Genomic DNA, 144,179 nt, shown 5'->3' with positions numbered 1-144,179 from the left:
CAGTGGTTTTAACTGCCCTGCAGAGTGCTCCCTTTGAGCCTCTGCAATCAGTGGAGCTTAAGTTCCTGTCAATGAAGACAGCGCTCCTGGTTGCATTGGCCTCTATCAAGAGGGTAGGGGACCTGCAGGCATTTTCGGTTGACGAAGCGTGCCTGGAATTCGGGCCGGCTAACTCTCACGTGATCCTGAGACCCCGGCCTGGATATGTGCCCAAGGTTCCTACCACACCCTTTCGAGACCAGGTAGTGAACCTGCAAGCGCTGCCCTTGGAGGAGGCAGACCCAGCCTTGGCACTGCTCTGTCCAGTACGCGCCCTTCGTGCTTACGTAGACAGAACGCGGTGTTTCAGGACCTCAGACCAGCTCTTTGTCTGTTATGGTGGGAAGCTGAAGGGAAAGGCTCTCTCCAAGCAAAGGTTGTCTCACTGGATAGTGGACGCCATTGCTTTGGCTTACCAGCAGCAAGGTCGACCGTGCCCCCTTGGTGTGACGGCCCACTCCACTCGGAGTGTGGCATCCTCTTGGGCTCTAGCGCATGGCGCCTCGCTAACAGACATCTGCAGAGCTGCAGGCTGGGCGACACCTAACACATTCGCGAGATTCTACAATCTCCGAGTAGAGCCAGTTTCTTCTCATGTACTCGCTTCAACTAGCCGGTGCTAGATTCTGCTCAGGTGTCTTCGCTTGCTCGCCATTCCTCTCCACGGACGGGATACGTGCGATATTCCTCAGGTGAGCCTCATAAGCCCTGAGTCTCCTCCAGCACTGACGACGTCAACGCCAGAGTTATGCCACTGGCAGCTTTCGCGCTTGGCTAGGTGTCTCCATGTGCATGGTTCCCTTCGGGCGACCCCCACATGTGTATTTCCACTGTAAGCCTCTTTTAGCATGTGTCTTTCCCTTGGCAAGCCACCTTGCCACCCCTGGGGTTGAAATATTCCACCTGCGGCTGGACACCCCAGTGTTACTCCGTATGCAGCCCTTCGGGGTCATATGTGTATTCCAAGTCCCCCCCTTCGGGTTGGGCATGATTGCATATTTCCACTGGATATGCTTCCCAGTGTACCTTGGTATTCCTGTGTTAAGTAGGACTCCTTCGTCCGTGCTAGTCTCACGACAGGGAGCTCAGACTTACGCAGGGCACTGGAAGACAGTCGAGAGGTGGCGTGATTATACGGGAACCCCATTCGTCGTCATCCGACGTAACTCGGAGTGACAACGAAAGGGAACGTCTCGGTTACGTATGTAACCCTCGTTCCCTGAGTAGGGAACGGAGACGTTACGTCTCCCTGCCACTTCCGCTGTACCGCTGGAACGCCTGAGTTCAGTCTCGGCTCCTCAGCGAAGACATATCTGCATGTTGCCAGCGACTTCCTTATATACCCCCAGGGTGGGGCGGAGTTACGCTATGCAAATTCCGCAGACCCATGGCATTTCTTTGCCATTGGCTCGTGTTTTAATACTCGAAGATGATAGGATTTCTAAGCGAAACCCCATTCGTCGTCATCCGACGTAACGTCTCCGTTCCCTACTCAGGGAACGAGGGTTACATACGTAACCGAGACGTTTTCAGGTTCAGAAATTTGAATAAAGTAATCAAATGTGCAATGATACTGCATATTCATCACTATATAAATTAAATATAGATGGATCTTTATAAAGTTACAAAAGTTATTCAGTCAAGAGCCATGAGTGATTTCTTTGACTTTGTTTGCATAACATTAAAACATAGCAACAGGTTTATTAGAATGCTGTCCCATTAAGACCAAACACACGGATCCCATTTGAATATACTGTCTACGTTCACTTGAGATATAACCGACTATGTTTACTAGGATACTCGCCAAGACGGGCGTTTTTACGGAATTCGTCCGTTCAAGTGCAAGACGTGAAATAGAATTCAGTTCAGTGTTCGCGTGCTGTCTGAGAAACGTCCTGCAATAATGTAAGGAACCACTGGTTATACATTAATCATTAAACAGACACAGTGTGAGTGGTGTCAGGCCTAGGAGAGGCATTTATTAAAGTAAATAAACATAAAATGTCCAAACATGGGGGAAATAAAGTTTTAAAACAAAAGGGAATCTGGTGTCCTTGTCGTGCCAGGGAATTGTTACAATATGTTATATATTGTCAGAAGGATGTGACAGACCATGTATGGTTGACCTGTGTATGTGACATCATCTGAGATGCGCGAACACATGAAGTAAAGTGGAAGCACTGAGAAGCATGCGGTTGTGAGATTCTTTATTTGTAGAAAATAGAGTGATTGACAGAGTGAACCAAGCATATAACAGGAATCGTGAAGGATGGGTAGTGAAGAGATGGGATGGGTCGGGTCCCGGTAAGAGGGCGGTGTCCGGCGGTCGTATGCGCTTCTCTCTCTCTCCGGTCTGAGGCACGAGGGGCGGCGGCTTCGGCATCGCGGCTTGTCCTCTCTAGGCCCCGAAAACTGAGGGGAATAGCGGCCCGGCCTCATAGCCCTTCAGCGGCGTCACACATGTTTCTCCATTCTGGACCGCGGGTCCAGCGACTCACATATTGGACGGCGCGGGAATCCCTCCGCGCTCCCTTCCTGGACCCACAAGGACACCAGTGTGCAAGTACAGGGAAGAGACCGGTCTCTCGAGGAGAAGCGCGCTCAGCATTTAACAGCGGCGGTGATGAGGCTTCATTCTCGTCAGGTGTGCCTCATCACACACCGCCAGTTCTCCTCTTCAGAGCCCCTCCTCTCCAATCACACACACTCCAGTCGGGAACCTGTCTCTCTCTCTCTCTCTCTCTCTCTCTCTCGTCTTCCAAATCTGATGTAGCTTGATGCATTGTTTATCAAGGTGATGGGGACATGTACACATTCGCCTGGTTTACGGATTAAGTAATCAGAGAATATTTCATTTCGATATGAATTGGTTCATTTAAAAGACATAGACATTTCAAGCTTTCTATAGACATGTTTCTCATGTCTATGAGGCAAGTATACGCTGAATTTCGGGTCATTTTTGTGACGGGCTCCAGAAGTTGTTCACAGTAACAGAGATGGCAGAAAGGGCATACTGTTTGTTTTCTTTATTTTACAAAAGCACAACATTTAATTGTTCTTGTAAGCATACATAAATAAAAGTATACTTCTTTTCAGTACATCGAGGTCAGTCATTCGTAGGTAAAAAGAGCTGCTTTATACTTCAAATTGATGTTGTAATACTAACTTTGTATTTTATTTATTTAACCTTTATTTATCCAGGTAAACTGTTTGAGAACCACTTCTCATTTACAAACATGACCTGGCCAAGAGGCTACAGGAATAAATAGGAACATACTGTACAACTGTACATAGTCAAACACATGACACATAGAACAAGCAATTGAATTAAAAAAGATAGACAACAAAGAAAAAAGAGAAAAATAATAAAGTGCTTAAGTATGTGTGTATAAATATGATTCATGATTGTCAGCAGGAACAAGAGTCAACTATGTAATTTTGGAGGTTCTGCTTAAAGGTGGAGATTGGGATCAGAGATGTTAGTTTCAGGGTATTTTGTAGTATGTTCCAGTCATGTACTGCTGCAAAGCGGAAGGCATTACTAATTGAAAGAGACACTGTCACAGTTTTTTTTTTTTTTCTTTTTTTTTCTTTTCATGATTAATGCTGTAAAGATGCTTATTTTAAAGCAGTCTATTGTATAAAGTGCTGCATAAATAAACATGACTGGAGTCTGAATTGCAGAGCTGGTGCAAACATCCCCATCATGATCAGCTGCTCTCTGACCTGTTTTTAGGCTATTTACTAGGGGTGTAACGATTCGTTTTAACAACGATTCAATTCGTATTGCGATTCGTGGTTGTCGATACGATTTAAGGACGATATTGGTTCATTTAGAACGATACAATCCGAAACGATTCAGTGACTTGAAATCGATTCAGTGACTTTTTAGCCAAAAATTCTTGTAAGGGAATCAGGTATCAATTAATTATGGATATAAACAAACAAGTAAACAACAATTAATGTCAAATGTATTCACATTTTATTTGAATAAAGTAGGACTGCACGATTATGACAAAAATTATAACTGTCGATTATTCCCTTGAATTTGTAATTGTGATTATTAATTACGATTATCACAACACTGAATGATGTTTTGAATAGTTTGGCCATGGGACCCACATTTCCCCATGGTCATCAAGCCGAGACCCACCTTTTTAGGAATTATATAGGCCTATTATAATACATTTGTTCTGTCCCCCTTAACATACAAAAAAAAAAAAAATATGACAAATACTGATAAACAGTAGGCACTGCGAGGTTAAGCTATTAAATAGCAGTCCCAAACTAGTTTTTGTTAATACAATCTTGGTCTGAGCCACCACAGTCATATAAAAATATACAAAATAACCAGTAAGTGGCATTTTGTTATGGAAACAAACAACAATTAGGCTACCATGGTGATACACAATACTTAGAAGAACTGCTAAAGAAACATTGAAACTGCTCCTGATAAATAGCAACACACATGACTTACCAATAACGTAATTTATTGGTATTTTACTTTTATTTCTTAACTTACTAATTTACGACGTTGCATTCTCGTATTTCTTTTGCGCTTTAGTGAAGTGATACAGCGCGCGCCGGCGCATTTGTGCGTGCAACTGAAGAGTGCGCGCTACTGCAGTATAGCAGCTGAGAGGACAGGAGAGCCCGTTTGTCTGAGGTGAGAGACTTCGCGCTGCTTGTTGTCTTCGCGCTGCTGCTGGCGCGTCACGCATGGCGATCACGTCACAGATAGGCAGACTGAATCGAGTAACGTTTAACGCCTTTATCATTAAAAGTGCTTTATCATTCACGTGGAGAACTCGACAATCGACTACTGTGGACTTCGACCGAAAACAAGAAGTAAATACAGGTATGTGCGCTGGCTGAATTAACATCACTTGTATTCATATCTTTCACATCTACTGCAGTCAGATTCACCGTGTTCACTCTGAAGGAATCACTCACATGGCTGGGCACTTGTAATGACACATCAAGGATGTTAAGAGGCTAAAAGCAGGTTTAAAACTTGCCCCATTGAAGTCGACAGGGTGCAAATTTTAAAAAGAGGATAACACGGTGTAGGCAACACCGATTTTTGACACCAATCAAAAAAATGAGCTCAATGTTAAAATTGACTGGAGTTCTCCTTTAAATCGAACTATTGGATCTGTAGTAGTTGAAGTATAAAACTACAAGTTACAGAACTTGCAGAGAGATCTTGTTTTACGTGATTACGTAACTACGTGAGTTGTGTTTCAGTGCTAATGTCATGTTGTGTTAGCTAACTCATAAGGAGCTGGACAGACTGACTACATTACCATCATCAGGTCAATGTGACAACAACATATCATGCCCTTATTGAAAACTAACATCACAACTCTCCTAACACTTGTAATAAATTAACACAAAGAACAACAATCAAGCAGAATATAATCTACCTGGTAATCTTCCACTATCAAACAAGAACTGTATTTAAAAAATTCCAGCAAATTTTATGTTGGGGAAAACCAAACCTCAGTTTTAACAGACTGAACAAAGATTGAACAAAGGAGATTTGACAGCTTACTTCGAGAGACAATAGCTTAAGCAACTTTAGGATTAGAATTTTGAAATCTAAGCAATTCTTCCTGCTTGCCGTTCTCAAGGATTTGGATGTTGACTGGTGCTCTTTTATATGTTAATGACATTAATAATGTTTTATTTGAGGAGGACACCTGAAACCATTCAGTTGCACACAATTTCAAGATAATTTGTGATTTTATACATTTCACATCAAGAAAAGAGGGTTAGATGTGAAATTTATAATCTCTCTGAATCACACGTACGCACATTTGAGAAATGTTCCTAAGGTTAAATGTAGGACGGTTTATATGCAACATTTTATAAATGAGGCCCTCTGTCTCCTCACTGCTGGTTGAGTCATAGCCATAACCAAATAATCATTTTTTTTATTGAATATTTGTTATAATTGGCAAATTGTGAATACAAATTGAATGATTCACTCAATTAGCCTATAAGTTTTAATGAATAGCGAAGATGTCTGAAATGTGCATCTAACTCATGGAATTATTTAATAATCCTCATGAATTACAATACATATTCAAGTCAAAAATAGTATTACTAGTAACAACATGCCACAAATAGACACAAAAACTTTTATATTAAACACAATACAATATTTCAACTGACTAAAACTTACAGATGTTGGTATTCAGATGAAAAGCCAAAATTAAGACCAACCATTAATTAAAGGTGTGTGGGGGGGTTATGAGTCTTGATGCGTATAATTAAGTTCAGTTTACAGTGTGTTCTGTGTTTGTCATCATTAGACATGCCTGGGCTGCTATGTGTGGGTGGGTGGCATGCGTGCATTTGTTTATCATGTTGACACAGACAGCGCTTACATGCAACAGTTCTGCTCTATTGCTCTCTCTGTTCCCCAGAACAAGTCCTGCCCTAATGATGCTGACAGCACTGCGTGTGTGGGTTCATACATAAAGCAGCATTATCATGAAACATATTTTTAAGCCACACAAGTTTAAGTTCCCCCTTTATCATTACAGTGTCGTTGAAGCATTTCTCAATGCTCAAGATTGAGTAGTTTAATCACTCTATGTTTCATGTTCAGATCACATCAGAGGTTGCATTAATCGAATAATTTTCTAATAGAATATTTGAAACTACGTACCTACAAATCAAACCCCAGATTCGAACTGACTCAGGTATTACTACAAATCCTTTACAGATTAATTCTGTATTCAAAGATTTTTATATGTCCTTGCTTTCATTAGAGCTTTCTTCTAATTCCTCCAGCTTTGATGATTTTTTTCCAGTTATGCCTTCCATTGAACAATCATCTTCGGATGAATTAGATCAGCCAATTACTATCAAAGAACTTTATGTAGCTGTTTCTTCTTTACAGTCTGGGAAAAGTCCAGGACCAGACGAGTACCCGGTGGAATTCTATAAAGTGTTTTGGATATGTTTCATGAATAATTGGAAAAAGGCCTTCTACCTCAGACCCTCAGTCAGGCTTCTCTCTTCTTCTGAAATAAAGACAAGGACCCATTAGACTGTACTTCCTTCCGTCCGATAAGTTTGATAAATGTAGATTTCAAACTGTTATCAAAATTACTGGCTTTAAGACTGGGTCACGTTCTTCCGACCAGGGCCGTAGCCAGAGTATTCGGGGCCCCCTGAAAAAATATTGATGTGGGCCCCCACTACCCTCCACCAATATAATTTACTGTACAATAGATGAGCATGGAGGCCCACATATAACAGAAGAAGGTGATGTTGTTGTAAAACCTTTATTTTAAAAGTTAAATTTATATAAAAATTACAACTAATAAAAATAAATTGTTAAATTTTTTTTTTTTTTTTTATAAAGTAACAGCAAAATAATGTTTTTTTCCCCATCAGTCTGTTATAATTCATAAATCAAAAGTAAACATTTATAAATTGACAAGAATGCAGTCAAATAAAAAAAAATAAAGTCATTTATTGCCTTATTTTTTAATAAAGATAATATTATTAAATAAAGCTAAAATGTATTCATTCAAGTGCAGTGTTTATTCTTGTTTTCTTGATGTAATAAATACATCATCAGCCGGCAGGTCAGGTGCAAAATGCAATGCGTCGTGACTCGTGTCAATTTTTTAACTATATTTACAATAGTGTAAAGACATGAATTTTGACCATGTAATCATTCGGTCGACTGTGGTGCGCTCCGATAATGAAGAGTGACAGGACCGGCAGGCTGGAGATGGTAGTTTTCTTATTCCCAGCGAAATAACAAAACAACCTGTCTTTAAGAACGTATTGATCGACTGGGATACAACAACTCTCCTGGCCTCCCTCTCATTCTTTTCATAGCGTTTCTGGTACCCTGATTTATGTTTTCTTTTCCCCGACATTTTGTCAGTCAATCTCCTGCTCTTCCACCAAGTTCATCGTTAACTTCAGGCACTGCCGCCTCAACTCTGATTGGTTCTGTACACGAGCTGGGGCGGGACTTACAATTTTATTGGGTCCATCCATAGACAGTATAAGAAGTGGACAGAGCCATCTCATTGGAACTCAACTGAGACAAGTGAATCCCATTTTTAGCGATTTTTTAGGACTTCCGTTCCTGACGCGCAGACTCAAACCGACTCAAACAGAGCTTGACGACGTAGATGTGACGTGAGCAACCCGTCTGTCTTCTAGTGGCTGTGGCATGAGAAATCTGAATCATTCCCTTCCGAAACTTGCAGAGACGGAGAGTGTGAGTAGGAGGTGTCCATGAGCTTGGAGCCGGAGAAACTTTTGCTAGGTATTCTGATTAATTATTTTGTAATTTTGCCTCCACGTCCTCCCGATCGCCCGCGAGCTTCTCCTCCCGTCCATACGGTAATCTCTCTACTGTGCGACAGAGAGTCGCGTGGTTATGACGCAATCGTTAGCCTACTTTTACAAAAAGTGCTTCTATGGGGCCGTAACATAAGCTACAAGGTAATGGAGCATTTTATACATTGTCGTGTTTCTTTAGAAATAAATAATGGACAAATGGAGTCTTCAAACGCCTCAGATGTAAAGTTATTCGCTGTCAAAGTGACGCCAAAATGAATGGGAGTCAATGGAATGCTAACAGCAGGTGAAGTTCTGCTACAAGATGGTGGCACGCGGCCGGCTTCAACTTCCGGTCGACTTCCTTCCCGCTTGGGTCCATCTGATGTTTGTCACTGACTGAAAAATTAATAAATACTTTAGATCGGACTAAACCATTTATAGGGAGGTAAGAGAATATTTGGAAAAAATATTTAACCAAATTGCATGTTTTTGTGGTTTTCATTTAAATCTCAGGCATACAACTAATATAAATATTAGAATTATTCATACAATAGGGGCTTATATAGTATAACTGCTGGATTTTGTGGGGCAATTATACTATATAAGCAGCGGGGGCCCCTATAATTGTCACCACCTTTCACCCCAATAGCGACATCCCTGCTTCTGACTATTATTTCAGTAGACCAAACAGGTTTTATCTGGAATCGTCACTTATTCTCTAATCTCAGGCAGCTTTTTAATATAATTTACAATCCATCTCAGGCAAATACAGAAGAAGCTTTGATTTAGTTGGATGCTGAGAAAGTGTTTGATAGAGTGGAGTGGAGCTATTTATTTTATACTCTGGATAAATTTGGTTTTGGAAAGAAATTTATTTCATGGATCAAGTTGCTTTATTCCTCCCCACTGCAGTAAGGACAAACAACATTCAATCTGATTATTTTTGATTATATCGTTCTACAAGACAAGGATGTCCCTTAAGCCCTCTCTTATTTGCAGCATTAAACCCCTTTCTATCGTCCTTCGGTCTAACTGTGCCATTACGGGCATGGTTAGGAACTGTGTCAAGTTCAAAGTTTCTTCAAATGCAAATTATTTACTTCTTTATGTTTCTAACTTGTCTGTTTCCGTCCCTGCTGCCCTGGCCACTCTTCAATCCTATGGTCAAATTTCTGGTTATAAATTGAACTTAAAATTAAAATTAAAAGTGTAATATTTCACATTAATACTTTAGCAAATAATTTTCCTCTAAGTAGCCTACCCTTCAAAATCGCTTAATTTAGTTTTTCATATCTTGGAATTCATGTTACACATAAATATGCAGATCTATTCAAAGCAAATTGGACTCCTTTGTTGTCCCATTCTAGGAAGGATTTTGATCGATGGTCCCTCTGAATCTCTATTTAGCTGCTCGAATTAATGCTGTGAAGATGTTTGTTATCTCATGATTTTTTATATTTGTTTCAATGCATTCCTCTCTTTCTCCCCCAGAAATTGTTCTGAGATTTAGACTCCAAGATACTGGGCTTTATCTGGACTAAAAAGGTCCCCATGTTACGTAAAGTATATTTACAGAGACCCAAGCCATTGGGGGGTTTGTCAATACCTAACTTGAGGTTCTATTATTGGTCCGTGTACATGTTGAGTCAGATCAAAAGTATTTAAAACAGTTATGATTTCTTTTGCCATATTGGTTTCTGCATTATCTAAGTGAATATTAAAATCCCCAGCAATGGCAAAACAGTCAAACTCTGAGGAAATTGTTGATAACAGTTCTGTAAAGTCCTCAGCAAAGGCTGGAGAGTATTTTGGAGGCCTGTAAATAATGATAAGTAAAATGCGTGGAGGTGGAGCATCTTTTAACACAATACCCAGATATTCGAAAGACGGATAATTCCCAAATGATATTTGCTTACATTGATAGATATCTTTAAAAAGAGCAGCTAGACCCCCACCTCTCTTAACAGCTCTGCAGACACTCATAAAAGTAAAGTTAGGAGGGGCTGCTTCATTGAGGACTGTTGCACTGCAGCTGTCTTCTAGCCAGGTTTCATTTAGAAGCATAAAATCCAGGTTGTTTGTGGTTATTAAGTCATTGACTAGAAGTGATTTATTTTTAAGTGATCGGATGTTTAAAAGTGCTAACTTGACAGTATTATTTTTTTCCCCCCACAGCAATCTTAGTTTGACATGTAACAGACAGCAGATTAGATTGGTTTGCTGTACGGCTTGGGGAGACCTTAGACCAGGGGTCGGCAATAGGCGGCCCGCGGGCCAAAACTGGCCCACCAGCAATATTTTCTGGCCCGCCGGATTATTTTGGAAGTCCGTTTTTTTTATTTTTTTTATCAGCCTATTTTTATTTTACAATAACGGTTTACAAATAGGCCCCGTGTATTATTCGTTCAATTGTTTTTTCAAATTAAAACCAAAAATAAAAAAATGAAAAACGACTTGTTTTTCCATTATTTACTTCCTGAACTAAAATGAAAAAATGAATAACGACTCGTTTTCCGATTTTCTGACTGTGCGCTCAGATCAAAAATAGAAAAAACGAATAACGGGTTAAGACAAATTTTAATTTTTAATTTTAATTGAACACCTTAGCACAGGGGTCCCCAACCCCCTGGCCGCGGACCGGTACCGGTCCGTGGGACATTTGGTACCGGGCCGCACAGAAAGAATAAATAACTTACCTTGTTTTCCGCACTATAAGTCGCATCAGTCAAAAAATGTGCCATGAAGAAGAAAAAACATATATAGCCTAAGGCCTATCGCACGGACTAGGCCTATAAGTCGCATTTATTTAGAAATTTATTTCAGAAAAAAAACAATGTTACGGACGGGACAGTTCTCTGTTACGGACGTGAGCGCTCTGAAAGCGGCACTAAAAGACTGCTTTAAAACTTTCACAGAGACCTCAAACAGAAAGCACAAAGCCTGTCTTTAAATTTAATTTCGTTTTGTATTAATTGTATCTTAATTTTAATCAATGTTTCATCAACCAATTGTCTGGATTTAATAATTAAGAAGTAAATATATTAGAAATAGATAATCATGACATGACATGGCGCGTGAAGCTCGACTCATTAATGAACCGAAACTCAGCATATAAGGTAGCCTACTTGCCTCACAGACCTGAGACATATATAATGCTTGAAATGTGTACTTTTAAACAGAACAATTCAAAACGAAAGAAAACTGACTGTTCTCTGCTTATGTAATCCGTATGAAATGTGCATTTCTCTCATGGCGCGTTCACTACTGCGAAAATCGTGAGTCAGCATCATCAACTTCATCTTTCCAGCCGACACTGACATAAAAATACTGGTTTATTAGTAAACAATTAAAATGTCTCCTGCTATATAGCCTTATTAAGCAACTATAGACCAATCTCAAATCTTCCTTTCATAGGCAAGATCATTGAAAAAGTTGTCTTCAATCAGCTGAACAAATTCTTGAGCTCGAATGGATACTTTGACAATTTTCAATCTGGTTTCCGACCGCATCACAGCACAGAGACAGCGCTCATAAAGATAATAAACGATATTCGCTGATGATTCGCTGACTATAATACTGATTCAGACAAATCATCAGTGCTGATACTACTCGACCTCAGTGCTGCATTTGACACTGTCGATCATAACATACTTCTTGACAGGCTGGAAAACTGGGTGGGGCTTTCTGGGATAGTCCTAAAATGGTTCAGGTCATACTTAGATGGGAGAGGTTATTATGTGAGTATAGGAGACCATAAGTCTGAGTGGACATCCATGACATGCGGAGTCCCTCAAGGCTCAATTCTTGCACCACTCCTGTTCAACCTGTATATGCTCCCAATGAGCCAAATAATGAGAAAGAACCAAATTGCTTACCACAGCTATGCAGACGACACACAGATCTACTTAGCCCTATCGCCTAACGATTACAGCCCCATTGACTCCCTGTGCCAATGCATCGATGAAGTCAACAGTTGGATGTGTCAAAACTTTCTTCAGTTAAACAAAGACAAAACTGAAGTCATTGCGTTTGGAAACAAAGATGAAGTTCTCAAGGTGAATGCATACCTTCACTCTAGGGGTCAAACAACTAAAAATCAAGTCAGGAATCTTGGTGTGACACTAGAGTCAGACCTTAGTTTCAGTAGTCATGTCAAAGCAATAACTAAATCAGCATACTATCATCTGAAAAATATTGCAAGAATTAGATGCTTTGTTTCCAGACAAGACTTAGAGAAACTTGTTCATGCTTTCATCACCAGCAGGGTGGATTATTGTAATGGACTCCTCACCGGCCTTCCCAAAAACACCATAAGACAGTTGCAGCTCATACAGAACGCTGCCGCCAGGATTCTGAGCAGAACCAGAAAATATGAACATATCACACCAGTCCTCAGGTCTTTACACTGGCTCCCAGTTAGATTTATGATTGATTTTAAAGTATTATTACTGGTATATAAATCATTCAATGGCCTAGGACCTCAATATATTGCAGATATGCTCACTGAATATAAACCCAACAGATCACTCAGATCACTAGGATCATATCAGCTAGAAATACCAAGGGTTCACTCTAAGCATGGCGAGTCCGCTTTTAGCTATTATGCTGGAACCAGCTTCCAGAGGAGATCAGATGTGCTCCTACTGTAGTCACTTTCAAATCCAGACTCAAAACACATCTGTTTAGCTGTGCATTTACTGAATGAACACTGTGCCAATGTTCGTCCGACTGTACTGTACTGTATTTTATTTTATTTATTTTTCTAAACTGTTTTAATTATTCTTATTTCTTTTTATTATTTTAATTTCTTCTATGTAAAGCACTTTGAATTGCCATTGTGTATGAAATGTGCTATATAAATAAACTTGCCTTGCCTTGCCTTGCCTATATTTAACATATTCATAATCATTAATTTTGCTGGTTCGTTGTAACAGCTTTTAGGTTCTTTATTGGCAGCGCCAGCCTTACATGTTTGAAATAGTTTGGCAGAAAATAGCCTACTTCATTTGTCAGTAGGGCAATATGGTTTTCGTTTATGTTGCTTTGAAATTTGAATGATAGGCTTTATCCTATTTAATTTATGTTATTTATATTTCATTAATTTTTTCTGTGACATTTTTTTCTCTGCTGATATTTATATTGACATGAACACAATTTTTGTATGGCATTTATAATTGTTATAGGCTACTTAATCTCTCTCTTTCCGTTAGAGACATTTGAATATGAGATTCTGGAAACGAGATCTAAATTTTGCGGACCCGTCAGTTCGGGAAATAAAGCGGGTGAACACAGAGTGTATTTTAAGCGGTTGCTGAATAGAACCTTCTGGGAGCGGGACGGGAAAAAAAACAGTCCCGCGCAGACCTCCTTAAACCTTAGGTGTGTATGTGTGTGTGTCCCGAATAAATAGGCCTAATAATAAAAAAAAAAGAATAAAGTTCAAAAGTCGGACTGTAAGCGAATGAGGCATGATTGGCCAAAATATTGTAAGCTACAAATTTATTATTCACAACATTGAAATGGGAGGTGAGACAGAGTTCATTAAGAGTATTTAATTTGTATCCATAGGCCTACTCCGTGTAGCTGGCCCGCCATCTACTGGCTAAAAAAAATATTGGCCCACGGCCAAAGTTACTTGCCGACCCCTGCCTTAGACTTTCTTGCATGTAATATAACAGAAATAGAGAAAGATAGGAACGCTGCACTCATGCGCACTCACAAGAACCTGCAAACACGACCATATCACACATATAGTATTTTACACTCCTTGCATTGGCTGCCAGTCCGTTACCAAATTGATTTCAACATTTATTTTATTAGTTTATAAAGCTCTTAATAATTTAGCCCCTAAATACCTCACCGATCTACTTGTTTCTCATAACCCATCCAGATCACTACGATCTCAGAACTGTCACCTCCTGTTTGTTTCACGATCTCGCCTGCGATGCAATGGAGATCGAGCTTTTGATCAAGCTTTCGCATTATCCGCATAAGCTGTGGAATAATCTGCCACTGTCTGTTAGAACAGCTCCTACGTTAGCTGAATTCAAATCTATGTTAAAAATCTTTTCTCTCATGCTTTTAATTATTTTTAACACTTACCTGTCTCGTTTTTATATTTCTTTGTCTTTTTTATGTACAGCACTTTGGCAACCAAGGTTGATTTTAAATGTGCTTTATAAATAAACTGAATTGAATTTGAATTGAATTAAATATACAACCGTGTTGAATTTCAGCCCACTGAAATGCAAGCACTGTAAATGCAATGCATTTTGTTTAATTAATGCAGTTCAACATGCTTGTTTTTCCAAAGACATTTGTCATTAATTTACTTCCATAGTTTACCATCACTGGCTGGAGCAGCAGGTTTCTGCAGTCTCTCACTGAAGGGTTACTGTACCTGTTACATACAGATACTTCTTTGACCTTATTTGATCATTGTAATAATAAAGTGATGTGAAATTAAAGATGGTGTAGAATATGTTATTCTCTAATTATTATGTTACTCATCAATTTGTCTTTGGATAAAAGTAATAAATGCAATGTAAATGTTATGGTTCAGTATAAATATCTGGATGAAGATTCGTAAATCCTTCACATGTGTAGTTAGTTTCTGGATTATTTTCACTATTGTCATGTATTTATTTATTTTATTTAAATAATTTATTTATTTTGCAGATTGAATGTTGGGCCAGATCTTTGAAACCCTTTGCTGAATAAAAAAAGGTTTTTATAGTCTCAGTTTAACTGCATTTTCTCTTGCATGATATAAATGCTACAGCTGAGAAAAAGCACACACACATACAGAAATGAGGACTGATGTGTCAGAATCCATTTATGCGGTGAATCCCTAGCAGTCTGTATTTCTGTCCACTGAGAAGACGCACTCTCCCTCAGGTCTTGGTTGACATTAACATATCTCTTTTGGCAATTGATCATTCAGAAAATTGAATCTCCCCAAAGACCTGAAGCACTGAAACATGAAGAGCAATTAAGGAACAGAAATACTCATGTAATGAATGTTACAACAATCTACAGATGTATGGCAAGTTGTTTTAACATATAATTCCCCTTTACAATTCCTGATATCATGCAATTTTGACTCGTCGTAATTGGCATTGAAGATATCGAGAATGCTATTTTGAGTAGTCATACTTCCATTGACATTCTTCAGAAAGAATTTTATGATATTTATGGTAGGAATTGTAAATAAAGGAATCTATAATCGATGTTGTATGTGGTGTGTGTGTTGGGGGGGGGGGGGGGGGGTATTCAGCACAGTCAGCAACAGGAGAGCGAAGCAGAAGATAAACGGTGAGTAATAGTTTAAATGACCAGCACTTGACCTACTTAAGCTGAGTTCAGACTGCACGATTTTAGCCCCGATTTTGGCTCACCGACAGGTTTTGAGAAATCGCCGACAAATGCCCGAAATCACAGGTAAATCGGTGCTCGTTCACGCGAGTGACAATCACGCAGTGTGAATGAGCAAAGACGCGATCTGAGAGAATCGCAGACGAGTCGCCGACACCCGTGAGATATTTGGCATGCTAAATATCTGGACCTGTCGGCGATTCAAAATCCTGCTGTGTGAAAAGTGTTGACTGAAAACTACATCGGCAATGACCAACAGCCAATGAGAGAGCAAGATACAGAGCAGCGGGGAGTTCGGGGAGGAGTTATAGACGAGAATATCAGTATTTTAATGGATATATTTACAATTATATCAAACAGAAACAAAGCACAAACATTTGCTTGACCAGCAGCAACAGCAGCACATTGCAAAATTATTTATTTACCCACAACTCTCTTTGCAGAACACACAGTCCTTGCTCCCCTCGTCTTCCGAACCATTTCCTCCTGCATAAACTGTTCAACTATCATTTTTAATAACAATTTCAGTCTTGCGAGAGCTCCGGTCTCACGCACGCGTGATCTTGCGTTATTTCCTTATCACTTCTCGCGTGTGTTTGGTTGTGAAGCGTAGTTTGCGGACCAGACAGAAGTTGTCGGCGATTCTCTCTTTTGTAAAGTCATGCAGTATGAAACCCCCTGCCGTTGATCCATCGTGCAGTGTGAACACACCAGCAACTGAATGTTACCCCAGATAGTCATGCAGTGTGAAAAGAACAGTGACCCAACTACTTTGAAAATCGGGCAGTGTGAACTTGGCATTACTCACAGACGAGTCAAAATTACAGTATATCTCAAATTACACCTTGAGATCTGGTCACACTTTACAGCAGAGATGCACTAAGATTCATTCATGTTTAACTAATGCACATGTAGTGTGTGGGTGACGTAGATGTCACTCATTGGTTGTCAAATCAGGAAACGCGTATTTAAATAGGCTGCGCCTGTGTTGTGATGCGATCGGTTGTAACACCCGCTCTATTGTGATGTCATTCCGGCTCGACGTGTTGCAGGGAAAAGGTATGTGTAAGTGTTTGCGGTTGATCTATTTTCTTAGGATATGACTATTAAATATTCTCTGTTGGTGCTGGTATAGACTGGGAGGTAGCATGCAAATCAGTTGGACCACTTGATACAGGAGCAGATAGGTTGGAGTTGGCTGGTTGTTTATTCAGGTGAGTGGCGTTCACGTGGGCTTAATGTTGGTGTGCGTGCGTTTATAATGTGTATCATTGCAGCATTCTGTGGCGTGGGTCGTTTAGTGGCGTCTGTGCACCAGCTGCAGTTCACCTAAGTGAACAGAATCATCATCGTCGGTATGTATTGAACATTTATCCCACTAGGATTGATTTGACTATATTCTGACCCTTGATATCTTCGTGTTGGATAGGTTGGGCATGACGTGCTGCAATATTTGGCAGTAATGCGAGCGGCCTGGCCAGCGCTGTTGTCTCGCTCGGATTTTTGATTTTCTTTTCTTTTGTTTCCAGTTAATCTGGTTTGTGTTGTCTGTCCAAAAAGTGCAATGGTGAATTGATGTGTAGTTCTCCTTTTTCTTGTCTTAATGATACTTTGTCTGGTCGTTATTGTATGTGTCCGTGACTTAAGTTAATCTATTTAATATTTTGTTTTTTTGTAAAGACTAAAAGGAGTTATTCGCCTGTGTTCGTAGATTCATTATCGTGACTATTTCTTTATATCTGATTTTGATGACATTATTGGGGATGCTGGATTTTTGGGCTGTGTAAGTCCAGCTAACTGTTCCATCTTGACCCTATTTACTGTTGTTTTGTATTAGCCTACACTGCTAGTGGTGTAAAATTGTTTATTGTATTTGTATTTGTATTATTTTTTTGTATTTCCATACAGGAGCTGAGGGCCACTTACGTGGGTGTCCTGGGGCTGTGGTAGTGGGGTCTCCCGTTCACTTGAGAGTGCTTTATTTCACTGGTGTGGTGAGGTGTGAGTATGGAGTGAGCTTTTCTTTTTGCTTTCTTTGTAGGCCACTTCCAGCCGGGGGTGCCCAAAGTAGATGTCCTCCAGCCCTGTATGGTCATGTCGATGAATGTGTTTTTTTTTTTATTGTTTTCTTTGGTAAATTACCGTTGCCGTTATTGACATCTCAACTTTTTGATTTATTTCTTTGTCAATTATTGTGTGTATGTTGAATTAGTATTTTGTCTAATGCTCCGTTGAGGGGTGGTTTTATAGTGTGACTGAGGCTTGTTGTAATAAAGTATCTTTTTGTAGAACCCATGACTCTGCCCAGTTACTGGCTGATAACGAACCTGTGTGCTCTGAGTAGATAAAAGCCGGTGGCTTGTAATTCATTCTTAGGGTGCAAGTCCCTAGGTGGCGTAGTCGACAACCAAAAATTATATTAAGAATCATTTCTTTAGGTTAGGCTGACTCCCGCCTTGTCGGTAACCGTTCGGTCACACACAGATAATCATGAGTAAATGAAGAACTAAGACAGTTGATAATAAAGAATATAATAAAAAGGTCTGATTAATAGATTAAGTAATATATGAATTGCTTTCATTTAATGTGTCATCATGGATTCATTTACTATCAACATCTAGTATTAACTAACAGAGTAAATTAATGTGTTAATGAGTTGAAGCCATGGAGTTCATCTTTTTTATTTTATATCCACAATTTCATGTATGAACCAAAACCACATTGCGCACTCCATCACGACAAACAGGGCATTACTGAATTTAAATAGGCCAACACAAACAAGCTAATGAACCACAGTTGGGGGAAATCAAATACTAATGAGTAGAAACACAATGAATTCTTCAGAAGCTGGGGCCACCTAGTGGCTGGGAGAATCATTACAAAAGTATTGATCAAATCAGACCCAAAAACTCACAAACCAGGTTTCTACAATTCCAGATGCATTTCATAAATCTTTATGTAACTCTAATGTTACAGAAAAGGCTTTTTCTCCCAGACTCATCTGATGTTTCCAAACTTTCTTCTTTTCTCTATGTACAGTACGCCTATCTTCAAAGTGTGTGGTGTCAATAACCTCAAGGATAGATTCTGTTTACCAGCAAGCGGAGATGGGTTACATCCTCATTGCATTTGGTTGCATCACAGTAAATTAAAGAACACCTTGCTGATTTCAATGACATGATGCTCATACAATCAAATCCTCCACCTGGTATTGCATCACTATAAGCTAGTGGTGCATATGGCATACAATTAAGGAGAAAGCTGACTGTAATATTAACCCTGCCAAACAGGGCAGTGATGCAATAAAGAAGCCACAGCACATCAGCACTGGACTTTTTCTGAGGATGATCCAAACACGGAAGAATGACTGTTTGGGCAAAGCTATCCATGGAGAAACATTAGATTTAATAAGTGTGACGGGACGAGTAAAGACAGACACAGTGGGTGCGGCATCAGGCCTCTGGGAAACTTTTATTTAACATAAACATAAAATATCTCAAAAGAGGAAAAGTGTTCAAATAAACAGGGGTTTCAGTGTCCTAGCCGTGCAGTTTTCTTCTATAAATCTACAACTGCATTATGTTTAATGCTATTATACAAGAAACAAGAAGAAGAAGAAGAAGAAGAAGAAGAAGAAGAAGATCACTGCATATGAATAAAATTGTCAGTATCATGAAGGAATGAGTCTGGACTAATTTGTGCGGCCCATCATAATGGATTTCATTAGCTGGGATGGGCAGTCTTATATTCACCAAGAAATAAAGATTTCACCTTCCCAATCAGGAATGATCTTCCTTACCTTTATAACAGAAAATTACCAAAGACATCTGCTCTCTTCCATTAAAAAAAAACGAATAGCAGGCATTCAGTGGGGTTTTGAAGAATCGAATGTCCTTTTTTTATTGTTCACTAAAGAGGATTTTTTTAAAAAAATCGATTAAATATTTTCCTTCCTTACATCTTCAAAATGTAGAACTTTAAGAGTTCACACGTTTGTTTGCTCAGCTTTGACTGTGATATTTATCTTCAGTGAAAAACATATTAACGGCATTGCTTTGTAAACCTCAGTTTTTCAACGAATGTATAAAATCCTCAGCCTTGTGTAATCACACATATTTGTGCAAGCTTTCGCTTTATTATACAGATTAAGTTTAAAGCAATGTTATTTGTTTAAAAAAAAGACTGCTGAACCGATTTTTACATTTCAGACTGAAGCTCTAGATCACATAGACAATCTGAGGTTTACAAAAAAAACATTCAAGAATTGTTTTTGAGACTTTCGTAGAGATATTCAAGCAAACAATCTAGATCACCAACAGAATTATTTGGAATGCAACCCTAGTTCATGATATCAAAAGTAAAATAAAAGCAAGTTGAAAAATATTTGTCCAATCTGTTTACGTGTTTTCCCTAAAGGTGTTTCAATCCAGCCCACAATCAAAATTATACATTTATTCACTAGACTTATCTAACTCCAGTTCGCCTTCATAAAATGTTCCCCAATTCTTCTCAATTATGTTTCAAATGCAGGGCAGACACTGGTACGGTGATGCATGTGTTTTGGGGTTGTGATAAAATTAAAGGTTACTGGAAGGAGATCCACAAAATTATTCAAAAGATTACTGGAAAGATTTTTGCATTGTCTCCAAATGTATATCTTCTGAATTGTAAAGGTAGTCTGTGCCTTGATGGTAACAAAGAAAGTGTACTGAATTTTTGTTTATATTTAGCAAGAAAATGAATATTACTACTATGGTCAACTCCTCAGATACTCTCAGTCAATATGTGAATGAGTCAAGCCGCTACTCTTCTACCTCTAGAGAAACTAACATATGATCTGCATTAAAGATCTGATGTTTTCTGGTGCACTTGGTCTTCTCTATGGAACTTTCTTGAAGATGCTCAGTGACTGATATATCCTTAAATGTTTTCTTTTTTTTGTTTTTTTTTTTGGTTTATAAAATGTACTCAGATATGCCCTGTTGTATTATAACTATTAGTTCTATTTTTGTTATCATTTTATATGCATATGTATGAACATGTATATCCAAAGATTGTAAGATAATATTTGGCTGTACGTGCTGTTATGAGATACCAGGACCACTGTTGTGTTATTGTAAAAAAATAAATAAAAATGGTCCTTTAACCAGGTTGAATGATAAAAAGTAGATGTTTCTGGGCCCGGTTCCCCAAAACGTTAACCTATTCCTTAACCTCTCTCTTAACGTTACGGCACGATTCCTGAAACGTTCGTACGCTTAGTATATCTTCTGTAAGTCACACTTTCGTAAGGTTGGTCTGGACCACTCTCTGGAGGCGAGCCCTGATTATGATCAGCAAAATAAGATTTGCTGCTGTATGGTAGGCCGTTTGGGCCTCCCAGAAGGCAAACCCTAATTTTTGCCAGCTAGTATGACCACTGTCAGGCGGTTGGCCTTATCAGACCACCATGAAGCTCAGTCCTCAACCTTATTGGTCCATGGCAGTCAGTTTTTTACCTAAGAAAACGTTCAGGCGGCCAACCTTAACAGGCCGCTCTGAGACTGAGCCCCAGGACTGAGTAGCTGGCCCTGGGACTGACACCCAGAGTCGGAGTTCATAGCAACCAGTTGCTATCAGGTAGTAGGCCTCACCAGGCCTCCCTGTAAGTGATTTCCCAGCGATACTGGGTTCTGGCACTTGCTATCAGTTCAGCTGGCCTTCTGAAGCCCAGCTTGCGCCCTAACACGAGTAAAGTCTGGACCACTCTTAGCTTTACCTTATCACTGTTGCAGGTCTATACGAATATAATTCTGAAGTTTTAATACACCCAGACAGTATTCAATTAGGCTAATTCAAGTGTTTTCATGCAAAGAATAAAATTGATTTTTAATTATATTATTATGCAATATTATTAAAAGTGCTTCTAAAGGCCAGTGAAAGCATAGGCTACTGTCAGTTAAGTCCTATTTGGACACTAATATTGTTTCTCATGGGCTTGTCTGGTATTTTAAACATTTATAGGGGTGAGTCGGTGATTTTAGTGCCGTCCGAATCCATAATATCAGTGTTTTTTCTCACCCAACCCGCGTAAAGATCCCTGGCCAAATTAGTACCTACTGTTTTTTGACAAACAGGTCGTGTGGTAATTTAATTGCCTTCTGAATCCACATCTCTGAGTTTACAAGAAGAGATTCAAAATCCACTGTTTAAACCCTTTTTGATCACTGCCGAGCACCGTACGTAAGATATAAACTTTTATTACTGAAATGCTGGAAAGTATTTACAAGAACAATATTTAATCGCAGCTCCACCTCAGCGAACAAAAATGGGAAAGAGAAGAAAGCACGTACAAATTTGAAAAGGTTATTATGGCAGCAATATATGATACAATTTAAAAATATGTAGGCTAGGCTAATATAGGCTATTATAGTTTGTATTATTTTTTATAATATCCCGTGAGTCCTAATAAATGCAATTTCAACTATTTCTGAAGTGCTTCTTTTATAAAGAATACCGCTTTCTCACATAAACAGCCCCTGCACGAGAGAATAATTGATTCTCGAGCCATCAATATCAATCAATTCAGCACCATCGCCACGGACAGCACCCGGTAACGTCGCACGTAAGAAGGTATATCTTAAGCAGCTTCCTAAGGTATGGTTCGAGGAACACATTTAGGAACATAAACAACTTTGGTAAGATATATCTTTCGAGTCTTCTTAGCGCGCTAAGAGTGAACGTTATCGGGGAACCGGGGCCTTGACTGTTCTGAAAATTATGGTTCTTACTTCCTACTTCATTATGAATATATCCTCATTTTTCCTATCAGTTTTTTACTCCAGCTGCTCTTTTAGAAGCCTCCGAACATGGACAAACTCTTTGAAGTGTAAAATGTATTCTATCCATAGTCTTATATATACAGTGCACAAGGTTCCTCAGATCCGTCCCTGGACAACCACTGCCCTGCAGAGTTTAACTCAAACCCTGATCAAACTCACCTATATGTAGTTTCCTTTCGAAAGGTAGCATATGGACTTGGGCCTCCAGAGTAGGCTCCACTCAGCTCGCTGAGCTACTGCTCAAGCGATGGGTTGAAGGTGGTTGGCTTGCCGCACTCCCCTAGGCTGGGCGCAGACATATTTCTGTCACCTCTAGAGCCACTGGCAGGCCCACACCCTGTTAAATTATCAGGGGCAGGTGGTTGGTACTCCCCTGTTAATACAGGGTAGTTCTGAGTACTCCACTTTCAGCTCTGTATCACTCTACCTCACACCACTATGGCTTGGGTTGAGCAGAAAGATCTAACCTTCACTTCATTTTGGTTTTCGAAGTACGCTCCCTTGAAGCCAGATCATTGCCATGAGCTGACGCCCATGCGTATAGATGGTAGGCCCCTCAATCTAGGGCCTCCATTTAGGCCGGGTGGCGTGTGTTGTACTCCCCTTACTTAAAGGGTGTTGCGTTTGTGCTGAGTACACTGCCATGGGCAATGTAGTTAGGTACCAGGATACTGTAGGCGCTGTATAAACATAAGCTGTTTATACAGCGCATCTGCCAACGAAGGCTGCGCTGTCAAGTAGTAGGCCTCAGCAGGCCTCCTTGATGGGCAGCCCCCAAAAGGGCTCTTTAGGCCAGCTTGCCTCAGGTGGTTGGCCTTAGTAGTTCGGGCAGTAGACTCACTGACGGGTAGTAGGCCTTAACAGGCCTCCTCGGAAGAGAGTCCCAACGTTGTGGGACATACATTAAAGCTGCGACCAGGTAGCCATATGGGGGTATACAGCCAGCAGTGTTGACAGTCAGACACTGGCCTTAGCAGGCCTCCCTAACCCTGAGACCCAACATGGGGTGCTTGGCTGTTAAAATTCACTGGCCTATCAGACAATTGGCTTCAGTGGGCCTCTCTGGAGGCGAGCCCTGATTATGATCAGCTAAATAAGATTTGCTGCTGTATGGTAGGCCGTTTAGGCCTCCCAGAAGGCAAACCCTAATTTTTGCCAGCTAGTATGACCACTGTCAGGCGGTTGGCCTTATCAGACCACCATGAAGCTCAGTCCTCAACCTTATTGGTCCATGGCAGTCAGTTTTTTACCTAAGAAAACGTTCAGGCGGCCAACCTTAACAGGCCGCTCTGAGACTGAGCCCCAGGACTGGGTAGCTGGCCTTAGCTGGCCCTGGGACTGACACCCAGAGTCGGAGTTCATAGCAACCAGTTGCTATCAGGTAGTAGGCCTCACCAGGCCTCCCTGTAAGTGATTTCCCAGTGATACTGGGTTCTGGCAGCTAGTGGCCACTTGCTATCAGTTCAGCTGGGTTAGCCCAGCTTGAAGCCCAGCTTGCGCCTTAACACGATTAAAGTGTTCACTTTCTGTTACTGGTTCCCTCTTGAAATCTCTTTTTTAGCCTACAGCCTGGTTTGCCTACCAGGCAGGCCATGCGCTCCCCTCACTGAGGGTCACTATGAGTACTCAGCCTCCTGATTCTGGTCAGACAGTTGTAGGCCTCTCGTGAGGCCTCCAAGTTAGATAAGTCCTTAGGCCTTTTCAGGCCTCTTCAATGCTTTGAAACACAAGTGCTGGGTAGATCTGCGGATCGAGCAGAGAAACTCCCCTCACTGGCAAGGGTTGTAAGTGCTGAGTCATGCTCTCCTGGATACCCCGTCTCTGAGATCCAGGCTGAGTGGTTCACTGTCAGCTTCGCAGTCCCTTGCATTGGATGCCTTATCTATAGGCAAGTGTCCAGAGGCTCTGTCTTTGGACAGACAGGAAGTTGGCCAGACTGAAATGTCCAATGTAAGTGACACCAGATCAGGCCTTCCTGGTGGCATTTTGGGTGAGTATGTTCCCCTGAATAGTGATTGACTGGTGCTCCTTTGGGTTCCCTAGCCACATTCCCTAGAAGCGACACTTCATTTGAAGCTGTGGTCCTAGGCCCTTGAGCAGGCCCAGGTAGGCCTTTCATTAAATTCGGTTTATGCAGGTTTCCCTGTGAAGGATATAGCTTGGGCTATGACTGTAGGGAATGTTGTCACTGACAGCCCAGTGTGACCTGAGGATGAGTGGTTCTGGCATTTAATTTGGATTTTGCTGGTTCTGACAGTTGTCACTGCCAATGGACATGCACTCCCCTTAGCATGGTGGCGTTGGTATATCGTTCCCCAAAGCGTCATCGATGCAGTGCGAGTTACAACAGTACAACAGTCTAGGTTACAACAGTAACCTCTGTTCCCTGAGAACAGGGAATGAGACATTGCATCTTTTCTCCATGCCTCGGGGCCTGCCTGCCAAACAGCCCCTTCAGACGAAAGGTGATTGTCATGTTTGCAAGGCGCCCTTGTATACTTCCGTGTTACACGTTAATGAAGTCAGTGGCTGTCGCCGGTCAATATGATTGCCGTGATTTGACAGTGATTTCAGACACCTGTCACGCCTGAGGCGTTCCCCAAAGCATCATCGACGCAGTGTCTTGTTCCCTGTTCTCAGGGAAGAGAGGTTACATTCATAACCTAGACGTTTTCCAGAAACCAGCTTAAGTCGTTACATATCGAATACAGATTACTGGTCCAAGCCTCCACTCTGTTTCAATTGAGAATACCATTTCAACAGCAATTTATGAGCACTTTCATAGCATTTATCGTCTTGTAGACTACAGTCCCGTGAAGTCTGAGACTTTCCCATAGTGATACTTGCACAGTGTTTAAATCAGACAAAGATTGCACTGCTTCAATCCAGACAGCGATCGTTTTGAGCAGAATTGCATTGAGTAGAACGCACTCTTGATTAGCTTGCTCAGGTTTCTTTGATTAGGGTTGAAACTAAACTATGCAGGGCAGTGGTCAGATTGGAGGGACACTACAGTACACCTACCCAATCAAACCCTGGCACCACACTTTTGTTTCATTTGATTGAGTCGACAAACCTATTAAAGCCAACTAAAGAAATTTAGACCTTACACATTGTCTTTACACCTGCAGAACAATAACAATTGTTGTGTTGTCGAATGTTTGTAGGCCATTATTAAGGCTAGGAGAAAACCCTGCTTCCGTCAAGATTGCCGTACAGGTCTGCCAGCTTCTTGAAGCGTGGTCCACAGTTGCTGAGGTAATCGTAACTCTGTTCTGAATCTGAACTGGGAGAATCCAGGGAGCTCAGAGATCCCGCCACCGAGCCGTTTCCCTCAAACGCATAGGTCTGAAGAGAATCATACGGTGGAGCTGACGGATCGACATCAGTCACTCTCAGTCTGTCCCAGATAAACTCTTGAAAGACAGTGTTGTCAGGAAGTGATTTGTAAGATGTCCTAGCTGGAGCTGAGTATGGGTTAACAGAGTTAACTGGAGTTACATTTTGGACCTTTGAATCACGTATGACATTGAGATTACGTAGAGCAGCCATATCGAAAGCTTCTGTATCTTCTTCACCTCCTCCTTCATCATCATACTGAACAATGTTCTCCCGCACATCACGCTCATCCTCCAGGAAAAGAGGCACTTTTCGTCTGCGTTGCATCGCCACGATCAGCAGCATCAGAACTAGAGGAGAGACAGCAATGAAGGTTCAGTGGTTGCACGAATACAATGGAACAAAACTCTGATACACTCATCTTTACTGGATTTGTTTTTACTGAATGAAATGTCGACCTAGGATGAGCTATAGGACTGTGAAGCTTTGGGGGTGTTGATGGACTTGATCTACTCCATCTGTGTTTTTATCATCGTTCTGAATCCAATCTGAATGTAGTCTTTGACAAAAATGTGCTCAAAATGTTGCTTTTGTTAAGAAACTTAGTCAAGTCCAGTCAAGTCACATTTATTTATTTGTAGCACTTTTTACAATACAGATTGTTTCAAAGCAGCTTTACAGAGATAACAGGAAAATGCAACAAAGTTTGTTTCCAGAAGAAAATAGCGTCACAGTCCACCTAAAGTAAGTTCAGTGATGTTTCATTTTGTTGTGAAAAAGTTATTAAGTTAGTTCATTTATATACACTCACCTAAAGGATTATTAGGAACACCTGTTCAATTTCTCATTAATGCAATTATCTAATCAACCAATCACATGGCAGTTGCTTCAATGCATTTAGGGGTGTGGTCCTGGTCAAGACAATCTCCTGATCTCCAAACTGAATGTCAGAATGGGAAAGAAAGGTGATTTAAGCAATTTTGAGCATGGCATGGTTGTTGGTGCCAGACGGGCCGGTCTGAGTATTTCACAATCCGCACAGTTACTGGGATGTTTTCTTGGCACACTTTAGGACCCTTAGTGCCAGTTGGGCATCGTTTAAATGCCACGGCATACCTGAGCATTGTTTCTGACCATGTCCATCCCTTTATGACCACCATGTACCCATCCTCTGATGGCTACTTCCAGCAGGATAATGCACCATGTCACAAAGCTCGAATCATTTCAATCTGGTTTCTTGAACATGACAATGAGTTCACTGTACTAAAATGGCCCCCACAGTCACCAGATCTCAACAATAGAGCATCTTTGGGATGTGGTGGAACGGGAGCTTCGTGCCCTGGATGTGCATCCCACAAATCTCCATCAACTGCAAGATGCTATCCTATCAATATGGGCCAACATTTCTAAAGAATGCTTTCAGCACCTTGTTGAATCAATGCCACGTAGAATTAAGGCAGTTCTGAAGGCGAAAGGGGATCAAACACAGTATTAGTATGGTGTTCCTAATAATCCTTTAGGTGAGTGTATATAGCCGCTCTGGAGAAAACTGTGATGTCATCCAGCTCAGTTCAGTTCTACCAGAAAGACTCGGGAGGCAAAATAATGTAACAAGTCTGCATTTATTAACAGCCCAGCAAGCATTATGATATAAAGTTCTTTGGCGTAGGCCCCGTCCGTAGCTCACAATCTGAGGGTACGGAATCTGCATTTCCTGCCTGAAGTCGGAGGCAGGGGTGCAGCCGACCCCCGGGGAGGTATGAGAAGGGACCATCCTGGTTGTGGTGGGGAGGATGGAGGGGAATGTACGCATCAGCATCTGTGAACTCAGACATGTGTAAGTACCGATATTTTATACTACAAGTATTAAGCACGATTTGATAGATAAGAAGGTAATAAGTGACGTAACAATTGAGTCTTCCCGGCAGAACTTATGCTAAAGCTTTCATTTCTCATATAATGGTGTCAATGCAGGCAGATCAATATTATTGTTGAATATTAAATTAAATGTTAAATTTAATGTCCCCAACTAAGCAAGCCAAAAGCCAATGGCAACAAAGGTGAAAAAAGGCAACAAAGGTGACAGTGGCAAGGAACCAAAACTCCACCAGTGACAGAATGGAGAAAAAACCTTGGGAGAAACCAGGCTCAGTCGCTCAGTTCTCCTCTAGCCAACGAACGAACTGTGTGTGATTATGATTCAGGCAGCATTACAGGTCAGAAGTCAGATTGGATTGGAACAATCAGAATATTATCCAGTTCCATCTGGTTTAAGATCGGAGTCATCACGCCGGTATGGAGACAGGTTTGTTGAGGATCAGTGCCGATGGCTGTCGTATCGATGAGGCAATTTTTTTTTTTTTCAAAAACGCTGGTGTGGAAAGAGTTATAAATCAGATAGAATGTATAAGCAACATAAAATTAACTTTAACTAAAACTTTAGCATGTTTTACAATGTCATTTTAATGGTAAAATAATGTAAAATGTTGCAGTAACAACTTATTAATTTATTATTTATTCCTTAGTTACAGTGAAAAATTAAGTGATCTATGCAAAATTACATTAAAATAATCAAAAATTGTCAATTGACATTTAAAGTGACGATTTCTTAGCTGAATTAATAGAGCGCAAACTTTAAACCTGCAGGTTTGCAGTGTTGAAAGAAAGTGGAGTAGATTGTATATTTTTACAACTTAGATTAATGGCAAATTTGCAAAAAGAACAAGATTTTGAGATGTTCACAAACCTGCTTTTGTTTGAACCATTTTTTTTAGGTTTCTCTGAAAAATGCTCAACTCTGTTTGCATTTTCAGTTCAACTGGCAAACGTTACAAAGCAGTGTACCTTTATCTAAAAATATATAATCACCCATTGGCGATCAGTTGTATAACGGCTGATACCTGTCAACACCAGACATGATCTTCAAAAGCAAATAAAAGCCATTATAATCAATGACGCTGTCTACACTGGATACAGTATATGGCTGTCCATTCAGTTTCTGATGTACTCTACTTATTTGAGTCTTCTGACAACAGGACAAATGGAAGAATGTTCACTTTAATGAATTCCATTTAAAAAGTTAATTTGTGTCTCTGTACAGACTTCAGAAGGACCCCAGCATCAGGAACAAGTGCAGAGATTTGATTGTGTGATTTTAAGTGTGTTCCACAGCTTATTCTGATCAAGAACCACCCATGTAGACAGGAAGAGACTGTCTGATTGACATGTAAAGGAAATTCAAACAGTGCTAACAAATACTTGTGGAATTTTTTATAGAAACATTCCTCCTCAGGCGCCATTGCCATCTCACTTATTTTGCCACATCCCCTCTCATTGATTACAAAACTAAAATAATCTACAACAAAATGTCAACCAGCAGGGAGAGTGAAATATTGTTTAGTGAAAGCAATATTTGACTGTGATTTTTAGTGGATCCTTTAGTGAAGCTTCTAGATAATAAGGAAAGTGATGAATTCATACAGACTCGAGCAGATAGAGGATTTGAGATTCAGAATGTCACATATGAGATGAATATGGAGACTATGGAGATAACTATGGTCTAACTTTAACTGTATGCATCAGTTCTCTTTGTACAGTCGTTATTTATTACCTTGATCATTAAAGTTAAAATTGTGTAAAAACTCTCCATTGAACTTGAAGAATCTTTCCCTGTCGCCTTCATTTGCATCCATTTTTACTGAGGAATTTATGTAATTAAATTGTGCAAACGATCCATCACATGCAATCAATAAGAAATGGGTGAATTTTCAGGCCTCACGTCTCTCTACCTCGAGTGTATATGATTAAAATGTACTGAGGCTCAGGACCTTTTTTTCCCACATATTAGTGAACTAGTTCTGAAACTAAAATCAGTTTATTGTGGAACTATAACCCTTTCATTAATTAGCTGTTGCTAATGTTCCTAACCCTCCACCCTCCAGAATATTTATTTACTCATCCTTGTGTTTCTCTAAATTCATATTACCTTTCTTTTTTGGAACACAATTATTATTATTATTATTTTTTAATGACCTGCTCACGGTTCTATGGCAGTGAATGGTGACCTTCTATAAGCTGTAAAAGGATGAAGATGTTTTATAAAATAATCCTGTGTGACTCTTGGCCCAATTTCCAATCATAACATACATCCCAGCAAACACATTTACATTGTGGCAACGTCTGTGGCACGTTGCATTTCTGCTATGGGAACGTCGCTGTCTACGTGCTCGCAACATTGTAACAACGTAGAATTTTAAGACGCGATAGGGCTGTAGCAACGTTGTTGCGCGACATTCAGCAACTGAGAGATGACGTTCTGACTATTTTTATTTTATTTTTTATGCTAGATAGACATAAAGATATCCCCCATTTAGCATTTTACGTTTTGAGGTTAAGTTTTAATTAGTCAGATGTTAGATAATTATATACTTTTTAAATGTTGTTTATCCTTATTATTATTTAATGGGGCTATCAGTAAATTAGCCTAATTATAATCAACACTACGGTGTACACTTTGAAGAGTAAAAATGACAGAAGGTTACGTTATTTCAACTTTATCAAAACTGCATATGGTAATCAAATTGCACTTCCAAAGTCATACATTTGTGAAAAAAAGAAAAAAAAAAGAAATAAACGAATATACAAATTTCTTTTAAGTATAATAAATAAAACATAAAAAGCAAAAATCAGAACATTTAATGAACAAAACTGGGTTATGTACATGGCAGACAGGGGAGCGTAGTCAAAAAAAGCCTGTTGGTAATGGGAATCAGTCCAGGAAACATCCACAAATCCAGAGGAGCAAAGAAACGAATGAGACTAAATAGCAGACAAATCAAATGAAAAACTAAACAGTGCGAGCGAGGCTACATTAGTCATATTAGAAAATGAAGTTGGCTGTGTTTGAATAATTACGTATCTTATTTAGCTGAGGTAAATTGAACACAATACACAATACTCCTTGCTCGATGAAGAATGAGACAACACACAATGAGCCCAACGGGTGGTTGACATTTAAAAGGATGATTTTCGCGCTACAGGGCAGTGACGAGTACATGTGTAGTCCAGGGGTTGTCCAGACACCCTCGGCACAACCTTAAGCAATGGCCCTGAACGGTGGTTCAATGTCAACATTGTGCCAACGCTGTAACAACCTTCACCACACAACGTAGTTATAGCAACCTTTTGGCCATGTAGTTAAATCGATGTTAGAAGGTTGGGTACATTATGCCAACGTTCTGTGTTTGCTGGGATCCTGATGCTAGTTGAGGGTAAATGAGAAAGAAAAGTAAACAGAAGGAATGTGTATGTGGATAGAACAGATGGTACAAATTGGTGACACGTAAGAACTAAAATGGTTGAAAATACGATAACAGTGGCAGATTAGAAGAGGTTCTCCTGACTTGACACACCAACAGAGAATCCTGTCGAAAGTGCCCTTGTTATTGGAGATTCTACCATATTGTGTAAATAGAGAAGATGGCACAGTAACAAGAATTCATTCAATGTAGTAAATAAAGAAGCAGCAAAAGATTTACATTAGGAAAATAAGTGCTGGAAATAATTGTTTGGTAGAGAGGCAATGAAAGAGTCAGCACTTATAATGAGGCTGGTACACGAACTCATCCATGACCTGAAGCTCTGCAACAGAGGATGGATTTCATTTTCAAAGATGAGTCTGATGCCACAGGGCATTACCCAATCTCCCTACACTTGCCAAAAGACATGAGTACTTCACAACTCAACCTCACAGCGCTTACAGTGTTTGGTTAGTTGGGTTAGTCATGCAGACTCACAGTATTGAGTACAGTATTCAAACAAAATGTTACTTTTACAAATTCTCTAAGCAATGGGCAGTTACTGAGGGAAGACTGCAGACATTAAAAAATCTATAGGTGATAGATAGATGATCTATAGGCTTTTTAAGTATGTTTTTAAGTATGGGTTTCTTTACAAAACTGAACTTTTATTTATTTATTTAGTAAATGAAAAAGGAACTGCAGCCAACAAGTGCTTAGCACGGAACTCTACTGTAGAAGTAGGACTTTGGAAACTTTTGACTGGTAGTGTCCTTTAAGTCTTCTAAAATAAAAAAAAAATTGTTTTCTGTTTTCCTTCCATCCTAGGTCTATGACACACGTGTTTGAAAACGTTTGTGTATACAGATGGAAAGCAAATCTACAGTACAGGAGAAGACAACAGAGCTGAGAGTAACAGCATACACACGTCACTAGATGAAGTGTGAGCAATCGTTTTTAAATAGATGTATAATATTTTTGGAGATCAGCTTGTACACTGTTGTGCTCTGGCAGTCTTACCCAGCAGTGTGATGATGCAGGCCAGTACAGCGAGCAGAGCTCCAGTGCTCAGACCCGCTGGGAGAGAGAAGGCCACGGATCCACACGCCTCAGGAACCCCGTCCGCATCACACTGACACACGCGGACCGAGAGAGTGTTGGTGCTGCTCAAGGCCGGGCTGCCACTGTCCACGATCAGCACTGGTAACCAGTACAGAGACTGCTCTCGCCTCCGGAAACCAGCTCGCTTGGTCAGCACTGATGCGGTGTTATCTGAGAGGAACGGGCAAAGGTCAAGGGTCAAGGGTAAGAATGTGAAATTAATTGTTAGACTCATTAACATGTCAGACGTGTTAGACTGGATCAAGACCGGTCACCTGACACCAAACCGAGGATTGAAAGATGAATGAATCTCTGAATGAAGGGATGGATGGATGAAGAGTTGGAAGATGGGAAAACACGATCACTTCATGAAAACTGTTTTTGCATCATGAAAAAGAGAGGAAAATATGTATATAGAAAATATGAGCAAACATAAGACTCCACTCCACCTGCTTCCGTCCTCAACTACAACCCTCTCCCGTCTCTGTTGAAGTATTATCTGCGTCTCTGTTGAAGTATTATCTGCGGCTGTTGAACTATTATCTGCAGTATTATCTGAGAGATTAATGTCACGGTTATGTTCAGCTTTGTGGACTTTGATATTCTGTTCAGTTTCCTTTGGTTCCTGTTTCCCTGATCTGTTTTTCCATGCTTTATGATTAGTTCCTCATTTGTTCCTATAGTCAGAGACTATGTTCTACTGCACTCCTCATTATCCCCTGTGTATTTAAGTCATGAGTTTGGTTCTGTTCTTTGTCCGGTATTGTCTTGTCTTGTTTAAGAATGAGCTGTTACACTATCCTTTGTTACTCGTGTGCTTCCTGGATTGTTTCGTTTATTTGGATTAAAAGATTGCAGTGGATCCCTTCATCTGTTCATCATTACCTTGAACGATGACAGTGTTTAACAGCTCACTGATTATAACTGAATAACAACTTTTGTCTGTTTGTGACACAAAGCTATTATTTAGCTGCAGAAGACGTGAAATAAACACACAAGTTGTTTGGATTACTTTTATGATCCTTTTAGAATACATTTATAGTTCTTTGCAAGCTTTAAAGCTTTCATTTACTATTATATGGAAGTGATTGTAATTACACAGAAAAGAGTGGTTAAATACATTGCAAATCTTTATTAGCAGGTTTGTGTTTGCAGGGCTGCAATTAGAGATTCGGCTTAACATGAAAATTGACCTCGGTTCTTCAATTAATCCATATCCTAAAATCACATACATTTATTTGACTGAAGATTCCAGGACAATGTTCTGCATATATTCAAGAAAGAAATCTGAACTATAAAATCGAGAATGGATTCAAATTGTGTTCATATTTAAGGTATGAACTTAAATACAGTTCATATAAAACTGTATTAAAGATTAATTGTTTATTTTCTTTGCCAGCAAACAGAATTGCAAATAGTTCCCTTTTGTCAAACAAACAGCCTGCCCTCTCAAAAAAAGAAGAGAAAAAAAAAGAATAACACCCTGCAATTCTGTTTGGTGTCACAGGAATTACACAATTCACCTGTAGCAGTCATGAACATGTCAATTTGAAATATCTCATTTTATGGTCATAAATGCTACAGTGCTGCATCATACAAACAGTACCTGTAATTCTCTCTCATGGTTTGCAGAGTTTACCTTTATTATCTCTGAGGGTAAAGTTGTTATTATTGATGGCAGAGAAAGCGAAAGAGAAATAGAAACGATGGCCACTGGGAGGCTCGTCTTTATCCACAGCACTGATCGTCTGAATAACCTATCATCAGCCACAAGAAGACAAAAAGAGTTAGTTAAAATCTACAGCAAGGTTAAGAGTTTAAATGACAATTCACGAGTTCACATGTTAATGAAATCTGATATAATATTATAATGCATATTTGGCTTGCTGTCCGGGGGGAGGGCTCCGAGCTCGGAATTCGGCCCGACCCCAGAGTACTCCCCCCTATGAATGTATAGATCATGGGTATCTATGAGCCGACCCATCTGAATGTGAGGTGATGGGGTGGTGGCGGGATGCTGAGAAAATTGTCATGAGACAGGAGGTAAGGGAAGGCTTTATTTATACTGGCTTCTTCTTGTGCTGATTGGATGATTACCTGAACATGCTCCTCCCGAACTTTGTTACATAAAACTTCATAATGTATTATTAATGTTAAAGAAACAACTAAGAAATTTCATGTTGTTTTCAGGCTTCTGAAAATCTAATTATAATGCAATCTTCATGTACATCAATTTAATCACAATACTCTATGTAGCCATTATTATTAGCATATTTAGCGTTTGATGACTACTCACTGCAATAATGTACACTATAAAATCTTGCTGTAAAAAAAATACCCAAATTCTGACAGTAACATACAATTTTACATTAAAACTGTAATATATCATATAAAACAATCCATTCTGGGTAATAATATTTGTAGTTTTTGAGAAAATAGCCTACAGAAATATACTGTGAATTAACGGCGCTCAAAGTCGACTCTCAGAGGCTGTGTCTAGGAGGAGCCTGCACTCGGCGAGAAATGAACTTGGAATGAAGCCGAATGCACCTCCCTAATTCTGTTCACTATCATCTCAACAGCAGCGCTGAACAGTCCAGCGGGCGAGACAGAATCTAGGAGGATCGCTTTGTCATACTTCTTGATGCCCCACAAATTAAGCCTCTCCACTGTCACCAGAGCAGCCATAGATCGTCCAAGGGAACGAGCCGCCTGGTAGCGCGGAGAGCTAAACCCGTGGCCATGTGCAGGAGACCGCCTCAGGGATTATCTGTGGGTTCTCCTGCTCCAGCTCCACCAACCCTCCGTCTGCGCCTGCAGGTTCTCCAGCACTGGCTCCACCAACCCTCGGTCTGCACTTGCAGGTTCTCCTGCACCGGCTCCACCAACCTTCAGTCTGTGCCTGCAGGTTCTCCAGCATCAGCTCCACCAACTCTCGGTCTGCACCTTCATGTTCTCCTGCTCCAGCTCCACCAACCCTCGGTCTGCACTTGCAGGTTCTCCTGCACCGGCTCCACCAACCTTCAGTCTGTGCCTGCAGGTTCTCCAGCATCAGCTCCACCAACTCTCGGTCTGCACCTTCATGTTCTCCTGCTCCAGCTCCACCAACCCTCGGTCTGCGCCTGCAGGTTCTCCTGCACCAACTCCATCAACCCTCCGTCTGCGCCTGCAGGTTCTCCTGCTCCAACTCCACCAACCCTCGGTCTGTGCCTGCAGGTTCTCCTGCACCGGCTCCATCAACCCTCGGTCTGCACCTGCAGGTTCTCCTGCACCGACTCCATCAACCCTCGGTCTGCGCCTGCAGGTTCTCCTGCTCCAGCTCCACCAACTCTCGGTCTGCACCTTCATGTTCTCCTGCTCCAGCTCCACCAACCCTCGGTCTGCGCCTGCAGGTTCTCCTGCATCAGCTCCACCAACCCTCCGTCTGTGCCTGCAGGTTCTCCTGCACCGACTCCATCAACCCTCGGTCTGCGCCTGCAGGTTCTCCTGCATCAGCTCCACCACCCTCGGTCTGCGCCTGCAGGTTCTCCTGCACCGGCTCCATCAACCCTCGGTCTGCACCTCCAGGTTCTCCTGCACCAGCTCCATTAACCCTCAGTCTGCGCCTGCAGGTTCTCCTGCTCCAGCTCCACCAACCTTCGGTCTGTGCCTGCGGGTTCTCCTGCTCCAGCTCCACCAACCCTCGGTCTGTGCCTGCGGGTTCTCCTTCACGAGCTCCATCAACCCTCGGTCTGCGCCTGCAGGTTCTCCTGCATCAGCTCCACCAACCCTCGGTCTGCGCCCGCAGGTTCTCCTGCACCAGCTCCATTAATCCTCGGTCTGCGCCCGCAGGTTCTCCTGCACCAACTCCATCAACCCTCGGTCTGTGCCTGCGGGTTCTCCTTCACCAGCTCCATCAACCCTCGGTCTGCGCCCGCAGGTTCTCCTGCATCAGCTCCATCAACCCTCGGTCTGCGCCTGCAGGTTCTCCTGCACCAGCTCCATTAACCCTCGGTCTGCGCCCGCAGGTTCTCCTGCACCAGCTCCATTAACCCTCGGTCTGCGCCCGCAGGTTTTCCTGCACCAACTCCATCAACCCTTGGTCTGCGCCTGCGGGTTCTCCTGCTCCAGCTACACCAACCCTCGGTCTGTGCCTGCGGGTTCTCCTGCTCCAGCTCCACCAACCCTCGGTCTGTGCCTGCGGGTTCTCCTTCACCAGCTCCATCAACCCTCGGTCTGCGCCCGCAGGTTCTCCTGCATCAGCTCCACCAACCCTCGGTCTACGCCCGCAGGTTCTCCTGCATCAGCTCCACCAACCCTCGGTCTGCGCCCGCAGGTTCTCCTGCACCGGCTCCACCAACCCTCGGTCTGCGCCCGCAGGTTCTCCTGCACCAGCTCCATTAACCCTCGGTCTGCGCCTGCAGGTTCTCCTGCACCAACTCCATCAACCCTCGGTCTGCGCCTGCGGGTTCTCCTGCTCCAGCTCCACCAACCCTCGGTCTGTGCCTGCGGGTTCTCCTGCTCCAGCTCCACCAACCCTCGGTCTGTGCCTGCGGGTTCTCCTTCACCAGCTCCATCAACCCTCGGTCTGCGCCCGCAGGTTCTCCTGCACCAGCTCCATTAACCCTCGGTCTGCGCCCGCAGGTTCTCCTGCACCAGCTCCATTAACCCTCGGTCTGCGCCTGCAGGTTCTCCTGCACCAACTCCATCAACCCTCGGTCTGCGCCTGCGGGTTCTCCTGCTCCAGCTCCACCAACCCTCGGTCTGTGCCTGCGGGTTCTCCTGCTCCAGCTCCACCAACCCTCGGTCTGTGCCTGCGGGTTCTTCTTCACCAGCTCCATCAACCCTCGGTCTGCGCCCGCAGGTTCTCCTGCATCAGCTCCACCAACCCTCGTTCTGCGCCCGCAGGTTCTCCTGCATCAGCTCCACCAACCCTCGGTCTGCGCCCGCAGGTTCTCCTGCACTGGCTCCACCAACCCTCGGTCTGCGCCTGCAGGTTCTCCTGCACCAGCTCCATTAACCCTCGGTCTGCGCCTGCAGGTTCTCCTGCACCAACTCCATCAACCCTCGGTCTGCGCCTGCGGGTTCTCCTGCTCCAGCTCCACCAACCCTCGGTCTGTGTCTGCGGGTTCTCCTGCTCCAGCTCCACCAACCCTCGGTCTGTGCCTGTGGGTTCTCCTTCACCAGCTCCATCAACCCTCGGTCTGCGCCCGCAGGTTCTCCTGCATCAGCTCCATCAACCCTCGGTCTGCGCCCGCAGGTTCTCCTGCACCAGCTCCATTAACCCTCGGTCTGCGCCCGCAGGTTCTCCTGCACCAGCTCCATTAACCCTCGGTCTGCGCCTGCAGGTTCTCCTGCACCAACTCCATCAACCCTCAGTCTGCGCCTGCGGGTTCTCCTGCTCCAGCTCCACCAACCCTCGGTCTGTGCCTGCGGGTTCTCCTGCTCCAGCTCCACCAACCCTCGGTCTGCGCCCGCAGGTTCTCCTGCATCAGCTCCACCAACCCTCGGTCTGCGCCTGCAGGTTCTCCTGCACCGGCTCCATCAACCCTCGGTCTGTGCCTGCGGGTTCTCCTTCACCAGCTCCATCAACCCTCGGTCTGCGCCTGCGGGTTCTCCTGCTCCAGCTCCACCAACCCTCGGTCTGCGCCTGCGGGTTCTCCTGCTCCAGCTCCACCAACCCTCGGTCTGTGTCTGCGGGTTCTCCTGCTCCAGCTCCATCAACCCTCGGTCTGCGCCTGCAGGTTCTCCTGCACCGGCTCCATCAACCCTCGGTCTGTGCCTGCGGGTTCTCCTTCACCAGCTCCATCAACCCTCGGTTTGCGCCTGCGGGTTCTCCTGCTCCAGCTCCACCAACCCTCGGTCTGCGCCTGCGGGTTCTCCTGCTCCAGCTCCACCAACCCTCGGTCTGTGTCTGCGGGTTCTCCTGCTCCAGCTCCATCAACCCTCGGTCTGTGTCTGCGGGTTCTCCTTCACCAGCTCCATCAACCCTCGGTCTGTGCCTGTGGGTTCTCCTGCTCCAGCTCCACCAACCCTCAGTCTGTGCCTGCGGGTTCTCCTGCTCCAGCTCCATCAACCCTCGGTCTGTGTCTGCGGGTTCTCCTTCACCAGCTCCATCATCCCTCGGTCTGCGCCTGTGGGTTCTCCTGCTCCAGCTCCACCAACCCTCAGTCTGTGCCTGCGGGTTCTCCTGCACCGGCTCCATCAACCCTTGGTCTGCACCTCCAGGTTCTCCTGCACCAGCTCCATCAACCCTCGGTCTGCGCCTGCGGGTTCTCCTGCTCCAGCTCCATCAACCCTCGGTCTGTGCCTGCGGGTTCTCCTGCTCCAGCTCCACCAACATTCGGTCTGCGCCTGCTCCAGCTCCACCACCCCTCCGTCTGCGCCTGCAGGTTCTCCTGCTCCGGCTCTCTTGGTCCTCCCCCAGATGTCAGCACGGTTTGGTTCTGGGTCAGCGTCTGCGTCAGCGGACTTTGCCACTGGGATCTCGTCGCCGTTCGCCTATCCCCATTGCTATATATGTTATTTGAGAGGAATGCTATATAAGTTGAACCCACACATTCATTCTCTATTCAGTCACGTTCACGTTAGGTGTGTTTCTCTGCACTAATTGAACTATCTTGCCTCTTTGGATTTATTTAACTTTGTGTTGAAATTATATTCATCTTCTGTCTGCCTGTCTGCTTGATACACACACACTGTATGGTGTCAAATGTAGTAACTAGACTTAATTGAATAGCTTTGCAAAGTTTAAAAATTATATTCTTTATCTGACTGATGTTAATATTATATCTGACACTATCAATTAAAATTTTCTTCAGCTTTTTGTTCTAAATTTTGTGTGAAATATGCCTTCATGAAAATTAACCATGTGTCCAGTTTTTAAAACAGCTTGTCTTTGAATCGATTCTTGGACTCAACCAATTCTGACCTGGAATCCAAGATGTCTGCATCTGTTTTCACTAACCATTTAACCAAAAAAAAGTTGAAGTTTTAAGAGCTGAATGTCTAATTTTTGTGGAATGTGCTATTTAATATATGTTATGACCCATGTTGCTTGTTGAGGCTGGACAGTTTCAGGTATTTAGGTTTTGTGACATCATTAATCGTTCAAACTCAAAGTGGTTATTTGGCAGGAAGTTTGAGGCTGAGCTCAGAAGGAGAATCTTTTTAAGAAGATCTAAATCTTTATGTCTAAGACAAGAATCAATACTGTAATTAACTTATGAGGACATTGTCCTTTCACAAAGAGGATGCATGATTCAGCCAACTTGGCACTGATTGAGATAATGCTGAACAAATTATAGCACACGAGTCATTGCAGGACTGGGGATTTGGATGGCAGGAAAGACTCAATCGCCAACAAAAGAAAAGGAAAAGAAAAAAAGAGGTAGAACATGTATCTACAAACAATTATGTATTGTGGTTTATTAATTGTATATAGAGCCTAAGGCCCACATATAAGGTACACTTCCTTTATTTATGGCATTAAAAGCACCCAATAAAAAGCATTACAAAGAACAACAACAATAATAATACTGGTCTGTATGTCTCTCAATGATAACATTTCCTTACCCATTACATGATATGCAATTTTGTACAGAGATATATCCAATTTAGGCTGAAATTTCTCATTTAGTACAATTCTAATTTCACATAAACTAGTAATTAAACAAAATATCAAACATATACAAATCCTCTATTCCTTGCTAAAAATGGTTATTATTTACTGAGAGAAAAGGCATTTGGAGAATCTGCACATCAGTGTTGATGGCTTGTCTCTCTTCTACCCTGTGAATGGAGCTGAGAACACTTAGCATAAGAGAACTTGCCTGAGACAGACCATTATCACTGCAGATCAATGCATTCACAGTTTTTAGACTTTACATGCTTGATGCTGCAGTATTCTGAAGTAATGTCTTTAAAGGGCTTCATATCATGGGCAATAAAATGTTCACTAAAATAAAAGAGCATACACTGACATATCAAAATATGTCAGTGCCATTGTTTTGTCTTAAGATTTTCTAAGGCATGTTTATAAAAGTTACTTAAATGTCCTAATTAAACTAATGCCTAATCCTGGTTTAATCTAAACCCTGTCTGTGAAACCGGGCCTAGGCATCATACACTTGGGGGCAAAACTGAGAAAAACTGGGCTTCACACAATAAACAACACTACCAGATTTTTAAGTTGATCCAAACAAACTCAGGCAGAAACATGTGAAAATAAATCAGTGTCTAATATGTCCATCATTCCCTACACACTTTTCTGTGAAATCAATCAACTCTGACTGCTCTAAACCTGCAGACTGCCTCTGACTTTAGGCAACTAGTGTTGACTTGCCCAGACTGTAAATCAGGGACAAAATCTGGGCAAAAATGACCCATTATGAATTTTCATACAGATCTCTCTCTTGGTAGTCCATCGTATCCGATGATGGCGTTCCACTTCATTTGCAGAGTACTCTTTCATGACTGTAGAGTCCAATCCTTGATCCACACATTTTATTACATATTGGGCATGTAAAGTCTGAGTTTGTAGAGGCAGACATGGTTGCATGTCTCCATAGTCTTTTTTGTTGTTTCCTTATATTTCTCTCAGATTCCAGCTGCACTATTCCTGTGTGGCAGAGCTGCTTCCAGGTGCTTCGGTTTGCTGTGAATTCTTCAAGGCATGATGGATTAATTTGACACTTTCCTAGTGATGTTTTTAGTTGGTCTTTGTACCGCTTTTTCTGACCCCCTGCAGAACGGCGGCCCTGATGCCGCTGACCATAAAGGATTTGTCGTGGAAGACGATCTTGAGGCATCTTAATAACATGCCCAAGCCAGCATAGTTGATGTTCAGTGAGTGTTGCCTCCATACTCTTGCAGTTTGTTCTAGCAAGCACGTCAGAATGTGGTACATGGTCATAGCATGTGATCCCCAAGATTCGCTGCAAGCACCTTATATGGAAACGCTCCAGCAACCTTAGGTGATGGCTGTATATGACCCCGGCTTCACAGCTGTAAAGAAGAGTGGTGATGCACACAGCTTTATAGATGGTACTTTAGTGCTCAATTTAAGGTGCTTATTTTGAAAGACCTTGCGTCGAAGGTTGCCAAAGGCTGCAGAAGCTTGCCTTATCCGATTTTTTCGAGATTGCAGTCCTCTGATACAATGCTGCCTAGATACTTAAAGGATGGCACTATTGTAAGTGATTGTTGTTCTATGGTAAAAACAGGCTTGGTAGGTGGAGGGCTGAGCCTCCATTGGCATATCACTTCAGTTTTGGTGGTATTAACTGACAAGCCCAATCTGCTATAGGTCTTCACAGCAGCAGCAAGGATAATTTGCAGGTCTTCTGGGGTATGTGCCATGAACACGCAGTTGTCAGCATACTGCAACTCAAGGACCCGCATTACTGAGATCTTAGTGGCGACCTGGAACCTTCGAATATTAAAGAGATTTCCATCCAACCTGAAGTCAACAGTGATCCCAATACTGCTTTCAAGCTTATCACACAGAAGCTTTGTGACACAGAGGAAGTAGATATTAAAAAGTACCGGTGCCAGCACACATCCTTGTCTTACCCCAGTGAGTACTCCAAAAGGCTCTGACTCCTGACCACCTGTGGTCACACGAGCTACCATCCCTTCATGGAACTGTGACAGGATGTTAAAAACTTTTTTGGACAACCAAATTTTGTTAAGATGTCCCAGAGCAGCTCTCGATTCACAGTGTTGAAAGCTTTGGAGAGATCGACAAATGCCATGAAGAGGTCCTGATGTTGTTCACGGCATTTTTCTTGGAGCTATCTCACTGTGAAAATCATGTCCAAAGTACTCAGATTCTTTCTGAAGCCACACTGTGACTCTGGCAACAAATGTTCGGTTAGGTTTTCCACCAGCATATGTAGCATGATTTTTGCCAGGACCTTACCTGCGACCGCTAGCAGCGATATACCTCGACTGTTGCTACAAATAGATTTTTCACCCTTGTTTTTATATAAAGTGACAATGTTTGCATCTCTCCATTGTTGAGGGACACACTCCTGTTCCCAGACCTGCATTATGTATTGATGAATCATCCTGGTACACAGGTTGCCACCCTGTTTAAGGAGCTCCGGTGGGATGCCGTCATTGCCAGGGGACTTATTATTTTTGAGGGAGTTGATCACTGCTAGCACCTCTAGAAATGTTGGAAGATGATCAAGGGCTTGGATAGGTGGTCGATTTGGTAGCTCCTCCAAGATGGAATGATCATTGGCGACTGACGGTTAAGGAGGACTTAAAAATATTCAGCCCACCTTGCCAAGATCTGTTTCCTGTCTTTTAAAATTATTAGTCCATCTGCTGCTTTTAAAGGTGTAATAGAACAATTCCTAGGTCCATATATGATTTTTAAGGAGTTGTAGAAGTTTTACATATCGTTTCTATCAGCATATGATTGAATTTCTTGAGCCTTGTTCAACCACCATGAATTCTGTAGAGTACGTAAAGTTGTCTGTACCTCCTTGCGTGCTGTTTGTCATTGCTGCCGAAGGATGGTGGATGCAGGGCAGCTGATGATAGCCCTGTATGCTCTGCACTTAGTTTCCAGCATGGACATGATGGCATCAGAGTTCTCATCAAACCAGTCCTGATGTTTTCTGGTTTTATAGCCTATAGAATCAACTGCAGTTTCATGTAACATTGAGGCAATGGATGCCCATTTTTGATCTATGGTGTAATCAGAACACAGAATGGACTCGCACTCTGATGACCTCATACCTATTGAATGGCGGAACATATCCCTTGGTGAAGCCGACTTTAGCATAGCACAATTCAGTTGCTTTCTGGTGGATTTCCTGAGATGCTCTGGGGGGCGCACTTTGAAATGGAGCTTGGTAATAATCAAGCGGTGATCCGTCCAGCACTCTGCACCTCTCATGGCCCGGGTCAACAGAACATCACTAATGTCAGCACGTCTTGCTACGACATAGTCAATCATATGCCAGTGTTTAGATCGTGGATGCATCCAAGATGTTTTATATTTGGTTTTCTGCTGAAACAATGTGTTTCATACAGATACATAATAGGCAGAATACATGACCACGTAATTTCACAATCGCATCTGAAATTTGACTGCAATATTCTAGAATGAGATTTTTGTTACATCACACTTGTTGTCGGAATGTTGTTGAATTTCCTTGTCATCACGTTTAATAGACTGTAAACATTTTTTCCGGCTACATATAACCATCAGCATTCTATTATTTAATATAATGAAGTTTTATTTTTTATTTGTATTTTCAACTGACTTTTTTTTAACTCTTTCGTCTGAAAACTGTAAATAATGTTTAATTGCATTTTTGGCAGAATATTTTTGGTGCACTAAATTTCGGTGGATCCCTAATTCTGTATTCTTTGTACAGTTTGAGTAACTGGACAGCATTACACAATAAATTGTTAAATGTTAGCTTTCTAAACATCTTTAAAATAACTGTCAAATAGAAAGAAAATGGAGAGGTAAATAAATTAATCACCACATCATTCTGTAAGAAATCAAGTGTTTGCCCTGTCTGATCAGTGTTTAGTTGTGCTTCAGTGAATGGAGTTTAAGTCTGGACTTTGACTGTGCCATTTCAAAACCTTTCTTGTTTTTCAACCATTCTGAGGTAGAATTACAGCAAGATAATGATTTTAAATAGAACGTACCAACTGTGCTTCAGATAATGGACAGACGGTGTTACATTGTTCATAATAATTATCTTATACGGAGCAGAATTCACAGTTCTATCAAAAAGCTCCACTTTTGTTTCTGTTCATAGTGGCATGATGCACAATGTTTGATGAAAAGAAAGACAAACCAAACAAAAGCAAAATAACTAAACTGTGGACAGTCAACAAAGACTTTTTTTAACAGCTTGAATAGTAATTCAGTTCTCTACATGTGATGTAAAGAAGAGACTGGTCACAGAATAAATGTTTTCAGATGAGTGTCATTCAGTAAACAGCCTGGTATATGCTGAGATGTTCAGTGACAACAGAGATAGTTTAACTACAAGCTTAAAGTGCAAGTTTGTCAGCAGCTTCAGTTCAATTAGCAAATTAAAAATAGTTAGAATTTGTGCAGGAAGAAGTGTCACATTAAACAGACACGGTGAAAGACAAAGATCCTTTTTTCCATTAACAGTGATTTGATGTCAGATTACAAAGATGCAAATGGTAAAGGGCGCCAAGCACCACAGTGCTAATTCACACACACTCACACTCTCACACATACACACACACACACACACACCAAAAAAACAGAAGTACAACCTTTGTATAATTGGGCCTTAATATGCTCTGAACAGTTGACGTTTTCTTCTTGTGAGTGTGTCAGCGGAGCACATATCTGTCAAATGCAGAGTTCTGACAGAAATTAAATTCTCCTGAACTGACAGAGACCATTAGACTCATTAATGCAAAATGCATGAAGCTCTCTTCCAGCAAGCAAAACCTTCATTTCCATCAATTTTTATCACACTTAGCAGAGAGAAACAGAGAGCACTTCCCTGACATGACAGCCTGAGAGTGGACGAGGAAAAGGTGGTGCTCATTAGGACAAAATCAATATGTGTGTGTGTCTGAGAGAGTTATTAATCTGTTAAATGATAGAGAATGTATCTATAATTAATCATTAATCTTGATTAGCAAATTATTTGCTCTTATCATCCGATCGTCTTTCTATTAGTGTTACTCGATCTTAGTGCTGCATTTGATACTATTGACCACAACATTCTTTTGAATAGAGATGTCTCATCGATCACAAGTTCAGTATGGTGTACCACAAAGCTCAGTTCTAGGACCGTTGCTTTTCACTCTGAACATGCTACCCTCTCTCTCTCTCACACACACACACACACACACACACACACACACACACACACACACACTGTACATGCTACCCTTGGGAGATATCATTAGGAAGCATGGCATTAGTTTTCACTGTTATGCTTACGATACTCAGCTCTATATTTCTTCACGCCCTGATGAAACTTACCAATTCACAAAATTAACGGAATGCATAACTGATATAAAAAAAATGGATGACTAGTAATTTCCTACTACTTAATTCTGAAAAAACAGAGATTCTGATTATTGGACAAAAACCTTCCTCACATAATAATCTAGAATACTGTCTAACACTTGATGGCTGCTCTGTTGAGTCTTCGTCGTCGGTTAGGAACCTGTGTGTGTGTGTGTGTGTGTGTGTGTGAGTGTGTGTGTGTGGGTGTGCTCTTTGATACCAATCTTTCATTTGAAAGTCACGTGTCTAGTATCTGTAAAACCGCATTCTTCCATCTTAAAAATATATCTAAATTACGTCATATGCTCTCATTGACAAATGCGGAACAATTAGTTCATGCGTTCATGAGCTCAAGGCTAGATTATTGTAATGCTCTACTGGGTGGTTGCCCTGCACGCTTAATAAACAAACTACAGCTGGTCCAAAACGCAGCAGCTCGAGTTCTTACCAGAACCAGGAAGTATGACCATATTAGCCCGGTTCTGTCAACACTGCACTGGCTCCCTATTAAACTGTCACATTTATGTTCAGTTTAGCTCAGTTCATGGACTTTTAGTTTATGTTTACGTTTATGGTGTATGTTGCTTTGCCTATTATCATTAAAACTTTGTGTTGGAACTGTAATCTTCATCTGCCTTCTTGCAACCACCCGTGACAGAAACATTATATACATTTTAAAATATTGCTGATTACTTACAAAGCACTAAATGGTTTAGCTCCGCAGTGCTTGAGCGAGCTCTTAACGCATTATAGTCCGTCACGTCTATTGTGATTTCAGATCACCAAAACGCCGTTGTCATGTAAATGAACAGCCCGAACACATTATGGGCCCTATCTTGCACCCAGCGCAATTGACTTTGTACAGCGACGCATGTATCATTCCTATTTTGCACCCGCGCACACAGCGGACTTTTCCCTCCACAGACGCACGCCGGTTAACTAAGAAATACACTTGTGCTCCCGGGAGCGGTTCAGTGCAAAAAGGAGGCGTGTTCCAGCGCAAACGTTCCCTGGTGCTATTTTGCAGGTTTAGAAAACAGTTGCGCCACTAACCGAAAAAATCTAGTTTAAAGTCAGTGGCGCGTTGCGGATGTTATTCATATGCTATTTTAAGGGCGCATGCTTGGCCATAATCAATGTAGCGTGTGCACAACGCACATACACTTTGATTCTCTCATCTACACAGACGCAGCAGTTTTCATTTTTGCAAATCATACATTATTACGATAGATAGATAGATAGATAGATAGATAGATAGATAGATAGTTTATTATAAAAGCATAAATCTAGCTTACACATTTACCCAAATTATCATACGCCTGTTTAGCCGAAGTTAATTTGGGTGTGTTTCTCCATCCCCAATGTCACTTCTGTGTGTTTTACGGCCCTGGCGAGAACGTCGGTCTCCTCGGCTGTGAACCGCTCCTGGCAAATCCGCCGTTATAATAGCAATCCGCCATGGAACAAGCGCGCCTGCTCTTAAAGGGAATGTGAGATGATGCTCTGACTGGTTTATTTCACGTTACGCCCAAACCACACCTATGAATAATGAAGCGACTTCAGACCAACACATTTTAGATTTGCGTCGGCACAAGAGTCATTTATCCCGCCGGTGTAACAGCAACAGCGCCCAAGACCCGCCCACACAGTTACTTGCGTTTCGCGCTTGATACTTGCGTTTCAGATCGTTAAAATAAGGCCCTAAAAGTTTTCTGTTTTCTGTTGAAAACAGTGTTGTGTAAGCGGCCCCTAAAATAATAACTAGTGATTTATACAATGGAAATTAATCAATCAAAAACTTACTTAAACTGGACAATAACTAGAGCTGCTGTAAAGCCAAAACAATCTCTGTTCCATTATCACTTTCCAAAGCCCCTTTCATACAGAGTTTCCGGAAAATACACAGATAAAGTGACCCGGGATTTGACCCAGGTTCGTTTGATTTTGGTTCATTCACACTGCCAGTGATTTTCCGGAATCAGCGAGTGCGTTCACACACAACCCGTAAAAATCCCGTAAAGACACGTGACATCGATGTGACTTGTATTGTCTCAGCAGTGTCTTAAGTTTGCTTATGATAAACCACGCTTGTGCATTTTTTTTCTCTGATTCGATCATAAATTTGCGCATTACGTACCGTTTCACAGCTGGCGAACGATCCCGGCTTCAGCGTCATCACTACGACACGGCATTATTACGGCTTTTGTTCACACAGCGCGCGTTCCGGGACTGAACACGGCAATGTTACTAGGTCCCCAACCCGGCATCGATGCCGGCATCAATCCCGGGTCGTGTTTGCGTTCACACAGAAGGCGTTCTGGCAATTTCCCGGCAATTTGCCGGGATTATCGTGCTGTGTGAAAGGGGCTCAATTGTCACGACCGACTCAAAGCCGTGACAAATGAAATAAGGACAGAGTAAGGTTGGTATGGTTGCAACCAAAAATATTTATTAACATATATATAATATTAAAAAAATATATAATATAAAAAAACAACATAATCAAAGACAATTTCTGTCAGACACATGATGTAAAAGTATTAGACAGAACAAAATTCAAAAGTAATAACAAGGTCGAAGTAAACAATCAGAAGCCAAAACCAAGCACAAAACAACTGGGAGCAAGTGAGCGCACCCTCATACCAACAAACCCTGAGGTTTAATAGAGGAAGAACAGGCGCACATCATTCTCCTGAACAGCCTCCGATCCACACTGTTATCTCTGTGAAGCTTATTGGAAACAATCTGTAGCGCTATATAAATGAAGGGGACTTGCCTTGACTTGAGTTGGTTCTTCAGTCATATTAATCCACTGTCACAAAAGTCTAGTATTACCGTATTTTCCGGACTATAAGTCGCTCCGGAGTATAAGTCGCATCAGTCAAAAAATGCGTCATGAAGAGGAAAAAAACATATATAAGTCGCACTGGACTATAAGTCGCATTTATTTAGAAATTTATTTCACAAAATCCAAGACCAAGAACAGACATTTAATCTGGAAAGGCAAGTTATTCAACTACACAGAACAACAGGCTGAATAACGTTAGGTGTCCGGTATGTTAACGCAACACATTAACAGTTATTCAGCTACACGATAACATTAAGAACATATACCTGGGAGGCTGAATAGGCTAAATTAACATAAGCCAGCGAGCCCAACAAGCAAGTTACCAGTAAACAAGTTCACCAAGCTCCCGCGATCTCATTCCACATCATTTTCTTCATCCTTGGCGTCGCTTTTGAACAACTCCGCCAACTAGAGCGCCCTCTCACAGCTGTAGACGGTAATGTTTTCTCTTGGTTCATCTCAGTCTGAATTAATTTTGATATATAAGTCGCACCTGAATATAAGTCGCAGGACCAGCCAAACTATGAAAAAAAGTGCGACTTATAGTCCGGAAAATACGGTAACTCTAATTGTCTGGGCATCATTTTATGCTCCACTGTAATTCCAGATTTAAGACATGTACCTTGAAATCATCTTCAAAGCCTTCTAACCCTAACCCTAACCCTAACCCAAGACTCAATAGTGCTCACTTCTGCTTCTACACAGCCAACCTTTTCAGATTCTTTTGATTCTAAACTCACAGCTGAGCCACTGACACAACAGAAGGGAAGCCAAACACAAAACTGGTATGATTAGTAGCAGATTTAAAAGAAAGCTTTTCTTTATTTGCTTTTATGAGCAGCAAGAGCCAATGCAAATCCACATTAAATTAGTCTATCAGCCATTTCCTTAATAGTATCATTTTGATCTATGATACTTTTTTCATGTCCTTGTGGCTTTTCTCTCTTGCTGATTATATTTTCCTAATGCCAAGAGCACCCAGTTCAGGCATGTACCTCCACAAAAGACTTTTGATAAATATTTGCTGTGTGATGCATGGATTGTGTGCCTCCTCTGACCTTCATTCGCTGTCATTCATTCTTCTTTCTGTTTGACTGCATCTTGTCTATCCAAACCACATTAGGGGAATGTGAAACACTGATACAAGCACATTACACACACTTAATATATAATCTCATATTATGGCTGACTATGTTGATAACTAATTATTACTTTATGGCCCGGTTTCACAGACAGGGCTTAGATTAAAAAAAACATCACTGGTGTGCATCTACAAAACAATGGAACCGACATATTTTAAGTTCAAACATGCATTTTAGTCTGGGACTAGGCTTGAGCCTTGTCTTTGAATACAGACAAAAGTATTTTAAACTTAAACTAGAAGACTAATCAATGCAAATACATGAGAGGAATGTGTTTAATTTGTGCAAATAAACATATTCTGACTTGAAATGAAATCTGAATTCAATTGTATTATTCTGCAGCAATTCATAATTATTTAAAAAAAACAAAAATACTCTGAAGACATTGTAACTAGAGAGATCATTTGAATTATAGTCAAATATAGACAAAATAATATGTCTGGTTTAAAAAAGAATATGAATTGAATTAAATTCTGAAAACAAATTCATATACATTTATTATTGTAAAATGTATAATTTTACAAACTAACCCACGTTAAGTTGACTCTTGAAAAAAAATGTCTGTCAAAAATTTAAATATATAAATATAACAATAATTCAAATATAATTGTAGTCGTTCATGCTCAGTGTGTAGTGAGAGCGTGCGTGTGTAATCCGTGTAACACTAACACATTGTGTCAGGCTTCTGGTTTATTCTTGTTTGGTGACAGAGCCCTCACACTCCTGCCGTCTCGTCACTGTGAGAATGCGGTTCTGAGTTCGCTCTTCCGTCCACGAGAGCATGGTGTTCGGACCCGGCACTTCTGTCTAGTTTGGTTTCGGTTCAGTGGCGGGGTTCGGACATGCTCTGTATGTTTTATTTCCACTGAGTGAACGGGATGGGATTCTCGGTGCGCTCTGGTCTCATTGTGTGAACGTGTGTTTTCGAGTTCGCTCGGGCCGTACGCTCTTCTGTCCGTGTGTGTGTTGTGTTCTGTGCAGCACGAAGCTCGTGGTTTTCCATCGGCCCTGTGCTTTCATGTACTCATGTTTTGTGTGGACAGGCAGTCGGTGAGAGCTCTCATTGGCTGCGTGTTCGTGTTGTGATTGTGTTCGCTGGTCGTGTGCTTGTTTTTGTCATGTTTGGTGTGAGCACATGGCTTGTCATGTTTGTTTCTATGTGCCATGTGCTCTCCTGTTGATTGTCTTAACCTCACCCCTATTGTTCCCTGATTATTGGTTTATTTGCCCACCTACTCTCTCATGTTACCCTCCTATTTATTCTCCTTATGTTCTCTGTCCTGTGCCAGCAAAGCCCATGACACTCTGCATCTTTGAGTCCTCGCTCATCCTTCACTACAACCTTGACAGACTGGTTATTACTATAGTCATCGTACTTAAATTCCATAATCAATGAATTTCATTTTTATTACCGTAAAGATGTATTGTTGCATTTTGACACCCGTAATAAACATGCACAGCGCTACACGTACCTGTCCAGGTGCAGCAGTTTCACACAGGAGTGTCTCGTACTCAATAGCAAACACTGGAGCATTATCATTAATGTCCATGACTGTGATCAGAGCGATTCCTCTGCCAACCTGAGACGGGTCCTCTGACACACACACACACACACACACACACACAGTTAGCATCAACAGCTATTCGCTAAGACATACAGACTCACTACATAGAAAGAGACTTTTGATTGGTGGTCTAAGACGGGTCAGTATGATGTTATGTCTAGATCAGGGGTGTCCAATCCTGCTCCAGGAAGGCCAACATCCTGAACACTTTAGCTTGCCTTTCAGAACTCTGTTTGCATCATTGAATCACTTTCCTGTTATCCCTGTAAAGCTGACATGACTTGACTTTAGCTTCTACCCGCTCCAACACACAGCTGGTCAGGTGTGCTTATTAAGGGTTAGCTGAACTCTGCAGGACAGTGCAGGATAGGTTTGAACACCCCTAGTCTAGATCGTTATGATTTTCTGACAAATAAAGACTTCTGGAAATCAGAATTGCAGTTTTGAATCGCCAACCTGCAAACGAGTCAATTGGTGAAACCAGTTTTCGATTTATTTAGTGTTAACTTTATCTTGAGAATGTGTGAATTAACTTTTGGAGAACTTTCCAGTCTGATCTGTAAGAAGGAATAATGTTAGTATGACATTTAGTGTGTGTGGATGAGAGTTACATCAAGATTCTGTGGAGTGAGATCCTTTCTCCTTGAAAGTGTTATTCTGCACGAGTGTCACCTCGCGGCAAGACATCTCCATAATTAAGCAAAGAACAGTTGTGTAGACATGCCTTAGTCAGCAGCTCAGCTCATAGACCCTGAGCTACAGGCCACAATCAGTCCCAGAAGAACACATTCACATTCAAGTGCTTTATTGTCCTGCTCACGTGTGATTAGAGGAAGGGCATGTAGAGCACAAACGTGTTTTCAGTGGGTGAAGAACCAGCAATGCAGAGCTGATATGGACCAAACATAATTTGGTGATTCTATCTATCTATCTATCTATCTATCTATCTATCTATTCTGACTAAGGCATGTATACACAATTGTTCTGTTTTTAATTATGCAAATGTAGATTATCAGATGTGGCTTATATTATACTCACGGTTCTCAGTGGCAAATATGGTGATGTTGTGGACTGAATTGAGTTCTCTGTCGAGAGGTTTGGCTGTGCTGATGACACCAGACAGGGCATCCACGTTGAAGAACCGCTCCAGGTCTGTGTTACGGTCTATGGAGTACCTGGACACACCAGTCACGAGTCTTTCAATAATAACACGGACAATAAACTAATCTTTATAGGCTTTCTTCTTTTCTTATTTATCATCATTGGCTCTAATCTGGAAAAATAATTCACCCGGTTAACCGTAGCATAACTAAAAGTATTCTTAGATGCTTTTTCCCCCTATTAATTTAAATTTAGCATATCCTAAAGTGTTGTTATTAAACAAGTACAGATATTAATCCATAGCCCAATCACTGATGTTTCATTTTCCTGCCACTCCTATGATTCTATGGTTACTGTTATTAGTTCATTCTGTTCAGGTGCACGTCATTAATTATCTTCAGTCACTACTTTAGTTCTTCCTTCACAGTCTTCCAGTGTTCAGTCACGCTTACGTTTAGTGTGTGTGTTGCTCTGCCTTTTCTTATTAAACCTCATTTTGGAACTCCACTCTTCATCTTCGTCTGTTTGCCTGCAACCACCCGTGTAGCTCACCTGTCTATATACTTACTGTTATAGACTACTACAAGTCATACCCTGAAGCAGTAGTCATTGCTGATATAACTTCCAAGACCGTTACCAAGGAAATTATGCAAATATTTGCCCGATTTGGGTATCCCTTGGAAGTAGTGACTGACAACGGGAAGCAGTTTGTCGGATACGTCTTTTTGACAGGCATTTCTGAGAACTAGTGGAGTTAAGTACATCAAGGCCTCAACTTACTACCCCAAAAGTAATGATAAAATAGAACGATTTCATCGTTACTTGGAGAAAGCCTTCAAAGCAACTAAAAGTGAAGGGCGGAATTGGAGTGAAGATCTCTCAAATATTCTTCTTGCCTATCGATCTACACCACATAGAGCACTGGGTGAGACACCAGCTTATCTGATGTTTGGACGAGATGTGTGTACGAAGTTGCCTAGTCTCATCACGGACAAAAGAGAAACAAAAGACATTGAAAGTCATCATAAAAGGTACAATGAGAAAATGAAACAGTACGCAGACATGACAAGACGAGCCAAGGAACACAACTTTAAGTTGGGAGACATTGTATATGTGGCGAGTATGGAAGATGGTAAGCTGGACTCTAAGTATAGAGATACTCGTTTTGTGCTGCTGAAGCACACATCGGACAATTCCTTTCAAATTGTCAATGTAGAGGATGGCTCTAGGATTGTGAGAAATGTGAAGCACATTCATCATGTTCCCATTCAGTTGGAGATTAGCAAACCAGAACCAGCAGAAAAACAAAGCAATCAAGGAATTCAAGAGACAGCTGTCAAGTCATATTTCTCCAAAGAGCCACAGAGTTCTTCTGTTACAGACCAGACACCTGTAGCAAGCCTTTGAGTGGTTAAGAAACCTGCTCGTTTCAAGGACATGATTATGTAAATGTTTGAGTATGTTTGTTGACAGGTTAGTCCGTTTGGATTGAAACAATATAGCAGTATTCAGAATAACGGTAAAAAAACATTTAATTTTCAGGCCCCCAAAATGCTGTTGTCATGTAAATGAATGACCAAAACGCATACAAAGTTTTCCACTTTACATGACAGCCAGTTGTCGTTCTGTTATGATTTTTGTTTGTTCTTGGTTTTCCCATGAAATATCTTAGAATGCAATACTAACTTTGAAAGAAATTCTGATAATAAAGTGAAATCAAGTAAATGTGTTTAGCAGCCTCTGTCACAAAACCAAGAAATAGACTAGACAGAAGTGACAGAACCCTCACAAGGAAACCACATGACAAGCCATGTGCTCACAACAAACATGACTAAAACACGAGCACATGGCCAGTAAAACATGTGCTCACAAAACAAGACGTGAACACGCAGCTAATGAGAACACTCTTAAGCCACGTGTTCACACAACATGACAACATGAAAGAGACAAAACAGGAGTGTCAGGGCTCTGTCACAAAACCAAGAAATAGACTAGACAGAAGTGACAGAACCCTGACACCTGTTCGTTCAACCCTCACAACCAAACTTGCAAGTTCTTGCTCTTTACAAATTTTGGCTAAAACTAAATGGCTGAAGAGTTAACTTTATTTTTTATGTAATGTCAACTTTTTATACATTTGATAATTCAATCAACCATTTATCTGACCAAAAACAGAAGAAGCAAACTAATATAGGCTCTGATTCATGTGTGGTTACAAGTGCTTTCTGATGTCCAGTCAGTGTTATGTTTAGAACTGTATTTTATGTGGCTAAGAGGTGGTAAAATGAACAGCTATATGAATCACATCAGCATATTACACAGCAAATAAACAAATAAATGAAGCGTTTACCTGATGGCGCTGCTGGACGAGTCTGGGTCACGGGCCGAAACCGTCCCAATGACAGAACCAACCCTCGCTGCCTCCGACACCACCATCTTACTGATGCGGGCTGAGAAGACCGGCGGCTCGTTTACATCTTCTACGGTGACCTTTACAGCCACCGAGTCACTGAAGGGCCCATAGCTCAGAAACTGAGGGTCAATATTCCGATTAGTGGCTTCAATCTTCAGAGAATAACTGCTCTTAGTTTCATAGTCCAAAGGCTGTGTGTGTGTGTGTGTGTGTGTGTGTGTGTGTGTGTGTGTGTGTGTGTGTGTGTTGTGAGAGAGAGAGAGAGAGAAAGAGAGAGAGCGCATTTAAAGACAGAATGAAAGACATGGTAAAAAAGAACAAGTACAGGGCAGGAGAAAAAAACAAAGCAAAAATAAAATCTTAATCAGTGTCTGATTTTGTCTTTTCATAAAAATAAAAAAAATCTAAAGAATGTAACGTAAGGGAACGGGACCAGGACATGGCAATGGCGGGCATGAGCCGTGGAGCGTGGGCGTAGCTGGCCATCTAGGGACAAGACTCTGGCCGAGGGCTCACGGGCTGGAGCCGATGTGTGTGCTACCCGCACACTCAAAATAGCCCTACCAAAATAGCCCATCTATAATGAAGAAGCTCAGACTTGGTGTGTACTGTGGGGTTGCGGGGCTCCTCGTCCGCAAAACCCACAGTAAAAATTGAGCCGCTAAACAAAAGGGCATAGTCTATGTATTGGGCAAGGGAAAAGTGAATTTCCCCCTCTGGCAAACAAGACCGGATAGGTTCATTGAGACCCACTCTAAAAATGTCCTTGAGGGCAATCTCATTGAAGTCAACTTGGTGGCAAAGTTCACAAAAGTCTGCCACATAATCCTCGATGGCCCGGTTGTATGGAGTCAATTATGTGCCATAATTAAACAAACAAATCCAGCATTTTGAAAACAAACTCGATCTACTTCGCAAAGGAAAACTCAATTCGCAAACAAACAGAAAGCAATGTGCTAGTACAAAGGTCAGTTTGAGTGAAAATGCAGTGGAGTAACAAATATGCATTGTGTTTTACAAATATAAATAAATGAGCCAAGATAATACTTCACAAATAAATACAAACCATCCTACAAATTGCGTGAAACCTTTGAACAAATACCAAATCTAGTGCATACAAATGCATATCTGTCTGTTATGATTGTGTGACACTTGGCTTTTTATGAGATCTCTCGGCTCGATTTTCTCACAAATGCAGTTGAGCAACTTCCTCTTCTAAAACAGTAGATGGCGTTTAACTAGAGTATTAATTTAGCGCTAGTCTCCCAGAGAAGCACTGATTTGAAACTTGCCTTTGCCTACAGCTGAGGAAAATGACCGATGAACGGGTGTGTTTCTGTCTTAATTTATCTATAATTAACCTTTTTGAGGTTTTCTTTTGCAAAATGCCATCTATATGATGTGCAATGAATGGCTGCTGGCATCAGAGGTGTGGCCCACCCTTCTTTCCCCCGTGGAACTAATTTGCATAATCTAAAGCACACACAGAGTCTTTGGGCCCTATCTTGCACCCAGCGCAATTGACTTTGTACACCGACGCATGTATCATTCCTATTTTGCACCCGCGCAAAGCGCGTTTTTTCCTCCACAGAAGCACGTCGCTAAACTAGGGAATGAACTTGCGCTCCCTGGGCGGTTCAGCGCAAAAAAGGAGGCGTGTTCCAGCGCAAACGTTCCTTCATGCTATTTTGCAGGTTTAGAAAACAGTTGCGCCACTAACCAGGAAAAAATGGTTTAAAGTCAGTGGCGCGTTGCGCATGTTATTCATATGCTATTTTAAGGGCGCATGCTTGGCCATAATCAATGTAGCGTGTGCACAACGCGCATACACTTTGATTCTCTCATCTACACAGAAGCAGCAGTTTTCATTTTTGCAAATCATACATTATTACGATAGATAGATAGATAGATAGATAGATAGATAGATAGATAGATAGATAATTTATTATAAAAGCATACATCTAGCTTACACATTTACCCAAATTATCATACGCCTTTTTAACCGAAGTTAATTTGGGTGTGTTTCTCCATCCTCAACGTCCCTGACGAGAGCGTTGCTCTCCTCGGCTGTGAATCGCTCCTGGCGTGCGTCTGGCAAACCCGCCGTTATAATAGCAATCTGCTATAGAACAAGCGCGCCTGCTCTTAAAGGGAATGTGAGATGACGCTCTGATTGGTTTATTTCACGTTACGCCCAAACCACACCTATGAATAATGAAGCGACTTCAGACCAACACATTTTAGATTTGCGCCTGGCGCAAGAGTCATTTATCCCGCCGGGAAAATAGCAACAGCGCCAAGACCCGCCCACAGAGTTACTTGCGCTTTGCGCGTTGACACTTGCGTTTCAGATCGTTAAAATACGGCCCTAAATCTATCTATGCATTAATCACTTCCCAAACCACCAAATCTCCAAAACACATTTGGCAATGTTTTAAATGTATGGAGTCAAGCATGATGGAAATAGACAGAACTATTAGGAATGCATTTATGTTAACAGCTGAATTTGTGTAAACCGTTGTAATACAAATAGTTGTTATTAAGACTACTTATTTCTCTGAATAAGCATTAAGTGGATGTGTTGTAGGCTTTAGTCCATTTTGTGTAAGAAGGTGTGTGGAGATTTGTCCTTCTTTATTCCAGTCACTGCTGTTGCGTGGCACGTAAATGATCTCGCTTCATCTTCATCAGTTGTCCTCGCAGCCTTATTTGACGGCGCTGGACATTTGTTTGAGTTAGCCCACCAAGATCCAATCAAAATGCAGTCAACACCATAATACTGGCTCCTAGATTGCTCTAGAACAGGGGTGCCCAATGGACTTCCCTGCAGACTTCAGTGCCAACCTGCTCCAACACACCTGGTTGTGCTTTTCAAGTAATCCTGAACACTTTGGTCAGCTTCAGGTGAGTTTGTTGAGGGCTGGAGCTGAACTCTGCAGGATGGTAGTTGAGCCAAATTTCATTTTCAAAAAATGTCTAAAGACACATCTTTTTCGTCAGCACCTGGCCAATTAATACTAGCACTTACCTTTTCTATTCTATTCTATACTATTCTATTTGTTTTTTTGATTAAAAACAAAAACAAAACCTTGCTATGTGTACTGTGCTAGACTAACTGAGACTTGTTACAGCACTTGTATACTGTTGCCCTCTTGTTGGTCTGATTGCTTCTATTGTTCTCCTCATTTGTATGTCGCTTTGGATAAAAGCGTCTTCTAAATTATTCAATGTAAATGTAAGTTTTTATTTTTTTCTCCAGACCCAGAAGTGAGGAACCCTGCATACCACCATAATCAGTTGACTACAGATATATTAACAAAGAACAACAATCTAATGTATTGTTCTCATTCTTTCCCTATGAAGGCCAGTGTGATCTCACCCTCTGCAGAAAGATGACTCCCTCCTGAGTCTCCTCGTCTGTGGTGATGTTGAACACACCGGGTGCATCTCCATCTATTATGCGGTAGTCCATCTCCGCATTGAAGCCGATATCAGCATCTGCGGCTTTCAGTTTGGCCACCACTGATGAGACCGGCAGAGATTCCAGCGCTGAGAACTGATACGACTCTAGAGGCAGAGAGATGTTTAACACTCTAAACTCATTCAAACCTGTTATGGACCTGCCTATGTCCAGGTCATAATCAAAGGAAAGGAATTAGAAATGTGATTTTGCTCGATGAAAATGAAGCACTTTGTATATTTAATGACAATTAAGCACATTTTCCTGCAATCCACTTAACTATATTTTTAGCCTAATGATATATCTGTCACAGGAAGTTGTAGGAAGGCAGACGAAGATGAAGAATAAAGTTCCAATATGAAGTTTAATGAGGGTAATACAAATAACACTCAGACAGGCAGGGCAACACACACTAAATGTAGCGTAGATCGAACAAACACGGAGTGAACAAGAGGAACTTAAATACACATGGTGATTAACTAAAAGATGAACAGTTGTGATGATAGAGTTAGTGTCCATAGCAACAGATGAATGGTGGGAAAATCAAACAAAGGAACATGTGACTAGAGAAAACAAACTAAAAGTCCATCAAAACTAAACAAACTGAACATATCTGTGACAATATCATTGTAATATTTGTAGTAATACAATATTAGTAATAATGTAATACGACAAAATTACTGTTGTCGCATAGTTATTTATTGTCCTGGTTTGTATTTATTGTTTGATTATAAAAAATAAAAAAAAATCAGAAATAAATATTTTCAATGATTTGGAGCAATAGTGAAGCAAACAACAAAACTATAGTATTACTACATGCAAACTCCTGCAACACGGTAATATAGATACAGAAATGAGAATTTAGGAATAAAATGAGAAACATTTTAATCCCAATAGGCATGATTTTCTTCATCCAAAATATGATTTCTTTTTTATTTCTTTTTGTTTTAGGGTGAAATGTGTGTCTGGTTTCATGAGTCTGACCCAAAATCAAGAAGGCTAAAAAACAACAACATATAGGGACAAAAATGCCATTATTATATACAGCCATTCATTTAGCTGACGTATCCAGAAGAATATCTGTTAAGTTTTACCAACCAGTTTTTCTCTTTTCAGTAGCACATTCGATACCTTTTTTTATTTGAATTTTCAATAAGGGCAAGAATATCTGCAGGTCAGTTTAATCACACGATCTCAGGTTTACCTCAGATCTATTATGAAATGCTGATGCTGAGACTCATGAAATGATGATCTCTCTGAGTCTGTATGATCATGCCTCCCTCACGGAGAACTGGCGTGTAAATCTCTGTAATGACTTTTTAATTTGCCATGGAATAGAAGCTTCTAGCAGACCAAACCTTATCTGTCATCCTTGCCTTGGTTTACCTCTTGTTTTCCCTGTGATTGCTTATCCCTCCATCCATCTGTCACATGTATGTTCAGTTTAGTTCAGTTTCTGTCTTGTCTCCATTAGTTATTGTTAGTCAATATGGTTTCTAATTAGTTAAGTCTTGTCAGTGGTTCCAGTATACTCCCGGTCTGTTCAGTCTCTTGTTGGTTATTGTTTGGGTGATAGACGCTGTTACTGTCCGTCACCTGTCTGTGGATTAAACCTCGTCTATATTGTTAATCTGCCTTCGTCTGTCTTCATCGTGTGACACCATCTAGCTATCCTTTTGTTTTTAATTCACATTCACCTTTTTTTTCTCAGACCTCTCTTTTTTCACATTGTCTCACAAACATTGCTCTTCTTATTCTAAGTTTGTTTGACTTCTGTCTGGCCTGATTAGACTCATTTTCTTCGTAGAGGAAATTATTTCTAGTGTTAACATGTTAGCCGTTCTATCGTTGAGCTCTGAAGTTACGTGTATCGTGAATAAAGTGCCGCACACATTTTGGAGCGTCTCTGCTTGTTTGCAATGCAAAGGTAAATAAATGTAGCAGGAAGGGTTATGACCCCTCCTACTTGTTATGATTTGGCCAATGGCCTGGCATCCGGTGCGTATAAGAGCATGGGTTACCGGTTCCTTAGTGTGCGTCACTATCCGGGGCCGTGACGTTGCTGCGTTTTGTTGGAGTGCAGTGTCAGGTGTTGCTCGTAAAAGATCGCTGAAGCTGCTTATTCACTGTCAGTGCTGTTTGCCAGTCTGTGTGCTTTCTGGAGAGTTTAGTATGGACATTTGAGACAGGTAAGGGAGGCATTTGTATGCACCTGTGTCTTGTAAATGAAGTTTTGCTCTGGCTGAGCGGGTAATCTGACTAATCTCTGTTTAACGTAGTGTAAGACCTATCTGCGCTTTCTGCCAACGGGTTTGTCGGAGACATTTGACTCCATCTACCGCATAGTTCGGGGATAGTAATCCCGGGACAGCATGTTTTGTGAGTATACTGCTCGAGCGTGAAGCCAAGGGAGAGGGAATCGCGGTGTAACACCTTTTTGTTTTGTTTTTAGGCACGCGATAAGGACAGTAGCGGCGTCCTGCATGAGAATTATCTGCCCGTTGCTTCATCATAAACTGCTGTTTGCTCTGCTCCTCATCGGCTGCTGTTCTGTTTTATCTGTTTTGTGTTCCGTCTTGAGGGAACCGACTCGAGTGAACTGACGCCACGGTCTCGAGTGAACCGTCTCGAGTGACTCGTCTTGAGTGAATCGTCTGGAGTGAACTGTCTCGAGTGAACCGTCTCGAGTGACTCGTCTTGAGTGAATCGTCTGGAGTGAACTGTCTCGAGTGAATCGTCTTGAGTGAATCGTCTGGAGTGAACTGTCTCGAGTGACTCGTCTTGAGTGAATCGTCTTGAGTGAACCGTCTCGAGTGACTCGTCTTGAGTGAATCGTCTGGAGTGAATCGTCTCGAGTGACTCGTCTTGAGTGAATCGTCTGGAGTGAACCGTCTCGAGTGACTCGTCTTGAGTGAATCGTCTGGAGTGAATCGTCTGGAGTGAACTGTCTCGAGTGACTTGTCTTGAGTGAATCGTCTGGAGTGAACTGTCTGGAGTGAATCGTCTTGAGTGAACTGTCTCGAGTGAATCGTCTTGAGTGAACTGTTTTCAGTAAATTCTGTTCTCAGTGATATGTTTGAGTTTCTCCTCGTTGTTTTTCCTGTTTATTTCTTTAATTGATTTATCTTTTTTTGAATTTGTATGTTTATTTTGGTTTGATTATTGTATTAGTGAATTATCATTTTGTTCTTTTTGCATATCACTGTTTGATGTCTTTTTCTTTTGTTTGTTGGCAGGGCCTGGGCACCCGGGGGCAGACGAGTGACCATTCAGGTGGTGACGTCCTCACTGTGTGTCGTGGTCTTCTCTGACATGAGTCGTTGAGTGTGTATTAGTGTGTGTGCACTGTGTATAGAGTAATTTTCATAAGGGTGATATCTCGAGACTGCCTCTGCGGGTAAGCCCAGGTTCCTCTGCTGCCAACGATAGAATTAAACAATTGAGATGAGTGTGATTGCTGGTCAATGCCTCTTTTAACTATGAATGTTGCTTAAATAAAATATTTTTGTACGATTACTTATGTCTCTGACTCAACGGTGATTGGGACCTGTGTGTGCCTTAGCTTAGAGGTTATATTAAATTCTTGGGGTGAAATTCCCCAGGTGGCGTAGTCGGAAATTACAGCAATTTGAGTCAAACCTCGCCCGCTCTGCCACATAAAGAAGAACTGGTTTGTTGCATAAGTACAGCGTTTTCTTTTACAGTCTCCTCCGTGTCACTTCCGGTGTGAGAACGCTAGGCGCGCTTGTGCTGCCGCTTCACGCTGGTACCTGTTTGTCTGCTGTTGTTACGTCTGTTTTTTGGATATGTTTTTTCTTGGAATCGACCTTCTTGGATTATTCACTGGACTATTTACACGCTCAAAAGTGTTTGGATAACTGACCTGGCTGTTTCCGTGATCCTGTCACACTGATCGGCTACGAGCCCTCTCCATTCCTATCCTCATATCCCTCACGACATCTGATATTGTGAGTCTCCCCTCTCTTTATCATTTTGAGGTGTCAATCCTTGGTATGGTTGGGTAGCCTTCCCTTCTGTGGATTGTGTGGATTGTGGGTCTGATACGGTTCTGGCTAACGTAGTTAAACCGATAAATTGTTGTGTAGGTCGCATTGGACATAACTGGTCATGTCGTCACGTATCCATTTGCAGGTTTTGTTTTTTGGTCTTTTTTGGTTTTTGCTGTTTTTGAATGACATTAATCAAATTAATTTCCCTGATATGGCTTTACAATTTTCTGCAGCCCATCTCAGAACATTTAAAGGATCGTTCTGATTGGCTCCGGACACATAAATGGTGTGAACAACTTGGAGTTTTACGCCGACCGCGCTACATACACCGGTCGCGGAAGAAACTTCGGAATTATCACTACTCGTCTTCTAATAATATTCCGGTTGTCTGTACCAACACCCGTGCGTCGGATACAACACAGCTGGAAAATCGATCCATTAACCTTGGAAATCTAAGATCATTGCGTTTTGATCCTGACCTCAGAACCTGCAGACGCGCATCTTCAGACCTGCGAGGTGCGCTGTTGAACACACACTCTCTAACTGATAAAGCATCAGTGCTGAATGACATAATCACTGACACAAACCTGGACATGCTACTTTTGACGGAAACCTGGCAGGTTCCTAATGACCTTTTCAACCTTAGCCTCTTAACTCCACCTGGGTACATCAATTTCTCTCAAACGCGTCTTCATCGTAGAGATGGAGGGCTGGCTGTAGTTTGCCGTGAGACTATTAAAATTTCCAAGATCGAGTTTCATGATGTTTCAGTATTTGAATACCTAGCGCTGAAAATGACTGGCCAAACGCCACTGGCTGTAATCTTAATTTACTGACCTCCAAAATGTCCCTCTGACTTTTTTTCTGAGATTAGTGCGTTACTTACTCTTGTCTGTGGTAGTTATTCATCTGTTATTCTGCTTGGTGATTTTAATATACATGAAAACACTGCACAATGCAATGAATTGATGTCTGTACGGGACTGTTTCAACCTAACTCAACATGTAACTTTTGCTACTCACTCCAGGGGTCATATACTGGATCTCATATGTACATCTGGCTTAAATAATATCTTTGTTAATGGTTCTGATTTTGCTTTCTCAGATCATAAACTCATAAGCTTCAGTTGTAGTTTTCCAATATCTATATCACCACTGAAGAAAATGCTGACTTATCGTAAAATTAACTCTGTGAATCCATCTTCTTTCTCTGCTTCAATAAGGGCTTCTACCCTGTCAGAATGACTACTATCTAACTGTCCGTCAGAAATCTGCTGTATATATAATAACGCTTTGTCTCAAATACTTGAGAGGCATGCTCCTGTTAAAACTAGACTGGTTCCATCTACTCGTGCCTCACCCTGGTTCACTCCTGAACTACGAACGATTAAAAACTGAGGGTCGGCGCCTAGAAAGACTATACAGGAAAACTGGACTTGTCGTGCACTCTTTGGCTTTTAAAGAACACTTGCTTAAGTACCTCAAGATCCTCTTATTTCACCTCCACCATTAGGAATTCCAAGTGTAGGCCCAAATCACTCTTTGCAATGGTTAACCAACTCACAAATCCACCACAACATGTTATTTCGGGCTCTGTAGGGCTTGTAAATAGCTTTTCTCAATTCTTCTCTGATAAATTGAAGTCAATCACTGCATCCATTACCAAAAACACTCCTCATACAAATGACTCAAATGTTCATTTAATGTTAGCTGATTCCGCTCACTCAACAAACTTTCTCTCTGCTTTCACTCTAACTACTCCTGCTGCCATAAGTGATCTAATTGTGAAGTCAAATTCCACATGGATATATAGATCCTTCACCTACTGTTTTGCTTAAGTTGTGTGTGCCCGAGGTTGCATCCTTCATAACACATATTATAAACTGTAGTTTGGCGTCCGGCGTTGTTCCAGCAGATTAAAAATGGCTGCGGTTACCCCCATTCTTAAAAAACAGGCTTAGACCACCTAAATATGGACAATTACAGACCAATATCCAACTTAACATTTTTAAGCAAAGTCCTTGAAAGGGTTGTTGCTTCACAATTGTGATCATATTTGGATGCTAATGGTCTTTTTGAACCTTTTCAGTCTGGATTTCACCCATCACATAGCACTGAAACTGCCCTTCTTCGGGTGGTTAACGACATTCTTTTGTCCATGGATTCAGGGCTGATCAACATCTTGATGCTCCTCGATTTAAGCGCTGCTTTTGACACAGTCTGCCATGAAATAATGATCTCTAGGCTTTCTGACATTGGCATAACTGGCTCTGCTCTTTCCTGGCTCATTTCCTACATCAGTGACAAAAAGTATTACATCACTATACAAGGGTTTAGATCTGCCACTGCTTCACTTACACAGGGTGTTCACTTACTCAAGGTTCGGTTCTTGGCCCCCAATTGTTCATCATCTACATCATATCCACTCGGTGACATCATACGCAGGCATGGACTTAAATTCCATTGCTATGCTGATGATATTAAAATCTATCTTACCACCAGCTCCGATAGGCCATCTCTGCCTGACTTACTCACTGCATGTATCAGGGACATCAAGCATTGGATGTCCCTGAATTTCCTCAAATTAAATGATAAGAAAACCGAAATATTAGTGATTGGCTTTATTGCCTCAGTCAAAAGGATGGACCAGTCCTTTGATATTGATGGAACTCATGTTAAGCCTTCGTCATCGATTTGTAACCTTGGTGTCTTATTCGATCCAACTCTATCTTTTGGCTCTCATATTTCTTCTCTTTTTAAAAACTCTTTTTTCCATCTTCGTAATATTGCTCATCTATGATCTTCTCTCACTTTAGCTGATGCTGAAACCTTAATTCATGCATTAATCACATCACGCCTGGACTATTGCAATGCCTTATTTCTTGATCTTCCCAAAAAACTTATTGCAAGATTACAGTATGTTCAAAACTCTGCAGCAAGAGTTCTCACCTCCACTAGGCGTTCTGCTCACATTACTCCTCTACTTCATGACCTTCACTGGCTACCTGTGGCATCACATACCCACTTTAAGGTATTGCTTCTAACGGTCAAAGCATTAAATGGTCTTGCTCCCCAATATCTGTCTGACCTACTTTACCCTTACCACCCTGCCCGGTCCCTTAGATCAGCTGAACTTGGTTTATTGTCCATCCCTCGTTTCCAGTTGTCTACTGTAGGTGGGAAGGTCGTTTAGTGTTAGCTACTTCTTACAGTATGTAATACCTCATCTGTGACTACTTTCAAGACCCAGTTAAAAACATATCTCTATAACATGCATTTTGGATAATGTGACTATATGTACCCTATGTAACTGTAATGTACAGGTATGTGTGGGTGTTTAAATGTATTGTAATGTACAATGTAAAGCGACCTCGAGCTATGGAAAGGCGCTATATAAAAAAAACTTCTTCTTCTTCTTCTTCTACTCAAGAAATACTACATGGCTAATATTTTATGTATTTAAGGAGCGGAGAAGTGTTTCTTAGTCTAGCATTTGTCATCGAGTCACAGCTAATACTGTCTTCAATGGTGCGTGGCTTAGGGAGCCCTAACATTTATTTTTGAATTATAAATTAATTTATTCTATGTCACAATATGAGGTAAATTAGGCCCTGGCTATGAGCCAAATTCCTGAAAAGAGAGTAGCACTTTTCCTGGAGAGACAGACTCTGTGTCTCTTCAACGGGTCAGATCTGGCCAGTTCAGCTTGTTGGACTTATTGCGGTTTAGGAAGTCTGCAATGATCTATTGATTGTGACTAGACTCGGAAGCAGTAAAGGTCAGCTTCCGTTGACATTCCCTCTTCCCATCACAAAAGGTTTAATCCACACAGACATGTGTGGTAACATTGGTCAGTCTCCAGCATTTTAATTCTAGCTAAATTGACAAAAGTTTAAAGACGCCTACTAACAGCCATTTAAAAAGATTACAGACAGCACAGAGTTATAATTTCAGACACTCCTCACCAACCCAACAAAACATTAGCTAATGTGTAGAGCAGTCAGTGTAGTATTCAATGAGGCATTAGAGGAGCTGAACATGTAACAAACACTAGCAAACAAAAACTGTGATCTGAAATATCACAAAGATTTAATACAAAAAAAAACTTGTTGCTTTTACTTGAATTAGTATCACAATTCAAGTAAAAGCACAATTTATACTTGTTAGTATCACAAATTATAATTTTTTTAATTAAATTATTAAACGTTTATTTGTGTTTCAGCATCCAATTTTCTAAACAAATTATGCAAATCAGGTAACAGCCCAAAGATGGCCTCGAACTCCCAATGCGCACAAGGCAGTTTCCCAGCTTGAGGCCGGCTGTGTGTGAAACGGGACAGAACTGGAGGAAGACGCAGCAGACTATCATGATCTGATCTGGAATACTTTGTAAACCCTACACTGCAACCGGAGCGCCTCCTTTAGCTCTATTAAATGAGCTCGACTGCACTGAACGCTTGAGCACAGCTTTCATTGGTCTACTCTTGGTGAGTGGGAAAAGTACATTTTAACTGATTCTTATTAATCTGGCTTTTACGACAATGAGCAAACAAAGAAGGAGTGTCTTCCCAGAAAATACTGATAAATGACCAGTGTTGTTTGGAGTTCCATGCTACAAAGCAATTGTATGTGCAATTACTGACTTCATTTCAGTTGTTACATTGTTACTTGGTTAATGCATAGAGAATAATATGTTTTACTAGGAACACATTTAAAGCGTAAATTCTGTTAATGCGTGTCTGTTTACTTTTCAAAAGGATGAACTAGACTCCACAATGACATGCTTGCAATGTAGACAGCTTTTTTTATTGTAAGAGCTTATCCTATTGTTGCCTTGATCCTACAGAGTTAGTACTGATCTCGAATCTACCCTTTCTGTCAAAAATATTAGAAAAGGCAGTATCCTCACAACTATGTTCCTTTTTAGAAAGAAATGATATCTAGACCGTATCACAGTACTGAGACTGCTCTCATTAGCCCTCATAATCTTTGTTGCATTAATTTCCTATTATCTCTGTAAAGCTGCTTTGAAACAATCTGTTTTGTAAAAGCGCTGTATACAGTAAATGAAGGTGACTTGACTTGACGCGTCACACAACTCGCTTTCAGTATAAACACAAAGCACTTTTTCCAAAGCACTAGAACATCTATCAGCTGTAGCTCGACGACCAGTTTATCAAGTATTTCTGTTGCATTTTCAGATATACATTGATTTATAAATGGACTGCATTTATATAGCGCTTTCAACAGACCTATGGCCACCAAAGCGCTTTACATATTGCCTCACATTCACCCATTCAATCACTCATTCATACACCGACTGCAGATTTATAGTGTTGTAGGAGTTTGAAATGTGAAGGGCATTTGGTACCTGGTTAAGATGGACTGTGTACATGTGTTTCCCACTGAAAAACCACATGCTAAAGTGACTAAAGAGGAAAATTACTGTAGATCATATTCACTTCCACAATCAGCAGATGTCCTCAGGATGTCAGACATGTGTTGCTCTTACTGTGAGAGAAGCGTGGAGGGTTATCATTGACGTCCGTGAGGGTGACCGTCACAGAGGTGCTGCCGGACAGTCCTCCCATCTGACCCAGCATGTCCTTGGCCTGAATGATCAGCACATACTGGTCACGCGCCTCTCGGTCCATGTTGGGCAAGGCGGTCCGGATAATGCCTGAAGGAAACAGCCTTTATTTGGTCTCTAGAAATATACACTGAGGTGCAAAGAAAAACATGTATTTCAATCTAAAACATATCTTGATTACATAAATCAACCACAGCGTGAATTTGTTTGCCATTCTGTTGTAATGCTGTTTGAACAATTGTGGTGCTCCTACATAAACCAATAATGGACTGATATTGTCCAGCAATTTTTTTTGTAAAATTTAAGTATGCATAAAATAAAATAATAAAAATATTGTAGGAGCCGCATTTGAGTTTATTTTTGGTTTCATAATTTACTTATAATTGTCTTTTCTATTGCATTTGAGTGGTACACCTTCTACAGCCAGAGAGGGCGCTATCCTATAAGTTGGAGCATGAAGCGCAGAAGGAGAGACAGAAGGAGAAGGCGTGCCAGCAGATACGAGCTGTGTCCCAATGTGAAGGCTGCATCCTTCGAAGGACTGAAGACTTCAAGGATGCAGCCTATTCGTCCTCCGAAGGACGCACCATGTAGCCTCCGTAGGATTTCCTAATTGCGCAGCCAGGTGTTCCCGATTACCGCTCCAGGCGCCAAGCAACGGTGCGAGAGTATGCTGCCATCCTGACAATTCATTTGATATGCTATGGAGCAAGAACTGGCTATTGTCATTTTATATTTTACTGGAGGACATGGTATTAAGGATGGTATTAAGGATGTTTCAGGTCATACTTTCGGCTTAGCCGAAGATTCAAATGTTTATTTATATCTTACCTTGATGCGATTTTGTAGGCTAGTGTATTCTTTTTATTATGCACATAAATGGACCATGGTAAATATATTTACACATATTTATAACCCCATTTGAATATAAAACCCATTTGAATATAAACAGTCGAGTGCGGATGTTACTCCCGCTCTTCATCGGCAGCTGTCAGTCACTGTTGCTAGGCGACAAGAACAATCGTCCGTAGGCTAGACCGGTCCGAGCACTTCAGATTTTTATTTATTTTTATTTATTTGTTTATTTGACAGGGACATTGCACAACAAATGTGTTGCACAGACCAGAGATAGCTACAAGCTAGTTTTCATCTGTAGTCCCTGGGCAGAGGCAAAGTGACAGCAGGTTAATACAGTGGACAATGAGCATTCCCACTGATGCGCCCTTTGAAATGGGACGGAGCTGTAGTTAGCAACAATTTTCATTTACATTTATGCATTTGGCAGATGCTTTTATCCAAAGCGACTAACATTGCGTTATCCTATACATTTATACATAGGTATGTGCAATCCCCTGGGATCGAACCCACAACCTTGAATTGTTAACGCAATGCTCTTACCACTGAGCTACAGGAAAGTTTGTTAATATTGTGACAATAGGCCTACATTTTGTTACTTTAATTTTCAAAATAACCAGTGGTGGTATGTAAGGAACTACATACTTCGTTAATACTCGAAGTAATTTTCCCACACGGGACAGCAACACTATAAAACTGTTATTTTACAATATGATGCATTGTTTTACATTAAACTACACAAAAGTATATAGTTTAAATGTATCAACCTTGAAAATATTCTGAAGTAAAATGCAACATGCAGTAATAGAAATGCAGAATTCCTTTACTTTTACTCTTGATGCCTTAAGTACATTAGAGTATGCAAGATAATGAAAAAAAATTGCTTAACTAAGGTTTAAAATATATGACTAGTAGTTTTTCGCCAATTTGGTATTAGTGGTTATTAAAAGTACTTTAGTGTAATAAAGTATCTCAATATTTATTCCATGAGTCAGCCCTGCAAACCTGTTGGTAGACAACTTAGTGGATAGTGAAAATATGCAGTCAAACACTCTGGAGACAATCCCAGATGATGTCCCACCAGCAGAAGCCTTACCAGGGTCTCTATTGTGGAGCCCATCTCGGTCCAGCAGCACCAGGGTCTCCCACTCAGCTGAATAAAAGTCTACATCATTTTTCTTATTTTATGTACTGTAAATTTAAATGTTTATGTTGAATTTGATATGTTTAACGTATGTTGTAAATAGTTGGGGGGAAAAAAGGTATAGAAGAATTTGTTTCATGTAGAAATTATGACTATCATTACAAAAATAAACAATGTCCAGAGCAATGAATTCTCTTTTATTTACACATTTAAAGTTGCATAAAAATAAATGTACAGATTTTTTTTTCCTTTTAAAAAATATAGGTGAAAAAAAAAAGTTAAACAAGAATATATATATATATATATATATATATATATATATATATATATATATATATATATATATATATTTCTCAATCATTCTTTCAAGAAGAGAAAACAGCCTGTCCATCCTCTCCCTACTCTCCAGTGCTCTCCTCGCCTCTGCAGTCCCATGTCTTCTCTAATCAAGTCCAAAAACTCGTCCTCCCTGTCTCGCCTTCTTCATGGTGCTGGTGCTGCTGGTGCGGGTGCTGGTGCGGGTGCTGCCCCTGGCTCCTCCTCTTCTTGTCACACACTGCTGAACTCGGCCCTGGTGTGTCCTCAGGGATTGAGGCCATGAGGACAGCGGGGTTGGTGCAATGCCTCTGTCCCAACCCCTCATCCATGAGGACACACCAGGGCCAAGTTTCAGCAGTGGGTTTCCCACTCACACCCTCTCCTGTCCCAGGACACGTGCAATCTAAGGCAGAGCAAATTAACCACGGCTTGTTAACAACAACAGCACAATACAACAGCACAATACATTTCAGCAAAGATGTGTGTATTCATTTTCTTATATATATAAAACTATACACCCATTTAAAAATGGGTCTGGGGAATGTAACTCCATTACAGGCACAAAATAATATATACATATAATTTTGTGCCTGTATGGGAGTTAGATTCCCCAGACCCATTTTTCACTGAACTGTTCTAAAAAAGCAGAAAAGGGTACTTAACACAGGGGTGCAATCTTAAGTGCATTGTTAACACTGCAAAATATGACACATCAATACCAATTTAGACCAACATTAAAAACCAAATTTGGGGGTTGGTTGTTTTAGGCTTTATAGGGTGAGTGATATTTCTTATAATACACAAGTGAGAGACTAGTGCAAATATTACAAATAGGTCGTTAACTTTATTACCACAAGTTTTGCCTAAAACTACCTGATAAATGAAGCCATGCAATGATGACGAAGGAGTTAAGATGAAGTTTATAATAAACTTTAACTGTGGTTTCGCTAGCTATTGAGTAAATGAAAACATAATACTTACATTTAAATGTGAATTTGCTGTCCACCACCGATCTCTAGTCTCGGCCGCCGGCCTGTCGTCAACGGCGCGCAATGACTTATGGGGTAGAATAGGCCGCTAAGTGTCCATTTATGTATCCTTCTTTTCACGGGGAAACGAAGGGCGCATTTGGCGTCGCTTTTGAATCAGGGTAGCCTTCGTTGCGGCGTGATGACGCAACCGTCCTCCGAATACGGCCTTCGCAGGAATTGGGACAGCCTTCATCGAGCCGCGGTGACGCAATCGGCCTTCAAATGCGACCTTCCAAGGATGTAGCCTTTGAATTGGGACGTCCTTCGTCGCGCCGCTGTGACGTTTTGTCTCGCCGCGGTGACGCAATCGGCCTTCAAATACGGCCATCCGGCCTTCAAATACGGCCATCCGGCCTTCAAATACGGCCATCCGGCCTTCAAATACGGCCTTCGAGGACGCAGCCTTCACTTTGGGACACAGCTACAGTCTTTGACCTCGGCCTGGATCTGTGTTACTGGAGCTTGGCCTGTATGAGAACGCTAAACTCCAAGTGCTACAAAGGAATGTTTAAAGACATTTAAACCAGTTTTCATTTTTGTTTTGTACTTTATATTTATTTGCAATAAATACCGACAAACATTCAATGACAACACTCTTGGATTTTCTTGGATTCGGGCTGTGAGTCTGACCCTGTACTCGCATTCTCCAGGTGGTTGGAAACAATAACAGGGGGTTATAGGAAAAACCCAACATTATTTTTGCCACTACATTTCGTCAAAGACTTGCTGTGAATTTATCAAAGACATATTTATGTTGAAACTACGCGATATGAAGACAAAGGAAACGTCGGTCTAAGCGTGGCAAGCCAAACAAAGAAACACTTCGATGGAGGTATGTGCTTTCAAAGTGAATAATATTTGAAGGATATAGAAACCAATCTCACCGCAGATTTGTGAGTTGGTGAACTGTGACAAACAATTAAGAGCGGTGAAAGGCAGTTTGCCGTTGTGAAAACACAGCCAAATTGGAACGAATAAAATGCAACGATATGTTGATTTTTGGAAAGAATACGAACTGCTTTCTACATTTTTGAGAACTTTTGCATTGATTGAAGTAAGATAAATACTTTCTGAGATTTTTGGGAAGTTTTTTTTTTGAGAATAATGGCTGATTCTAACGAAGAAGAAACAAACCCTGTTAAAGACGAGTGAAACTGTCGCGCAATTGCGCTCATCTAGAGGAGGAAAAATGTCACATGTAACACGGAGAATGAACATTGTGAATGATTTAATGACTAGTCCGGAATTTCTGGATGAAGTTAAACAAAACATGATTAAGTTTAATGAATTTCTTGAAGAGTTCAAAGCCTTGCATGCCTCCTATAGTGAAATGTTGGATGAGGAAGCAAATCAAGAAGACTACGAAACATGGTATCAGCCTAGATGTGTACAGATAATGGTTTTTATGGCTAACGTTGAAAATTGGATTTCAGCCATAGAAAGCCCAGGTTCCCAAGCCATAGTTGAAGCCACCTCTTCTGTCACCCAAGTAGAAGATTCTGATACTGATACTGATGCACAATCATTTAGATCACATACATCGTCTGTATCATTGCGCATTAGTGCAGAGGCAGAGAGAGTGGCTTTAATGGCTAAAGCTGCAAAGCTGCAAGAAAGGCATGCAATTGAGGAGCAGGAGCATATTCTAAGAAAAAAGAGAGAAACTTTAGAATTGCATTCTGAAATTGAAGCCACTACTGCAAAAATTAATTATCTGAAAGAAGCTGAAATAGAAATGTATAAACCTGCCCAGTCTGATGTCACAGTTCAGATGCCTTTGTTGGGTGCAGAAGCAGATGAAGTGAAGACAAAATCAACAGTGACACATGTACCATTGGATGAAAAGCTTGATAGCTCACTTTATTTCCATGACAGGACTTCCCCAGTAGTTAAAACCAGGCCAGGTGTTCAGGTTCAATTTCCTCTTCACAGCAGACCTGTTTTCCAGCCCATGGCTAGCAATGATATCCGGCCACAACTACAGCAGACCTCAGCTCACAGTATTCCCCCTGTCATTCCCCAGCCAGCAAGGTCAGTCCCAGCCATTCAGTCCACTGTACCTCAAGGGCAAATTCCTACACCCAGTTCAGCACAGGAAAGCCACATGATTAAAATTCTGGAAAAGCAGAGTGAATTAACAAGGATTCTTATGAAACAGCAACTTCTGTCTACACTACCGCAAGGTAGCATTCCACTCTTTGATGGACAAGTTCTTGAGTACAAGTCATTCATTCACTCCTTTGAAAATATGGTTGAAAACAAAACTGATAACAATAAAGATAGATTGCAGTTTCTTATTCAATATACTAGAGGCCTAGCACAAAGGCTAGTCAAGAGCTGTGAGTACTTGTCACAAGATAGAGGCTACAAGAGAGCAAAGGAGTTGCTAAAGGAAAATTTTGGAAACTAATACAAGATCTCTTGTGCTTACTTGGAAAAAGCCCTACCCTGGTCCCAAATAAAATCTGAGGATTTTAAATCACTACAGGATTATGCCATGTTCCTTAGGAGCTGCTGCAATGCTATGGAGGAAATGGAATATATGGAGGAGCTGGATACAGTATCCAATATGAGAAGCATTGTGCTCAAGCTACCATACAAGCTTCGGGAGAGAGGGCATAACAAGGCTTATGAGCTGCAAGAACAACGTAGTCGTAGGGTAAGGATTTTAGATCTAGTCTGCTTTATTGAAAGACAAGCTCGCATAGCAGCTGATCCAGTATTTGGTGATCTTCAAGATCAGTCGGCTAGTAGAGGAAAGGTTAGATCCCCAGTCAAACCACAGGCCTCGAAGTCATCTGGCAGTAGTTTTGCCACTAGTATAGCTATTGCCCAAAAGCAGATGAAGTTTGATCTTTCTTGCCCCTTCTGTAGCTCAGGACACACATTGGACTTGTGTAAAGACTTTTTAAAGATAACACACAGATACAAGCTCAGTTTTATAAAGACCAAAGGCATATGCTTTGGATGTCTCTCCACAGGCCACATTAGCAGAGACTGCAAAAGGCGTCTCAGCTGTAAAGTATGTAAGCAAGCTCACCCTAGTGTCCTACATATTGAAGCCAAAGATAGTATCATCAAAAAGGCAGAAAGATCCTCTGATGTTACAGGCAATGCATCAGCAGGGTTATGTGGTCATATAGGGGCCGGAGACCAAGAGAGTGTGCTGTCCATTGTCCCAGTTCAGGTTAAGGCAGCAAAGGGCAGCCAAGTCTTACAGGTGTATGCTCTCCTGGACCCTGGATCCTCCGCCACCTTCTGCTCCGAGGATCTTATGTTTCGGCTCAATCTGAAGGGAAGAAAAACACACATTCTTCTACGCACAATGAATCAAGAAAAAACTGTTCCAACTCATGTCATCTCTGAAATTGATGTTTCAGCACTGGACAGCAATAACTTCTTACCTCTTCCTGATCTCTTCACTCAAAAAGAAATGCCAGTTACCACAAACAGCATTCCCAAGCAGAAAGACTTAGCACAATGGAAGTATCTAAGTCGAGTCAAACTTCCCAGCATTAATTCAAAGGTGGAGCTTTTGATTGGCACAAATGCTCCAAAGTGCATAGAACCATGGGAGGTTGTTAATAGTCAAGGTGGGGGGCCCTACGCAGTTAGAACCTTATTGGGGTGGGTTGTAAACGGGCCACTGAGAAGTGCTGATGGCAGTGCAGAGAATGTGACTGTGAATAGGATATCAGTTACAAGTCTAGAACAGCTTCTGATCTCACAGTATAATCAGGATTTCAGAGAGGTAGCATCTGAGGAGAAGACCGAAATGTCAGTTGAGGACAGAAGGTTTTTGAGGACAGAAGGTTTTTGAGGACCAGCCAATGAGGTGGTCTTACAAGGTGGACATTACTATCTGAAGTTGCCCTTTAGGAAAACTGATGTCAGCATGCCTAACAATCGCCAAGTTGCAGAACAGCGCCTCCAAACTCTGAAAAGGAAAATGAAAAAAGATGAACAATACAAACAGGAATATGTTGCCTTTATCAATGACATCTTTGAAAATCATTATGCAGAGGAGGTCCCAGAGGAAGAACTCACACAGGCACCTGGAAAGGTATGGCACATACCACACCACGGAGTGTATCACCACAAAAAGAAGAAACTTAGAGTGGTGTTTGATTGTGCAGCTACTTACAAAGGTGTATCCCTCAACACAGAGCTACTACAGGGTCCTGATCTGACCAATTCTCTTGTCGGAGTCATTTGGAGATTCCGCAAAGAACCAATTGGAATTATGGCTGACGTTAAGTCAATGTTCCATCAGGTGGGAGTAGAGAAATCAGGTGTGAACTACTTGCTCCTCTCATTCTCCCAGCCAAGCAGTTGCTACAGGAGCTCTGCCAGAGAGGCTTTGGATGGGACGAACCTTTGCCCCAAGCTGTAGTAGACAGGTGGGAAGGATGGACAAACAGTTTAGAAAGAATAAAAGGCTTCAGTGTTGCACGTTGTTTGAAACCAAAAGGCTATGGAACAACAAAGTGTGCAGAACTACACCACTTTGCTGACGCCAGTGAGAATGGCTATGGCTCAGTGAGCTACATAAGACAAGCTAATGAACAGGACATTGTACATGTCACTTTTCTCATGGGAAAGTCCAGAGTCCTTCCTTTAAAGAACATCACAGTACCACGTCTGGAGCTGGCCGCTGCAGCATTGTTGGTAAAGGTGGACAAAATGCTAAGGAGAGAACTACATCTACCCTTAAACCCTCAGTTTTCTGGACTGACAGCCAAACCGTACTTAAGTACATTAGAAGTGACACTGCAAGATTTAAAACGTATGTAGCCAACAGGGTCTCGCTGATTCGTGATAACTCGGAGCTGTCTCAATGGAGATACGCAAGAAGTAAAGACAATCCAGCTGATGATTCCTTGAGAGGATTGAGTGCAGGTAAATTCATGGAACAAAGGAGGTGGATGCATGGCCCAGAGTTCCTATGGAAACCTGAGGAAAGTTGGTTAGAGGTGGAGGCATTGGGCTCAGTGTTACAGGATGATCCAGAGGTCAGGAGAAACACTACTGTGTTTACAACAGTGTTGAACACTGAAACACCCACAGACCAGCTTATTTCATACTTTTCAAATTGGATTAGGCTACTTAAAGCAGTGGCATGGTATATCAAACTGAAAAAGGCCTTGATACTGAGAATCAAAAAACAGCGGAGAAACCCAGCGTAATTTAAAAATACTGCTGTTATTGTGTCACGAAATGTAGTTTTAAGAGTATTTCAGGCGAGAATGTAGTTGTTTAAAGCTCAAATCTTTGGTTTATTTATAAAGATAGCGCCTATTTGAAAATTTGATCTGACGTTTTCGGAGTTGTGAGAACCAGGCAATCGGACGCTCGGTGCTCATGTACCCCGCCGAGAACAGCCTTTCCTCGGCTAGTCCTTCTGACGTTTGCCGCTGGCTCGGATGTCTCTAGTGGTTTAACATGAGATAGGCTAAAACGTCTTGTGTATATCTAACGGACGATTTATTTATTTATTTATTTTATTTGTCTCATTAATCTATAATTTGTTCCCTGGCAAAACGTTAAGCTGAGGGCAAAGTGAAGTTTCATAGCTTTATTTAGTCTATTTAACTTTAACGTTATAGCCTAGAGAGCTGACTTATGTTTGACTGAATCGTTTGCTTTATTATTGTATAGCTTCTTATACCTTTTAGGCTACTTATACTTTTATAATGGCTATTATTGATCATTAAAACTGACATTTAACAAAAAAAGGTTATGTCATTTTATTTTATATATTTAAAACATAAAATAATTTATTATACATGTTGCCTACATTCTCTTCACTGTATGTACTATATAATAAAATAAAATGACACAACCCTGTCTCTTTTTGCAAAATGTTAGTTGATCAATATTATAATGTTTTTTATTTATCATAATTTTAAAATGAAAACAAAAAGAGTCAGGGTTGTGTTTTATATTTCGTGTTGTTATAAATATAAAGTGAATCAATTGCGTTGCCTGAACCACATTTGTGTGGCCATTATGTTTAAGATTTTTTTTTATGAAAATGAAAAGAGGCAGAGTGGTGGTTTATAACATATTTTGTTTTATTTGTAGCCTAGATATACATAAAGAGAACCGGAGTAGCTAGAGCGAGCTCGAGTGACGCTATCAAGTACGCCGCTGTTCCATTTGCAGAATTATCGGACTTGCATCCTCCCGTCCTCGGGAGTTCGTTCTCCTGAGTCGAACTTGTCAAGTCCGAACTACCAAAGTCTCAAGTCCGAACTTTGCGTACTTGGTATTGAGAAACGGCTACAGTCTTTGACCTCTGCCTGGATCTGTGTTACTGGAGCTTGGCCTGTGTAAGAAAGCTAAACTCCAAGCGCTACAAAGGAATGTTTAAAGACATTTAAACCAGTTTTCATTTTTGTTTTGTACTTTATATTTATTTGCAATAAATACCGACAAACATTCAACGACAACACTCTTGGATTTTCTTGGATTCGGGCTGTGAGTCTGACCCTGTACTCGCATTCTCCAAGTGGTTGGAAACAATAACAGGGGGTTATAGGAAAAACCCAACATTGTTTTTGCCACTACAAATATGTATTGCTGAAATATGGTTTAGACAATTCTCTACAGAAGGTTTTTTTTATAAAACTTGGCTGAGAATCTGGTCTAGGTGCTTTTCACTGACTGGTAGACTTTTAAAAAGTTATGTGTTTTTTTTATTATTGTTTTATGGGTATAATGTGTACAAATCACCAGAGGTGGGTAAACTAACCAAAAAAAATACTTGAGTAAAACTACAAGTGCTTATAGAAATAATGTAATGTATAATGTGTAATGAATAATGCAAGTAGAAGCAAAAGTGATAATGTTAATAATTATTTGAGTAAGAGTGACAAGGTACCCAATGAAAAGACTATTCAAGTAGCAAGTTACTAGTTACTTCGGATCTGACTCAGAACAAGCGAGATGATAATGAAGTCAATGAAGCATGTATTACAATAGGGATGTTTTGTCCCTGTTATGTCCTCGCATGAGTTTTGCCAAATGTTTGATCTTTGAAAACAATCAACTCAATAGGGTGATCCATTCGCTCCAGTCAAAGGAGACTGTGCATTTGCATTAAGAATAAAGTAGCGACAGGAACATCACCGGTGCCCCCCCAACATCATTGGGCTAGATTTACTGACACACACACACACACACACACACACACACACACACACACACACACATACACACACACACACACTCAATGTTTGTGTTGAGAATAAAGCATGTTAAATGACTAATTAATGCCTATGTGATGTTTTGTATTTTTTAGAACAAAACTGTGTGGTCCAATCCATGCAAAATACAAAATGATTTTCAGGTTCTTGTGCAGTGCCACATTTAATACCATCTATATTAGGGCACTGGGCATTGAACATTTTTTTGAAATCATGCTTCATATTTTCTAAACAAGTATTTATTTTCAGGTGAATTTTCTGATTTCCCATGGGCCCTCCCTGACTGGTTGATTATGTCTAAAGTGTAGTTGATCTGAAAGTGAACTCAAATGTTTTGGCGCCATTACAGCAGACTACATAACAAATTAAATACATTTCTTAACTTAAATGGGTTCTATTCTGCTTTTTTGTTCATCTGTCTTTAGTGTGTAATGTTGCTGTTTGATCATAATAAAGCTCCAGTTCTTCTCTATTTCAGTGTCAGTGTTTCTGAACTCCTGAAATGCTTCCATTGTATCTTGAGTTTCTTCTGGGAACGAACACGTCACAATATTCCTCATTATAATAATTAATATGCAAAATAAAGGGGAGGGGCCTGGTTGAGTTAGTTAGTAGTGTGTTAAACTGGCAGTTATGGATAAGGGGCGAAACACACTCAAAGCGCTCAACCAATCATAACACACTGCTCCAGCCCACCAATCAGAGCACAGTGTGCTTTTCAGAAGGAGGGGCTTCATAGAGACAGGAAGTTACAGAGTAACAGAGCGTTACTGACAGACTGGGAAGAGAGGAACTGCAACAATGGAGAATATGAGGAAAATAATCAACATTCAAGCAGGAAAACCTGTTCTAGTAGAGCCTGAAAGAACATCAAGACTTTGGAAAAGACTATAATAGGTCCTCTTTAATGTCAAAATGGCATAGACAGCTAACTGTGCAAAATAATTGTGCAAGATTCTATTAGCGCAGATGTTGTGATTGTTTGTGTGGAGGCTCACAACATCTCGACTGTCCAAGATGAAGCTCGTATGGCAGTGGTTAGCTGAAAAGAGAGAAAATAAGCCAGTCTAATAACTAAAAAGCATTCACAACACATATGCTGTGTTTGTGTCACATCTATACATGCCTCAGGAACATTATAAAACTAAAAAAAACTCAAAAGGAAAAAGGAAAGACTCAAAAGGAAAAAGTTTATGACAGATGACAGATGCATCAGATAGAGCAGCAAATAACATGCACACATGTTGGTTAACACCACAGGCATCAGAGAATAATGAGACAGGTCGACACGTTCCTCTCCCCTCAGGAAAGAGGAAACTAACAAGCAGACCTACAGCCTCCTGTCTGAGATTCAAACTCAGAGTGCTTTGCATGAGCACAGTAGGATGTTGGGTAATGAGACTGCAGCAGGTATGAACACACACACAGAGAGAGAGAGAGAGAGAGAGAGAGAGAGAGAGAGAGAGAGAGAGAGAGAGAGAGAGAGAGAGAGAGAGAGAGAGAGAGAGAGAGAGAGAGAGAGAGAGAGAGAGAGAATCAGAATCACCCTCACAGTGAATCAATAGTCAGTGTTTCTGTCATATACACGGATGTAATTTAGTGTTTGCTAAGGCAAGGATTACTATTACTTTTGTTCGTTAGACAGAACGAACAGAAACGCTGAATATATTCAGCAGACTGCAGAGCACATTAAACTAGAATTCTATTTATTGATTTTATCTCAGCTTTTAATACAATGTAGATACACATTTTCTAGTAGAGACTAATTGATGTAAGAGTTAATGATAGCCTCATGATGGATCAGAAATTTTCTGTCTAAAAGTCTATGGCCCTGATGTACTAAAGGCTTGTGGGTTTCATGTGCGCAAAACAGTGTGTCCTGTCATCTTTTTTGTGGGTTTCCTTGGATGAATCTGTATTTTTCATGAGCTCCTCATTCACACGCAAAACACATAGTGGTGCCAATGCAAATCGAGTCATTTGCTCCCTCAAAATTACTTACTAAACCTAAAGGTTTTCACTTACAGCAGGTTTGGTTTGATTAAAACGAACTGTGGTGCGATTGTTCTGTTAGTGCGGTTCATTTGAACACGTGTGAACGCTGCCATCTGAACCCTGGTGCCACCAGACAAGCAGACCAAGACCCCTGAAAAGATTTCCAAACCCTTTCAAACTAACTCAAGTGCGGTTCGACTGAAATATGAACGCAACATGGACCAGAGACATCTAAACGAACCAAAAACAGGACATAAGATACGACCCTAAAAAGGACAGAATGCCAAGCTAACCTGTTTTTTATGTTTTTTCTCACTTTGATACCAATCTTTTATTTGAAAGCCAGATTTTTTTTCGTATTTGTAAAAACACATTTTTCCATCAAAGATGTTTAAATTATATGCTCTCAATGTCTGATGCAGAACAGTTAGTTCATGCGTTCATGACCTCAAGGCTAGATTATTGTAATGCTCTACTGGGTGGTTGCCCTGCACGCTTAATAAACAAACTACAGCTGGTTCAAAACGCAGCAGCTCGAGTTCTTACCAGAACCAGGAAGTATGACCATATTAGCCCAGTTCTGTCAACACTGCACTGGCTCCCTATTAAACATCGTATACATTTTAAAATATTGCTGATCACTTACAAAGCACTAAATGGTTTAGCTCCGCAGTACTTGAGCGAGCTCTTAAAGCATTATAGTCCTTCACGTCTATTGCGATCTCAAAATTCCGGCCAGTTGATAATACCAAGAATATCAAAATCAGCTGCTGGCGGTAGATCCTTCTCCTATTTAGCACCAAAACTCTGGAACAGTCTTCCTACCATTGTCCGGGAAGCAGACACACTCTGTTTAAATCAGTTTAAATCGCTTTTTTTTCTAATCAGTGCAAAAGAGACTCAAATAACTTTTGTCAATAACAATTTTTGTCATACAGGCAAGTGTTATACATCATTCAAAACTGATAAATGTCTTCTTTTATTTGTGTAAACTCATCATAAAAACAAAGGCCCCTATTTTAATGGTCTGAAACGCAAGTATCAAGCGTGAAACACAAGTGACTTTGTGGGCGGATCTCGGTGACTACAATGGCTCAATCTTAAGTTTATAAAGCGACGAGAATACTTTTTGGGCCCTATCTTGCACCCAGCGCAATTGACTTTGTACACCGATGCACGTTTCATTCCTATTTTGCACCCGCGCAAAACGCGCTTTTCCCTCCACAGAAGCACGTCGCTAAACTAGGGAATGAACTTGCGCTCCCTGGGCGGTTCAGCGCAAAAAAGGAGGCGTGTTCCAGCGCAAACAATCCCTGGTGCTATTTTACTGTTCCATAAAACAATTGCGCCACTGGCCAGAAAAAACCTAGTCTAAAGTCAGTGGCGCGTTGCGCGTTGTTCATTATGCTACTTTAAGGGCGCATGCTTGACCATAATGTATAGTGTGCACAACGCGCATACACTTTGATTCTCTCATCTACACAGAAGCAGCAGTTTTCATTTTTGCAAATCATATTATTACAAACGATAGATAGATAGATAGATAGATAGATAGATAGGTAGATAGGTAGATAGATAGACAATTTATTATAAAAGCATACATCTTGCTTACACATTTACCCACATTATTATATGCCTGTTTAACCGAAGCTAATTTGGGTGTGTTTCTCCATCCCCAATGTCACTTCTCTCTCTTTTACGGCCGTGACGAGAGCGTTGCTCCCCTCGGCTGTGAACCGCTCCTGGCGCGCGCCTGGCAAATCCGCCGTTATAATAGCAATACGCCAAGGAAAAAGCGCGTCTGCTCTTAAAGGGAATGTGAGATGATGCTCTGATTGGTTTATTTCACGTTATGCCCAAACCACACCTATGAATAATGAAGCTACTTCAGACCAACCCCTTTTAGATTTGCGCCGGGCGCAAGAGTCATTTATCCCGCCGGGAAAATAGCAACAGCGCCGAGACCCACCCACAAAGTTACTTGCGCTTTGCGCTTGACACTTGCATTTCAGATCGTTAAAATAGGGCCCTTTGTGCGCAAAAACCCCCCAAAACCCCCACTATTCATTTCCTTCTCTCTGGGCCTCGAGTTTTTTCACGTAGTGTAACTGCGTAACGCTTCTGTGTTATACGTCACACGCATCACACACATGACCAGCGTCGGCCAATAGTGAGCCTACGTGTGACGTACAACACAGACGCGCTACGCAGTTACACTATGTGAAAAAACCCGAGGCCCAGAGAGAAGGAAATTAATAGTGGAATAAAGTCGTTGTTTTGGGGTTTTTTTTGCTCACACAAAGTATTCTCGTCGCTTTTTAAACTTAAGATTGAGCCACTGGAGTCACTTGGACTATATTAACGATGTCTTTAATGCATTTTCTGGGCCAGCAAGTTATAATGTCTTAGAAGCCTATGGAGGAGTGATCCAGCTCTCAGATTTAATCAAAAATATCTTAATTTGTGTTCCGAAGATGAATGAAGGTCTTACGGGGTTGGAACAACATGAGGGTGAGTAATTACTGACAGAATTTTCATTTTTGGGTGAACTAACCCTTTAAGTAATCCATATGAAAGCAACGAGATGTACAGTTTCTCAAGCATGTCCCACGCGCACAAGAGCTGTTCACATGCAAATCGTCCACGTGAAGGAACGCTGACCTGTAAATGATCTCATTACCTCTAAAGAAGGCATTAGACTTGATCAGTCCTCTGATTTACATCGAGTTTGGAAGACACGTTGTGTCTGTGCTGTGCTGTCTACTTTGGATTTACCTCAGAAGAATTAGAAGAACGTGATTTGAAGATAAGAAAGGTTTTAAGGTAAGAAATTCCCACTCATAATAGTAAGCTTGTTATTGTTGTATAAACTTTACATTGTAGCTACTAGTTAAACTGGTGCCAGACTAAAATGTACGTTATGAAATGAAATTGGAGTAAAAACATGAAGCCTAATGCTAAATTTATATACATGTACACAAGGATGTTTTTATGTTCGATAATAAAACAAAGCATGATATTAAAGTAGGCTAGTATGAGTGTTTACTTTAATATGGTGAATATTATAATGTTTAGACTGAATGTTTGCGTGCGTGCGTGTGTGTGTGTGTGTGTGTGTGTGAGAGAGAGAGAGAGAAGCGCGGGCGCGATCGAACAGTGGAAACATAAAAACATACTCCGCCATTTTGTTAATTTTGTTTTGTGTACACTCGCAATAAAACACAACATTGTGCTTTTGTCAAACTGTAAACTCTAGTCAAACTATAACCTACAACTGTCACCCAACCAAACTCACACACACACACACACACACACACACACACACACACACACACACACACTGTTTAAAAGCAAAAAATATTTATCCAACCCCATTTAAAAACAGTCTGTGGGTTCCATCTTTTGGACATTCATCATATTGCATTGGTTTTCATTTCTTGTCCTCAAACAGAGGACTAATCTGTTTATTTTTAAGTTACACGTTCTACATTGATTAAAAAAGAAAATCAAATGTGTTTTTAATGGTAGTATTATTTTATATAGAAATAAATTATTTATAATTCAGATGAGAATAAAGTTAGTGTTTATTAAAATTTTAAGGAAAACAAATATATTGATCTGAAATATAGCATTAATTTACATAGCATAAATTAATTTTACATTGATTCAGGTACAATTATGGAGTTGATGGAGTTTTTCGGTTCCTTGCCACTGTTGCCTTTGGCTTGCTCAGTTGGGGATATTTTGGGGATATTTAATTTAATTTTATCAATCAATAAATTCCACTAGAAACAAACCTTGTTGTATTATTTTAATTTAATACTGTGAAGCTGCTTTGATACAATCTGTATTGTGAAAAGCACTATACAAATATACTTGACTTGACTTGACTTGAATTACCAAACATATCTCAAGGTCTTTTTATCTTTTTATTAATTCTATAAAACTATTGTCAATGCACTACAAATAAACTGGTTCTATGCCATTACTTTATTAACAAGGCTTAAGACATTTATTTTACTAACATGCACAATAAAAAAAAATTGCCTTCTACATTTTTGTTTTGCTTTTCCCTCCATTGTACCGAACTCTTATATATACAGAAAAATCTCAAATGTATTCCCAAAATCGTGCAGCCTATTTTCTCTTGATATCAGCATGTTCACAGTTGTTTCATTTTTTTTTTTTTAAAGGGGGGGTACAATGGTGTTTCATGTATTCAGAGTTGTTTACAGTGTTAAAGAGATGGATTCTCATGCTAAACATGGCCAAAGTTTAAAAAAATATATTTTGGACGAATAACGGAGAATTTCTGTGCCGAAAATCTTACTTCCGGGTTGGTACAAGTTTCGGCTGTTTTTTTTCGATCGTGGGATTTGCACATCGTCTAATGCTTAAGGATGGAGCAGTCCCAACGATAAAGGTTCACGGTCGTGCGTTGGAACCGCAGGCGGTGAGTAAAACTGCTTCAAATGCCTGTGTGTTGTTAGCTATCGGCGCTCCGCCCACACGACACGCCTCCAGCCGCTCGTTTTTTTCCGGAAAGACTCGGTACAGCCTATTTTTCTTTTATAAATATAATAAAACTAAAGACTTTTTGGAGATATGAAGGATGCAATGCTACTCTATAGGTACTCAAGATTAACATGAGATTGACTGAAACTGAGTGTTTCACCCCCCCCTCCCCTTTAAGGGACCAGATGCCACTGATGAGTCCTGCTGACTTCTCTGTACATGAGTCTCTGTACATGACCATGGTAAAATGAAAAATCAAACACCATGGAAATGACAGGTATGTACTATGTTTCAGGAATGGCACAAATGTGTGTGACTGTTCTGTCTTTAGATCAGTGTGTTAAATAATGTGCTTTTTTTGTCCTTTGTTGTGTATCTTTGGATTATGTTGTGTTGTAAATAAATCCAAACAATCAAAAAGCCATTCTTTTTTAAATCTCTACTCATTATTTGTGTATAGTTCTCTCATAGCCCCACCTGATAGGGCCATTATGGGAGGGTCTTTGTCTTTCTCAGGTGTGAAACACATCAATATTCATGAGGATTCACGCCTCCTTGCATAAAGCTTTCTTACACAAAACATGTCTTACAAATTTAGAATCGATATATTGTTTTATCTGAATGAGTTGTCAGGATGATTTTCACATAGTTTTGGAGCAAATATTCTAGGCTACGTGATACAATTTTAAAAAGTCTTGTGAATAAATAATCAGTATGGGTTTCATGACCTTATTTCAGTGACAATTTCTTTGTTTGTTTTTTCACAAACCACGCATAAACGTCATTATCTCAAAACTACAAACCTTTACATACATGCTGCTGACATATTATTGTAGCAGAGTTTGTGCTAAATACAGTGTAATCAGACTTTAGCCATGAAAATGTCACAAGTAACAGAAATAAGCACAAATGTCAGAGCATGTCAGAACACCTCCAGGGCCCAGAAAACACCTCAGACCCCAGAGGGTTAGGAAATAACCTCTTCTTCGTGTTGCACAGCTCACTGCTCACAGCTTTGACTGACTTGTGCTCTGTGGACTGGTACAGATTTCTTTTACTATATGTCAGTGTGAATCATAAATTATTAATTACTGTTTTGCATTTGTGGTGTTACACCCTTAAATTAGCATTGCCCAATGTTTAAGCCGATTCACAGCAAGTAACCGGCCGAGCCAGTTCACAAAATCGTTCTGAATCAAAGTTTAGTTCCAGGTTGATGATAAAGACAGCCGAAGCAGCACATGTGCTCCTTATGCAGCACAGAATGATCCAATGAGTCTGTTCAGACCAGTCATTCAATATATATTCAGTATCTTCCGTGGAAGTCAAAATGCTCATCCATAAAATGTTTGTCCAGTCATTGCATTCTACCTGCCTGTAAACTCACCTTGCTGACACACACATCTCATCATCAGCGAGTTGCTACAGTCACAGACAAACAGCAGCCACCTTTTACAGTTACTCCTGAACCACAACAACCAGCTTACAAAACAGATTTGAGTAAGTTACAGATAAATAAGTTGTTTACATTCATTTTTACTGAAATGTTACACTTTACACCTTGAGACCGGACTAATGAGACCGTTATACAGGCTGTCTACACATGAAAAAGCAAATGTTCCAAATCCATTTGTCCTTTGTACCAGAAGTAGCGTGAGCTCTTTGAGCATGTGAGAAATAAAGCGCAGCATCAGTTTACTGTCTGGGATTTGTTATTTTAGTCGATAAAGTTTTAAAAATGGATATTTTTCTTACACAAACACATCGCTTTACTTCAGAAGACCTTTATTAACCCCCGCAGAGCCGTGTCGAGAACTCTAATCATGAATATATGCGCTTTAATGGACTTCCAAAGTCAAACACCCATTCACTCTCATTATCAAGCTTGGAAGAGCCAGGACATTTTTTAATATAACTCCGATTGTATTCGTCTGAAAGAAGAATGTCATATAAACCTAGGATGGCTTCAAGGTGAGTAAATCATGGGCTAATATTCATTTTTGGGTGAACTATCCCTTTAACTTAGCTGTATTGACGACACATCCAGAGAAGAATGGAGGGGTGAAATATAAGCCAAACATGACAAAGATATTTTTTCTCCTTCAGAAACATAATAAATGGGCTGGTCTTCTTTTAAGTCCAAAAAAAAAAAATGCAACTTGATCCTACAGAATTAGTCAATTACAGGCCGATCTCGAATCTACCTTTTCTGTCAAAGATACTAGAAAAGGCAGTATCTTCACAACTGTGTTCCTTTCTTGAAAGAAATGATATCTGCGAGGATTTCCAGTCCGGATTTAGACCGTACCATAGTACCGAGACTGCTCTCGTTAGAGTCACAAATGATTTGCTCTTATCATTCGATCGTGGTTGTATCTCTCTATTAGTGTTACTTGATCTTAGTGCTGCATTTGACACCATTGACCACAACATTCTTTTAAATAGACTAGAAAACTATGTTGGCATTAGTGGAATTGCACTAGCATGGTTTAAATCATATTTATCTGACTGTTATCAGTTTGTAGCAGTAAATGAAGAGATGTCTCATCGATCACAAGTTCAGTATGGCGTACCACAAGGCTCAGTACTAGGACCGCTGCTGTTCACTCTGTACATGCTACCATTAGGAGATATCATTAGGAAACATGGAATTAGCTTCCACTGTTATGCCGATGATACTCAGCTCTATATTTCTTCAAAACCTAACGAAACTTACCAATTCACTAAATTAACAGAATGCATAGCTGATATAAAAAATGGGATGACTCGTAATTTCCTACTTCTAAATTCTGAAAAAACAGAGATTCTAATTATTGGACAAAAAACTTCCTCACGTAATAACCTAGAATACTGTCTAACACTTGATGGCTGCTCTGTTAAGTCTTCGTCGTCGGTTAGGAACCTGGGTGTGCTCTTTGATACCAATCTTTCATTTGAAAGTCACGTGTCTAGTATCTGTAAAACCGCATTTTTCCATCTTAAAAATATATCTAAATTACGCCATATGCTCTCATTGACAAATGCGGAACAATTAGTTCATTCTTTTTATGACCTCAAGGCTAGATTATTGTAATGCTCTACTGGGTGGTTGCCCTGCACGCTTAATAAACAAACTACAGCTAGTTCAAAACGCAGCAGCTCGAGTTCTTACCAGAACCAGGAAGTATGACCATATTAGCCCAGTTCTGTCAAAACTGCATTGGCTCCCTATTAACCCTCTGAGGTCGGCAAACGCGCGGGCGCGTTTTGCTGGATTTTCTTCACATTGTAGCACTATAAACTTAAATTACTCCGTCATTTATGGTCATACAGAAAAAAAGAAATATAAAAAAAGAATCTGTGATATTTTTACTTTTGTATGTGTCCACTTACAATCAAATTAAAACATTGTGCTTTTGTAAAATAAAGAAAATAAACAGGGTGTGCGTTCTGCCTCTCCGTCGCGGTGAACTTTTTTTTCTTGAGCACGTCTATAAACTGAAACAAAACTCAGCGAATACTTGTCACACATTTATGAGCCATATTGTAACGGTCACCAGCTGGAGTGCCCTTGAGAGCCACCAGAGGGCACTCCACATAAGACTATCACTCTCAAACTACATTTCCCATACTCACTGCCCGGACTCATCATCACTTATCACTGATCACATTCACCTGTACCTCATTCACTGATTGCATTCACCTGTGTCTCATCATCCTGTTAGTCTCAGTCTATTTATACCATGTTCATTCATTCACTCACCGCGAAGTCTTGTTTAAGTGTTACACTGCATTACTGAGCATTCTCCTGGTTTTCTTGTCTCTTGGTTGTGGTTATCTTGCCCTATTTCCTGGATTACTCTCTTGCCTCTGGTCCCTGGATTACTCTCTTGCCTCTGGTCCCTGCCTGTTTTGTTTGTTTGTTTGTTTGTTTGTTTTGACTGCCTGCCTGTGTATGACCCTTGCCTGTACATTGGATTACGCCTCTGGATTGCCCCATACAATAAAGCTGCGTTTGGATCCTCTACCTTCGTGTCTCGGAGCAGTTCGTAACACATATACCTTTATAAACATTTAAGTGTGTACTTTTAAATGATCGGATTCAAACTGAAAACAAATATTCTCTGTTTAAGTAATTTGTATAAAACCAACAAGATGTCCAGCTTCTCAAACGCTTCCTAATTATTTTTAATTTGAACACGCCCACTCGCGCAAAAGAGATTGACATGCAAATCTCCACATGGAACGCGAACGCGCTCATTACCTCAACAACAAAACACCAAAACACTTAACAAGTCGAGTTTGAAAGACGCGCCGTGAGCTTACATTGGATTTACCTCAGAAGAAGAAGAACGCGATTTGAAGACAAGAAAGATGTAAGGTAAGAAATTCTTACATATTAGTTTGTTATTGTTGCATAAATTTCACATTGCAGTTGAACTGTTGCTAGATATATGGTGAATATTATTATATTTAGACCCGTGTTTACTGTTACTGTGTTTGTGGATATCTGCTCAAATGTAGATATGTATATGGTAACCATAATGTTTTATATTTGAGTGCGATCGCGTTTGAATGTATCATATTTTGGATCGCGTTTGAAAAGCACCAAACGGCTTCATGTTTTTACTATTATCTCATTTCATATCATCATAACGAATGGAAACATTTGAAGTAACATGATAATCAATATATTTTTCTCTAGCTTAGTTGTTACTGAAATATTTTGGAAGATTTATAGGCTGCTATGTTATTGTTATTATTATTTTATGCAGCACTGCGCATAGCCTATGCCTACAAGGCACAACAAACTGTTCATTATATTATATATTGTTGGAAACATTTATGTGTGTGTGTGTGTGTGTGTGTGTGTGTGTGTGTGTGTGTGTGTGTGTGTGTGTGTGTGTGTGTGTATTCTGTGAATTTTAAAAAGCAATTTTAACCAGAAAAATCTAAAATTTATTCCCAAAATCGTGCAGGCCTTTCTCTTGATATCAGTATGTTCACTTTTTTTTTCTTTCAGGGCCCAGATGCCACTGAGTCCTGCTGACTTCAACATTCACATGAGTCTCTGTACATGAACATGGTAAAGTGAAAATCAAACACCTTGGAAATGAAAGGTATGTACAATGTTTTTAGGAATGGCACAAAGGTCTCTATCTTTGGATCATTGTTTTCAATGAGTGCTTTTTTGTCATTTGTTGTGTATCTTTGGATTATGTTGTGTTGTAAATAAATCCCAAAAATCTAAAAGCCATTATTTTTTTAAATCTCCTCATTCTTTGTGCAAGGTTGCTCAGAATGACAGGGCCTGATAGCTCCTAATAGGGCCGTTAGGGGGGGGGGGGGGGGGGGGGTCTTTGTCTTTCCCAGGTGTGAAAACATATAATATTAAGCTTACATATTAATGAGCTCCCGCATAAAGCTTTTTCACACAAAACACGTCGTAAAATTTTTAAATCAATATATTGTCTTATCTGAATGAACAGTCAGGGTGATTTTCACATAGTTTTAGAGCAAATATTCTAGGCTACATCATACAATTTTCAAAAGTCTTGTGAAGAAATAATCAGTATGGGTTTCATGACCTTATTTCAGTGAGAATTTTTTTTTGTATTTTCACAAACCACGCATAAATGTCATTATCTCAAAACAACAAACTTTTACACACATGCTGCTGATATATTATTGTAGCAGACTTTGTGCTGAATACAGTGTAATTAGACTTTAGCCATGAAAATGTCACAAGTAACAGAAATAAGCACAAATGTCAGAGCATGTCAGAACACCTCCAGGGCCCAGAAAACAGCTCAGACCCCAGAGGGTTAAACATCCCATCAATTTTAAAATATTGCTGATTACTTACAAAGCACTAAATGGTTTAGCTCCGCAGTACTTGAGCGAGCTCTTAACGCATTATAGTCCTTCGCGTCTATTGCGATCTCAAAATTCCGGCCAGTTGATAATACCTAGAATATCAAAATCGACTGCTGGCGGTAGATCCTTTTCCTATTTAGCACCACAACTCTGGAACAATCTTCCTAACATTGTCCAGGAAGCAGACACACTCTGTCAGTTCAAAGCTAGATTAAAGACACATCTCTTTGACCTAGCATTCACATAATACATTATAGACTTGTATAATTCAATGTTAGGCTGCATAGATTAGGTCAGCTGGAACCGGGAACACTTCCCATAAATCCTGATGTACTCGTTACATCATGAGAAGAATGGCATCTACGCTAATTTTAGTGTCTTTGTTTATCCTGAGGTTTTCCCGCAGCCTGCCGGATCCAGGCTGTATCCAGATCTGGACCCGATGTCAACGCAGTGCTGAAGTGCCAACTAGTCTCTCCCTATGGAGGATCCCTTTGCCACTCTACAGATAAAGCGTCATCGGGAAAACTCAATTTGCGTATCTACCCCGAATTGATAAAATAAAATAAAATTCTGTATCAAAACTATAAGGAAACACCAGTACTTTGTTTAGGCTTGGCTTGTAGGGAATTACAAACCTGCGCACATATGTTCAAACGCACATAACTATAGAACCAATTCTTAATGCTCATGTGACCGCCATCAGCGTTTCTCACAGGTTCGCGTTTAAAGTTTGTGTAGAGAGAATGGTGTCGTCTTAGCGGCCCCTAATTTAATAACAAATGATCGTTGCGATGGAAGCGAATCAATCAAAACTAACTTTAGCTGGAAAATAACTTTATTAACCCTCTGAGGTCGGCAAACGCGCGGGCGCGTTTTGCTGTATTTTCTTCACATTGTAGCACTATAAACTTAAATTACTCCGTCATTTATGGTCATACAGAAAAAAGAAATATAAAAAAAGAATCTGTGATATTTTTACTTTTGTATGTGTCGACTTACAATCAAATCAAAACATTGTGCTTTTGTAAAATAAAGACAATAAACAGGGTGTCCGTTCTGCCTCTCCGTCGCGGTGAACTTTTTTTTCTTGAGCACGTCTATAAACTGAAACAAAATTCAGCGAATACTTGTCACACATTTATGAGCCATATACCTTTATAAACATTTAAGTGTGTACTTTTAAATGATCAGATTCAAATTGAAAATAAATATTCTCTGTTTAAGTAATTTGTAAAAAACCAACAAGATGTCCAGCTTCTCAAACGCTTCCTAATTATTTTTAATTTGAACACGCCCACTCGCGCAAAAGATATTCACATGCGAATCTCCACATGGAACGCGAACGCGCTCGTTACCTCAAAAACAAAGCAGCAAAACACTTCACAAGTCTCTGCTTTTCGTCGAGTTTGAAAGACGCGCCGTGAGCTTACATTGGATTTAGGCTACCTCAGAAGAAGAAGAATGCGATTTGAAGACAAGAAAGATGTAAGGTAAGACATTCTTACATATTAGTTTGTTATTGTTGCATAAATTTCACATTGCAGTTGAACTGTTGCTAGATATATGGTGAATATTATAATATTTAGACCCGTGTTTACTGTTACTGTGTTTGTGGATATCTGGTCAAACGTAGATATGTATATGGTAACCATAATGTTTTATATTTGAGCGCGATCGCGTTTGAATGTATCATATTTGATACATTCGAAAAGCAAAACGCACCAAACGGCTTCATGTTTTTACTATTATCTCATTTCATATCATCATAACGAATGGAAACATTTGAAGTAACATGATAATCAATATATTTTTCTCTAGCTTAGTTGTTACTGAAATATTTTGGAAGATTTATAGGCTGCTATGGTTATTGTTATTATTATTTTATGCAGCACTGCGCATAGCCTATGCCTACAAGGCACAACAAACCTGGTGTTCATTATATTATATATTGTTGGAAACATTTGTGTGTGTGTGTGTGTGTGTGTGTGTGTGTGTGTGTGTGTGTGTGTGTGTATTCTGTGAATTTTAAAAAGCAATTTTAACCAGAAAACTCTAAAATGTATTCCCAAAATCGTGCAGGCCTTTCTCTTGATATCAGTATGTTCATTTTTTTTTTTTCAGGGCCCAGATGCCACTGAGTCCTGCTGACTTCAACATTCACATGAGTCTCTGTACATGAACCTGGTAAAGTGAAAATCAAACACCTTGGAAATGAAAGGTATGTACAATGTTTTTAGGAATGGCACAAAGGTCTCTGTCTTTGGATCATTGGTTTCAATGAGTGCTTTTTTGTCATTTGTTGTGTATCTTTGGATTATGTTGTGTTGTAAATAAATCAAACAATCTAAAAGCCATTCTTTTTTAAATCTCCTCATTCTTTGTGCAAGGTTGCTCAGAATGATAGGGCCTGATGGATCCTAATAGGGCCGTTAGGGGAGTGTCTTTGTCTTTCTCAGGTGTGAAAAGCTTACATATTAATGAGCTCCCGCATAAAGCTTTGTGGCACAAAACACGTCGTAAAATTTTTAAATCAATATATTGTCTTATCTGAATGAACAGTCAGGGTGATTTTCACATAGTTTTAGAGCAAATATTCTAGGCTACGTCATACAATTTTCAAAAGTCTTGTGAAGAAATAATCAGTATGGGTTTCATGGCCTTATTTCAGTGAGAATTTTCTTTTGTATTTTCACAAACCACGCATAAATGTCATTATCTCAAAACTACAAACTTTTACACACATGCTGCTGATATATTATTGTAGCAGAGTTTGTGCTGAATACAGTGAAATTAGACTTTAGCCATGAAAATGTCACAAGTAACAGAAATAAGCACAAATGTCAGAGCATGTCAGAACAACTCCAGGGCCCAGAAAACAGCTCAGACCCCAGAGGGTTATAGAACCGCTATAAAGCCAAAACAATCTTACCTTAAATTATACGTTTATCTCTGTAAAGCTGCTCTGAAACAATCTACATTGTTAAAAGCGCTATATAAATGAAGATGACTTGACTTGACTTGAATCCAGCCAAACTTAAGCAATCAGCTTGAGCATCTGCTCTGGAAAAGCTGTGTAGAAGGAGCCAGACAGATGCTCTTGAATCGCTCTCGCTGTATTATGATGGCAATATTCACAATCATGTGGCATCAGTGCCATCTGAAGTCAGACAACATTTCTAACCAGCATGCACTGCTTCAAGTCAGACACGGTCGGTCCACATAAAGTTGAACACACCTAATGTTTATTAGGTGAATGACACCTAATAAATAGCAGTTGAAGGATAACTGAAATGGTAACGTAGAAGCACTTGAAGTGGCGCTGCACAGACCGATGACATCAAAGTACGCTGGATTTCTCTATTCATTTACTCACCCTCATGCCATCCCAGATGTATATGGAGTGGAGGGAACATTTGAGAGAACACGTTTGAAGTACTCTGAACTGGCAACCAAAGCTCCGCAAAATGTCTGGAAGGTAAGGATTGTCCCAGTGGAAGTGGGAACCAGGGGTTAGACCACTAACCCTAACCCCTCACTACATCCACAACCAGTCTACAGAAGAAAAGGGGGGTTAAGGGTCGCTCTCCCCAACAAGCAATCGAGTCCCTGTCAAACACAACGCAAAGAAACAGCAGTTAGCTGTGGATTAAAGGAAGGGCATCCACTGGGCGGCAAGATGAAGACTGGGGGATATGGAGTTATGAAGACTGGGAGATATGGAGTTATAAAGACTGGGGGGTATGGAGTTATGAAGCATGCGGGGTATGGAGTTATGAAGACTGGGGGGTATGGAGTTATGAAGACTGGGGGACATGAAGTTATGAAGATTGGGGGATATGGAGTTATGAAGACTGGGGGATATGGAGATATGAAGACTGGAGGGTATGGAGTTATGAAGACTGCGGGGTATGGAGTTATGAAGACTGGACGGTATGGAGTTATGAAGACTGGGGTGTATGGAGTTATGAAGACTGGGGGGTATGGAGTTATGAAGACAGGGGTATGGAGTTATGAAGACTGGGGGTATGGAGTTATGAAGACTGGGGGATATGGAGTTATGAAGACTGGGCTGTATGGAATTATGAAGACTGGTGGATATGGAGTTATGAAGACTAGGGGATATGGAGTTATGAAGACTGGGGGATATGGAGTTATGAAGACTGGGGAATATGGAGTTATGAAGACTGGTAGGTATGGAGTTATGAAGACTGGTAGGTATGGAGTTATGAAGACTGGGGGATATGGAGTTATGAAGACAGGGGGATATGGAGTTATGAAGATTGGTAGGTATGGAGTTATGAAGACTGAGGGTGTATGGAGTTATGAAGACTGGGGTGTATGGAGTTATGAAGACTGGAGGATATGGAGTTATGAAGACTGGGGTGTATGGAGTTATGAAGACTGGGGTGTATGGAGTTATGAAGACTGGGGGATATGGAGTTATGAAGACTGGGGGATATGGAGTTATGAAGACTGGGGGGTATGGAGTTATGAAGACTGGGGTGTATGGAGTTATGAAGACTGGGGGATATGGAGTTATGAAGACAGGAGGGCATGGAGTTATGAAGACTGGGGGGTATGGAGTTATGAAGACTGGGGTGTATGGAGTTATGAAGACTGGGGGATATGGAGTAATGAAGACTGGGGGGTATGGAGTTATGAAGACTGGGGGGTATGGAGTTATGAAGACTGGGGGATATGGAGTTATGAAGACTGGGGGGTATGGAGTTATAATAATAATAATAATAATTTGTTACATTTATATAGCGCTTTTTCTGAGACCTCAAAGGGCTTTACATAGAAGGGGGGAATCTCCTCAACCACCACCAATGTGCAGCATCCACTTGGATGATGTGACGGCAGCCATTTTGCGCCAGAATGCCCACCACACACCAGCTTACTGGTGGAGAGGAGACAGAGCGATGAAGCCAATCAGTATATGGGGATGATTAGGAGGCCATGATAGACTGAGGCCAAGGGGCAAATTTGGCCAGGTTACACCCCTACTCTTTTTCTCGAAGGACATCCTGGGATTTTTAATGACCACAAAGAGCACCCCCTAAAGGTGAACACCCCCTACTGGCCTCACTAACACCTCTTCCAGCAGCAACCTGTTTTTTCCCAGGAGGTCTCCCATACAGGTACTAACCAGGCTCAGCCCTGCTTAGCTTCAGTGGGCAACCAGTCTTGGGCTACAGGGTGATATGGCTGCTGGCTTATGAAGACTGGGGGGTATGGAGTTATGAAGACTGTGGGGTATGGAGTTATGAAGACTGGGGGGTATGGAGATGAGGGGGTGTACCTGGGATGCCCTTTGGAGGCGCTGTGGGTTTATCAGTGAAAGGGTCATGAAGAAGGTGCTCACATGAGGACTATTATATTCCTACCCTCCTTTACTACTCAAATCTCACTGCTGGCATCAGGTAGGCCAACTCTGCACAGGGATTAGAACATCAATTCCTATATTACTGTGGAACACAAACTGAGATTTTTAGAAAAATATTCCATCTCTGTGAGTAATACCTAATAAAACTTTTAAACTATAGAGCATCGCTTCCAGAGAACCGTGTTATGGAAGTGTGTTGTGAAACTGAGCTCCGCATCACTTCTCGCACAAGATTCACAATGTAATTACATCATGCTTCACAACGTTTTGTTATTCACAACATGGAAGTGGCAGGAAGTGATTCTTTATAATAAAATAAACTATAAAATATTAGTATTTTTCTCACACACAGAAGACAATGATTCATTAACCGGGCTCGTATGGATTCCAGTTGTGTTTGTTTGGATGGTTTTTGAAGTGTCAGCTTTGAGAGTCCCGTACACTTGCGTTATATGTACTCACAGAGATTGTTCTTTCATCTGTGAAAGATGTTTTTTTCCACAGAAGAAAGAAAGTCATATACATCTTGGATGGCATGAGGGTGAGTAAATTATGAGAGAATATACATTTTTGGGTGGAATATCTATTTAAGCTTGGGATATGGACCTGCCCAAAAAATGGACAGTGACATAACACTCTGTTTTCACTCTTCAATTCGTTGAGTCTTGGCTCATCATGCCAGAAAGCTTCCCAACCCCTGACATAAAATATAACACACATCACACAAGTCATTAAGTGAAAAAATTAAGCATAAAAAGTTGCCCATATGTCCACTTCAATTTTTTTTTTTTTTTGCTTGGCCAAAAACAATGTCGAAAAGTACCAAATTTCTAAAAATATTTAATGCCAAATATTCAGATAAATGTAAAGTTACCTGTCTTGGGCTCCACAGAGAAGTAAGGGTGTCCGTGTATGATGCTGTACACAACTCTGGCGCTGTTGCCGTAAGTGGGGTCGTCAGCATCTGTCGCTGTCACCTTAACCACCGTCGTGCCTGTGCAGAACATACGCAACACAACACGCTAGTGAGCATCAAGAAATATAGCTGAAGGGAACAGGATGTGATGTGAGTTACCATGGTAATGCTGTGTCTTACGGTGACCCAGTAGTTCACAACACAACAAAATCAAGTCACAACACAACGGAATTTAAAAAGAAAACATCAGTTCACAACACAACAAAATCAAGTCACAACACAACGGAACCAAGCCACAACACAACAGAATTTTAAAATAAAACATCAGTTCACAACACAACGGAAACAAGCCACAACACATCGGAATTTAAAAAGAAAACATCAGTTCACAACACAACCAAATCAAGTAACAACACAACGGAAACAAGCCACAAAACAACAGAATTTAAAAAGCAAACAATCACAACACTGGAAACAAGCCACAACACAACATAATTTAAAAAGAAAACATCAGTTCACAACACAACGAAAACAAGTCACAACACAACGGAAACAAGCCACAACACAACAAAATTTAAAAAGCAAACAATCACAACACAAAAGAAACAAGCCACAACACAACGGAATTTAAAAAGAAAAACATCAGTTCACAACACAATGAAATCAAGTCACAACACAACGGAAACAAGTCACAACACAACGAAATCAAGTCACAACACAACGGAAACAAGTCACAACAAAACGGAAACAAGTCACAACACATCAAAATCTAGTCACAACACAACGGAAACAAGCCACAACACAACGAAATCAAGTCAAAACTCAACGGAAACAAGTCACAACACAACGAAATCAAGTCACAACACAACGCAAACAAGTCACAGCACAACGGAAACAAGTCACAACACAACGGAAACAAGTCACAACACAACGGAAACAAGTCACAACACAACAAAATCAAGTCACAACACAACGGAAACAAGCCACAACACAACGAAATCAAGTCACAACACAACAGAAACAAGTCACAACACAACGGAAACAAGTCACAACACAACAAAATCAAGTCACAACACAACGGAAACAAGCCACAACACAACGAAATCAAGTCAAAACTCAACGGAAACAAGTCACAACACAACGAAATCAAGTCACAACACAACGGAAACAAGCCACAACACAACGAGATTTAAAAATAAAACATAATTTCCCAACACAACGAAATCAAGTCACAACACAACAAAATCAAGTCAAAACCCAACGGAAACAAGTCACAACACAACAGTAACAAGCCACAACACAACGGAAACAAGTCACAACACAACAAAATCAAGTCAAAACCCAACGGAAACAAGTCACAACACAACAGTAACAAGCCACAACACAACGGAAACAAGTCACAACACAACAAAATCAAGTCACAACTCAACAAAATCAAGTCAAAACCCAACGGAAACAAGTCACAACACAACAGTAACAAGCCACAACACAACGGAAACAAGTCACAACACAACAAAATCAAGTCACAACTCAACAAAATCAAGTCAAAACCCAACGGAAACAAGTCACAACACAACAGAAACAAGCCACAACACAACGGAAACAAGTCAAATCCCAACAGAAACAAGTCACAACACAACAGAAACAACCCACAACACAACGTAAACAAGCCACAACACAATGAAATCAAGTCACAACACAACGGAAACAAGTCACAACCCAACAAAAAAAGTCACAACACAACAGAAACAAGCCACAACAAAACGAAATTTAAAAAGAAAACGTACTCGGTTACCAATGTAACCTTGGTTCTCTCTAGAAGAGGGAACGAGTATTGCGTAAGTTGCTTACGCATCGGGAAAGTCTTCTTTCTTCGAGATCTGAAGCCAAAAATTATCCTTAATTTTGTATTCATTGTCAACGCAGTGCGGCAGCCGGCAGACCTAGGCAGGCTGTATAAGCGTGCTCATTGGCTGCTCGGCGGCAACTGCTTAAGCCTATCAGTGAGCGCTCTGATACGCGGCCTCCAATGAGGGCGCTTTGCGCCCTCCACACCCTTCTAACCGTCAGAATGGGTGTGGCCAGCGTGTATATAACCAGCGCTCACAGGCTAAATATCTGGTTTTCGCAGTCTGAAGCGCAAAAGCTCGTGGCGTGACACGGCAGGTTACGCAATACTCGTTCCCTCTTCTAGAGAGAATCGAGGTTACATTGGTAACCGAGTACGTTCTCTTACGAGAGGTTCTCTCGTATTGCGTAAGTTGCTTACGCATCGGGAACCCTTTGTCAACGCCGTGTGCGCCGAGCATCCAGCCCATGAATCCCAGGGAGACCGGGGAAAACATACTGCTGGAATAGGTGGCCGGTCGGAGAGACGGGCCAGCACAGCACAAAGCACTTCACTCAGTCTATATAATAGAGCGGCGCGGCCGGTCTATAAGCATATAGTAGTGCAAAACAGTAGGGCCGGCAGAGCGAGGCCACACAGTACATAAGCACTTATTAGGGTAAGAGAAGAGCGACATAGTCGGTCTTTCATGAAGAGAATAAACCCCCGCGCTACATAGTGGAATACGGGCGGCCAGCAGTGCGGGCCAGCACCGGTAAAACAGCGCGTAAAGGGGAATGAGAAACAGAGCGGCCCAGCCGGTCTGAGTATAAAAACACTTCACCCTAAGTATATACCAGAAATATCGTTAGCATGTGAACGTAGTCTGCACATGAGAGACTGGGCAGAGCATACATGTCACTTATACTGACAATAATTTTGCCTGTAAGGCGGGAACTTCCAGGTTATAAAACCTCACGAATGTTGATGGGGAGGCCCGGCCCGCTGCCATACAAATATCGTGGATAGAAATTCCGCTGGACCAGGCCCACGACGAGGCCATGCCTCTAGTAGAGTGGGCTCTGATACCCAGAGGGCACTGCAGGTGTTTGGAGGCTTAAGCTACTGCAATCGCGTCCACTATCCACCTGGACAGGCTCTGTTTCGAGGCGGCGAGACCCTTGGTGCGTCCGCCGAAGGAAACAAAGAGCTGCTCTGAACGCCTGAAAGCGGCGGAGCGCGTGATGTAAACTCTCAGCGCCCGGACAGGGCATAGGAGGTTATCACTGTCCCCATTGTCGGATGCTGGCAGAGCCGAAAGGGAAATGACTTGTGCCCTAAAAGGGGTTCCAATCGCTTTGGGGATGTAACCGTGTCTCGGTCTGAGAATGACTTTCGAGTCGTTCGGTCCGAACTCAAGACATGCAGGGCTAACAAATAGCGCGTGCAAATCCCCCACACTTTAACTGAAGACAGAGCTATCAGAAAAACGGTTTTAAGCGACAGGTACTTTAGATCCACGGATTCGAGCGGTTCAAAGGGAAAAGCCTTCAGGGCCCCCAGGACCAAGGACAGATCCCAAAAAGGAACCGAGGGGGGCCGCGGGGGGTTCATCCGTCTAGCTCCTCTGAGGAAGTGGATAATGAGCTCATTCCTTCCTATTGCCCGGCCGCGCGTCGTCTCCACGAACGCTGCAATAGCCGCCACATATACTTTGAGCGTGGAAGGGGACCTGCCCTTTTCCAACAGCTCTTGTAGGAAGGAGAGCACCCGCGGGACCCCGCATGCGCGTGGATCCAAGCTTTTAGTAGCGCACCATTTGGAAAACACCGACCATTTAGACGCGTAGAGCCGTCTCGTGGAGGGGGCTCTCGACTGTGTGATCGTGTTCACGACCCCTTCTGACAGGTCAACGGGTATCCGTTGATCACCCATGCATGCAGAGACCAACGCTCTGGATGGGGATGCCAGATCGATCCACCGGCTTGGGAGAGGAGATCCCTTCTCACCGGGATCGGCCATGGGGATGAGTGCGACAGCCTCACTAGCTCTGGGTACCAAGTTTGGTTCTCCCAGCGCGGGGCTATCAGAAGCACTGAGTGGTGCGTTTCTCTGATCCTCGAAATGACCTGTGGCAACAGGGAGATCGGAGGAAAAGCATACAGCGGGAGGCTGGGCCATGTCTGGGACAGCGCCTCCTCGCTCTTCGAGTAATATTTCGGGCAGTGAGCATTGTCTTTCGACACAAAGAGGTCGATCTCTGCTCTTCCGAATAGGCGCCAGAGAAACTGGACTGTCTGGGGGTGCAGGGACCATTCTCCCGGGGGAATGTTGTCCCTGAACCGACATTCAGGTGGCCCGGCACGTGCGCGGCTCTCAGCGAGCGCAGCGAGCGGTAAGCCCACACGAGAAGGCGTTCTGTCAGCTTGCACAGATTCCTGGATCTGACACCGCCCTGTCGGTTCACATAGGATACCACGGACATGTTGTCCGAGCGGACTAGCACATAGTGATCCTGTATGAATGGGAGGAAGCGCTCCCGCTATCATCTCCAAACAGTTTATGTGGAGGCATTTTTCCTGGTCTGACCACAGGCCAAAAACCGGTTTGCCCTCGAAAAGAGCGCCCCACCCTGAGGTGGAAGCGTCCGTCGAGATAACTTTGCGGTGTGAGATAGCTCCCATTGTCACTCCCCGCTGGTACCAGTCGGCCGCTAACCAGGGCTTCAGTGCTGAAACGCAGCTCTGAGTCACTCTGATTCGGATGCCGCCGGAAGCCCATGCTCTGTGAGGCACTCGGGCATTCAGCCAGCGTTGTAGCGGGCGCATTCGTTAGAGACCCAGCTGAAGCACTGCTGCAGCTGAGGCCATACAACCCAGCAACCTCTGAAATGTTTTGAGAGGTGCGGTGCTGCCCGGCCGGAAGGATGTGGCCAGGCGTCGAACGCAACGCGCGCGCTGTGTCGACAGGCGGGCCATCATCGCTACAGTGTCCAGATCCAAACCCAGAAAAGAGGTTGATTGACTGGGCACTAGCGAGCACTTGGTCCAGTTGACCGTAAGCCCCAGGCTTTCTAGGTGGCTGAGAAGCACTGTTCTGTGGCGGATGAGTTCGGCCTCTGACTGTGCTAAAATCAGCCAATCGTCCAGATAGTTTAGAATTCGCACTCCCTGCCCTCTCAGGGGAGCGAGAGCCGTGTCCATGCACTTCGTGAATGTACGGGGTGCTAAAGACAGGCCAAACGGCAGGACGGTGTATTGATATACCTGACCGTCGAAGGCGAATCTCAAGAATGGCCTGTGACGGGGTATTATCTGGATCTGAATGTACGCGCGTCTTTCAGATCGAGAGAGATGAACCAGTCCCTCGGGCGAATCAGCCAATTTACAAAAACGCCTCGTGCTCTTTTAGAATACAGAGAAAGTGTGTCGCGGAGCGAACACACACAGTAACAGTAATAATGTAAAAGGATACGTCGCCGGATAGCGTAGCAGGCACGGATGGCTGAAGACGGCGAAGACGGCCGGCTTCCTCAGGCGCTGTCCTAAGCTTGCTGGTCGCTGGTTTCAACGGCGGCGGCTCTCAAGATCCAGCGATGCGAAGAGCTTCGCTGAAGACAAGAAAATCAGATATTTAGCCTGTGAGCGCTGGTTATATACACGCTGGCCACACCCATTCTGTTAGAAGGGTGTGGAGGGCGCGAAGCGCCCTCATTGGAGGCCGCGTATCAGAGCGCTCACTGATAGGCTTAAGCAGTTGCCGCCGAGCAGCCAATGAGCACGCTTATACAGCCTGCCTAGGTCTGCCGGCTGCTGCACTGCGTTGACAATGAATACAAAATTAAGGATAATTTTTGGCTTCAGATCTCGAGGAAAGAAGACTTTCCCGATGCGTAAGCAACTTACGCAATACGAGAGAACCTCTCGTAAGAGAACATCAGTTCACAATACAACAAAATCAAGTCACAACACAACAAAATCAAGCCACAACACAACATAAACAAGTCACAACATAACAAAATCAAGTCACAACACAATGAAATCAAGTCAAAACCCAACAGAAACAAGTCACAACACAACAGAAACAAGCTACAACACAACGGAAACAAGTCACAACACAACAAAATCAAGTCACAACACAACAAAATCAAGTCACAACACAACAAAATCAAGCCACAACACAACATAAACAAGTCACAACATAACAAAATCAAGTCACAACACAATGAAATCAAGTCAAAACCCAACAGAAACAAGTCACAACACAACAGAAACAAGCTACAACACAACGGAAACAAGTCACAACACAACAAAATCAAGTCACAACACAACGGAAACAAGCCCCAACACAACGAAATTTAAAAAGAAAACATCAGTTCACAATACAACAAAATCAAGTCACAACACAACAAAATCAAGCCACAACACAACGGAAACAAGCCCCAACACAACGAAATTTAAAAAGAAAACATCAGTTCACAACACAACGAAATCAAGTCACAACACAACAAAATCAAGTCAAAACCCAACGGAAACAAGTCACAACACAACAGAAACAAGCCACAACACAACGTAAACAAGTCACAACACAACAAAATCAAGTCACAACTCAACGAAATCAAGTCAAAACCCAACGGAAACAAGTCACAACACAACAGAAACAAGCCACAACACAACGGAAACAAGTCACAACACAACAGAAACAAGCCACAACACAACGTAAACAAGTCACAACAAAATCAAGTCACAACTCAACGAAATCAAGTCAAAACCCAACGGAAACAAGTCACAACACAACAGAAACAAGCCACAACACAACGGAAACAAGTCACAACACAACAGAAACAAGCCACAACACAACGTAAACAAGTCACAACACAACAGAAACAAGTCACAACACAACGTAAACAAGTCACAACACAACAGAAACAAGTCACAACACAACGTAAACAAGTCACAACACAACAAAATCAAGTCAAAACCCAACGGAAACAAGTCACAACACAACAGAAACAAGCCACAACACAACGTAAACAAGTCACAACACAACAAAATCAAGTCACAACTCAACGAAATCAAGTCAAAACCCAACAGAAACAAGCCACAACACAACGTAAACAAGTCACAACACAACAAAATCAAGTCACAACTCAACGAAATCAAGTCAAAACCCAACGGAAACAAGTCACAACACAACGGAAACAAGCCACAACACAACGAAATCAAGTCACAACACAACAGAAACAAGTCACAACATAACAGGAACAAGCCACAACACAACAGAATCAAGTCAAAACACAACGGAAACAAGCCACAACACAACTGAGTCCGAACTTTGCGTACTTGGTGCTGCACCCAATAAAAAAATTCATGTATTGTATTTTACTAAATTAATTGACCATGAAATGAAGACAAGACACAAAGCTTTAACTATCTAGAAAAATAATTGGGCTCATCTAGGCAGAGATATCTGGGCTATTCTCTAAATATTCTCTAAACTGGAAGCGTTTGTTGAACATGAGCTCATGCTGTCTGCTTCAGGACGCTGTACTTGGGAGCCACATAATTAGAGTACGCTAATATTCAGTTTGTTAGGTTATCTTCACCGTCATACAGTCTATCTCAAACAAAATACTTTGCATGGGTCAAAGTCAATGACATTTCGCATGGAAGTAAACAGTATGAAAACGTCACAGAGAATAGATGAGATATTGTTCCATATTGATCTGGCCTTAATGTAACATATTACACTGTCTGAACTGAGAGCTTAAAGTCATAGAATTCCTGCAGAGGGGAGTTTTAACCTAATTACTACATAAAGCAAATCATAAAAACAAACTTATAAAGATGCGTTAGGAATGTACAATAAATCCAACAACAGCTTTTTTTTTTACACATTCACTGCCTTGCATGTAAACCACAAACACACACACACACACACACACAGACACACAATATTTTATTTATCCATCAGCGGTGCCATGCTTACAACAATCTGAAGTGTTATCTGATTCTGTCCAGTGTGCTATAAATTCAGCTGGAATGTTTTTTTGTTGGCTTGAGTCGAAGTCTGTGCAGTTGAGTGTCTAATTGCTCTCTCTCTCTCTCTCTCTCTCTCTCTCTCTCTCTCTCTCTCTCTCTCTCTGTCATCTCTCATTTGTCCATCTTCATTACAGTGAATGATCACATTCTCAGGTTTCCATTCATTTTCTGTGTACTAGAAGTGCATCTCTGTGGTTTTCAATCAATTCTGTGCTCTAGGCAGCCGACTGTCATCTGACAGTAATGAAAATAAATATATCTCGACTAATTTTAAGAGATGACAATTTTTCATATTCCTCCCCCAAACAATAGCTGAAATTTGACCATTATGATCACTATATCTCATTTTCTTATCACAAGAATCAACACAAAATGTAACATTGTGAGAGTATGATATATTGTGTCTGGTAAATGAGCGAAACACTGAATTCTCAATGCTCTGTAGAATGTGAGGTCATTTATTTCTATCTATCTATCTATCTATCTATCTATCTATCTATCTATCTATCTATCTATCTATCTATCTATCTATCTATCTATCTATCTATCTCTATCTGTGTGTTGGTCATCAGGTAATACTCCTGAGGTTTTTATAGAGACAGTGATTTTATGAGGCCTGCATCCCCTCAGATTCACCTTTAGTTATTGATATCAAATACCGGAGTTATTGCAACAGGAGATTTCTGTCATGCATTGATGTTATGCTTCAGTGCAAGACTTGCATGTGCTATCAGTGCCATATATGTCGGTCATGTGACTGATCCACACACACTGAATACGCCTGTCATGTGACCGATCCACACACACTGAATATGTGACTGATTTGTAACATCCTGACTGTATGTCCCAAAAGGGACACCGTAGCCCTCGGGCAAGATCTCTGTACTCTCGCGAGATTGTGCGTAAGCATAGGGCAAAAAGAAATAAAGACATCCAGTTCAGAATGTCCGGTGTGCATTCCAGTTATTATATATAAGTAGCTTTAGCCAGTGAGCAAACAAGCAAACATTACATGATTCACACACACTGAATACGCCTGTCATGTGACTGATTCACACACACTAAATACGCCTGTCATGTGACTGATTCACACACAATAGGTGTGTTGGACATCGGCTGCGGCTGGATGTAACCGATCGGCGAGAGTAGCCGCATTCAGGCGGGGAGGAGCTGCAAACGGAGACGTGAAGTCGGACACTTTCTGGTTCCCGTAGTGACCGCTCACGTGGTGTTTGCATACTTTACCACAGCTGAAGTGAAATAAATGCAATATTTGCCTACTAATGCACAGATGTTTCAGAGACATTTTCATTCAATACTTTATGTACTGCTTCATACAGCGTCTGTTTGAACAAGAATAAAGGTCAACATAAGCTACTATCAATGAAGTGGAGTCTACTTTTTTTAATCAGTTTTAATTTGATAAACATGACACAATATAACATCGCAACGACATGAAAAGAGTGTTTACTGTTATAAAAAACTGATTTGTGAGCTTTAGAGGAACTAAAGGTGTTTGAATAAACACGAAACACACGTGATCGCTGTCATGCGGTGAATCCGGCCAATCGTGGAACAGCTGTGTCGTCATCAGCCCTCGTGCAGCCGCTCTTGAGAAGCTGCGCTGGCTGAGTTCTCCGGCTACTCTCGAATCGCTCTCGCTGTACTTTGATGGCATACGTCACAGTCACGTGGCGTCGGCGCTGTATCAAGTCGGACAAAATTTCTAACCGGCATGCACTGCAGCCGCCGATCAGTCTGTGCAGAGCTGCATGAAGTCGAACAAGCCTAATGAATACGCCAGTCATGTGACTGATCCACACACACTAAATACGCCTGTCATGTGACCGATCCACACACACTAAAAATGCCTGTCATGTGACCGATCCACACACACTGAATATAGGCTTGTTCGACTTCATGCAGCTCTGCACAGACCGATCGGCGGCTGACTTAAAGCAGTGCATGCCGGTTAGAAATTTTGTCCGACTTGATACAGCACCGACACCACGTGACTGTGACGTATGCCATCAAAGTACAGCGAGAGCGATTTGAGAGTAGCCGGAGAACTCAGCCAGCGCAGCTTCTCAAGAGCGGCTGCACGAGGGCTGATGACGACACAGCTGTTCCACGATTGGCTGATGACGACACAGCTGTTCCACGATTGGCCGGATTCACTGCATGACAACGATCACGTGTGTTTCGTGTTTATTCGAACACCTTTAGTTCATCTAAAGCTCACAAATCAGTTTTTTATAACAGTAAACACTCTTTTCATGTAGTTGCAATGTTATATTGTGTCATGTTTATCAAATTAAATCTGATTAAAAAACGTAGACTCCACTTCATTGATAGTAGCTTATGTTGACCTTTATTCTTGTTCAAACAGACGCTGCATGAAGCAGTACATAAAGTATTGAATGAAAATGTCTCTAAAACATCTATTATTTGGCAAATACTGCATTTATTTCACTTCAGCTGTGGTAAAGTATGTAAACACCACGTGAGCGGTCACCACGGGAACCAGAAAGTGTCCGACTTCACGTCTCCGTTTGCAGCTCCTCCCGCCTGCACGCGGCTACTCTCGCCGATCGGTTACATCCAGCCGCAGCCGATGTCCAACACACCTACTGAATACGCCTGTCATGTGACTGATCCACACACACTGAATACGCCAGTCGTGACTGATTCACACACTCAATGCGTCTGTCATGTGACTGATCCACACACACTGAATATGTGACCGATCCACACACACTGAGCTGCTGTTCGCTGTCGCAGCTTCTGACACACTGTCACTCCAACATAACCTGGAAGTTGAATCTAAGAATCCCGTTCTGACAGGGTCCTCAGGCAAGGAGCATTAAGCTTCAGAATCCTTCAGGAGATGTCTGATGATCTGAGACATCAGCGACCTGATCCTTTGGCAGCTTCTGCCTCCATGTTTAATTTTAGTGACTGTGTGTTTGTCTCTTGCTCTCGCTCTCATTTGTCATGTTCTTGTGCTTCGGAAAGCTCTTGGTTATTTTCATGTTCAGTTTTCAAGATTTGACACATTCAGTGGCTCACTGCATCTTGAGAGTAAAAGCACACAATTCTGTGCCTTAAAATATATAATATTGAGAAAACAGGCAAAAGCTTATCATTTCCTTATCTCACAGGAGTTTTGTAATAATCTCATTCTGTAAATCATTTTCTTTAGTTGGTATCAGTTTTCAGACATTCTTCAATAACTGTAGATTTAAAAAAAAATCATCATGCTTTCCCCATTATGGTTGAATCGTGGAAGCTACACCAGTAACTTTTGCCAAGAGATTTATCATTAATGCATGTGTCAGCATTAGGGCTTGCATAGACTAGTCGAGTAGTCGATAGATCGACTACTTCAACCACTAGTCGACGCTGTCGGAAACAATCGACTACTCGAGAGTCCATTAACCATAAATGAATTAAAAATGGCGAACGTCACCAACAGACACCACAGGTCAGATGTGTGGAAGTATTTCATCAAGGATGACAAAAATATTGTAATTGGCCAACTCTGCAAGAGGCCGTTCACATATTGCGTCTAAAAACGTGTGGAAAGCGCGGCCGTGCCGCTGTCTCCTACAAGCGCTTGCGCTCCCATGGCGTCTGTCGTTGCTATGCAACCATGAACTGCGCTCTCCATGATGACGACGAAGAAGTATCAGCAAAGGATTAATTGATTTCTAACCCTTGCATTAGCTTTACTACTAGATATATGTCACAGGTGACGAATGAAGAGGTGGAACTTTTGTTCGAATGGGCGGAACCTTTGTGCACGGTCATGATTTCCGGGGGGGAGCGCTTTCGGCGTGGGACCCGGGAGCGCTCCGGTTCCTGTAACTCCGGGCAAAAGCATTAACTGACGATTGATTCCAGGTGTGAGAAGGACGCAAATCAGCGGTGATTGGAGATCACAGTGAGAGGAAGAGATACAAAAGGGCTTCATGTTCTGAACAGTGGTGTTGGTTTTCGGGGGGGTGTCGCCTTCGAGGTCAGTGTTGGCTGGAAGTTGTTCTTTTTGGATCGTCTTCTGTGTGTGTTTTCCAGTGTGTGCTTCAGCCGTTTGTGTCCCTGCCAACGTGGATTCGTCAGTCGGGTGCTACAGCTAGTGTGTTTGTTCTGGATGGGAAGAGGAATTGGATACTTGGAGAATGGAGATCGAACTATCAGCAGGAATTCATCATTAAGGAGAGATAAGTGTTATACATTGCTTGGATTATGATGTGATGGATGTTTTGGAAGGTACAAGGAAACTTTACGACTTATAACTTATCTTTTGGAGAGGATTGGACACTTTATGCTTTGTGGATGTTAAGGAGATTGTATTGAAGAACTGAGGATTGGAAGCCCCTGCCAACACCCTAAGCTGTGAGTTATGAAGATTTGCAGTGCTATATATTGATATAATCACGTGTGCTATTCTGTGTGGATTGTAGTGAAACACGAGTGGGAGTGCATAGCGAAGGCACGAAGAGATCCAGCCCATTTCTGGAAATATCTTTTTTTTGTCTCGGAATCCAATGAATGAGATCAACCGGTGGTGAACTCCTTTCCATTACTTCGACTAGATGAATCAGTGGATGATTTTCTTTTCACCGCTTGTGGTATTATGTCTCCAGCAGTGATCGCTTCAGCTTTGTTGAAGCAACGATATCCATTTCTGACTGCCTGAGCCCCGTGAAGAGAACCAGTTCAGCTTCGCTGAAGAAGTCACCATTCTCTGTCCGCCTGAGCCCCATGAAGAGAACCAGTTCAGCTTCGCTGAAGAAGTCACCATTCTCTGTCCGCCTGAGCCCCATGAAGAGAACCAGTTCAGCTTCGCTGAAGAAGCCACTATTCTCTGTCCGCCTGAGCCCCATGAAGAGAACCAGTTCAGCTTCACTGAAGAAGCCACTATTCTCTGTCCGCCTGAGCCCCATGAAGAGAACCAGTTCAGCTTCACTGAAGAAGCCACTATTCTCTGTCCGCCTGAGCCTGGTGAAGAGAACCAGTTCAGCTTCGCTGAAGAAGCCACTATTCTCTGTCCGCCTGAGACCCGTGAAGAGAACCAGTTCAGCTTCACTGAAGAAGCCACTATTCTCTGTCCGCCTGAGCCCCATGAAGAGAACCAGTTCAGCTTCACTGAAGAAGCCACTATTCTCTGTCCGCCTGAGCCCCATGAAGAGAACCAGTTCAGCTTCACTGAAGAAGCCACTATTCTCTGTCCGCCTGAGCCTGGTGAAGAGAACCAGTTCAGCTTCGCTGAAGAAGCCACTATTCTCTGTCCGCCTGAGACCCGTGAAGAGAACCAGTTCAGCTTCACTGAAGAAGCCACTATTCTCTGTCCGCCTGAGACCCGTGAAGAGAACCAGTTCAGCTTCACTGAAGAAGCCACTATTCTCTGTCCGCCTGAGCCCCGTGAAGAGAACCAGTTCAGCTTCGCTGAAGAAGTCACCATTCTCTGTCCGCCTGAGCCCCATGAAGAGAACCAGTTCAGCTTCGCTGAAGAAGTCACCATTCTCTGTCCGCCTGAGCCCCATGAAGAGAACCAGTTCAGCTTCGCTGAAGAAGCCACTATTCTCTGTCCGCCTGAGCCCCATGAAGAGAACCAGTTCAGCTTCACTGAAGAAGCCACTATTCTCTGTCCGCCTGAGCCCCATGAAGAGAACCAGTTCAGCTTCACTGAAGAAGCCACTATTCTCTGTCCGCCTGAGCCTGGTGAAGAGAACCAGTTCAGCTTCGCTGAAGAAGCCACTATTCTCTGTCCGCCTGAGACCCGTGAAGAGAACCAGTTCAGCTTCACTGAAGAAGCCACTATTCTCTGTCCGCCTGAGCCCCATGAAGAGAACCAGTTCAGCTTCACTGAAGAAGCCACTATTCTCTGTCCGCCTGAGCCCCATGAAGAGAACCAGTTCAGCTTCACTGAAGAAGCCACTATTCTCTGTCCGCCTGAGCCTGGTGAAGAGAACCAGTTCAGCTTCGCTGAAGAAGCCACTATTCTCTGTCCGCCTGAGACCCGTGAAGAGAACCAGTTCAGCTTCACTGAAGAAGCCACTATTCTCTGTCCGCCTGAGACCCGTGAAGAGAACCAGTTCAGCTTCACTGAAGAAGCCACTATTCTCTGTCCGCCTGAGCCCCGTGAAGAGAACCAGTTCAGCTTCGCTGAAGAAGTCACCATTCTCTGTCCGCCTGAGCCCCATGAAGAGAACCAGTTCAGCTTCGCTGAAGAAGTCACCATTCTCTGTCCGCCTGAGCCCCATGAAGAGAACCAGTTCAGCTTCGCTGAAGAAGCCACTATTCTCTGTCCGCCTGAGCCCCATGAAGAGAACCAGTTCAGCTTCACTGAAGAAGCCACTATTCTCTGTCCGCCTGAGCCCCATGAAGAGAACCAGTTCAGCTTCACTGAAGAAGCCACTATTCTCTGTCCGCCTGAGCCTGGTGAAGAGAACCAGTTCAGCTTCGCTGAAGAAGCCACTATTCTCTGTCCGCCTGAGACCCGTGAAGAGAACCAGTTCAGCTTCACTGAAGAAGCCACTATTCTCTGTCCGCCTGAGCCCCATGAAGAGAACCAGTTCAGCTTCGCTGAAGAAGTCACTATTCTCTGTCCGCCTGAGCCCCGTGTAGAGAACCAGTTCAGCTTCACTGAAGAAGCCACTATTCTCTGTCCGCCTGAGCCCCATGAAGAGAACCAGTTCAGCTTCACTGAAGAAGCCACTATTCTCTGTCCGCCTGAGCCCCGTGTAGAGAACCAGTTCAGCTTCACTGAAGAAGCCACTATTCTCTGTCCACCTGAGCCTGGTGAAGAGAACCAGTTCAGCTTCGCTGAAGAAGTCACCATTCTCTGTCCGCCTGAGCCCCGTGAAGAGAACCAGTTCAGCTTCACTGAAGAAGCCACTATTCTCTGTCCGCCTGAGCCTGGTGAAGAGAACCAGTTCAGCTTCGCTGAAGAAGCCACCATTCTCTGTCCGCCTGAGCCCCGTGTAGAGAACCAGTTCAGCTTCGCTGAAGAAGTCACCATTCTCTGTCCGCCTGAGCCCCATGAAGAGAACCAGTTCAGCTTCGCTGAAGAAGCCACCATTCTCTGTCCGCCTGAGCCCCATGAAGAGAACCAGTTCAGCTTCGCTGAAGAAGCCACCATTCTCTGTCCGCCTGAGCCCTGTGTAGAGAACCAGTTCAGCTTCACTGAAGAAGCCACTATTCTCTGTCCACCTGAGCCTGGTGAAGAGAACCAGTTCAGCTTCACTGAAGAAGCCACTATTCTCTGTCCGCCTGAGCCCCGTGAAGAGAACCAGTTCAGCTTCACTGAAGAAGCCACTATTCTCTGTCCGCCTGAGCCCCATGAAGAGAACCAGTTCAGCTTCACTGAAAAAGCCACTATTCTCTGTCCGCCTGAGCCCCGTGAAGAGAACCAGTTCAGCTTCGCTGAAGAAGCCACCATTCTCTGTCCGCCTGAGCCCCGTGTAGAGAACCAGTTCAGCTTCACTGAAGAAGCCACTATTCTCTGTCCACCTGAGCCTGGTGAAGAGAACTAGTTCAGCTTCACTGAAGAAGCCACTATTCTCTGTCCGCCTGAGCCCCATGAAGAGAACCAGTTCAGCTTCGCTGAAGAAGTCACCATTCTCTGTCCGCCTGAGCCCCATGAAGAGAACCAGTTCAGCTTCGCTGAAGAAGCCACCATTCTCTGTCCGCCTGAGCCCCATGAAGAGAACCAGTTCAGCTTCACTGAAGAAGCCACTATTCTCTGTCCGCCTGAGCCCCATGAAGAGAACCAGTTCAGCTTCACTGAAGAAGCCACTATTCTCTGTCCGCCTGAGCCCCATGAAGAGAACCAGTTCAGCTTCACTGAAGAAGCCACTATTCTCTGTCCGCCTGAGCCTGCTGAAGAGAACCAGTTCAGCTTCACTGAAGAAGCCACTATTCTCTGTCCGCCTGAGCCCCATGAAGAGAACCAGTTCAGCTTCGCTGAAGAAGCCACCATTCTCTGTCCGCCTGAGCCCCGTGTAGAGAACCAGTTCAGCTTCGCTGAAGAAGTCACCATTCTCTGTCCGCCTGAGCCCCATGAAGAGAACCAGTTCAGCTTCGCTGAAGAAGTCACCATTCTCTGTCCGCCTGAGCCCCATGAAGAGAACCAGTTCAGCTTCGCTGAAGAAGCCACCATTCTCTGTCCGCCTGAGCCCCGTGTAGAGAACCAGTTCAGCTTCGCTGAAGAAGTCACCATTCTCTGTCTGCCTGAGCCCCATGAAGAGAACCAGTTCAGCTTCGCTGAAGAAGTCACCATTCTCTGTCCGCCTGAGCCCCATGAAGAGAACCAGTTCAGCTTCACTGAAGAAGCCACTATTCTCTGTCCGCCTGAGCCCCATGAAGAGAACCAGTTCAGCTTCACTGAAGAAGCCACTATTCTCTGTCCGCCTGAGCCTGGTGAAGAGAACCAGTTCAGCTTCGCTGAAGAAGCCACCATTCTCTGTCCGCCTGAGACCCGTGAAGAGAACCAGTTCAGCTTCGCTGAAGAAGTCACTATTCTCTGTCCGCCTGAGCCCCGTGAAGAGAACCAGTTCAGCTTCGCTGAAGAAGCCACCATTCTCTGTCCGCCTGAGCCCCGTGTAGAGAACCAGTTCAGCTTCACTGAAGAAGCCACTATTCTCTGTCCACCTGAGCCTGGTGAAGAGAACCAGTTCAGCTTCGCTGAAGAAGTCACCATTCTCTGTCCGCCTGAGCCCCGTGAAGAGAACCAGTTCAGCTTCACTGAAGAAGCCACTATTCTCTGTCCGCCTGAGCCTGGTGAAGAGAACCAGTTCAGCTTCGCTGAAGAAGCCACCATTCTCTGTCCGCCTGAGCCCCGTGTAGAGAACCAGTTCAGCTTCACTGAAGAAGCCACTATTCTCTGTCCACCTGAGCCTGGTGAAGAGAACCAGTTCAGCTTCACTGAAGAAGCCACTATTCTCTGTCCGCCTGAGCCCCATGAAGAGAACCAGTTCAGCTTCACTGAAGAAGCCACCATTCTCTGTCCGCCTGAGCCCCATGTAGAGAACCAGTTCAGCTTCACTGAAGAAGCCACTATTCTCTGTCCACCTGAGCCTGGTGAAGAGAACCAGTTCAGCTTCACTGAAGAAGCCACTATTCTCTGTCCGCCTGAGCCCCATGTAGAGAACCAGTTCAGCTTCACTGAAGAAGCCACTATTCTCTGTCCACCTGAGCCTGGTGAAGAGAACCAGTTCAGCTTCACTGAAGAAGCCACTATTCTCTGTCCGCCTGAGCCCCATGAAGAGAACCAGTTCAGCTTCGCTGAAGAAGTCACCATTCTCTGTCCGCCTGAGCCCCATGAAGAGAACCAGTTCAGCTTCGCTGAAGAAGCCACCATTCTCTGTCCGCCTGAGCCCCATGAAGAGAACCAGTTCAGCTTCGCTGAAGAAGCCACCATTCTCTGTCCGCCTGAGCCCCGTGTAGAGAACCAGTTCAGCTTCACTGAAGAAGCCACTATTCTCTGTCCACCTGAGCCTGGTGAAGAGAACCAGTTCAGCTTCACTGAAGAAGCCACTATTCTCTGTCCGCCTGAGCCCCGTGAAGAGAACCAGTTCAGCTTCACTGAAGAAGCCACTATTCTCTGTCCGCCTGAGCCCCATGAAGAGAACCAGTTCAGCTTCACTGAAAAAGCCACTATTCTCTGTCCGCCTGAGCCCCGTGAAGAGAACCAGTTCAGCTTCGCTGAAGAAGCCACCATTCTCTGTCCGCCTGAGCCCCGTGTAGAGAACCAGTTCAGCTTCACTGAAGAAGCCACTATTCTCTGTCCACCTGAGCCCCATGAAGAGAACCAGTTCAGCTTCGCTGAAGAAGCCACCATTCTCTGTCCGCCTGAGCCTGCTGAAGAGAACCAGTTCAGCTTCACTGAAGAAGCCACTATTCTCTGTCCGCCTGAGCCTGCTGAAGAGAACCAGTTCAGCTTCACTGAAGAAGCCACTATTCTCTGTCCGCCTGAGCCCCATGAAGAGAACCAGTTCAGCTTCGCTGAAGAAGCCACCATTCTCTGTCCGCCTGAGCCTGCTGAAGAGAACCAGTTCAGCTTCACTGAAGAAGCCACTATTCTCTGTCCGCCTGAGCCTGCTGAAGAGAACCAGTTCAGCTTCACTGAAGAAGCCACTATTCTCTGTCCGCCTGAGCCCCATGAAGAGAACCAGTTCAGCTTCGCTGAAGAAGCCACCATTCTCTGTCCGCCTGAGCCCCGTGTAGAGAACCAGTTCAGCTTCACTGAAGAAGCCACTATTCTCTGTCCACCTGAGCCTGGTGAAGAGAACCAGTTCAGCTTCGCTGAAGAAGCCACCATTCTCTGTCCGCCTGAGCCCCATGAAGAGAACCAGTTCAGCTTCGCTGAAGAAGCCACCATTCTCTGTCCGCCTGAGCCCCATGAAGAGAACCAGTTCAGCTTCGCTGAAGAAGCCACCATTCTCTGTCCGCCTGAGCCCCGTGTAGAGAACCAGTTCAGCTTCACTGAAGAAGCCACTATTCTCTGTCCACCTGAGCCTGGTGAAGAGAACCAGTTCAGCTTCGCTGAAGAAGCCACCATTCTCTGTCCGCCTGAGCCTGCTGAAGAGAACCAGTTCAGCTTCACTGAAGAAGCCACTATTCTCTGTCCGCCTGAGCCTGCTGAAGAGAACCAGTTCAGCTTCACTGAAGAAGCCACTATTCTCTGTCCGCCTGAGCCTGCTGAAGAGAACCAGTTCAGCTTCACTGAAGAAGCCACTATTCTCTGTCCGCCTGAGCCCCATGAAGAGAACCAGTTCAGCTTCGCTGAAGAAGTCACCATTCTCTTTCCGCCTGAGCCCCATGAAGAGAACCAGTTCAGCTTCGCTGAAGAAGCCACCATTCTCTGTCCGCCTGAGCCCCATGAAGAGAACCAGTTCAGCTTCGCTGAAGAAGCCACCATTCTCTGTCCGCCTGAGCCCCGTGTATAGAACCAGTTCAGCTTCACTGAAGAAGCCACTATTCTCTGTCCACCTGAGCCTGGTGAAGAGAACCAGTTCAGCTTCACTGAAGAAGCCACTATTCTCTGTCCGCCTGAGCCCCGTGAAGAGAACCAGTTCAGCTTCACTGAAGAAGCCACTATTCTCTGTCCGCCTGAGCCCCATGAAGAGAACCAGTTCAGCTTCACTGAAAAAGCCACTATTCTCTGTCCGCCTGAGCCCCGTGAAGAGAACCAGTTCAGCTTCGCTGAAGAAGCCACCATTCTCTGTCCGCCTGAGCCCCGTGTAGAGAACCAGTTCAGCTTCACTGAAGAAGCCACCATTCTCTGTCCGCCTGAGCCCCGTGTAGAGAACTAGTTCAGCTTCACTGAAGAAGCCACTATTCTCTGTCCGCCTGAGCCCCATGAAGAGAACCAGTTCAGCTTCGCTGAAGAAGCCACCATTCTCTGTCCGCCTGAGCCTGCTGAAGAGAACCAGTTCAGCTTCACTGAAGAAGCCACTATTCTCTGTCCACCTGAGCCTGGTGAAGAGAACCAGTTCAGCTTCACTGAAGAAGCCACTATTCTCTGTCCGCCTGAGCCCCATGAAGAGAACCAGTTCAGCTTCGCTGAAGAAGCCACCATTCTCTGTCCGCCTGAGCCCCATGAAGAGAACCAGTTCAGCTTCGCTGAAGAAGCCACCATTCTCTGTCCGCCTGAGCCCCGTGTAGAGAACCAGTTCAGCTTCACTGAAGAAGCCACTATTCTCTGTCCACCTGAGCCTGGTGAAGAGAACTAGTTCAGCTTCACTGAAGAAGCCACTATTCTCTGTCCGCCTGAGCCCCATGAAGAGAACCAGTTCAGCTTCGCTGAAGAAGCCACCATTCTCTGTCCGCCTGAGCCTGCTGAAGAGAACCAGTTCAGCTTCACTGAAGAAGCCACTATTCTCTGTCCGCCTGAGCCTGCTGAAGAGAACCAGTTCAGCTTCACTGAAGAAGCCACTATTCTCTGTCCGCCTGAGCCCCATGAAGAGAACCAGTTCAGCTTTGCTGAAGAAGTCACCATTCTCTGTCCGCCTGAGCCCCATGAAGAGAACCAGTTCAGCTTCGCTGAAGAAGCCACCATTCTCTGTCCGCCTGAGCCTGCTGAAGAGAACCAGTTCAGCTTCACTGAAGAAGCCACCATTCTCTGTCCGCCTGAGCCCGTGTAGAGAACCAGTTCAGCTTCACTGAAGAAGCCACTATTCTCTGTCCGCCTGAGCCCGTGAAGAGAACCAGTTCAGCTTCACTGAAGAAGCCACCATTCTCTGTCCGCCTGAGCCCGTGTAGAGAACCAGTTCAGCTTCACTGAAGAAGCCACCATTCTCTGTCCGCCTGAGCCCGTGTAGAGAACCAGTTCAGCTTCGCTGAAGAAGTCACCATTCTCTGTCCACCTGAGCCCCGTGAAGAGGAGCAAGCCAGTGCAGTGTGGGCTAGCTGCAAGAAGTCGAAACCTTCCTTCTTTTTAATTATTACTTTTTTTTATTATTAAATAAAACCTTTTTAAATCTCATTTAGTCTGGTTGTCCTCTGTCTGCCTGTGTGCCCGTGGTGTCAGCTCCTCACAGTGGTGTCCCAAATTCAAGAGGGGTGCGGCTGGGTCATTTCCTGGTAGTTGCCCACCGCGACCTGTGACATATATTTCTGGAGATGAGAAGGAAAAACCCGCCCTGTACAGCTACCATCAGCTGTTCGGCCGAGCTTTCGATGATGTTACGGAAAGGCCGAAGCTGATTGGTTTTTGTCACATGACCTGCGGTGCGCTTGAGGCATTCTGAAAAGTTGAGATGTTTTCATCTCGCCACGGCAAAACTAGGGAAAACTGGAAAAACTAGCGCACCACGCTGCTTCCATTATGAGCGCGCTCGCCGCGTGCCTACATTTGAAATAACGAACTTGAGCGCGAAAAAGACGCGATATGTGAACGGCCCCTAGAAGCAGACGTCAAATGAAAGGCAAGAACGGCTATTTATTTGGACTTAGACTGTTACATGAAAATGTAAAAATGAAATGTCATTATGTTTTGAGAGTTTACTTATGTAATTGTTGCATTAGGCTATGAATTAATAAATGTTTATTGATAAGATCTAGCTATTTCATGTCTTTTCATTTACAGTAGCATGAACCACGAGTAGTCGAGTAACTCGAGTATTGTTTTGATAAGAAATCGACTAGCAGAAATCCGTAGTCGTGCAACCCCTAGTCAGCATAGGAGAGAAACAGGCATATAAGAATATAAGGCTACATGATAGGTGGTCTTCATTCTAGATTTCTCTGTTCCCCATTTCTCTATCTTCTCACCCCATCATACTAGCTGTAAACATTTTCTCTGGGTTTCTCCTTCCTTACCCCATCATCTCTGTTTCCTCTCACGCCCTCATGCCTTTAGGTTTCACTGCCTTTATGTTTCTCTGCGGCGGTACAGTAAGATTGAGCTTATATACATTACAGAGAGACTTCCTTTTATGGTACAAACTATGTTGCTTAGGTTTAAAAATGGTACATATGTCATCATGCTCACACATGGCACACTATCCTTGTTGTTTACATCTGCATTAGTCGAAACATGTTACATTGTACATACCCCTCTACAAAATATAGCTCATCCACCTGTCTCATGTGATCCTCACATGGTTCCATGCTATCTATAGCATTCAACACATGCACATACAACTCTGACTTGACAAAATACATTATGAAATTATTATGAAAATGAATAAAGAAAAATAATACAGATACATAACATTAAACAGTAAGTTTTTAGTCTTCAATAACACACTGCAGAGAAATACAGATTAAATAGAGATTATTAGCATGTCCTGCCTCGTGTTACTTCAAGAAACAGCCCAATTCACCTTTCCTTGTTCTAACATGACGTTTTCATCAGTTTAGTAACAAAGGCTTAGACTTTTTTTTTTTAACTAGCAATGGCAGATACTGAATCTGTGAAGTAGTTTCTACACACACAAGAGTTTTTTTATTTTTTTTGGACAGCCCTTGTTTGTCAAATAAATGCCATCTCTGAGAGCAGAAGAAACTTACTTTAAAAACATTTTAAATTATCATACCGATCCCAACTTTTTGATTGGTAGTTCTTGGCTATTTTTAAATGTATTTTTATACGTGTCCTTCTAAGAAAGTAATCATAAGCTTTTGAAGATGAGCAAAGATTAGTTAAATGAACGTACCGAGAGGAGACATTTCGGGCACTCCTGAGGTGTACGGCCCGTCCAGGAACTTGGGCTCGTTGTCATTGATGTCCTGGACCTTCACAATGAACTGAGACTCGTCCTCTAGCGGAAGGCTAGTTTCGCGGTCGACCGCTTGAGCACGTAGCGTGTAATAACCCTGTTCCTCTCGGTCCAGGCGTTTGGTAGCATGGATGTCTCCTGTATTCTCATCGATAGTGAAGACTGAAGATGCTCCCTCCCCTGTCAACACGTACCGGACATTTCCATCACCCTTATCCACATCTGAATGCAGCTGTGAAAAAACACACACAACACAGACTTGTAGACAACCAGAACACACAATACAGCAGTTTAATGCTCTGACATTTAGATGTGAATAAATGGATAACAGCTTTTAAACAAAACAGTAAAATAAATTACAGTGAAGTTATAATAAACCTAAATGACTATTTCAGCACAACTTTTAAACTTTTAGAATCTCACTTTTGAAGTTTTCTTTGCATGTACACACCTGGAACTGCAGTCAAGCAATTTTGTTAATTTTTTTCCATGTGCAAAAATAAAGTGCTCAGTGCATGTAAAAGTAACAAACATTTCAGTCATGGAGGAACTTCCTCAGTGTTTTACAGCATTTATTTAAATCTTTGCAATCATGTCGTTTGTTTTGAAAAAGTGTGCAAGATCCTCTCCCTTCATTTTGTAATAAGAGCCACACTTTCTGCTGCCAGTTGGCGGTGCTATGACTGAGAAGAACAATATCCACATCCATGTGATCATCCATGATCAATCATACACCACCTACAAGACATGTGACACTTCCGCTTTCCCTTTTTTGTGTTTCCTTTAATGTTTTGCCTTGTCATGGTAAAACCATTTGAGATATTAAAAATTAATTTGCAGTTTTTATCATCAGGGCTCTCAAGTTTTGAAGACAGGCAAGAGTGGCATCCCTTTCATTGGTTGTTGCATTAAATCTTACTCAGATACAATAGTGCTATTTTCTGATTAGCTATTGAGTAGCCCCTTTCTTTTTTTTTATTGGCTGATAAGTGGCAGGCTCGACTAAGAACTCCAGGGGAGACGCGCTTGATTCCTGCCGGTTCCATAGTGAGAGCGGCGGGGCCAGAGAAATTTTGGGCGCTGCGGCATATTAAATATATTATAAATAGTTTTTCCACGTGAAAAATACAATGTGTGGCGGGAGTGCGTGACAAAAGACTGAAATAAATGACTGTCACGCTCAATGCGTGACACTTGAGAGTCCTGTATCATGTTTGGGAGACTTTGACTGTCTGGATCTGATTTGTAATTAGATGAGTGAACCCCTCTGGGTGCCTGTCAGAGCACAGTTTAATATAAGACGTATTGATAAAAGAACAAGCCGCAAAGGTACAGGTATTTCACAGGTAGGTATCAATTACAGGCAGTAGAGGCAATAGTCTGGAAAACAAAAAATACCATAAAGGATAGTGAATAACAAGAATGGCTGGGCATATATACAATAATAAACATCCATTGGTACATAAAGGCAGCCAAAGCACACTAAATCCTCATCAGTAACATTTCACCATGGAATATACAATCCAATAAAGGAAAATAAGGTATCACATTGTACATTATAGACCATAAGCAGTCATCTAACATGATAAACATCACTCTATATATGGATAACTCAGCACATCAGATTGTAATTGCTTGTTTGATATAAACAGCTCAAAATATCAAATTCACATCCCAAAGGACTCATCAAAAAAACAAAAACAGTGATATACATCGCAATAAAGAAGAAATAATCACATATGGAACAGCGTCATTAAGCCAGACTAAGAGAAACAACAGCTGAGGGCATGTCTGAACATGCGTGTGTGACGCAGTTATAAATAACTAAATACCAATCTCTATAAACACAAACATAAGGCAAACATGCTTACTTGTAGGTCAATGACTAACACCTCAAGGCAACTTCTGCAGCAAATATCACAGATAACAAGAATAAATGTCCTTTCAGAAATCGGCGCAACATAACAGTTCAGCAGGCAACAGCAGCTTCACTCGAGAGAGTGCTCAGTCCGAAACCGATACACTATGTCAGAATAAAATTCCTCTCTTAAAGGAGCCTTTACAAAAGCCACCCTCAAAGATGAGAAGCATCTTTGTATTCAGGAAAGGCTAATCTATTAATGAGGGTTAGGAACTCCAGGATCATCTGAAGGCAATGTTGGTTGGACAACCAAGCGGGCAACTGGTCTGGTGTAGATTTTACCCTTGATCTGCACATCTGCTGATCTGTTATGGCCATCGGGGCTCAGGTGTGTCTGAATGACTTCACCTACAGGCCATAAACCTCGGGGCAACTGAGGGTCAACAATCATGACGTAGGTATGCTCTTGGAGGTCAGGAGGCGAAGCTTGCCATTTCTGCCTGGTCTGCAGAGTGGGAAGGTAATCACAGATGAATCTGGACCAGAATCGATCTGCCAGGATCTGGGAATGTCTCCATCTTCTGAGACTCAACATTTCAGATTCAATGACTTGTGGCAACGATCCATCAGGTCAATATCGGCTACATCGGAGGATACATAGCCCACAGGTTTTGAGTAAAAGATAGCCTCGACTTCCAACAAAATTGTCATCAGGACCTCCTAAGGAACCGACTGGGAGCCCAAAATGGTATACAAAGCTGACTTGGCAAATCTCACCTCCCTCTCCCAAACCCCACCAAAGTGAGGGGCTGCTGGGGGATTAAAGCAGAAGTGGATCTTCTGGTGAGCAAGATGACGCTGCAGGTCAGGAGCTAAGGCAGCAAATGCTTCCCGCAACTCACGCTCGCCTCCACGAAAGGGACTGGGTTGGGGTGCCTCACCTAGCGATGAACCTCCTAAGGGCCATAAGAGAGGAATCAGTACTCAAGCTAGGGAGTAAGTCTAGGTGTACTGCTCTTGTGGTGAGACACTTAAAGAGAATACCCCAACGCTTCTCGATACGTCTTCCAATTTTGATCAGGAAAGGACCAAAGCAATCCATGCCACATGAATGGAAGGCAAGATTGTAAAGCTGGAGACGGGCAGAGGGTAGATCAGACATCTGAGGCACCGAAGGTTGGGCTCTCCACCAACAACATTCCGAACAGGTATGCTGAAAACGTCGAACAGCTTCACGGCCTCGCAGGATCCAATAACACCTCTTTATTTCAGCAAACAGCCGTTCTGATCCAGGATGATGCAGTTGGTTGTCGTACTGATGGATGATCAGGTGAGTAACTGGATGCTTAGGGTCTAGGACTACAGGATGGAGAACAGAATCCGCAAAGTCGGCCACTCTCCTCAAACGACCACCCACTCTAATCAAGCCACTAAAAGGATCCAGCTCCGGAGCCAAGGTGACTAGATGGCTACTAGGTTTAACTGTCTTCCCAGATTCTAACAGGTGGTAATCTTCAGAGAAGGATTCCTGTTGGACATGTTTAAGGACATGGGCTTCAGCTTGACGATAATCTGTGGCTTCTGGACCGGTGTCAGGAACTGGGTCACTTTGAAGGTTTCGGGCAGTGGCGTCCAGCAGGTCTAACCAGGTAGGATAATTCCATCTATCAGGGTGGCTACAAGTGGTAGGTGAGGCAACAACTCCATGAAAGTTAGACTTCTGCAACTCCGCTGGATCTTCACTAGACTCAGGATTAGGAAGGACCGGCCATTCTCGAGGGTCAAGGAGAAGGAAAGGGGGTCCTCGGGACCATCGGTTTAGGGTAGCAAGGTAGGAAAGAGGACGTCGGACTTCTGCGTCAGCCAGAACTCCACACTAGTAGCTTGAGCGTCTGGAGGTAGGTGACTTAATACAGCAGGATCGTTAAAGGCCCACTGACGGATCTCAAATCCTGCTTCGGAAAGGATAGTACGCAGGCAATCAATCAGACTATGGGCTGCATCAGCAGTAGGTAGGCAATTATCAACATAAAAACATCTCTCGGCAGAGAAACGAATCTCCTCATCTGTCAAGGGGTGCTGACAGGTGTGGCGCTGGAGTGCATAGATAGCACAACAAGGACAGGAGGTGGTACCAAAGGGTAGGACTAACCACTCGAAGGTCTGAGGAGCCTCATCCATCTGCAGGTCTCGCCATAGAAAACGGAGTAGAGGACGATCTTCAGGGAACATCGCCTTAATATCTCCGTTTATGGCTACAGGATGCTCTCGGAAACGAAGGAGGACACCTAACAACGAGGCTCCAAGGGTAGGTCCGGGCAATAAGTGCTGGTTAAGACTCTGACCTCTGTACTGATGTGAACAATTAAAGACAAGCTGGGACTTTCCATTGTGGCTAACAAGATGGTGAGGAATGTACCAACACTCAGGGGAATCAGGAACAGGATCAGGAACTACACGGATCCGGTCTCTTGGAGTCTACGTATCTCTGTTCGGTAGGTCTCGGCTTTCTCAGGATCCTTCAGCAGACGCCGTTCCCCGCTGAGGAGGGTAGGCAAGACTGAATCTCTCGGAGCATTCAATAACGGCATGTCTCTACGGCGAAGAAGGGGAGTGGCGAGGCGACGAACACCTTCTATCTCTAGGGTAATGGTCTTGAGGTCAAGCAGCTGAAGGGCTTCCTGGTCTTGCTTGGAACGAGTAACTTTGTTACTCTCACGGTAAGGAATTGTATCCAACTGTCACAATCTCTGAACATGGTGAAGGAGCTCATCTTGGACAGAAACCAAAGAGGTAAACCAGCACTGGGAAGGGGTGGAAGGACAACCCATAGAAGGAACAGGACCCTGAAGTGTCCATCCCAAGCTGGTACGAACAGCAACTGGCACTCCCGGCCCGCCCCATCGAACAGGCTCAGTAGGTGTTGTAAGGTGGGGCTGGTCGGAACCAATAAGGAGAAATGGTTGGACATCGGTAAGGGTACGGATGGGAAGTCCTCTCAAGTGTCTGTACTTCCGCTTTAACAGCTCCACAGGATAGGACTGGCGCGACAGGTTAAGGTGATCAGCAGTAAAGGCATGACTGATCTGATAAGTAACCTGTGGTCGGTAGATGGGAGAAATCTGGAAGGATATGGAACAATGATATGGTCCAGATCTTCAGGAACACCCTGAATGCCCAGTGCTTCAACGGCAGTGGAAAGCAGGATCGTTCGCTCTGATCCGTCATCCAGGAGGGCAAAGGTATCCAAGGCACGATCTTCATAATGCAGATGCACTGGAACCACCTTGAGCATAACACGGCCGCTAATGGAAGGTTTATCGTAGAAGAACCTATCTGAGGAGAAACTCGTACGGCAACTCTTCTCCACAGTAGCAGGATCCTTTGTAGAGGAAGGACCGACATTTACATTGTGCAGGGGGCGAAGATCCCAACCACGATCGTGCCTACGGATACAGCTCTTAACTTGATCAGGGGTAAGCTGGGTGAAGGAAGCACACTGACTCAGGTAATGCTCAAATGTGTCACAGAAAGGACAATAGCGCTTCGTACTAACAGGCTTGGCTGGCTGAACGGAACCCCTACAAGGCATGAAAGACTCAAATGAGGAAGGGGACAGGGATGAGGATGTTCCAACTCCATGCAGGATAGCAACGGATCTCTTGCCAGCATGTGAGCTCTTAGATATCAACTCTGCATCGTAACTATGACACCAGGGGCCCTATCTTGCGCCCAGCGCAATTGACTTTGTACACCGACGCATGTATCATTCCTATTTTGCACCCGCGCACAGCGGACTTTTCCCTCCACAGAAGCACGTCGGTTAACCCCCTGAGGTCGACGGTATCGCCGGCGATACCAGCTCGCTTTTTTTTTATCAGTGTAAAAGAAACTCATGAATACTCTGTTGACTTTGATTTTCCATAGGAGTTTCATACATCAATCGATTCTGTTAAATGTGTATTATTTTTGTGTATACTCACAATAAAAACAAAGTGTTGTGCTTTTCGCCAAATAAAGAAAAATAAACACGAAGCGAGTTCTGCCTTCTCTCTGTCCGTGTAGTCCATTCTGAAACGCGTCCGAAAATGAATCATAACTCAGCGAATACTTCTCACACAGGCACATGAGATATGTCTTTATGAAGCTTGAAATCTCTTCTTTTAAATGAAGTAATTTATATAAAAAAACAAATGTTTTTAACTCATGTAATCCCTTTGAAAGCAAGGAGAGGTATCGTTTTTCCTTCTCCCTTCATTATCTCTAAATGAGCTGCAGCCGCCCCGCCCCCCGGCGCGATTCACATGTAAATAGTTTACCTGATCTAGTATGCATCGCATACGCCCCCCGATCAATGCCATAAAAGCACAGTTTGTTCATCAGACTTACTGATAGTTCATCGCGTTTTGAGTATGACACGCTTCTCCGGTAATAAAGACTCCCTTCAGATGATTCTGGACAGCGAGGAAGAATGCACCTTTTCCTCAGAGGACGAACGGCAGCATTTTGAAGAGCGAATTCCGCCGAGAACACAATTTCGGAGTAAGTTTTACTTAAAAGTCTTTTGTCTTTTATTTTTCGTGTTCGCATTTATGAGGAAAAAACAATATTACGTGACAGTTCTCCATTATGGACGCGAGCGCTCTAAAAAAAGCACTAAAAGACTTTCAAACTTTCACAGAGACCTCAAAACAGAAAGTACAAATCCTTTCTTTAAAATGAATTTCGTTTTGTATCAATTGTATCTTAATTTTAATAATTTTTTCATTAACAAATTTCCTGGATTTAAAGTAAATATAGGCTAGCAATCACAACATAAGGTGCTTGAACTGGAGATCATCATGAACCAGACCGTAGCCTACTCGCCTCACATGTCTAAAAAATGTGAAATATATTTACAGAAAGCTGGTTCTAAACAAAACCATCCAAAACACTAGCCTACTGCGAAGATCGCGAGTCAATAGCCTATCGTCAACTTCATCTTTGCCAGAAGTTAAATTTAAATCGCGTGTGTGAATGAATGATGATGTTTTAGCAAACTGTATTGCTACTGAGATGAGTAAAAATCGACTGAAATATGAATACATAGATAAAATGTAGGCCTATAATCTTTTTTTTTTTTTTTACAAAGAAAGAGTACACTTGAAATATTGTTGAAATTGTAATTATTGTTGTAATTGTAACCTTTTTAATAAAATAGCAAAACATATTTACAAGATAGATGTAAGCAAAATCTTAAATGGTCAATATAAGTCTTCTAAATATATCTTTTGTCCTTGTATTGTGGCTCAGTCAGTTTCACACCTGAGTGAATGGCTCATCATTATGCAGAGTGGGTGGGACATTGTAATCTAAGGTGTAAACTACTCCTCCCCCTCGCATATTGGCTTTCCAAGCAAAACCTGTTTTACATCAATTTAAATCAATGTATGGTTTTATGTGAACGATAAAGCAAGACTATTTTCACATAATTTTGAAGAAAAAACACTAGGCGAGGACATCCATTAGTCAAAAGTCTTATTGACACATATTTACTATGTGTTTTGTGGCCTAATTTCAGAAATTTTATTTTTTATTTTTTTCAATAACCACGCATAAACATTATTCTCTCAAAAATGAAAACATGTACATACACATGGCTCACATATTATGGTAGCCCTGTTTGTGCTTTATAGAGTGAATTTACACCTTTGCCATTAATATGTTTATAAGCAACTGAAAAAAGCACAAATGTCAGGGCATGTCAGAACATCTCAAGGGCCCCAAAAACAGCCCAGACCCCAGAGGGTTAACTAAGAAATACACTTGCGCTCCCAGGGGCGGTTCAGCGCAAAGAGGCGTGTTCCGGCGCAAACGTTCCCTCATGCTATTTTACAGGTTTAGAAAACAATTCCGCCACTGACCGAAAAAACCTAGTTTAAAGTCAGTGGTGTGTTGCGCATGTTATTCATATGCTATTTTAAGGGCGCATGCTTGGCCATAATCAATGTAGCATGTGCACAACGCACATACACTTTGCTTCTCTCATCTACACAGAAGCAGCAGTTTTCATTTTTGCAAATCATACATTATTACGATAGTTAGATAGATAGTTAGATAGATAGATAGATAGATAGATAGATAGATAGATTATTATAAAAGCATACATCTAGCTTACACATTTACCCAAATTATCATACGCCTGTTTAACCGAAGTTAATTTGGGTGTGTTTCTCCATCCTCAATGTCACTTCTCTGTGTGTTACGGCCCTGACGAGAACGTCGGTCTCCTCGGCTGTGAACCGCTGCCGGCGTGCACCTGGCAAATCCGCCATTATAATAGGTATCCGCTATAGAACAAGCGCGCCTGCTCTTAAAGGGAATGTGAGATGACGCTCTGATTGGTTTATTTCACGTTACGCCCAAACCACACCTATGAATAATGAAGCTACTTCAGACCAACCCATTTTAGATTTGCGTTGGGCGCAAGAGTCATTTATCCCGCCGGTATAATAGCAACAGCGCCCAAGACCCGCCCACAAAGTTACTTGCGTTTCGCGCTTGATACTTGCGTTTCAGATCGTTAAAATAGGGCCCCAGGTCTGGTAACGAAGCCAATTAGAGAGGTCAGTTAGGTTAGGGTTAGAACCAGGTTGATGAAACATATGGCAACGGAAGTCCGCTCTCTGCTCTGAGGGAAGCTTGCTCAGAAGGCGTGTGACGTGGGAACCACAGCTCAACTCCAACTCCCCTTTATGTCCTAAAGTTCTCAACAGGCCGACTAGAGACTGGACTTGGAAAGCGAATTTTTGAAAGGCTGGGACATCACCTCGTCTAACATCAGGACTATCAAGGACACTAGCTATCCTCCTCAAAGCTAACTGATGTGGCTGGCCGTACTTTTCACAAAGTGCTGACATAGTATCCGTGAAGGGGGTAGGGGAATTTAAGTAAGCATCAGCTATCATCTTAGCTTTGTTGAGCTTAAGGTGATCTACTAAGATCTGGTACTTAAACAGCTCATTACCATCTGGGAGTAGCAGGTTCTCCAAGGATATGCAAAGACGAGTGAACTCACTAGGATCTGGACGAGTAAACTTAGGGATCGTAGGAGGGGGACCACAATACACAGACTCAGAGGAAGGGAGTACAGGGCGCACCCTTGGCTCTGCCTGAGGAAGGGAAAGTGTGTGACTAGGATAGGCAGGCGAGGGTATGGCACTAGGAGTGAGCAACTCTCTAAGTTCCTGAGGAGTAGGAGGCGGAAGGAACTCACCAGTCTCTGGAACACTAGGCCGAGACGGGCGTGAACGAGTAGTAGGGAGCTCAAAGGGATACTGCTGAGACTCCGAGACCACAGGCTGATAGGAAGTGGCTGCATCGTACAAATCTGTTTGCTCGTAAAGAACTGTTTGCATGCCATTCTCACTCTGTCTGCACTGCATATGTGAATGTCTGATGTGATGTCTGCGTGAACAGACCAGCAGACAAGTGTGCAACCACTTTAATAACTTTGGCTGCAATACACAACAGTGCCACTTCCTCCACTTATGCATCTTTTACATTAAACGAAATTGGATGCCACTGGTACCCCTTCCAAAACAAGAAAAGAAGACCAGGTCTATCATGTTTTCTGTTTCTTTTAGTCCTGGGGGAAGGCAATGTCATTTTCCATTAGTCAGTAAAATATCTGCATTGTTTGGGTCCATAAAATACTGCATTATATAATTTCTACAAGCATCCTTTCAATATCCATATTAAAGCCAAAAAAAAAAAAAAAAAAAAAAAATCAGAAGGTAGAGTAATTTTTATGCTTAGAATTGCATCTAACCCTATAACATAAAATGTGCTACAGAGATGTTGTCTAGCTGAGACAAGAAACAAGGTAATTTATAAATATTTCAAAACCACTACAGAGATGAATTCCTACTTTGAATGTTTTCTGACTCGATCTGACTGTCCTGAAAGAAATCTAGTGATGATCTGAGTTTCATTACATTACTCATTGTAATGTCCAACATACTCATTGTAATTTACCAATTCAAGCAGGTGCACTGACTTTTGGGAGTTGAAAATCAGCCAATCAGATTGGAGCTTTTGCCATTTTTGAGTGCGATATACATCAGATGGTCAGTAAACGGTGCATGGCCATTTCCATGGGTCTGAGTGAAAGCTCTTATTTGTTGTGTGCTAAACCCAATTGAAGGTAAGTAATGGTAAGGCAGGTTAGCAGCTTTGGGAGCATCAGTCAGCTCGGCACAGTCAACCATGTGTATCATACATTGACAGTAGCTCTGAAGCATCTAGAGACGGGCCCTTTACAAATGCAAATGTGAAAATATCTTCAGACAGCTTTGCTGAGGATAAGACAAGCTTCAGTGCTCACAGACCAATCAGCTTCCCATCAAAGTCACAAATGATTCTTACATTTCTGATTATAGATTTTCTGAAGCGCGGGAAGACTTCACATTTGTGTCCAATCACACTATCACAGAGAAAACGCTATAGATGGAAGTCAGGTATAGACGAATGCTAAATGTGTGTTGTAAAAAAAGAGCCATTAATATAGCCATTGCTTAAATTAAATTAAAACAGCAGATGTGGAAGTGATTTAATTCTTAAAGTAATACTTTGACATCAGCAGAAAATGTCAAACAGTCTGAACTACAAATACATTATGATCGGCACATTTAAACATCAAATAGAACTGGAACATACATTTATACTGAACTAAATTATTTTTGATAAAAGCAAACATTGAAACCTCAAGTGTAAACAAGCTATTTTTTTTTAATTAATAAAGAACCAATTAAAACAGCAGACGTGGAAGCGGTTTTAGGAGCCGCTACCGAGAACACATTCGCCCCTCGATTTCAGCGTAGTCCTAGGGAATATCAAAGGGTTGTGATTGGACGATAGCCTCGAAACCATTTGAATGATTTAAAAAATGAGAAGTAGTATTTCATACTCAATTCTAAAACCAAGACGGCGTCTGATGCAAACCTCCGTTATCTGCAATAATCCTGAGCAACGTCCAATCGTTGCAACAAAAGATAGAAGAATTCTGGAAGCTAGAGCCACCTTTGAGTATCGGGATGCTGGTACTTACTGAAACTGGGCTTTGACTGAAGATGCCAAGCTCACTGAAAGAAGAACAAGGCTTTTCTCTAATTCAGGCAGATAGATCTGTCAACTCGGGGAAGAGCAAAGGCGGTGGCATCTGCGTGTTTGTAAATGACCGATGGTGTAGCCATTCAACAGTCAAATCCATAGTATTTAATCCAGACATTGAACTTTTATGTTTAAGTTTGAGACCTATTTATTTGTCTAGAGATTTTGGGAACGTTGTGAACAGTTGTTGTTTATGTCCCTCCATCGGGTGAAGCGGCAAACATCATTAGAGACTGTATTCAAGCCCAACTTCAACATACCGGGTTTTCACAAATTCACACTTACAAATAAGTCAGATAGAATAATGGTATGTGTATTTGGTGTGCTGTCTGAGGAGAGGCTCCGAGCTCGGTGTTTGGCCCGAACCCCGAGTTTTCCCCACAATTCCTGGCTTAGATAGGAACCAGCCAAGAGTGAGGAGTCGGGGTGAAGGAGGGATGCTGAAAACTGTTGAGGACTTTAGGTGAGTTGACCGTGTATATATATATATATATATATATATATATATATATATAGGCTTCCTCTCATGCTGATAGGATATATGTGGTAATTGATGTGGTAATAAATAAATAAATAAAAAGCATTTTTTGTAATCAACTCAGAAAAATATATTTGTCCTTGCTGCTTTCACAGAATTTTGAAACTTTGATAAGATTATTTCATTAGACAGCATTCTTCCATTGACATTCCTGATATCATCATTTAACCAAGGGACTGACTTGAGTTTAGCATGTTTCTTCCTCGGAGGAGCAAAAGCATTTAAGATCTTTACACAAGTGGAGTTAAAAGCCTTAACATGTTGCTCTACATTTTGATGAGATATAGAAAAGTCTTAAAATGATTGTAGTGCTTCTTCTTATGCATGAAGAATGGACTTTCACCAACAATGAACAAACCCAGATACAAGACGGGTTCAGTGCATTCCCACACAATAGAGCCTTTCCCAAATTAGTCAAACCCAAAAGCGTCAATAAGTATGTTATCATCGTTAGGGACAATACCTCTGACAAAATACATACATTCATGAATACATTCCTTGATACATTTGGTATATGCCAGTTCCAGTAAAAAGAATTGCACATCAGATCTCCGTCTTAAAAAAGTGCCTCTCAAACATGTCTCTCAGTTCCTTGAACAATGTGCTTTGTGTCAAAATATGTTTGTGTGCTCTGAAGTTATCTGAGGGTTGTCATTACACATGTTTATCCAGGAAATATCTATCTGCTGCCTTTCATCTAATCTCAGTCTTTGGTATGATGCCATTGCTAACAGGCTCGCCTAAGGGATGCCAGCACAGAAAAATCATATAAATGCAAATGACACATTCGCCTGTGGAAATATCCACTCTCTCACCTTCCTTTTTTTCATATTCAGTTTTTGTCTCTCATTCTGTTTTTGTCTAAAGTGGTGTAGTTGTCAACTTTCAGCTTTATCATTTCACAGGAAAACAGGAGAAAAGGTCACAGATATGCCCTTACAGGAGAGAGAATGGGAAAGGAGCTTTGGTGTTCTGCTTCAGAATACTTTGAAGAAGAAGTGCATTCATGTTCTCCAGTTGTGATTCCACTTCAACAAACAATGCATGTATTACACTATGATGAAATGTGCCAACTAGTATGGTTAGTACCGCTGGCAATGGCAAACGTCCATGATGCAAAGCTGTTTCAATAGAGGTAGTGAAGATGAGAAGAACATCCTAAATAAACACCCCGAAGAGTGAAACACACCACATTCTGTGTGTCTCCCTCATCCTTCCCATCCTGCAGACTCGACTGATGCGGCATGCGCACTAGGAACCAGGACAGGTTTCAGAAGCACTGACGATGCCTCATCATTTAAAAAACCCACTTTATTTATATCTGAAAACAAAAGCCACCAACAATTGATTGATATCTGTTTAAAATCTGCAAGAGATGTTTTCCCCCAACTGTTTGACTGTTTGGTAACAGGGGCTGAACAGCTGTCAATCATATCAACAAAAGACCAGAAGGCCAGAATTAAAAGACTTTACTCAAAAGTTGCAGTTTACTAAAGGGCAAAAGGTTCCAGAAATAAAAGAGCAAAAAGAATGTAATATTGTAAGATTTATGCCCATTCTCAGTGTGCTGTGAAGTCTACTCCGTAATACCGCGACTACATTACTCTCTACTGAAATTAATACCCATTACGCAGCAAATATTGCATTAGTGCAGCACAGAGAGAACAAAAAAATACCTGTACATGTTTGTATAGCACATGACTGAACTTATTCATGATTCAAAACACTAAACTTTTTTGGTGATTATTTAAAAAAAACAAGACTTCCATGTGAGAAACGAGTGAAGAGTTCTTACCTTGCCCACATACAGCGGCTCCATCCCGGTGTATTCCTCAAGCACAAAGAACTGATTCCAAACCCAGTTGCGTTTGTGTCTCTGCAGGGTGTCCCGTGAGTGTGTGGGGTGTTTGTGGGGTCGGTCAGGGGTCGTGTCAGCAGACCAGATCATTTTCTGAACAGCGAGGAGCCAGACGGCACAACACACGAGACGGCCACAAACACTCATCTAAGGCAACGTGAAGGATCAGCACACGGGAGTGAAGGATCAGCACACCGGAGTGAAGGATCAGCACACGGGAGTGAAGGATCAGCACACAGGAGTGAAGGATCAGCACACAGGAGTGAAGGATCAACACACAGGAGTGAAGGATCAGCACACCGGAGTGAAGGATCAGCACACAGGAGTGAAGGATCAGCACACAGGAGTGAAGGATCAGCACACAGGAGTGAAGGATCAGCACACAGGAGTGAAGGATCAGCACACCGGAGTGAAGGATCAGCACACAGGAGTGAAGGATCAGCACACAGGAGTGAAGGATCAGCACACCGGAGTGAAGGATCAGCCCAAGGGAGTGAAGGATCAGCACACGGGAGTGAAGGATCAGCACACGGGAGTGAAGGATCAGCACACGGGAGTGAACAGGAGTGAAGGATCAGCACACAGGATGGATCAGAGACTGAACAAAAATACATCCGTTCTGAAATATCACCAACGCAGATAATTAAATGTCAAACCCTTGCAGTTTGTGGATTTTCCAAAGTTTTTTATGCACAAAACCTAGAAATCCTTGAAGTGATTACAGTGATGTCATTTCTGATGGTTCAGGAGGAGTTTCTGATGCCTGTCAGAGAAAGAGAGATAAAACAAGGGTGAGAGGATCTGCCTTCAACTATTGTAGGCTTTCTGAAGAAGAGTTGTTGCAGCAAATGCAGCAAGTTTGGGTGGTTAGCAGGGTGTTGCTAAAAGCAGATGGTGCGTCTTGCTATGTTTTCTAGGGTGTTTTCCCCCCACACAAAATTGTAAAAAATAAATAAGTAAAAATGTATTTTATTAATTGAAATTAATAATCATTATTACAATATAAAAAGCAATAATCAACAATAATGATTTTCTCATAATACTGCAGCCCTACACTGTAATAATGTTTTCTAATATTTATATAATTGATATACTTTATAGGCTATACTATATTTGCATACATATTTATATACACACTATATTTATATTATGCAAAGTTATTTGATTATTTGAGTGACTGTTTTATATCGACTAATCCAGGTTATTGTCACAATCTCACGTGTCTTGTGTTTTGTAAGACTTTTATGTTGAAGTGTATTCTTAGTTCCCAATGTTTCTGTTCACTTCCTGTGTTTTGTTCCTGTTTTGCCTTGTACCTTGTTTATTGTCGTTCCCATGACATCTAATCATCCACACCTGTCCCCCATCAGCCCCTTGTTAACCTGTCTATTTAAACCTATGTGCTTCAGTTGTTGGTTGTTGTTCCTGTTATTCCTCTCCTGCCTGCTCTATGTGGATTATGCTCTTGTTCTTGGATTATCTGTGTTTATGTTTTATTAATAAACCTCTGTGCTTGCGTTTGGATTCTCGCTTCGTCTCAAGCCTGCTAACACCTTACAGTTAGATAGGATGCCAAGTCTACTTTCAGGTGAGACATTTTAAACCATGAAAGGTGTTTTCCTGTAATTTGTCACCCTTCTGTAGAATGCTATAACAAATGCTTTTCTTAATAGCACAATAACATAATTTAATGTGAAGAAGAATGTATAAGTACATATATGAATGTAAACCAGAGGCAGCCTTTGCAATTGGGAGGCCTGTTTAAAAAAAAAACATATTGTATGCAATTCGACTGTAATTACTTTTACCTGTTATGTTTAACTCATATTTCACACTTAATAGTCTATTTATATTATATCTACTGCTATCCACGCAACAACCGACACCAAATCAACATTCAATCTTCGTCAATTCAGTTTTCACCTCAAATTGCAGCTTGGACAGTTTAATGACAGGCCTTGAAGAGCAAAGAAATTAAAATTAGAGAACAGGGATTAGATAAATAGTTTAATAGGAATTAGTAATGCATTATGAATAGGATAGGTACATCAAGAGGAAATATTTTACACTCCGAATTTGACATTTATAACTTGGCTTGAGGCTTTCCGATGACCAAGTGCTCAAAAGCTCTGACAAGCGAAACTACAGTATGTGCTTATGCAGCGATCTCATGATGCCGTGTTCATCAGTGACAGCCACAGGAATTATTCTCATCAGCCAGGGGCGGACTGGCCATCTGGAGCACCGGCACTTTTCCCGGTGGGCCACTGGCCAATGTGGGCCGGTCCACCCGGTACACAAATATATCTTTTTTTTTTTTTTTTAAATGACAGAAATCTAAAACCTAAACCTAATATTACATCTCTACGCAAATGGATGAGTGAGTCGATCGCGCTGGCGCGGGCGCGGCCGACAAAGAGTATGTTTTGTGTGCATGTGAGTGTATTGCCCTCCCTCCATGTTAATTAGTTTGGTCTACTCCATTGCGTATCTCATTTAAAGAGAGAGAGATTGATCCGTTACAGTGAATTTCTCTGAGAAGATAATTACAAATAATTGTCCATGGATGAAAAGGTGGAAGAAAAGAAAAGGTGGAGCTGAAAAGTTATGTGTTAAAAAAAAAAGCATCAGTTTAATGTCACATGATAGCACGATGTTTTTTCTGTTTGTTTCCCTTTGTTTTACAAATATGACCTAATATATGTTGTGTTACTTAATATAAATGTTTAAAAAGCATTTATTTTTGTATTGTGTTATATTTTTATGCTATAAGTGGTGTTAAATATTATTCTGCACATTAATGAGCCAATGTGTTATGATGTGGGATGTGGTGGGCTGCTGTGGGCCAGAAAGTCCAGGACCCTTTTTGGTCCCAGTCCACGCCTGTTATCAGCCACATGTGCCAGATATAAATAAAAATGAAATGATAGGGAAAAATGAAACAAAAATTGCCAGGAGGTTGCGGCAAATCATTGTCTTTACGAGTCATTCAGTCAAAAACATCCATTCAAAAACGGCTGACTCATTCAGTGACAAAGTTATTGTGACTGACTTGTTGCCTCAAGCAGTGTTTGTGCATGAAGGTACATCACGAAAATGATTTCAGACAGACTTCTGAGGCACAGTGACAATTTAATGAACTACAGCAAAATATAGAGCTTTGGTGAAAACTAAGTGAATATTTAATTGCTACAATAATTTCTCACTAGAAATAACATTAAAAGTGGAAAAGGTTTATATAAAACGTACATTTACACAACTTTCAGACGCCATGTATATTTTTAGCTCTGCACTTACTGTAGGTTTGATGAATGGATTTAATCTGAATGTACTGTAGTTTACATGAACACTAAACGTGATCGGGTTGATGTGCGCATTTAAATGTCACAATGTCATGAAGATGCAAGGAGATGAACCCAAATGCAGACAGTGTACAATGAACACTAGGTTTATTGGTACAAAAACAGGAAAACAAAACCCACGAGGGGGCAAAACATGGACAGGACAAGGAATCTTAGGCTGACAAGACTAAACTATGACTAGACAATAAACAAACAATACTTCTAATAAATACTCTCACAATGACAAGACTTTCCACAAGGTACTCACAGGTATGATTAGCAATGATAATGAATAACACTCATGTAGGAATCACAATGAACCGACACAGGACAGCAAACACAAGGGGATAAAATAGGGAGAAACTAATGAAGACAGCACATGACACAGATGAAACAATAATGACTGATGAGGAGAACGAGGGGGCGGGGTAAGGTAACGGGACGGCTTTCACTGCAGCAGACTCAGAGACGGCTTTCACTGCAGCAGACTCAGAGACGGCTTTCACTGCAGCAGACTCAGAGACGGCCTTCACTGCAGCAGACTCAGAGACGGCCTTCACTGCAGCAGACTCAGAGACGGCCTTCACTGCAGCAGACTCAGGGACAGCACCCTCAGCAGCAGACTCGGAAATGACCCCTCCCGCAGCAGACTCCGGAATAGCGCCCACAGTCACAGCTGTCTCCACCGCAGACTCAGGGGAAGGCAGAGATTTAGGACTGTCAACTCCCTTCTTCCTCCTCTTCCTCCTTGGTCGCGGTGCAGAGACCATAGCCGGAACAGCGACAGGTTGGGGGAGCTCAGCAGGAACCGGTATAGAACAGGTATAGAAAGGTCAGTCTCAGGCAGGATCGACTCTGTAACAGAGGACTCCGAAGCAGATTCCCACGAGAGACGTCTTCCCCATTTTCCACAGAGAATTGTGGGTGCGGGTGATGCCTCAGGAGTCACAGCGGAGTGAGCCTGGTCCCCATGCGTGACCACAGCTAAAACACGACCTTCCGGAATCACGGGCAGCTTGGCAGAAGAGCTTGTGGGTGCCTGTGACTCTCTCCGGGATAAGCGATCCACCACCTCTCGAAAAGGATGAAGAGTCAGCGCCTCTCGTTCAGACAGCGGAGGGGGATCATTAAGACCTGCGATGAAGTACCGGTTGACCAGGATCTCTGGCAAGAAAAATCTCCTCCCTTCCACGACCTTGGCGTACAGTCTCAGGGTCGACTCACTCTGGAGAGGAAACGGAAGCTTGCCGTCTTTACTGTCAGCGATAGCCGACTGCCACCAAAGTTCCAGGTCGTCCGAATTAGGTTTGACAGAAGATGACATTCTATCTGCTGGGTTCTCCTTTGGTCAGTTCATTCTGTCATGAAGATGCAAGGAGATGAACCCAAATGCAGACAGTGTACAATGAACACTAGGTTTATTGGTACAAAAACAGGAAAACAAAACCCACGAGGGGGCAAAACATGGACAGGACAAGGAATCTTAGGCTGACAAGACTAAACTATGACTAGACAATAAACAAACCAATACTTCTAATAAATACTCTCACAATGACAAGACTTCCCACAAGGTACTCACAGGTATGATTAGCAATGATAATGAATAACACTCATGTAGGAATCACAATGAACCGACACAGGACAGCAAACACAAGGGGATAAAATAGGGAGAAACTAATGAAGACAGCAGGTGACACAGATGAAACAATAATGACTGACGAGGAGAACAAGGGGGCGGGGTAAGGTAACGAGACAACACAAGCACATGGCCCAAACAAAAGGCCATGTGCTTGCACACAAAACATGGGTCTGTCATGATCCTGCCTCAGACTAGAAAAAGATAATGACAAGAGGGCAGAATCATGACACACAAGCTTCAAATCTAAATACATTTTTTGACATGCCGCACGAATATACAGTTCTTTTTCTATCTTTGCTCGATGTTTCACTATGGGAATTGCTTTGGCCGTGACCAACTACAGAAGCTCCTATGCCACCACGTCTGTCTTTGACAGACAGGTCGACCTGAGATCAGGCTCCGCCCCCACCTATATCACTCAGGTCAACCCCTAACGAAGTCATTCTTGCTTTCTTCCTGTGAGAGACTACAACAAGCTCTCTCAGCACGTCCGACTTCATCGCTGATTTTCACTAAACAGTTCAACAGGCGGACCGTCATTGGATTACGCCACCGAACGTGACATCAGTGGATTGGACTGTGTTGAGTGTCACATCGAATAGTGTCCGCGTCAAGGCGAGCTATTTTGTTCGGACTATCGTGTGTTTAATTACAACGGTAGGTTTTTCGGTGGCGTCAAGCCATCTTTAGGCTTTACGCGTTAAGGCGAGCCGTGAAAAGGGCTAACTACCCTACGTAAACCATCAGACTAACTTGTCGTGATGAGTCATTGAATCGCTCTTTCTTTCTCCAGCCGTTATGTCGACATTCACTGCCCCCCCCCCCCAAAGGGAATGAGTCGAAAAGCAGGGAGCCTGCATCCCGTGTACCACGTCATGTGGAGCAACCGTCTCGGGCAGGGACCCCCATCCCATATGCATTGTGTGCATGGGCACTAAGCACGCTCAAACGTCGCTTGCGGACCTGCAAACTTGCGTTCACTGTGCGTCAATGCCGGTAAATATTGTGGCTAGCCAGCAAGACCCATGTCTGTCCGGAGCTGCCACGAAATCTAAGGCTACTGACCATCATACGCGAGCTACCACGAGCTGGGCTGACATGATGGAAGCCGAATCTCCGTATATGTCTCCTCTGTTTGATGGCCTTCTCGCACACGAGGAGGAGGAGCCGGGTGATGAGGACGCAGAGGGCAACGCAAACTCTGACCTCCTCGACTTGAACATGGATGACGAGGAGGAGGAGGACAACTCTCTCTTGCCTGTCCAACGGTCTAGACCCCCTAGCACGACTGATCCCGGCTCTCAGGCAGACGGTAACCTGCACGAGGTGTGCAAGCGAGCCGCAGCTAAACTGGGCCTAGCATGGCCCGCGGCGCAGGATGCAGAAGGAGCAGACAAGGGACCTCTCTCGGCTCGCATACTCTATTCATACTCAAAAGAGCAAGCGATCAGAGACGCAGATATGGTGTTGATTCATCTCGACAGTTTGGGATTCAGAAAAAACATGGAAAAGAGCCGCTTAGAGCCAGCACAGCACACAGAATATCTAGGGCTCAGTATAAACTCCCTCTCTTATCGGGTCACTCTGACAGAGGGGAGGATCACGTCCTTCACTCAGTGTCTCTCCCATTTTCAGACGGGGAAAATTGTCCCGTTCAGACTGTGCTTACGAATGCTGGGGTTAATGGCTTCAGCGATTTCGGTAGTACGGCTGGGGCTACTCATAATGAGAGACTTTCAGCACTGGGTCGTGCATCTGCGTCTGTGTTCTCGGCGTCATCTCAGCTGACCGGTGAGAGTAACTCATGAGTGCATCAGAGCGCTCAGACATTGGAAAAGCCTCACGACTCTCAGAACGGGGATTCCCTTGGGGGCATTGTCATCAAGAGTCACTATGATGACGGACTCGTCATTAAAGGGCTGGGGAGCAACTCTTATGGGCAGAGCTGTCAACGGTGTGTGGCCTCCACAGCTGATTCACAAGCACATAAATTACTTGGAATTGTTGGCAGTGTTTCTAGCGCTGAAACATTTTCTGAGCTTCATCAGGGGCCAGCATGTTTTAGTGAAAACAGGCAATTCTACAGTGGTAGCTTATATCAACCGACAGGGGGGCACACACTCTCTTCAACTGCACCAGTTAGCAAAAAAGCTGATTGTTTGGTGCGACACAAGGCTTTTATCCATCAGGGCAACCCATGTTCCAGGAATATTGAACGGGGGGCAGATTTCACCCTGTACGGGGAGTGGAAGCTTCATCCCCAGGTGGTAGGGCTGGGTACCGAGTTTCGATACTTTTTAGGTACCGATCGAATTGCCTTGATACTATCGAGTATCGAAAAATGACATGTTCGGTACTAGATTTCGATACCTAAGAGGTTAACTCGTCAACGTCAGTGCTCAAATAAATACATATGAAATGCACAACGACACACATAAAGTCGCTCACGCACATACATGTGTAGAGTTTGCGTAACTCTACACACACGAGAAGCGCGGAACGCACAAATTCTCCATGTGCATACGAGACGCGAGCACACACACAAAACTCGCGCACATACTCAATGAGACGCGAGCACACACACACAAACTCTCCGCGCACATATTCATGACACGCGAGCACACACACATAATACCTTAAAGATGTGGAAAAGTCTATCAAAAGTGTGGGTACATTTCTCCAGGCTCGATGCCAACAGCGCGCGATGCAGTATTTGCGGTAAAATAATTGCTGCAAAGACCGGTACCACGACAAATATGATGAAGACCTTGACAGTGCACGGCCACGGTGTAAACATAATAGCAGAAAGTTGCTTCGTCTTCAACTGGTAAATGAAGAGGTACCTTGTTGATCACTCTGACAGTGTTTATATTGCAATAATAACCTACTGAGTGTACACAGCCGTTCAAAAATGTGTTGGTTAATTTTTTTTTCAGTAAGGATGCATTAAAGTTATCAAAAGTGACATTAAAACATGTGTAATGTTACAAAATATTTCGTTTTTAAATAACATTTTTTGACATTTTTATTCATCAAAGAATCATGAAAAAATGTATCATAGTTTCCAAAAAATTAAGCAGCAAACTGTTTTCATATTTCTGAAGGATCATGTGACACTGAAGTAATGATTTTGAAAATTCAGCTTTGACATCACAGGAATAAATTACATTTTGAAATATATTCAAATAAGATTTTAAATTGTAATACTATTTCACAATATTACAAGTTTTACTGTATTTTTTATTAAAAAAAAAAAAAATTCAGCTTTGGTGAGCATGAGCTCTTTATAAAACATTTTTTGTTCCTTTGTGCTTTTTTTTGTTCCTTTGTGCACTGGCTAAGGAGCATGAGTCAAACTGAAAAAATAAAACCAAAATTTTCTGAGGTAATGTGTTATGTAATCTTGTTAAAATGGATTTCATAAAATTGGTATCGAAAAAAAGTATCGTTAGGAACCGGTATCGAAACTGAGGTATCGAAAATGGCACCGGATCGAAAGATTTTGAACAATACCCAGCCCTACCAGGTGGTGAAGCAGAAGTACGGCCAGGCTGCCCTAGATCTCTTCGCCTCGCAGGAAAACGCTCAATGTCCTCTGTACTTCTCTCTGGTGGACGGAAATGCACCATTGGGTGTGGATGCTTTAGCCCACCCATGGCCAAATGTCCTGCTGTATGCATTCCCTCCTCTGAGCCTGATTTAACCCACACTAGCCAGGGTGAGGGAAATGGGATTGTCACGGATACTGATAGCTCCATGTTGGACATCCAGACATTGGGTGGCCGAGATAGGTCAATAGGCCCGAGATAGGTCAATTGGCCCGTGAGAGATGGAATTTGAGTGCAGCAGGCCTGCCCCCATCAGTCGTACACACTATACAGAGTGCAAGAGCCTCTTCTACTCGCTCACTTTATAGTAATAAATAATGAGTCTTTGAAGAATGGTGAGGACGGAGTCATATTGTCCCTTTTCAATGTTCAGTGAGGGACATATTATGTTTTCTCCAGGATGTGTTAGATAAAAGGAAGGCTTTTTCTACGTTAAAGGTATACTTAGCGGCCATGTCTGCTTGACATGTTGGTTTTGGTGACAAGACAGCAGGTCAGCACCCTTTAATAAGTCGTTTTATGAAAGGGGCACGGCGTAAGAAGCCAGTGGCCAGGCGAATAATCCCGTTGTGGGATTTGTCTATGGTTTTAGAGGCCCTTTCTCAACACCCTTTTAAGCCATCGGAAGCTATAGGGTTTACGTTTCTCTCTCTTAAGACAGCACTGCTGTTAGCGCTGGCGACAGCTAAGCGTGTGAGCGACTTACAGGCCCTGTCTGTCAGCCAGTCTTGTCTGCAGTTTTCTCCAGGGCTCACAAGGGTTTCCTTTCGCCCTAACCCTGCTTTCATACCTAAAATAGTGGACTCGTCTTATAGATAGTCTTACAACTACAGAACTTACAGCCTTCCACCCTCCTCCGTTCTCTTCTCCGGGGGGTAGGAGATTGAATTCTTTATGTCCTGTATGGGCACTTCATGTGTACGTGGAAAGGACGGCAGGTTTCAGAAAGAATGACCAGCTGTTTGTGTCTTGGGCTACTCCTCACAAAGGGAAGCCGTTGTCACGTCAGCGACTGTCCCATTGGATTGTGGAAGCTATCTCTCTAGCATATAAATGCAGAGGTTCTCAACCTCCTGAGGGCTTAAGGGCCCACTCCACTAGGGGTACGACTACATCATGGGCCTTACTTAAGGGAGTTTCAGTCCAGGAGATCTGTGCGGCAGCAAGCTGGGCTACGCCGCACACTTTTGTGCGATTTTATAGACTGGATGTGTCGGAGCCATCCTTAGCTCATGCAGTGCTAGGAGCCAGCACGTCAGGTCCCATATGATGAGGTATAGCGTATATTGTGCAATCCGGGAGTGGTCTATATCTCCCATAGTGAAACCCTGAGCGAAGTTAGAAAAAGAACGATGGGTTACTTAACGTAATCCCGGGTTCTTTGATAACAGAGTGAGGTGTTTCACCAACATTTCCCTCCTTGCACAGGAACGGGAAGAAATCTCTCTATAATGACTTTGTTAGGGGTTGACCTGAGTGATATAGGTGGGGGCGGAGCCTGATCGCAGGTCGACCTGTCTGTCAAAGGCAGACGTGGTGGCATAGGAGCTTCCGTAGTTGGTCACACCCAAAGCGATTCCCATAGTGAAACACCTCACTCTGTTATCAAAGAACCTGGGATTATGTTAAGTAACCCATCGTTTCCCCTGTTTGCGCTTAATAACCATTCTCCTACACTGGTTCTTTATTTGTTTTAAACAGCACACTTAATATTTATCAATTTCTGGTCATAATTTGGAGACTATGAACCGTTGCGCTGTGCTGCTTATATTGATCACGCCGTAAAAATGCCCAAAACCAGTCGTCTGTGGATGAGTCTGAAACCAGCACTGGTGGGCCGTTGTTCTGCTCCACTTCACACATGCAGAGAAAGGAGAATTATAGAATGACGGAAAACTCATTTATACGACACTTTATTCAACTCGTTCAGCGCGTCATACGTCGTCCTTTCAGTTTCGGTTTTCAGTCGATCAAGTGTTATGTTCTCTCGTTTGGATTAGAAAAGGAATAAACCACCCCTTTCAAGTCGATCGAAATTATTTGTAATCAAGCTGACACTTTGAGTTTTTTATGGGTTATGTTATAGCCCTACTTGTTTTTAATGTTTTTATGAAATATCTGTAGTGCATGATCATATCACCGTATTATTTACCGCCATGCGAGCCACAGATTAAAGCTTGGCGAGCCACAGGAGACTCGCGAGCCGTGCAATGAGTAACACTGATCTACTAATCTTTCATTTTCCTCGCAGTGCGTCGGTAATGGGGTCAGGGGTGATGTGCTATAAAATGATTGCAGGCCAAATGAATTGGAATATTAATTTAATAATAAAAGTAGTAGTAGCAATAATAATAATAATTTAATACATTAATTGGAAATGGCAAATCCTATTGATAAGGTCGATAACTGATGCTTTTATCACAGGACCCTCCAACACATCCCGACCTCCCGATCCTTTCCAATCATGCTGCCCCTTCTTGCCAAATCATGAACAACCACGTCACATAGACTAGATCTATGAATATTATTATAGTCCAGCGGCTGCAGTCGGAGAAGATATTATCATATATGTATATATAAATATATATATCACATTGTATATAATGTGATAAATCGGCCAGTTCACACATGCAGAAAATACACTCAGAAAATATGCTCAGATGATTTATGAGCCATGAGTGTTATTAGCCTTCTTGATTTTCAGCAATCTAATTCTACCACATGTCCCCCAATTTCATTTTCCAATAAAATGTTTGCCTTTTCTTGAATTTTCTCTGTTTCAGATGATTCTTTTCTATCTCTTCTGTTTCATCCATACGATCCACCACTCCAATATTTCACACATATTATAAAGGGAGAATCAGCACCTGTGCCTTTGGTTTCACAATAATCACCCCAGAGAGAGAGAGAGAGAGAGAGAGAGAGAGAGAATTAAAGAGATTAAAATTAAGAGACTAAATTAAAGTCCCACAGAATCGCTACATTTTAAAGCATTATAAACCCAAGAACTGAACCCCGAAAAACATTGGGATCAGGAAACTAAAACAAAAATTATGGTGAAGGACAGAGATCGAGAGATCAAGACAGACGCTCGTCCTCCTTCACCGTCACAAATACAGTTCAATCAGAGACCTCTACTTAAACAAATTCATTAAATTAATGAAGATCTTTACAGCCATGACTGAAATAGAACAGATAGGGATAATATTAGGTGAGGGACAGACCTCAGTGTGTTTCCCTACTGTCCACCACAGTGACCCTGTGTGTGTGTGTGTATAATATATATATATATATTGTTCTATTTACAGTCATGCCAATTTAGCAATTTGAGAGAGAGAGAGAGAGAGAGAGAGAGAGAGAGAGAGAGAGAGAGAGAGAGCATAACTCAGACATGACAAATGCATTTGAAATGACTATAAAGAACAAA

General features: G+C 42.2%; 1 protein-coding gene across 1 annotated transcript; it reads right to left on the bottom strand.

The window, feature by feature from the left end:
* Positions 1-25,684: 25,684 nt before the first annotated feature.
* LOC307153687 (cadherin-7) lies at positions 25,685-132,288 on the bottom strand. Its single transcript, XM_079863305.1, has 11 exons — positions 132,102-132,288; positions 118,695-118,989; positions 96,619-96,738; positions 67,356-67,523; positions 57,754-57,941; positions 54,312-54,565; positions 51,899-52,035; positions 50,768-50,889; positions 33,930-34,047; positions 32,210-32,461; positions 25,685-26,242 (listed from the first exon to the last, which is right to left on the bottom strand). The coding sequence occupies exons 1-11, from the start codon at positions 132,252-132,254 to the stop codon at positions 25,734-25,736; spliced, it is 2,316 nt and encodes a 771-aa protein (XP_079719431.1). The 5' UTR covers positions 132,255-132,288; the 3' UTR covers positions 25,685-25,733.
* Between the last annotated feature and the right edge of the window lie 11,891 nt (positions 132,289-144,179).

This window comes from Squalius cephalus (genome assembly GCF_949319135.1).
Source record: "Squalius cephalus genome assembly, chromosome: 25".
In the NCBI taxonomy this organism is placed as follows: domain Eukaryota; kingdom Metazoa; phylum Chordata; class Actinopteri; order Cypriniformes; family Leuciscidae; genus Squalius; species Squalius cephalus.
Note: the sequence above shows the minus strand (reverse complement) of the source record. Positions and strands in the feature narration are given on the sequence as shown.

What these genes read in the sequence shown, in the direction of transcription:
- LOC307153687 (XM_079863305.1), bottom strand. Translation starts at nt 132,254, where the DNA reads ATGATCTGGTCTGCTGACACGACCCCTGACCGACCCCACAAACACCCC. An exon ending in AGCCGCTGTATGTGGGCAAG is followed by an intron (nt 118,990 to 132,101) that starts GTAAGAACTCTT and finishes GTTTTTTCACAG; the next exon opens with CTGCATTCAGATGTGGATAA. An exon ending in TCGTCCAGCAGCGCCATCAG is followed by an intron (nt 52,036 to 54,311) that starts GTAAACGCTTCA and finishes TGGTGTGTCCAG; the next exon opens with GTACTCCATAGACCGTAACA.